This window comes from Neodiprion fabricii, chromosome 3, assembly GCF_021155785.1.
Source record: "Neodiprion fabricii isolate iyNeoFabr1 chromosome 3, iyNeoFabr1.1, whole genome shotgun sequence".
NCBI classification, from domain to species: domain Eukaryota; kingdom Metazoa; phylum Arthropoda; class Insecta; order Hymenoptera; family Diprionidae; genus Neodiprion; species Neodiprion fabricii.
The window spans coordinates 40,728,313-40,872,061 of record NC_060241.1 but is presented as its reverse complement, the minus strand read 5'-3'; the positions used below and the strand labels follow the sequence as shown (position 1 = coordinate 40,872,061).

General features: G+C 39.9%; 10 protein-coding genes and 3 long non-coding RNA genes across 28 annotated transcripts in view; 5 read left to right on the top strand and 8 right to left on the bottom strand.

The window, feature by feature from the left end:
• LOC124178817 (mitochondrial pyruvate carrier 1-like) overlaps nt 1-9,239 on the bottom strand; it is a 10,583-nt gene extending 1,344 nt beyond the window's left edge. Inside the window, exons 1-3 of one of the 2 annotated variants that reach the window (XM_046562499.1) lie at nt 8,892-9,212; nt 8,479-8,579; nt 7,792-8,030 (exon numbers count right to left, since the gene is read on the bottom strand). In XM_046562499.1, the coding sequence (XP_046418455.1) occupies nt 7,810-8,030; nt 8,479-8,579; nt 8,892-8,953 (384 nt within the window). In that variant the 5' untranslated portion in view covers nt 8,954-9,212 and the 3' untranslated portion in view covers nt 7,792-7,809. Of the gene's footprint in view, nt 1-7,791; nt 8,031-8,478; nt 8,580-8,891 lie in introns of those variants that run through there. The other variant, XM_046562500.1, reaches the window with a different exon arrangement.
• Nucleotides 8,499-11,578, top strand: LOC124178819. The gene is made up of 3 exons (XR_006869895.1): nt 8,499-8,612; nt 9,018-9,132; nt 9,970-11,578. It is a non-coding gene; the product is annotated as an uncharacterized LOC124178819 (long non-coding RNA).
• A 21,044-nt stretch (nt 11,579-32,622) lies between these two features.
• Nucleotides 32,623-35,192, top strand: LOC124178816 (transmembrane protein 147). Its single transcript, XM_046562498.1, has 4 exons — nt 32,623-33,053; nt 33,274-33,412; nt 33,664-33,885; nt 34,066-35,192. Exons 1-4 carry the CDS (start codon nt 32,977-32,979, stop codon nt 34,315-34,317), a joined length of 690 nt encoding a protein of 229 aa, XP_046418454.1. The 5' UTR covers nt 32,623-32,976; the 3' UTR covers nt 34,318-35,192.
• On the bottom strand, nt 34,202-42,114 carry LOC124178812 (DDB1- and CUL4-associated factor 8-like). Of its 5 annotated transcripts, none has more exons than XM_046562490.1 (15): nt 41,972-42,114; nt 41,115-41,333; nt 40,576-40,833; nt 40,222-40,482; nt 39,845-39,991; nt 39,499-39,722; nt 39,209-39,352; nt 38,893-39,125; nt 38,560-38,725; nt 38,287-38,455; nt 38,037-38,167; nt 37,611-37,730; nt 37,371-37,487; nt 36,920-37,076; nt 34,202-35,599 (listed from the first exon to the last, which is right to left on the bottom strand). In XM_046562490.1, exons 2-14 carry the CDS (start codon nt 41,236-41,238, stop codon nt 36,933-36,935), a joined length of 2,238 nt encoding a protein of 745 aa, XP_046418446.1. In that variant the 5' UTR covers nt 41,239-41,333; nt 41,972-42,114; the 3' UTR covers nt 34,202-35,599; nt 36,920-36,932. The 5 variants fall into 5 exon arrangements, with proteins under 5 accessions (XP_046418446.1, XP_046418448.1, XP_046418445.1 ...); XM_046562492.1 differs by lacking the exon at nt 41,972-42,114 and adding an exon at nt 41,763-41,965 and having other exon boundaries at nt 34,202-35,622; XM_046562489.1 differs by lacking the exon at nt 41,972-42,114 and adding an exon at nt 41,763-41,965.
• An 861-nt stretch (nt 42,115-42,975) lies between these two features.
• On the bottom strand, nt 42,976-52,647 carry LOC124178811 (vacuolar protein sorting-associated protein 35). 8 transcript variants are annotated; one of them, XM_046562487.1, is made up of 12 exons: nt 52,527-52,647; nt 50,312-50,510; nt 50,014-50,137; nt 49,676-49,913; nt 49,297-49,491; nt 49,110-49,193; nt 48,634-48,870; nt 44,798-44,946; nt 44,178-44,664; nt 43,655-44,074; nt 43,441-43,584; nt 42,976-43,363 (listed from the first exon to the last, which is right to left on the bottom strand). In XM_046562487.1, the coding sequence occupies exons 1-12, from the start codon at nt 52,533-52,535 to the stop codon at nt 43,184-43,186; spliced, it is 2,466 nt and encodes an 821-aa protein (XP_046418443.1). In that variant the 5' UTR covers nt 52,536-52,647; the 3' UTR covers nt 42,976-43,183. The 8 variants fall into 8 exon arrangements, with proteins under 8 accessions (XP_046418443.1, XP_046418439.1, XP_046418440.1 ...); XM_046562483.1 differs by having other exon boundaries at nt 50,312-50,531; nt 52,527-52,550; XM_046562484.1 differs by lacking the exon at nt 52,527-52,647 and adding an exon at nt 52,035-52,455 and having other exon boundaries at nt 50,312-50,531.
• A 283-nt stretch (nt 52,648-52,930) lies between these two features.
• On the bottom strand, nt 52,931-59,403 carry LOC124178814 (extracellular signal-regulated kinase 2-like). Of its 2 annotated transcripts, XM_046562495.1 has the most exons (12): nt 59,274-59,403; nt 58,920-59,139; nt 58,693-58,823; nt 58,438-58,613; nt 58,209-58,348; nt 57,897-58,089; nt 57,682-57,822; nt 57,421-57,590; nt 57,219-57,341; nt 56,939-57,090; nt 56,586-56,612; nt 55,809-55,986 (listed from the first exon to the last, which is right to left on the bottom strand). In XM_046562495.1, the coding sequence occupies exons 1-11, from the start codon at nt 59,361-59,363 to the stop codon at nt 56,586-56,588; spliced, it is 1,563 nt and encodes a 520-aa protein (XP_046418451.1). In that variant the 5' UTR covers nt 59,364-59,403; the 3' UTR covers nt 55,809-55,986. The 2 variants fall into 2 exon arrangements, with proteins under 2 accessions (XP_046418450.1, XP_046418451.1); XM_046562494.1 differs by lacking the exon at nt 56,586-56,612 and having other exon boundaries at nt 52,931-55,986.
• A 272-nt stretch (nt 59,404-59,675) lies between these two features.
• On the bottom strand, nt 59,676-62,064 carry LOC124178818 (death-associated protein 1). The gene is made up of 3 exons (XM_046562501.1): nt 61,835-62,064; nt 61,445-61,544; nt 59,676-60,943 (listed from the first exon to the last, which is right to left on the bottom strand). Exons 1-3 carry the CDS (start codon nt 61,884-61,886, stop codon nt 60,787-60,789), a joined length of 309 nt encoding a protein of 102 aa, XP_046418457.1. The 5' UTR covers nt 61,887-62,064; the 3' UTR covers nt 59,676-60,786.
• A 1,028-nt stretch (nt 62,065-63,092) lies between these two features.
• Nucleotides 63,093-65,385, bottom strand: LOC124178815 (proteasome subunit beta type-5). The gene is made up of 5 exons (XM_046562497.1): nt 65,182-65,385; nt 64,750-64,900; nt 64,280-64,492; nt 63,421-63,654; nt 63,093-63,296 (listed from the first exon to the last, which is right to left on the bottom strand). Exons 1-5 carry the CDS (start codon nt 65,323-65,325, stop codon nt 63,187-63,189), a joined length of 852 nt encoding a protein of 283 aa, XP_046418453.1. The 5' UTR covers nt 65,326-65,385; the 3' UTR covers nt 63,093-63,186.
• Nucleotides 65,386-68,722: 3,337 nt separating this feature from the next.
• On the bottom strand, nt 68,723-106,099 carry LOC124179243. Its single transcript, XM_046563468.1, has 9 exons — nt 105,985-106,099; nt 100,856-103,416; nt 99,731-99,874; nt 95,176-95,353; nt 78,963-79,174; nt 75,847-75,938; nt 72,281-72,473; nt 71,666-71,964; nt 68,723-71,507 (listed from the first exon to the last, which is right to left on the bottom strand). The coding sequence occupies exons 2-8, from the start codon at nt 101,895-101,897 to the stop codon at nt 71,684-71,686; spliced, it is 2,142 nt and encodes a 713-aa protein (XP_046419424.1). The 5' UTR covers nt 101,898-103,416; nt 105,985-106,099; the 3' UTR covers nt 68,723-71,507; nt 71,666-71,683.
• LOC124179246 lies at nt 86,217-89,131 on the top strand. Of its 3 annotated transcripts, none has more exons than XR_006869993.1 (3): nt 86,602-86,616; nt 86,719-87,345; nt 88,440-89,131. It is a non-coding gene; the product is annotated as an uncharacterized LOC124179246 (long non-coding RNA). The 3 variants fall into 3 exon arrangements; XR_006869994.1 differs by having other exon boundaries at nt 86,705-87,345; XR_006869992.1 differs by having other exon boundaries at nt 86,217-87,345.
• Nucleotides 87,218-88,440, bottom strand: LOC124179247. The gene is made up of 2 exons (XR_006869995.1): nt 88,161-88,440; nt 87,218-88,076 (listed from the first exon to the last, which is right to left on the bottom strand). It is a non-coding gene; the product is annotated as an uncharacterized LOC124179247 (long non-coding RNA).
• Nucleotides 106,100-106,233: 134 nt separating the features above from the next.
• On the top strand, nt 106,234-110,233 carry LOC124179244 (arrestin domain-containing protein 17-like). Its single transcript, XM_046563469.1, has 7 exons — nt 106,234-106,365; nt 107,931-108,059; nt 108,131-108,342; nt 108,664-108,846; nt 108,982-109,196; nt 109,639-109,859; nt 109,967-110,233. The coding sequence occupies exons 1-7, from the start codon at nt 106,251-106,253 to the stop codon at nt 110,125-110,127; spliced, it is 1,236 nt and encodes a 411-aa protein (XP_046419425.1). The 5' UTR covers nt 106,234-106,250; the 3' UTR covers nt 110,128-110,233.
• Nucleotides 110,234-118,153: 7,920 nt separating this feature from the next.
• Nucleotides 118,154-121,297, top strand: LOC124179245 (CCAAT/enhancer-binding protein-like). Its single transcript, XM_046563470.1, has one exon. The coding sequence runs from the start codon at nt 119,077-119,079 to the stop codon at nt 120,208-120,210; it is 1,134 nt and encodes a 377-aa protein (XP_046419426.1). The 5' UTR covers nt 118,154-119,076; the 3' UTR covers nt 120,211-121,297.
• The last annotated feature ends 22,452 nt before the right edge of the window (nt 121,298-143,749 follow it).

Sequence of the window (143,749 nt, the reverse complement as noted above, 5' to 3'; positions counted from 1 at the left end):
ATGCCCAAGCTTTTAGGCCTATCTCGCGAACACAGATGTACGTACCTCTCTATTTCGCGCAGTGTGTGGATGGAGGACGAGGGGCGGGTGGGCAAGGAAAGGAACGGGCCGTGTGTGCGGGCTCTGTCATAAAAGCGGCCCATCCCCCACCCGTTGCCACTACCGTAAACGAGGTTTCTTTTAATTAAACTGTCCCCCACCCCCGTGGCTCGGCTCGCTATAGGTACAACGCAACCCTCGCGAGTGCTCGCTGTAGCCTTCTCGCTTTTTTCCTCTATTCTGGAACTCTACTACGCCCTTGGCCGCATGCATCTTTCTCTGTCTCCACCCCCTCGGGCGGGCGAGGGGGGTGGTGACCCGTCGAGACGTAACAACGCCGGCGGCCACGCGTTATCAGTGCCCGCCAGGGCTGGTCCTTCCTTCTCTTTCCCTCGCCGCTTTCACCCACAAGACGTCGAGCTGCTCGATTCCTCGGCTAAACTTGATATTGACATCGTAATGCCAATTCGAACAGATACGATATTAAAGGAAATTGGAAATTACGTTGAGACGTCGGAGATAACGCGAAAGGCTAGCGTCGTATACCTTTCCTTATACACGTTATACCTTAAGCCTAACCGTTGCTCTGCTTGCGCGATATCACGCGTCCCCTTCTTCCCCCTCGTCCCGCCGTTCGCCGCATGTCGTTTTTCCGAATTTGCCGTACTATCGCGAGGTTCTGGCTGTCGTCTAGTCTACGATATTATACTTGTACTATAAAACCTTCAGCGCGTAACACTGTTTCCGTATTTCTGTAGGGTTTACACGCATTCCGCGTCACGGGCGTCTAGAATAGAAGCGGGTAAAGTAGGCGAGAAGGAACAAACGCGATGGTTTTCAGTTTTCCACTCCGCACCACTCGCTCGCGTAACTAACAACGAGAACCGTCTTATACGATAGTTAAGAAATAGCAAACTATGCACGAAAACAAGTATAACCGTATGCGTATATGCAAACCGTTGTATTACACAACGAAAAATTACCCATAGTAGGCGCACGGGAATTTCAATTCATAATATCATAGAAGTTGAATTATTTATAGAAATTTCTTACGCTCTTCCACGTTCCTCATTTCTAGACAAATAATGATTTTCCAATTTTCAGTGGTAAATAAACTACATCAATATAAAAATCAATGCGAAATACACATTTTCCTAATGGCCAGTGCCTGAGTCGACTGGCTTGGATTGAAATGGATGGATGGATTGATTTAATCGACAGCGAGACACATCGATATTCTCTGGGGGTAGGACCTTAATCGGGGTACAACTGATCTTTGAAAAGTAAGCAACAAGCAAATGTCAATTTGTCGAACTTCCACAAATTGCCATCAAAGTGCTGCCGCTATAATCGCTCCCTTGATTATAGCTGTAGCTGCGCTAATCCTAAAACGAACGGAAGGTCCGAAACTGCAGTTGTTATGCTCTGACGCGACGATTGTTGCAAGAGAGTGAAGATTGGAGACTCGAACGGCTGTTGCCGCTTGAGCGAATCTCGGTTCTTCCTTTTATAATCAAACGACCCATTGTCTTAATTTTTGCGTGCCGGTCGTCGTGGATGCATGGTGGCCGGCTAACCAGACACCGATACGGTGGCCCTTAGCCGTTGGTCAGACGGAAGGTTCAGATCCCTCGTTGTGGGCGCATTCAATTGGCTAACGAGCTTCCGTGATTAGCCGAGCGTTGGGTGGCTGATCTCTCCCCATCGCCCTAGCCTCATTATCGGAGACCCGTAATTTAGCCGGATCGCGCACGTTCCTCCATATACCAACCTACGTATTTATACTCGGACGAGTTGACCATGCGCAGGACGCCGGCACACTTTTCACAAGACGCGGTCATCTGCGAATCCTGCAACGCCCGGATCCGCGGTTGTTCCTCGTTCTGAATTTAAAACTAGGTTGCTAGGCGAATCAGCGATGCGATATTTCGATCGCGAGGTGCTGATCTGTTGACGGCACTTTTAACCGAGCTTCTACAATTTCAAACGGAAGCTCATTCGGTATCTCGGTAATCCAAGACATCGCGGTATTGCCAATCATTGGAAGTTGATGCTAATTTCGACACGAATGATTCACCCGAATTTCAGCCAGATGTGTCTCGCTTGTTTACTCTGAAGATATTTACTTGAGAAACATTAAAACCGTGGTGACACGCGACACCTGAGTCGAATAGACAAACTGTAATTAGACAAGAATGAAATCTTTTGAAGTAATTCCGTGATCCACAATTAGCTTTTCCTCAAGCCTGCCATAGAACGGTGCCTGCGAGGAAGGGGAATGAATCTGAAGCTGAACGTGACGGTGGAAAGCGGAAAGGACGAAAAACGACAGAAATTACGTTTCTATTCGACTCTGTGTGCAAAACACGTATACGTATAGGTGGAAGTCGATGCCGAACGGACGGACGGACGGAAGGACGCGGGGGCAGGGTGGTAGTCGGGTGAATTGTAAGGAATTGAAGATTGAATGGAATGAGGGGAGGACTCTTTTAAAAGCAAAAGCCCCGGCTGGCTGGCTCAGAAACTGGGATTATCTAAAAGCGGTTGAAAATGTTGTTACGGATAAACTGCGTAAAGGGAAAATCAGTTAACCCCGGAATCGGGTACAGGACAAATCCACAGGACCGGCCCGCCTCTTCGGATACATATTTCAGGGGAAGATGATTCAATCACTCGCAAAATAGAAAGATAAGCAACGGTTGGTATGCCCATACACTACATGTTATGCGTAACGTTGTTACGAGAATTATAAACGGTAGGTTGTAGAACCCGGTTTACAATTGCAGATCAAGATCAATACATATATATGTGCCCGGAACTAACCTGCGAAATTAGATTTCTCTTCGTTTGTTTTTTTTTTTTCAAGCTGCAGAACTTCCACGCGAGACTGGCGATCGTCGTATTCGTGGATGCTTGCTTTTGAATGGCCCAAAATCTCGAATATATTATACACTCATGTGTCCAATTCCGTTCTGCAATCAATGTAAAGATATTCGATTAAAATTACATTCTGGTCACAGGTGAACGGGTCGAAATAAATGTGATAGCATCTCTTCGGATGGCGTCTGAATAGAATTAAAAAAAGTAGAACCGGAATAGGAAATGGAGTCGGGGGTTTGACCCTGGCTAAAACGGAGCGGTATGTGTTCAACGTCACACATGCTTGATAATGATTTTTAATGGACTAATAGTCCGGTGAAAAGATGAATAATTAATTCCTTGTGAGTGATGTCCAACGAATAAAGTGCTCAAGGTAAGGTCGAGGTGATTGCGATCGTTGTTAGTTTTAATTACCTCCTTCCTCGTCACTGCGGTTTGTCGACCGGGCAGATGAATAACAGTTTCGAGGCCTCCCACAATCCCGGACGCCGGCGGCTGCTATGCCGCGTTACTTGTCAGTTTATACTTGTACGAAATCTAATTCCAACTCATTGTCAGAAGCGAAATTGATTCGTAACAGGCAGAAACGACTTGATTCAACGTTCGCGGATGTTATTCCCAGACACGTGTATTGCCATTACAGACCCGTCCGAAAAATGATCTTCGGATGACGGTTTTCGAAAGAGACCTCCCATCCGGACCTGTCTAAATCTCGCTTCATTGATTAAAATGCTGTGTCAAGATTACCGCATGCTTATTGTATCCGAGTGTAGAGTAGGAAATGAAGAATACAAGGAGAATAATTATTGGCTGTACGCGGCAGTGACCACCGCGCATGAAGGGATTAATTAATATTCGACTCGCGTTATCGGTGTTCGTCCGCGGGCTTCCTTCTGCCCCCCCTCCATGGAACTCTCGCGGTTCTTTGCAGCGAACGCCAATAGAACCGTAGGACTGCGATTGCATTGCAAATCTGACCACGTATTTGTCCGAGTGCAATTAGCGATTTAACTCTTGGAGAGAATTTAAATTTTAATTGATTTATTTATCAGCGCGCTGGCTGGCTCCTCCGATCGAAACGAAACGCGTCTTCTTGACGTGATCAAATCACTGAAGTATTCGCCGCCGCAGATACGCCGCTTACGCGAAGATATGCCGACGTGCCTCGACGCTTCTACCACCTTATTGTACTCGCTTCGCGTATGCTCACGTACCTTGCGGCCTATGCAGGCATTTATTTGTATGCAAAAAATTAGCACCCGCTTCTTCGCAGCAACGAAGTGGTTAAAAATCTGTCGTATTTTTATTTCTCTGCGTAGGCATCCGTACAGGCAAATAAAGAAATTGGCGACTCTGCCGTCACTACCGGCTTCGCAAATCTATATCTTTTATCCGATGGTAAAATTTGAATGTTGACCAAAAGTCCCGGCGCGGATAAATCTCTACGAGATTTGTAAACTATGTCGGATTGTCAGTCATCCCAAGGCTTCTCACTTTACACTGATTTTAAATGGGTGAAACGTACGATATGCAGAAATTGGTGAAATCGAAGACACACGAATTGAATTACAAGGCAGACGTACAGAAGCGGTGAAGCAGAGGATCGTCATCCCTTCTCGTTCGAAACTTGTTGCGAATCACGGCGGACTTTGCCATTTTCTTTGTGATTCTTCAGCTTCTTCTTACCGTTGATTGATTCCTTGTTAATTAAAGGGATGGAGGGCCGAGCCGGACCTTCGCCAAGTTGCACGGACGGGCGAATGGACAGGCGAGCGGGTGGGACGGACGGACCGATGGGAGAACACTCGCCCACGAGAATACCGAGAATGCGTGGAATAAGAATGTCGTTTGTCCGCCGTGGGATGATGAAAAAAAAAGAAAAGAACGAGACACAAGAAGAAGCAGAGGAGCAACATATGATGTACAAAAAAACGTTATTCGGCCAAGGACAAAGGAAATAGAAAGGTTCGCCTGGGTGAGGGGCGATGGGGTGACATAACACTTTGCATATAGAAGTCATGCTAATGCAGAATCCCTGCGACGCGACGAGAGGATCTCCTGGAATCTATCGAGGTAAGAATGCATCTCCAAAAATGCTGGCAGCCAAACGGAAAGAAGAGATTTTTTTCCAAGCTGTGACATCCCTTGAAGGGTCAAACCTAGCTAAGAGACTCTTTGCGTTGCGGTTGTCCCAATAACACGCCAATGGTCGTAAATGAAATAAGCCAAATTGGCGATGCTGCCACCACCGTCCATTCGCCAATCAACCTTAGCGGGTATAGCGCGAGGTCCCCTTATCAACCCAGGGTGATATCCCAGAAATTCTAAGGACCGAAGATTGGAGTCGGGGTGAGTAGAGTTTAAACTTCCGGGTGGTCCTAGTCCGGTTGGCTGGAGTCCAAATCTCTTCGCGGGCCGATGAGAAGAGCGAAGGGATATAAGGATCGGTGCAGTGGTATGAGGAGGGTGGAAGTCTTGGCGAAGACCTCGGCAAATATTTAGTTAGTCTTTGATGGGCAAGCGGTGGACGAGGACGAAGACGCGGCGGATACGTCAGCGGGGATCGGAGCTGCAGGCGGACAGGAAGACGGAGACGGAGACGCAGACCGAGGGAGCGCCCGTTCGCCCTGGGGAATGCCGGGTATTTTTATTGGTTCTACGGAACGGGGCGATTCGTTTGTTTCGGGAAGCCGATCAGCCGGAGCAGCGACTGATCTCGCATGTATTCCCTGTGATCTGCGAAGCGTGCGGTTGCCTCCGCCGTACCGAGCTCCTCCTCGGGACCCACGCGAGGGTTCGCGGGGAGCCTGCGCTACGGAGATAGCGCCTTATACCTACTTCGGCTCAAAGACGGGCGCTAGCTCGTCCTCCGTCTCCCCCTCGTCATCCCTCGCCTGCCCCAGCGATCCTCTATCCTCCATCCCCGGGTCCCCGGAATGCCTGATCAGTTGCCGACATCTAGGAATTGGAGAGCTGATCTTGAAACGCGCGGATCTTGTTGCTGTAATATAAATCGACGATCGACACTACCGGTAACGGCCGTCCAGCCTGCATTTACAGCCAACTTGTCGAAGCCCCTTGTAAACGGATTGTTTTGATTAATATCTCCCAAGATAATGGCGGTGAAATTAGAAAGCTGACAGACAACGTAACTCTCTGATTGATTACGTCTTTTTTCGAAACCAGCTACACGATCGTTTTGTCATGACCAGTTTTATAGTCGGGAAATTCAGTTTTCGTTTTAAGGAATGCAGAACAATAAGAATATTAAACTTGTGTAATCTGTTGGGATCGTTTGACGATTCACACACCTGAAGCGACCTTTTACATTCGTCTCTAAGATTCCACGTCTCGAATTACCTCTAGTCAGCCCTTGGAAGTTTCTTCGAAGAAATTTGAGTCACAGGAACTTCCATCAGAATTAGATCGGCTCTACCTGAATCACCCTCTACGTACGTCGTAACTAGTGACGGGGGTGGGGGTGGGAGTTCGAGGCTGCTATGCCAGCGCCGATAGCTAAATTATTCGCCACCCCCGATCCTCGACTACGTGAATATATGAACGAAGTAATAACTTATTTTTCCCCGATGCTAGTCCGTTTGGGGTCACATTTTATGGGGACTCTGGCTATATAACAAATGCTAAGCCACTCTGGTGTCGCAGCCATCATTGCCCGGCCGCCGCATATATATAAATTGCGTGCCTGCCTTTATCATACACGTATACGCGGTAAGCGCAAGTATGCGTAGGGGTGTATAACGAAAACTTCACCAGCCTCTCTCCGAGAATAAATATATATGACCGTATTAGCGTTTTTGCCCCGTTTTTTTCGATACTTTTTTTTTCCTTTTCTACTGCTGCCATTTCTCGTAAATCGACTTTTTTTCGCTCTAGCATACTTGCATCTGATCGAGGTGACCGTCATGCGTGACGTCATTCCCACTGCAATTTCCTCGATTCCTGACAGTCGTTATACCTATAGGTGTATTACTAGGCAACGTTCGGCTAGTTAAACGGTATCTCATGTCTGGTTTGAAAAATGTCTCACCACTATAAATGCAGCTTGTAAGACTTGAAATGGTCTAGGACAAATTAAAAAAAAAAAAAACAAAATAACATTTAGTTTCTTTCGATACTTTATGAGCAAAACTCAGAAGTGGAATAAATTTTTTGAGCATACATTTTTATCGGTATAATATTAGATTATATCAATAGAAAAGTAAGACTGGTTCTGGACGCAGAACCCGATATCGATATTTTACTAACATTTTTGACCGCTTCACATCTCAGACACAAATCCTTTTTTTACGGTTGGGGGTTATCCCCACTCTAGTTAAATTTCTTGTTCATCGAAAAAAATCCGCAGCATTTTTTTTCCAGGGTGGGATGGTTAACCAGAGTAGGGATAACCCCCAACCAAGAAAAAAGGATTTTTATCCGAGCTGTGAAGCGGTTCAAAATGTCGGTAAAATGTAGGTACTGGAATCTGTATCTAGAACCGGCCGTACTTCACTACTTATACCTCAAGTGGAGGAAAAGCTAAAGCTTTGCTTTTTTCACACCTGGAGTATTATTTACAGCCATTCGTCGCCAACAGTAGTGTTAAATGGTAACCGCGATCAGCTACCGAAAAATAATAAGTTTCTGTCGTAGACATGGATTATGGATATTATATGTATATTGCAAGATATGCCCAATGACTGATATTCCTTTCGTAGGTAATTTAGTAAATGTGTGCTATGAATTAATTACGTGTACATTACAAAGTATAACAATTATAATAATAATTCATATCAGGACATAATTTGTACAAAATAAATGTTGAATACACCCTTAACTTTCGAATTTCACTATTATTTTATTCTTTCTTTCTTCTCTTCTACGCTCCCTTTACTTTCTTTGACAGTTGGCGTTGTCCTCGCTGTTGGATGGGATATTCTGGTCAATCACTGGGCCCGGAAGAAAGCTGAGTTTATTGTGATACCGCAGGTACCGAAAGCCCTGCACCAGCTGAGCGTTCATATTTACAATGTGACAGGCGAACAACAACATGTTACGCGGATTCACTCTCAGTGCAAACCTCATCGACATCAACGAATAGAAACTCAATGCTGAAATTGTTAGTTTACAAATTATCGACAAAATTCGAATACACAAACAGGAAATTTCAGATTTAAGTACTGTGACATTCGGAGGGATTTTGAACGTAAATTGGTTCACCTATAAGTAGTAGTAAGTGCAGTCAACGTTATCTAATAACTAGCGACGATAGTGTTCTGATACGCAGTAAGAGCCAAGAGGACAGGAAACGAAGCTTGCGAACCATTTGATCGAGGTTAGTTACAGCATCAATTCTAATTAACTTGACATTAGTGATAACCAGAGCTGATGATAAGCAACGGAATAACGTATGTCATCCCGCACATCGCAGTCAAATGGTAAGTGTATTCACTATTCAGGCAATGAGAAGTGTATTCATTCTATCATTCAATGAGCAACGACGGTATAAGTGTGATGGAAATTACGTGAAAACCAGTTGCATTCAGAACCGTTACTTACCTACTGTCATGTTACCGCTAATGTATTTTGGATCCTTTGTCATGTCAAGAATTGAAGAAATCGGTATGGCCCAATTTAACGCTGGAGCCAAAAAGTGTGTGCTGCAACGTAAACGAGTGAATTTAATCCCATTGGTAATATTTCATCGATCACCGATTTCCCTATATAACCAATAAGACTTGACGTTCCTATTTAAATAATTGAAATTTAAGTTACAAATGTCGTAATCAGGTTGATATGAGTCAGAATCGTTCAACGGATGACGTTACACAAATCCATCACTTGTCATTGTTCCGTTATTATTTGACAGTTATTTGCAACTATCAGAAACGGTGTGAAATAACTAAAGTAAAGGTCTCGTAAGAACTGTTCTCAAAAGCATTGATCGTGATTATAGAATTAGGACTACGAACCTGAGAAAATAATTGCGCCATTCCTCGTTGAAAATTGGAATCTTGATACGGTATCTTGACATGGTGGCAGAAGTAACCTACTATCGACCTAAAATTTTATTTTTATATCTTTGATTCTATTCACAGCTCCGTCATTCATGCGTCAATAACAGAATCGTGAACCAAGAGCAGTTATATCTCGTGATGTGATATCAACACTGACAGTAAATCAACCACACTGTCGCTATACTTATTCACTACGGTGAGTAATTCAAGTGTAGGTATCTTTCTGCAATTGTCTTAAGCCTTGCCCGAGTCGTTTATTGGCGAATTTCAACTGTGTATTGCAATACTGCGCAATGTGTATTTCACATTATCAGCTGTTTAGATACATTCGCGATAATATAGACTAGTGGATTTAACGCGCTACGAGATAATCGCGAGATTGTGTCGGTCAGCTCGTATCGCGAAGAGGTCATTGCCAACTAGGAGTTTGTTGTGGCAAACCAGTAAACCGTTTCGGTGTTCTTCACTCACTCGATATCAGTCGATGCTATCACAAGCTGTAAACCGTATTGCAACAGACGGCAGTAAACTACCGCGTCTATCCTCGGCATCGTCGTGGCATCACAAACTAATTTTTCAATCCTAAAAATCAATCTTTGTTTCAAGAAAATAGTTTCGGTAGTTATTAAAATCTATGAGGCAATCAAAAACTAATGCAGTTTTTTTTTTTTTTATGCCATCTGATCTCAATGATTAGTCAGTCTAAGATAAAGCAAAATCCAGACAAGACTGTAAACTCAGAATAGAAACTCCATATACCGGAATTTTTATATTATTTCAATGGTATTCGAAACTATTTACGTTAACAGTTAACAAAGTTTTTTAACGAATGCCAGAATGGATAACTTTTCAGAGGAGGCGACTAGAATAGTCATCGCGATTTGCAATAAATTATAGTCCGAAAAGGATCACCAAGGATACGTTTCGTTCCTAGTAAAACAATATTCATGGTCATTGTGAATCAATTATTGTCCGTAGAACATATAACAGTAAAAATGAATGAAATTTAAAGGATAACTTTCCCTTATTATAGATTGTCTGGGAAGCGGCGATCTTCTCCTTATTTTTCCTCCTCTGACGACTGTCCCCGTACGTAATAAATGCATGGGTTATTATTTCGCGCGTGTAATATTGATGGCGTCATGAATGTTGCATGGGGGTACGAGGCGTCCCAAGGAGATGGAAAGGAGAGCAGCGGGGGAGGTGGTGAGGGTAGCAAGACGAACACGGGGCTTCGAGGATGCCTGCGGGTGCCTGGGGGTGCATGCGCGAAAGCTGCTCTCTGTTATTGATCCAGCGAGCCTTTCCACTGTCGTGGACCCCGCTCAGAATTCAGGGCCGTGCCAATGGACTCGAGGAAATACAGAACTTTTCTCTGATCTGCCTGCGCTCACTTCAAAATTGAGACAGCCAACACGGTCGGTGATCCGATAATCACCAGTCTCAACTTTGTCCTGGAACTCTAGGAGCAGCGACTCTTCCGTCGACTCTTTGAGAACTATGACATACTTCGTGCAAACGTCAGCAAAGACGCATATTATTCTCACTTATACTGATTTAAGGTACCTCAGCATGAGAAAGTCACATTTCACACTCCGCCCGTGTTTATTTGGTGAACATTTCGGTAATTCGAGATGGACGAAGATATGATCGTTGTTCCATTTCAAAATCGTCTGCATGGCGATGGTATATTTGTTACCGACGAATAATTGAAATAATCGTGATACATATCGTTTACATGACGCGTTAATTAACAAACACAGTTGTAATGCGCGAAAGTAAAAACGTCATGAACAAATATGCCAAAAGTCCTGCAATGAGTAAGATTGATAATGGAGAAGTCAAGCACAACGAGTGTGAAAATTAATATAATTGGTGAAAGTAAAGATGATCGCAAACATCGTTCGGCAATCTTTACCTCCTACGCTCCTGGCAAAGATGCAGCAGCGGTGGCAGCGGCAGGAGAAAAAGGAACGGTACCATTGGTTGGGTGGATGGCCGACCGGCCCCTGAATATGCATTCGCGACTAGAGCGAGGCGTTGTCCCCTTCAGAAACCAAATACCCTTCGCACCCCCGACGGACCACTCAAGGGTATTGCCACTGTTTTCTATTTCGACTCTCGTCGCCAGGGACTTGGCGTCGAGCATTTCACTCTCGCCGACCACGGTCCTTTGCGACTCTGTTCTTTCCACCTGCGTGCAGGAACACGACAATTTTTTCTGCCATCTTTTTTTATATTGGGAGGATTCCTTAAAGGTTAACGATATGAACGACGCTCTCCCGGCGGGTCGGCAACTGAAATTATATCTGGCGTACTTACTGCATGTTATGTGTAACTTCAGTTGCCTATCTGCCAGCGAGCCATCATTCCCATCGTTAACCCTCAAGGAATCATCCCGGTGTAAGAGCGGGTAATTGCAAAAGCAATTTACACGTGTTTACTTAAATACGGCAATAAAAATTACTGGGAAATGTCTTTGAGGGTTTTCAATGTAGTCACTTGTAAGCCATATATGTTTAAGATACGGTTACCACTGGTTATGAAAAACCGGGAATTTAGAGACGGACTGTAAGGACTTGGAAAAATCATCTTTTAATTAGTCATGGAATTTTTTGGCGGGGGAGACCGAGAGAGATTAAAGCCTTACCCATGAAGAAGCAAACCTCTATGTCTAATTTTTTCGTCGCATGTTCGATCCAGTGACCATTGAATGAATAGTCAACACGTTTTTGAATACCCTTCGATTCGCAGCTTCATTTATTAGATGATCGAATTGGCACTAACAGTTCACGCTCGAATAGTCAGAGAAACGTCAGAAAATTTTTTCCACTTTTAATAGTGACCACCATGCAAGCGGATGGCTGTAACTTAAGGGGCCAAATCTAAAATAAGAAGAAGAAGAGGAAGATGAAGATGATGATAAAAATGACGGTAACGATGAAGGTGACGGTGAGGATGAGGATGAGGATGAGGACGAGGACGAGGGTAAGGATGATGATGAAAACCAACACGAGGATAAAAATAAAACAGAAAAGGAAAAAAATGTTAGTGATAAAGAAGAAGAGAAGGGAATAGAAGCAGAAAAAAGAAAGGTCGCAAGATCCTGGGTTTACAATTTCATTCATCTTGTTCTCAAAGGCACGTATATCGTCGGGTGGTTATAGGGCGGGTGGACCCGGGTCCCCGCTGGTCCCTCAAGCGAATCGAGTTTTTGCAAACGCGTGACTTTTTATTTCGGGGCTTGTTGCGTTGCTGCCTTATTGACGGGTCGCTCTTCGGCTGAGGGGAGTGAAATACGCGCGTTGCATTCAGATCAGCTTGGTTCTTTGGGGTTCGGCTCGTCGAAAGAAGACTCCCCTGCATCGAGCTCGATCCGACTTCTCGTCTTCCCGGCTTCCACTCTATCAGTCGTTCAGTTCCTTCTGCAACATCAAAGACGTACCTCTACCCTGCAGGCAGATACATGTAGAACCATCGGCGGATGCTTCGCTTCGTTCAGACGCGTTGATAACGCCGCTATTCTCCTCACCAGCTCCCCCCTTATGCCCCTCCCTCACCTCCACCACCTCCACCACGCCTGAGATGCCCCACGCGTTCCTTGACCTCACGCAAATGCAAATCCAGTTTCTCCGTGGCAGGAGGGGAAAGGGGGGCCTTATTTATGCACTCACGCTCGAGTAATTGTTCGCTGCTGGGACGAGAGACAAGACGGACCCCCTTGATGCCTGCCGCCAAGAAGGATCTGTCGCTGTAGCGCAGCTTCTCTTTATACCTACCAAGCCTCCTCGGAGCTCCTCGATCTGTTTTCTTTTCTCCTCTCACTGGTCCCCCGCATTCGTCGGCCGCGAACGGTGGAATTCGTATCGGTATACATAGAACGACGCACGTTGGTGGAGAGGACGTGGGTGCGTCGTGTGGAGGGAATTAGGAAAAAAGGTGGATTTACAGAGGCGATCGAGCGTTAGATCTTGAACTCTCTGTTTCTCTCTCAAATTTCTTTCAAGCAGCGGTGGAAAGAGGGGGTAATTTTATCCCCTGCTGTTTCACCCCCTTTACTCTTCCCACCGTTTTCATCGGCCTGCAGCCAGCTTCCGGGTCATTCTTCTTCTCTCGAAGAACCAGCAACGTACATAGGTCCCGACGCCGCCATTCTGGAGGCACACTCAATTTCCGAGCACTTTCCGCTCGCCCTTTCAAAATATATGAAATAAAATAACACTTTGAGAGTGCTACTCTCCCGGACCCAGGCATAAAGAAGCGTCGGGACAAGGGGTTGCTCTCGGTTGTGGCATGCGGACCGGGGGTGGATGAGATACAGTCGAGACGGATACATCCATGGATTCTCGCCCCTCGGCCTGTATACGAGCTGCAGAATTTCACTCCGCGAAAATCCTTACCCGGATAACGTCGCTTTCTCGGAGCTTTGCATCACAACATCAAAGCAATTCGCAAAATTACATGCGCACAGACAAATATCCAAATGTACAATGAGCAGCTGCAGTTTCAGGGAGTGGGAGTCGGACCAGGATCGTCTGAAAATCTAATAGGACGGAAGGAATAAAGCGAGCCAGGCTCCACTCTGACATTATTCCACTCGATAAAGCGATTCATTCTTATATTCTACTTAGCATGTATCGGACACGCTTGCGGCACTCCAAGGCGCCCCGTGACAAACGCCCTACGGCAGCCGCGTCGGGACCAGATCCGCACATGGTATGTGCATAATTAATATTATCCGGATAAACCTCCCGCCGTACCGATCACGGGACAGTTCGTCACACGATTGAAGCAGAAGCTGAAAATTCCGAGTTGGGTTTTGCGGTATTGCTCGAAAGTCAGGGAAAATATTATTACCGTAATCAAAGGAATATTCCACATACATTTTGTTCGTCAGTCGCGTATCCGATCTTTACTTCAATAAAAAAATATATTTCCATCAAGTATGACCGACCGAAAACGAAAAGTTAACTGTTTGAACGGTAATTCGTCTATTCTCCATCGCATCGCGTATTCGTTCGTGTAAGTAAAATATGATATGGACCCCGAGGTACATATATCCGTGCATATGTATGTAGGTGTGTACCCAAGTACCGACTAAATATAAATATCGCGTGTGTAAGTCCACGAAGCATAGCTACGATGTGCACGAATATACAGGTACAGAGCTCTCACCGGAAAGTAATGGCAATCACAATATGTATGAAGCACGGATCAGGCGGGACTCATCGGAATTGCAACGAGTTCTGTCTCCGTTCTCAACCAGGGAGCTCCGCCATGGCTCTGCTACGCGAGATTTAGGCTCAGGGTGGACTTACCCGCATGAATAAATTTAACCACCCGTTGTATAAGCTCGCGCTGTATTATGAAATGAAAAAAGGATATCCAATACGTGAGTATAATGGTCAGCTTTTAAATTTTTATTATTTATGGAATGTATTTACTACGTGAAAATAAGCCAAATTACGAATGCTTTCGCACTGAATTTAACGTCAGGATAACGCTGATTATGATTTTCTCAGGTTCTTTAGCTGTAATCATTATGCAGAACGATATACGCGAATATGTAACGTCTAACGGTGTGAGACCTTGATGGTAGAAAAGAGGGAAGAAGGCCGTTAACGCGCTTTCCCGAATGCGCGACGTCTGTGTCGTATTTTCCTCGGGTTTACCGAATTATTATACGATTCATGTTTCAAATTGACTCACAAAGTACAAAACGGAAAAGAGAAATATTATTGTATGGGGGATTACGGTCGCTCTACCCCCCTGATACTCACTATATCCGAGTCTCGACTATCCTCGTATTTTTATAACGTGTCAGCGTGTCAACGCGCGCGTGCAGTACATGTAGTATACATCGTCGCTAAAAATGTGTCACCGCCTTCTTTTCTTTATTTTTATTCTTTTCTTCTTTGACTATTCAATAATAGGCACGACGTTAACTATCGCAGCATGAAGGAAAATCTTCTCAAACTAATTGCAATTGCATTTAGAGTCGAAAAGCACGATAACGCGCGAGATGAATAGTAACCCGAGTCTGGCTTCTGACTCAAGGTCTGACCATGTAGGTACACCTCACTTCAATAAGGGATTCAAATTACAAGCGACCAAATATTCACTTACAAGAAATTTATCGCTACATTTAGTATAATCGATATTCTCCTTCCTTTTAATCTCGTCGCATGTTGCAAAAATTGCATTAAGCTGCAACACGAAGCCGGGCAAACACAAAGAACTCATGCATAATATGAGTGTTTACCGGCACTGCAGCTTGTCCGGGATACTACTCCTGTGGGACTGATTTCCCAAACAAATGGCAGTGATTGAATTCTGGGGTGCTAAGATGGATCGATGCGTTTGAATTCCAAATTGAACGAACACGAACCTATGACGCTCATATATCGGTCTACGACTGAGCTCCCAACTTTCTTGTGTATGTTCGCTACTGCAGGTTATATATATGCGCGTTTGTGGCTCACTTTCCGAATCACATCAGTCGCAAAACACACCATTCATTATGTATACATAAATTTATGTATGGAAAAGTGAATTTAATCTAATTTATGAATAATATGTTACTGAATTTCGGTACTTCCGAAATTTACGAAAAATCTAACACAATCTACAGTTTGTTCACGACTAAAGGATGATATATTTTTAAGCTAGATGATGGCGTAGTGGCGTGAAAATTCCAGGTTTTCACACCCTTCAATTCGCGTGAACGAATATCGATTCGTAGCGGGATTTGCTACGGATTTTTGCAACACTTGAGGCCGTGGGTGTATCGGTTCACTCAAGAGAGACTGATGCTAGTTTTGTATCGTATGCATTACATTCATCGCTATTCGGGCCTAGGGTAGAATTCACACGAGCACTTTACACGGGCATCACGAGTCCTGGACGTAATTTAAACTTGCGTAGTCCATTTTTTAGGGGAGCGGAGAAGGACCCACTGCACACATACCCCAAGAAGGTTCGCAAAGGTCAGCGAAGGGTGTCACCCTTCTGAAACGCACCCATTTCAAACCCGCCCAATGAACTTGCTTGATAAACTTCACGAGATATTTTAAACGAAATCACACCCCGGTATTACAAGTTATGTTCAATCTGCGAGCATCAATATGGTTTTCAAAAGGAAAGCCAAAATAGACTGTGGCGTAGCAATTGAAAAATGGAAATTCCCATTCTTCAATTCCCATTCGTAGTGAAATGATATGTGACGATAAGCAAAAACATTTGAAACATATAGCGTCGAGTACTTGCTCTTATATAGGTCCTCAAAATGGTACCTGTAACTAGGTTGGATCAAATTTCTTATAGTAAAGAGCTGACAAGAGGCGCAGTGCTTACAAAATTGAGTAAATGTTGTTTCAGTTCAACGATTTGTTCCGGTTTTCACTTTTTGTGTAAACAAATCTCGCACAGATGTATACCTACGTCGTAAGGGAAAAAGAAAATATGAGAAACCGGAGGCAGATTGGAGGGGAGCGCTGGCCCCACTGGCTTCGTCACCCCAGGCGCACATACATTTTGATTATTCGGAAAAAAAGATGATTCCTACTACTTTAGAAACGCTCGCAGCCTCCCAAGGGAATTTCTCGGTGCCATTTATCGTTCCAATGGAAAGTCTAACTCCGCTACCAAACGTACCGGCAGTCCAGTCGCCAATCCTCACATCACGCGTACATGTAACTCTAACGTGAATCATTTCTAGCCTTCAGTCCTGAATGCCATATATGTGCCTCTGCATAGTTTCTTATCAAAGTTTTGTTTACAGATCGCGTTGACAGAGTTCGTTGACTGTGAAAAATAAAAAAATGACTTCGTCGAAAATGAGCAAATCAGTATTTTTTCGTCAATAGGTGAGACGACGAGAATGAGTATAAATCGTGTCTGTAGCAGGGGATGACTATAGGATAGTATGACAGCCCTCCACCACCGCAGAAGAATACATCGGCCTGTTGATCAGACCAATAGATCCGAAACCTCCCGCTGTGGCACCACGTGCAAACCTTAAGCGAATAAAAAAGTCGGTAGGGTGCAGGAATGACGCGACAGTTATCTCCCTTATGATTTTTTAATGTCGAGCTTTTTCACGGTGAGTGCCGTTATCCTACCCCCGTCTCTCTGCTGGAAGAGACGAACAGCTAAATTTTTTACCAGCTTCAGTTTTTCTCATTCCCAAAATTCGGTGATACTCGATATTTGCCGACCGATAAGCGGAACTCGATAATAGAGCTTTGGAAAACGCGGGTAATAGTCTGATGAGTAACTTCTTTATCTTGAAATGAACTGTTTCTCGTGCGAATCATATCGAATTATCGAGCTTAACCGATAGCTGCACATGGAGCATGCTAGAAAATCTAGACTATCCATGTTCTGAGATCAGCCCTGAAAGAGGCCAGGGTTGCACCCTTACGGATAGAGGATTTTTGGATGTGACATTCCTCGTGACAGGATGACGGTTCCGTAATCCTCGACGAGGGATACGGAACCAGAGCGAGAAAAACAGTCGCTTCCCATCGTTTTTCATGGTAAGTGTAGGAATGTAGCTACGCGCAGAATACATCAGTTTTCCCTTAACTAACGCATATGAGTATACTTATGATTCGTGTACATTATGATGCATGCGCATTATTGGCGATACCTTATATGGATAGGCGAAAAGCATTCGTAACGCGGAATTGAACAGCAAACTAGCAATCGTTCGCCGATTAAATTGGACGAGGTAGCACAAAATAGAAGTCAGTAAGAAAGATACAAAGAAGAACGAGGAAAGATGATTGCGGAAAACTCGGCCAGACGCTGACAGGGGTGAGCTGGCGAACGTATACAGCATCGAGAGTGAACCAACGAACCTTGTTGGCGAGGTCTTGGAAATTATTAAACTCGCTCGTTCTAATGATCCCCGTTGTCTTGCTGGAAGGAGAAATGGAGATAAAACGACCGACGTACTGACGTCCATGGGTTATATACCTACGTATCCTTAGCTCACCTTGAAAAACTCAAGTCTTCGTTCTACTATCTGTACCAGAGATGAGGAACAAATTCTAAAAAACATCGAACAAGTCCAGTTGCGCTGATGCCAGTTATTCTGTCACTACATTGTCGGCGTATTTCATCAAGTCTTTCGCAGAAATCAGTTCCAAATGATTAAAGATGGAGCTACTAGAAGCAATTTCTCAAATGTTGAGTGTAGAGCCTCGCGAGAGATATGCAGTGAGGTCCCACAAGAGGTTGTCGGGGATATCGGTATGCTACAACTGTCACTGCGGGTGATTGATGGAAGTTTGGCGCGGCACGATGATGCAGGGCCAGCGACACTGGACCAGGGAAACCCTTCACTTTCGGGCGGTTTCTCTGATTAGACATTTGTCGGCGAGAAGTGCAACCACACCCTAACTTGGTTTCGGCATCGGATGCTATAGCCTCAACGTGAAGTACGGTACTTTTAAATATTTTTATTTCATCCACATCCTAGTTTCAGAATTTCTCGTTCAACTCGCCTAATGCTTGCACTATTTTTCTCGACGAATTTCTCTCATCTCTTCGTATATTCTTTCCCTGCATGTATGATATAAATACATACTCATCCTTTTCCTAGTTGGAGTTCTCGAATCGCGTTCAAAATGGCCGTTACTTCCGAGCTGAAGCTAACCCTAATATATTGGATCCAGTTTATAGAGGTGGTCAGGGCGGAGGCGCGGGTTGCGACGTTACGGGTCATAAAGCATCCTCTCAGTCACTGGTATACACGTCCGTCCGACCGCCCTTCCGACGCCTGCTCTGCTTCCCGTGCGCAAGTGTGACCCTACGTCATTTCCCAATGTGCATGTGCTGCGAGCATGTGTATACGAAAGTATAGGGGTGAGGAATACCGAACCACCTCTGGGTATCAGAATGCGCAACGACATGGAGAGTAGCCAGCTTATTCTCTCTATATGCAATCTTGACCCAATACTCTTCTCGATCAGTGTACCTACCTGCACAAATCCACAAGTCGGAACGACTGACGTCATAGGCTACTGTGATTATTACCGTATCCAACTCGAAATAGAATATCTTATCGATGATTGTTTCAACGCCAGCACTGTGCACGACAATTATGTACTCTATTAAAAAATTTCCTGTATTCTGTAACAATCAATCAGTAAGTAGATAGAATTCAATAAAAATCTGAGAGTTGTAACTGAAGAACAGATCTAGAGTAGATGTATATTCAAATGTCGTTTCACGAGTGTAGACACTAGTTTAGTAGACGAGATGAACACGATATACTGTTACCAGTTTATTTATAAGCTACATTGGTAATGTTACATTACAATTGTTGCAATCGTTATGACAGAAAATAAATAGAACCGAGTGTCCGTGCTTATTTTCGCCGATCTACAATGTCACCCGGTGTGCTTATAGTAACGACGTACATAGTTACGCAATCGCATGCGAATAAATTTCATACCTACATGAGTGACGCAGAGTAGCTACGATAGCTAGGGGAGCAGAGTTAGTGAAGCTACGAAGCCTTAAGATAGGGGAAGGGTTTCTCTCTAGCAAACAACACTCTGAAGGCAGCACAGCCACCCCCGTCCCCGACTCATATCATACATCAGACACCTAATTCTTTGCCAGGCAGTAGCGCAAGGCTGTTAACTCTTATCCATTTAGAACTTCCATTTAGCACCCTCTCTTTATCCGGTGCTGTCAGGAGCAAATTGACGAGCAGCTCGGAGCACCCGAGCGGTCAAACTTCACCTGATACCACGAGGGGTGGGTGACGTCAAACACCCCGAAATCGGCGACGTGGCGGCTGTAGCTGGTATCGCTATCGCCAGCTTCCGCTTTTCATGAGCTAAACGCCTGATGCCCAACTCAAATCAACCCTGCGCGAAAATCTTCGGTAAGGGCGGGCACAATCAACCGGAGAGGAGAGCAGGCGAGCCGTAAGGAGAAAAAGGATGAAAAGGCCCCGCATCTCTGTACAGGGAGTTAGATGCGTTTACGATCGACCTCGATGTTTTCCAATATCTTTATATGTATGCGTATTGTGATAGCTTCTACAATCACATGATCCACATGAATACTCCACCGTGCGTTGATTATCTCAATGGAATTTATTTTCCCGCTTTTCAGAAAGAATTGCGGTAATGGTCACTCACCTATACTACCCTCATCTTGCGTACGGCCTGAAACCCGGAAGGAAATTCACTGACACGGCAATATGTAGAACATGCATTTGGCAGATCTAGACATTTTGGGCAGTTTCGCTTTTTACTTTGTGTAACTTATTCGTGAGGACGTATAACGAGAAGGAAGTACGAGGCAGGCGAAGAACGAGGGGCGGATTAAAGTGAGGGTTGGAGACGGGGAGGCAGACGCTGGGACTGGCAACTTTGAAGGATATTTTTTATTCATGTGACGTGTTTGAGGGCGCGGAAAAAACACATTCGACCGATATTCCGAAGAGTAAGAGCAGCCCACCCGGGGAGCTGGACCGAGTGGATCCTTGGCTGCCACCGTCCGACCCCCCAACCCTCTATCCTCGACGTCGAGCGGAGTTCTACGCTCGCTGATTTTAAAATACCGAGTTCCATTCCCATTCTCGTACCCATTCCCGCTTCCTTCCACTTCCCACCGCCCCAGATCCCTTTGCTGCAGAATTTCACTCTGTGCTCGTGGAAGTGTCCGAGGAAACAACGGTGACGGTATGAAAAAAAATACTCAGGTACGCGGAAACAGTTCTTCTTTCTCATTGTTAACATTTAGTAACTAACGTTGTTTGCATCTCTATAACTCCACCTAACGGGAGTTTTTCACTATTACGAGAAGAAAGCTGTTTGGTTTATTGGGCCAAACAAGATTTACAAATTATGCCGAGACAAGAGTATTTTATATTATTTGTATACCAAAAAATTATTTAATTTCGTATTGTAAAAAAATTTTTTGTTCTTTGATAACCAAGAATTTTCGAAAGTCAATTTAACATAAGGGTCTTATACATTGCACAGTACTCTCTACGCTCTGTTCACATGGTGTTTTTTGATAAGGATGAAGAGTGAACCTGAGTCTCAATACAGTCAAACCTTCTTTCAATATCGTGATCTAACAATAAGACAAAAGTAGAAGAAATCTAGCAAATAAATAATATAAGCCATAAGGCAACCCAATTTTCTGTCAGCCCTGGTACTATGTTTCTTGTAAAGTCCTGCTTAAATTTTCAATAAAAATTTTTTTTTTTTTTCTCATTTAAAACTTGGATTTCATTGTAAATAATCAGTACCATGTACAACGCACATATACCAACATTATACCCAGAACCATGCGTGCTGAGGAATACAAAATAAAAGCGAACGAAAAATTATATTGGTACCAAAATAAAGATAGATACATCATGTACAATCCACGAAAGTGGCAGAGGTAAAAGATACAAGATAAAATTGGATATTGTGCGGTTAAATATTTGAAAGAGGGTGATTGCTTCGATCGGCCAAATATCCCCAGGGAGACCCATCGCTGCACCGCATTCACCCTTAACTTCTTCGTCGAATACTGTCCGCTACCGCCGGGCTCCTTCAATTGCAAGTATCGAATTAAAAAAAACGCTCTCGAAAAGCGATGAAAGATGCTTCGCCCGTGGTTAGACAATAGCCCGATATTTTTTTTCGACAATAAAATCAAGATACCTACTGCTAACATTCGCAATGAGAGTTAATGTACAGATCATGTTCTATAAATGGCACGTTAAGTTAATTTTTTCCAGTCTTGGTCACTTCTTTATTCCTCAACAAGCCCATATTTAACTTCCGTAACACCCAAAAGTGTTACAATACCATAATTTTCCCCCCTTTTCCTTCTGATCCGTGCAAGCATGGATTCTTAAGCTCAAGGATTATGACGATCTGTGGAACAAAAAACTCTACAAATTAGGATGGTCAGAATCAGTCACAACTAGCCTTGTTATAAATACTGTTAAAAATTATCACCGGACATGGGAATCGTACATAGGACACTTCGACGCCGCCTACGAACACTGAATAAGGGTGCAGTGGGGAGAGAGAATTGCAGATCAATAATACATCAGTGAACAAATCTATGTATACACATCTAACTGTAGTGCTATGTATAGCACTATTTACATTTACGTATGTTTAACAGGGGATAATAAGAAATTAAACACTCATTCACCAATAAGAAATGCTGATTTTCATAGAGCCTCTCGATATACGGCATTTTTATGCCAAATAAGTCTTTAAAATTTGACAGATATGCATTTGAAATTCACATTCAATGCTAGTAGGAAATCTTACGTCTACTATTTGGATGGTGAGCTTGGAGTTTGAGAATATCAAGTTGATCCAATGTTAACTGCCGACACTAACTTTTCGTCCTGCACGCGCGTCGGTATTGCACTTTCTACCGGATTGTGGTAAAAAAAAAAGTATAAATGATCCCCGTCACGATGTTCTTCTAATCGCCTCGCAGCAGATGTAACGACTACCGTGTGCGAAGGTGTACCGAAGTTAGCGAAATTTACACGAAGACAAACGGATGTAAAAGAAGAGAGTCGAAGGGGTTGATGTTTCCACCAACAAAGTAACGCCATGACCTCATCAACATCTTTTATGGGACGTCCAAGTTTATATATATATTTTACTTGGCCTATATATGAACATAGTAATAACACTAAGTAGACAGTATTTTCGTAGCTCGGGAAGGATGAAAAATATTTTAATTTTTTACAGTAATTAGAATGGTTTTCGAAAACGCGAAAATTAATTTATGCTGAGGCTATGACGACGTAATTTTCCGAAGGCAAATGATCGCGCATAGTAGAGCTCAAGGCGTTGTCAACGCCAAATCGTAAGATACGACCAGAAGGTGAAACAATTTTGTTTAAAATTCTTAAATGAACATCTTACGATTTTCTAGATGTCTTTCGCATTTCCGAGGCTCTAACTATTTAAGAACTGATTGTGAGACGAATAGATTTCAGACTCCAAGATTTGCGAACAGTTAGGATTTTTTCGGCCAAACATCCAGCGATTTTGAAAATCGCTAAAATAAATTCATTCTCAAGCTCTATACATATATCAACGTAACTTTGAGATACAAAGCAATTGTATGCAGCCCCAAGTTGCTGCGATGTGCGCTTCAAAACTTACAGCTGGTGATCCTACAAAGTTCTAACTGTCTTTCGGCGTTCTGGAAGGTCCAATTAGTGGAAAAAGGACCTACAAATCAATCATGCGACGAAAAAATTTTGGCCCCTAAAATCGCAAACAATAAGAAAAGCCAACTTAAGAACCAACAAACTTTTTGGATCTTTTCTGCGAAATTTTGGTTCATGCACTAGATATTGCATCTCTCTCAACAGGAAAACAATGGCAGACAAGTTAAGTACCTAGCAGAATTGGGGTCCACCTTCCCGTCTTGAATAAGATCGAGACGGAATTAGAAAATCTGTTGCGTATTTTGGAACTCATCTTATCTCCATAGATAAGTAGTCCTATGATAAAAGTAACAATTGTTATCATTCTAAACCAAGAATTTCTCAATATTCTACAGTAAATTATATCGATATCAATTTTTGATATAAGAAAATCGTTCGCATAAATGCGAGTCATTCTGCAATTATCTATAAGATACATTGATAATCTACGAAAAAGTACGATAACCTATGAAAAATTCTATGCCAGAACTACAAAAGTGTCCGAATTTCTTTATTTAATCGTTGAATCAAATGCGTAGTTAGGTGTTGAAATTATTTCCACCAGGGAACTGGTAGTAAATCGCTAATTCGAAAAAAATGTAGCAACTTCTACTAATTTTCTTAATAGCTCTCCTTACGATCTTTTAGCAATCGTCGTCAAGTTTTGGAGGTTCTCACTTGTCCGTTCTGGCCGTCCGACGAAATACGTCCGCTCTAAATTTCTCGGCGAAATATGTCCGTTCTAGATATCCAACCGAAATACGTCTGTTTCTATAGAAACCGTCGATTTATGGTCACGGTACTCATCGCCCTCAGGCGACAGATCATCAAGATTGGGTTTCAAAGACGTTCTTAAATGCTATGATAAATTCGAACTCTGAAATTAGTTTAAATTTCATAACCGAAACTTATGCATGTGAACAATGATTCAGAGATGGCTAGTTTTTCGGCAAAGTCGATTACGTTGGTAATGCAGATTCAGACCGTAGCGGCCGGCCGACAGTGACACTTGCAGTCCATGAATCTGTGTTACCAACTTAATCGATTCGGTCCAAAAACTAGCCGTCTGAATTAATGTCGACATATGTACACTTGGGGACAATGAATCTGAGACGGCTAATTTTTTACACTAGACAGTTTATGTTGGTAACGCAGAGAAACCTAGAGGGCGATACTCGGCCGAGCGTGAAACTAACTCAATCGCAATAAACGTATCGTAACCCATGACCGTCGAATCTAACCTTAAAACACGTGTCAATCCAACAAGTAATTATCTCCGCGGTATTCTAATGTTAGATTCGACGGTCATGGGTTATGTTATGTTTATTGAGATTGAGTTTGCTTCGCGCTCGGCCGACTATGGCGCTGTAAGTTTCTCTGTGTTGCCAACATAACCTTCTAGATTCTAGTGTAAAAAATGAGCCGTCTCAGATTCATTGACCCCAAGTGTACATGCATACAAAAAAACACGAAATTATGTAACAGTTTATTAACAGGGCCAACTCAATCTTGTATACAATTTGGCACAGAGCAACTACACGGCATCTTTGACGGCTGTGATTTGCAGTACGATAATTTATAATGATCAAACCAATCACTGATGCTACTTGCTAGGGCTACTTGGAGCGTGCTCTGAGGTTAGAATAGTTTGCTTACGTTTGACTACTACTAGATTGCAGTGCTCTAACTTTGGCAGCCAATTTCTGAAACTTTTGAGATTCAATGCGAGACTTACCCCCACCACGGGAGTTTCCGGACCTGTGTATACGACTGTGCACTCGAATTAACGGATCCTACCATAGTTCCCTACATTACCTAAGCTGCTGCCAACATAAAAATAAATGTGAAACTTCGTTTGCCTATCCTGGGGACAACAGATACCGTGATCGTGGCTATACATTAGGGTACGTAAAAAAAAAACTTGATTCTTTTTCGAGCGGTACTTAATGAACCCTCATACTTAATAACATAATATTGAACCTCCTGAAAGGAAAACGCCTATTTTTAGAGGTTGGGCATCGACATTTCGTTCCAGACTAATTTGTATTCGCCATTTCATTAGTGGTATGTAGTACTCCTACCTTGACCGCGATCGAGCAAACCCACCCTTCTTATATTAAATAAACGAATGAACGGAAAGGGCTCAAATTTCGACAGCGCATCGTTCTTTTGTAGCGGCATTGAGGAAAGTTACTTATATCCCGAAAATGATTTTAAAAACAATGTGTCGTTTTTTGACACGCGTTACTATTCCTACATTTCCCGCATTTCAGGAGACAAAAATTGCATAATTGAGATTCTTTTCACAAATCTGGACAGAATAAGGAGTAATATGAGTCATAGTGAGACTATTTTCATGCAATATCAAGGTCGCTTGACGACAATTATAAATTACACTAATTTCGTAGATAAAAGATGCTCTCGCGTTCAGCTAAGTGTACACGGCCGAACGTGCTTGGTTGGCGTGGTCACTACGGTACGAAGTGGCGCTTACAGTCAGTAGTGTGGCCTCAGGCAGCTCGTCCAGGAGCGTAGTTATTTATTCGGCTCAAGGTCAGTGTCGTTACGATTATCACGAAACATAATTATGGGCATTTTTGAGCCGTGGTAGAGCCGAATAAATAACTACGCTCCTGAGAGAGCATTCTCAGGCCCACGCTCAGGTTCCACTAACCGCAAGCGCCATTTCATGTTGCGGAAACCATGCCACCAAGGAACGCTCAGGCATGCACCCAGCTGATCGTGAGAGCATCTTTCATTTACGAAATTATTGTAATTCCTAGTTCTCGTCTAGCCATCTTAATATTGCATGATAATAGTCTCACTATGACTCATTCTATTTCTCAATCTTTCCGGAATTACGCAAAGTATTTCAAGTATGCACTTTTTCGACCCTGAAATTCGAAAAATGTGGGAATTTGAACCTGTCAAAAATCATGATATTTTTTTAAACACTTTTAGGGATATGAGTAACAATTTTCTGAATTCCGCTATGAAAGAACGATGCACCGTCGAAATTTGAAACCTTTCCATTAACTTTTTTATTTAATACAGGAAGAAAAAGGGTGAGTTTGCTCGGTTGGTAAGGATAGGAGTACTACAAACCCTTAACGTATAAGAAATTCAATTCTGACACTTGGATAGAGATTCCCTAGTGAAAATAATTCCTACGCCAACCTACAAAAAAGTGCAGTTCGTTGAAAACTGTAGGAAATATTTGAAAATCGTAGGTAATTGTCCAAAAGCCTGGAACATTATGGAAAACCGTCGAAAATCATAGTATTTTACATAGAAAAACGCAAACTACGAAAAATTATGAAGATCTACAGTTTTCTATAAAATAATGACAATTTCCGATCCGAACAAAATAGATTTTTTTCCGCAGAAACACGTGGGATTTCGTAAAAAGAAAAAAAAATTCTACATTTCCACAAAAAATTACAAAAATTCACAATTTTCTACGAAAGATAGTTATAATTTCAGACCCAGACAATATACATTATTTTTCTCATAGTATTCTTAGAATTCTGTTGAAAAGTACACCTTTTTATGAACTCTAAGAATTTTTTAATCACCGCCAGATGTCGCATCTCTCTCACAAGGAAAACTTACAGCAAACAACAAGTACCTAGCAGAATTTGAATCTGCAATCTACATTCGAAGACTGTTCTTGTCATCTGTTGCGTATGATGTAAGCGGATTTAGAGAATCTGTCGTTCATTTTGAACCTCAACTTGTGTCAATAGGTGAGTCTTATGACCAAATTACCAAAGACAAATTATAACCGTTTCAAAGTTTGACACAAGAGCATCGTTGGCGTTGATGCGGGCCATTCTAGAATTATATGTCGAATATAACGACAATGTACGAAAAAGTACTGTTTCACGTAAAAGTATGATAACTTACGAAAAATTCTATGACAAACCTAAACAAATGTCCAAGTTTGACTACTTAATCGTATAATCAAATTCGTAGCTAGACGTCGAAATTATTTCCACCAGGTTTATCGTTTCTCCATTGCAATGGACGGCATTTTACATGCAAGCATCCTACTAACTCTCATTCGGTTTCCTTCATATTGAGGCGTCGTAGAACATTCGAAGTCCTACGATCTTCGAAATACTCAACATTCTGTAAATCGTAGTTCTTTACCTGAAATGATAGTCTCTATCCGACCGTCAGAATTGGATTTCTTGCGTGTTATTCAAACAGCGAATACAAAACACAAAACTACGCGCAACCTGCCAAAAAATCACACAGCGTTTTCCTTTCCGGAGGTTCAATATGATATTATCAACTATGGTTTCGTGAAGTGGCCGATGGAGAAAAAAGAAAGAAATTTTTTATTCAGGCATCCTACTGTACATTATACACACGAGTCCAGGTTTTCCCATGTGCAAAACGAAGATACCCCTTTGTTCCGGGCAGCCCCCTGCAACTAGATCGAGCGAAAAAGTAAAAAGAGTAACCTAGTATGTCACATAATTTTAGTTCTTATTGAAGGCGCTAGTAGTGCAGTTGCACGGGTTGCACTCTGTAAAGGCCGTAAAAGCACTCTGTAAAGGCCGTAAAGGTAATCGCGCAAACCGTGCAACTGTACTACTAGCGCTCTCTGTCGAGTGTGACAAGATAGACTCGTTTTCTGAAACACGGAGTGACAGGGAGCTGGTTCCGGGTGATCCGGAGCTACGGAGGGTGTGAGACTCTAGGTGTACCCACAGATGCTACTTGACGTATTCTGTCGATACGATGCTAACATCCCTACATACAGCAGAAACCGAATACGTGGTGCTGTATCCGTTATTCGTTATCGGAAAAGTCATGCAGTTAGAACTAGAATCAGAGGCAGGCACTCTAACCGTGTGTGAGATCAAAGACCAGGAACAGAAAATGAAACGAGACACTCGAATCCGCGAATGTTTCCCGGTACTTAGTTTTCGGAAATATTCGATGCTCAGATAACTGGTCCTTTTAAATCCGAACCATTGACATTCTAGAAAGATCGATCTTAGACTTCTCGTTAATTCCCCAAGGCTCTTATAATTCCTCAAAAATTCCTTGTAAATTCTTGAGGTGCACTGTTGTTAAGAATTTACTTAAATTAAGAATATTCAAACGATACTTGAAAACGCCCTTGAAGAGTAACAGCAACATGAGAAAACGTGAATACTCGTTATACATTATTTCTCATCCTACGATGTATATCTCATATTTTATCAATACAACTTTCGTTCAACCTTGAATCAAATAAATATATATAAAAAAATAAATAGTACGCAATTCCGCAAACGTATGCCGCAGGCTTTCAAAATGTTATTGCATTATTTCCTTTTGACAATATACTTTTTAATTTAGCAGCTGTAAGTATTTCTTCCGATAATTCTATGTCGGGTGTTTTCTACCTTTTGACCACATGATACATGTGTAAGTGACAAGTATTTATTCACGATTTCGTTAATGCCTACCGCCAGGAAGTCCAATGACGTTTATTCAGAAATAAGATATAATTGTGCACAACAAACAGTTGATTGGAACCAGTGGGCAGAAGCATGGAGTTTTCGATGGAGATAGTGGTGCAAAAATCATCCAGCCTGGAACCAGAAACTAATGGCAAATTCAACTTACAGAAAAAGTGTGCACTGACAATCAGGGGAATTTTCTTAGTTAATTGTATAGTCTTTTCATTCCCTGAAAACTGGAAAATCTGCACTCAGTGCACACCTTTTCTGTAAGTCGAATTCGAAATAAGCTCAACGTTGTAAGAGATTCGGATTTGATGTAACACGGTTGTAAAGCATTCGAATTTTCAAATCTTGTAACCTGGGGCTCAGAAAAGGAAATTCCTTACTTTATTCATAACACTAGGTATACACCACATCTATGTGGGTGGACGGGTTGACATATTGCACGAGTACTTGCCTGCGAAAAACTTCATCATATATATTGAAAAGGACAAGTCAACTTTAGGTGCGTGTAAGACCAATGAAAGCCACGGTTTGAAGGCGAATCGAAATCCGTCAAGTTGTAGGGTTTTAAGTCCTGTTCCAAGTCATAAAAAAAATCTTTGTAAAGTTTCAAGCCGTTACATCAACTGGAGCACGTGCTTCAACGAGCTTGAATTTTCCCGTTCGGTAAAAAAAAAACTACCCTCAATGTTGATTTTCGGGTGGATGTAAGAATTTCTGTTTGAAGTTAATTTTTTTCCAAAATTCCAAGTGTTAATTGAAAAATATAAATTATTTACAACCAGACATTATTTTCATTTCAGCATTGTATTAGCAATTTAGGAAAAACCGATTATGAGTGGTAAGAAAAAAAAAATTTAAGGACTGACTTGTTGATATTTTTACATAAGCAATTCGAATTTGACGAACAAATGTTCGTTGTCACTTGAATTTTTTTGCATTCACTCGTCGTGGCACATGTCCCCAATGTTTTTTTTTTTTAATGTTTGTAACAGGTCAGGAGCAGTCGCAATGAAAATTTTTCAGACCCACAGATAAAGGCCACCCTATTTTAATATGTTAAACAACGATTATAAAAACAAATTTCGATCACTATATTATAGTGCAGTAGTTTCATTTAGCAGGAAGATCATTGATAATACGACATTCATTCTGTCGACCTAGAAATATCAAGAATTGTAAAAAACTCTCACGATTAGAATTAGAAAGTCGAAGCTCACCTCGATTAACGATTGTATTACAAGGTACTCCAGGTCGAGGGCACGCACTTCTTACACTATAGGTCTTTGACGTCTTTTGATTAGATTAAACGAAAAATAAAGAAAACAATAATCCACTTATGCCGTTTTTTTATTTTTTAATTTTTTAATGTGATTTTCATTGTATTGTAAAGCGTATAACTCTCATAGTTAAATATTGAAACTGAAATATTACTGACATATCAAGTTTACAATTGTTATTATACAAAACAGATGACGAAAAAAAATTAAATATTAAACATAAATCCTTAGCATTCGTGCTAGAATACTTGAAAAATAGAAACAAAGTGTTAGTATGGGTTGTATTACTTATAGATAAAACGATGCCTATTTCATCAGAAAAAACTTCCACGAAAGTATTTCCACTTTGTAAACAGTACAAGGTTTCGCTTTATATTATACGTAAATATAAGACTAAACAAATGTCTTTTAGCTTTGCAGATATTCGAAACAGCTTAGTATTCAACCAAACATTGTTAATAATGTAAGTCATACGCATAAAAAATATGTAGAATACTTAATTTTTTCTCTGGGAATAAATAAAAGTCACTTGTTCACCATAAAGGTAACTTGTTCACCTAGTACACTACCAGTAACAATTTGTAACTGCTTCGACGCACCTTACATCGACAGCTACCACTCTGGAACTGAATACCCTTCCGCCTCGAATCAGTAGATGCAAAGTTGAAGGGGGCTGAAAGCTCCACCCATCGACGAATCCTTGACTGTCTCAAACTTCAAATAGGATCTATACCGGAGTAACTGAATTGGTTTTTTCTTCGAAACAGCAAGCATCACTGGATATACTGATCGTGAGTCAAAGAGTTATTATAAAGCACAACTACAAAAGAATTTCATTTGAATTATCACACTGGTGTAAGGATGTGTAACAAATAACAGTAATAATAAACTGAAGCAAATTTTCTTTACCGCAAACAAAATGGCAATAATTTTGCAAATTTCAGAACCTTTTCTGTACCATCAACTCTTTTTCAGAGGGTTGTGGATGCCCCCCTTTTGATATATACTATTTAATCAACACAAATTTGCAACATTTTTTTCTCTTTGTTAAGCCTACAAAATGATAAAAGTTAACGCACCACGCCATGTTGCCATAGTTTTTGTACACACCTAATATAACAAAATGACGAATTACTTGTTTATCTAATTCAAAGATAATTAACAAGTGTCGATTTACTTTTTCGAATCATAAAATGACCTTGGAATTGGAAGAAAGAATTAAAGAAAAAATAATGAACAAACAAAACAGACAATAAATTAGTGTAGAATTTTATAAATTAAAGACGTTTTAGCAATCCTCATTAAACATTAGCAAGCGGTATTGATTCACAGGTACAGTAAAAAATAAAAATACAGTTTGATTTTTAATCACTATTAGTTTTTAGCAATGGTATAAAAATTTCACTTTATTTATATAATCTGAATTCCATCTGCTCTAAGTACAACTCACTGGGACTCACTGGCACAAATACTATTAAAGTTAGTCATAGCATAGCCCGAAGCTGACAGAGCGGAGTCTCCGATGTGACTGAATCACCCTTTCAGCAAGGGTCTACGAATGGAGAATGGCTCCCGTAGCCGATCAGGCGGTCTCACCCAATCGTGTACTCCCACCGACCAATCCCTAGCAAGGTTCTCCGTTCGGAGTGCTAAAAAGAGACGACAGGCTCGTACTCCATCCCTGTTGGTTGGAAGAGCAGCGTCTCCCCATACAATTTACATCAGATCCGACACCTAAAGGGGTGGATTTTTATCGCTAGGCTGGAGCGTAGGGAAAAAGTATTGGCTACGAGGGCTAAGTCTTCAGGAAACTACTTCGATTGTTAAATAACCAGAGAGTAAAGGATCGGTAATGATTTTTTTTTCACGTTTCTTCTCATTACACCTGCAACGGCAAGGATTTTCATGATCAATTATACCACACTCGTGTGACGCAAATGTAGAGAGGATATTGAGATAAAGTATAGCATATTTTTTAGATCTTTCAGGACAATACTTATCCTGACATGGAGAACCCTTTTTTATTAACAGCTATTCATTTCAATAGGAAAGGGGTGCCCAGCCTGCTCCCCCTTATAAGGGGTACATGCTTAAAAGGCAAAAGGGTAAAGAGAGGGTTGAGGGCTAGGGTTAACCCTATAGAAGCATAAAAAAGCAGACAAAGTAAAGGCGAAATGTAACATACACCAGTGTACCCTGAAAATTTGGACTCAAGTGATTTCACAGTAGTGAACAAGGTCATAGAAATTGGCTAATCAGGTCCTTTATATGCTCGGTGGATGAAAACAAATTGCAATTCTAATCAATTTATTAATGATTCTTGATAAATAACGATAACAAACAGAGTTCGTGCAGCATAAAAAATAGTTTCTCTCACTTTGCGTTAAAATAAACAAAGAAATCAGATTCACCGAGAGTAAATTAATTTTCGTTTACTGGGTGGCTGGCCCATAGTTGGCCGTACTTACAATTCATCATCGCAATTGAGAATGAAAATCACCGTACACTAACCTCTTCGAGCCGCATTTCTTAGGCAAATAAAATTGCAACTTCATTCCTACTTTTTGGCCTTTTAAATCGAATGAATGTTTTTTTTTTCTTCGACGAATCTTTGGTACCGCAGCATTCCCGCCGAAGAGCGTTACTTGCGCAATGAAACATGGACCTCTGATTCTGCGCGCTACCTCTGCGCAGCAGCAACGCCACATGAGCAGCGCTATTTGACTGTGAGATACACTATTTTCATGCCAGTGTATTGGCGAATCCGTTTAGAAACACCGTAATCTTGTTGAATAGGGGGGCAAATCCCGTGCCACTGTACATAATAGTTTATAATCTAGAATATGTATGCAAACAGCATCTGTTAGTCTAGAGGATCTTATATTCATACTATAGAGAGTATCTCTATTACTCTCTCACATATTTTGCGGGCAAAAGTTGTGCTTCTGTATTCTAACCTAACCTAACTTCAACCTAAATCTACCTTTCGTGAACTACCTGTATCTTGATCATAAGCTTCTGATTTATAACAAATTCCGAAAACTTTCTTAATTGTATTTGCGTACTGCAACCCCATATCTCTCGATATGACCTTGTATCACTTTGGCAATTGTTTGGCCCTAGTTTACGTCCCATATTATCTGACCTACAAGTACTCCGGCCTGTAAGTATTCACAGAATATTGTTCAATTTCAACCCTGAGACGAATAGCAGTAACAACGAAAAATTCTACAGACTTGAAACTAGGACGTGTGTAAAAACAGGTCTCCAAAATTAACATTGCAACAATTCTATATGCTAAGCTATCATTTCACTTGCAACTTTGATACGTAATAATCAAAAACTCATCCCGATTAGTATCAAGACTTGTCATTTCCCTGCAGGTCAGAATATGGAGCATTTTGGAAATGCATTCAAGCAGGTGGCATTTACATCTTCACACAGCTAGTCAAAATGTTAGCCCTAGCCACATTCTTTCCCACTGCAGATTCGGTTGGGCAAGAAGGTTTTGACATTGTCGGAGTAGGTATAGCAATACTACCAGATTGGAAAACCAAGACACCCAAAATTCATAAAGAAATTTCTATAAAGTTCAGTCACATGCCTATGATATCCTACAATCACTATCCACGTTGGTATTCAAATGAAATTCAGGAAATATTCCAAGTCATGATTACCAAACATATTAAAATGAAATTCTGAAACTTGTTTGCACAAGTTGGAACTTGACTTTCTGTTATGCAATGTACGATCCGATTTCCAATATTCCACAGGAGTTTTTGAAGTCTACAATAGACCTGGCGGATCTAGTCGGAATACTCCTAGTACTTAACGGAATACCCGGCAAAGGTCATGCTAAGGTTTTAACTGCTGGTATAGGATGGGCCGGTGCCGAGGTATTGCTGACTAGATTTTTACTGCTATGGGTTGGAGCTCGAGGAGCAGAGTTTGACTGGAAATACATTCAGAAGAGTCTCGAATCAAATATAAGCTTGGTAATAATATTGTTTCCGAAAGCATTCGGTATTTAGGACAAGTACCCAAGTCTAAAGATATTTACTCTCGATTGAACATTTAACCTAAACGCACCGTAGCGAGTATTTGAGATTTTTCTGTGTTTAAGAATTCCTTCTACTCTGGTTATCTATTCATACTCATTTATTTTTTTACAACAGGTTCAACACATTACAACCGCAACCTTAGTCTGGTTGTGGTCACGGCACGATTTGAGGCGAGGTCTTGTGCCAGTCGTAGTGAGCATGCTTTTATTGACAGTTTATAGATCGCTAATATTAGATTTTTTGAGCTCACTTCTGCTGGCTGGACCCTGGTCATCTCTTTTCATCAAAGCTGTTACAACTTTGTTCATGGGGGCGACTACTCTGCACATGTATGCAGGACTTGCTCAATCAATTGGAATATTCTAAAAATTCGTTGAACGGGTACAACACAAGACTAGCCGGTGTGTGAGCAAAAACACGATCAACGTGGAAAGAGTTCACAAAAAAATCTCGGATAGAATGTGACACTAAAATTTAAAGCATCATTATTCTGTAAGCTTACAGATTCCAATGTTTTGATATAAAATCGCACTAGTTGAATACAACAACTATATGAAAAAAAAACTTAGTACATTGATACATAGTATAATATTAACAAGTCCTAGTTTGTTACTTATGGTAGAATATTGTTTATTATACATGTATCACTATTAATAATAATGTATACCGATTTATTATATTATGTCATCCTTTTTCGGCTTGGCGATCCAAGTCTGTGACTGAGGAAAGTGAGATTTAATGAGTGTTCATATAAAAGTTTTCAAGTCAAGAATGGCGAGACTTAAATTCGTTGAAAGTTTCAGATACATATTCATCTTAAATTTTTTTTAGCTCATGGGTAAGTACGCTCCCATAAGATGGTAGAAAAAGTCGCGAATGTATAAACTTGGTTACTAATACAATTACAACGTATTCGGTTATTGAAAACAACCCTTTATTCAACTTTTCTGTATATCAAAACCCTAAAAACATATGTTTATCACAATTTTTAGGGAGAAAAAATACATATAGTGGTAAATCAACCTTGTATAACAATGAGAGTATGTACTAACCCCCCCCCCCCCCACAAAGTTCTTTTCCGAATGTAGAGAAACAAATAAATATACATTTGAAAACTACTATTACATAGATATGCGTTTAGTGTGTACTCAAAATCTACTCTACCGCATTACGTACCGCATTATGTACATTCCTATAACATGCACTTTCAAATGAAAACTCTTGACGAATGACAGTAAAAACCAGCTTTCGAAAAATGTATTTTCCTTAAATTCATACACGACAGTTTTCAATGCATTATGATTGTACCTATATGAGACTCCAGATTGTTTCAAATAATTTTGGCACGAACAGAAATATTTAGTAATTGTTGACTTTTATCATTGTTAACAAATGCCTGAATTTATGTAAGTGTTGAAGAAATAGATTCATGGTAAGACTAACTTTCTATTAAACTTATTATTTGAATACACTTATGAATAAAGAACAACTTAAAATACCAACCAACCGTAAACTGTGATCCAGTCCATATTTGTTACACATCATGGTACCCATTGTATACAACAACGGTTCAGTCTTTGGATGCACAAAAAATAAAATCCATTGATGATTTTTTACCAATGAAATGTAAATACACATCGCAATGCAGCTAGAATATAAGATTGAAGAAAACTATAAAAGTATTAAATTTCGTCCGTTCGGAGAATAGAGTACCCAGATAACCATATTACAGAAATAGCCATTTGTTAAAGCTGCTAATGAATTGAAAATATTTACATAAATTTTATTGTCGTAAGTGTCTTCATTCGAATATTTGTTTTCCATCAATCTATGACAGCCATTGATTGTAGGAAGAACTGGAAATTATGCCAACAATCAAACGATGAATTTTTAAATCAAGACAGCGTGCTAGCAGTGAATGGTGCATTGAATGATTTGAGCCGCAGCATGTCCATAATATTCCAATGATAATATGCTAGCATGTTTTTTATATTAATGATGGGGTAATATTTATAAATAATTATAATTGTAGTATTAACGGAATAAATTTATGATCTTTCCTTTCACTTTGCACCCATGTTGATATTTTTTATTCGTCCATCTTGCATTACTGTTGCCCGGATGATTTCAATACACCAAACTACCTGACGTACGAACCCAAATGTTTGAAAATTCACTAAATTGTGGCTCGGTAGGAGACTTGAATTCATAGAATCTAAAAGACCTATGTATCTGTTTTCCAATGATCCCACCTTGAACGTTGAACCTTACGATCAGATTCAAGTCTTGCTTCAAGAGCTAAGCTACACAACAGTTGAAAGGAAATGCTCTGTAAGTCTTACATTTCATCCTCTAAATAGCTTGACATAATTGTGAAAATCGCGAACAAGCGTCTAATAAATTCAATGTTTAATGTACGCATGATGTACTTCGAGTCAATTTCGGTTTCAAGGAGGAAATGCGTTGTTTCGCTTGCGTCATATTTTCAAATGTAGGTTGGAAATTTATAAAATCCTTTCATAAACTCATTGTAATCTAATTCATCTCAAATACCTGACTATAATATTTATCTACAAATATAGTTATAATAAATTGCATTTTCTGTAAATCCCTCCCAGTAGTAAGCGAAAATTAATTGCTACAAAAATTACAGCTAAATGGCGAGATTATTCGAGTTAACAATGTGACCGTTTGAAATGAATTTTAGTCGTTTGTCGCAAATCTCAAGATGGTAGCTTCATGCTGGCATAATTACACTTTTTTCCAGTGAACGAAATTACTGGCATATAGAAAATTCCGAGTCGTTTGGACGCGAGGTTTGCATACTGGAGATATCTATGAATATCTGGGTATCTGGGTTTGGGAATAATGAATCCACATCTACTGTACTAAATCATTTCTACACCGTAGGTACTTATTCCATCAGAAAATTGTATTACAGTTATAACATTATGCTGCACAAACTCACCATGGCATTGAATTTAAGACGGAGAACACTGCGGCCTCTCATCACTCTCGTCTTCTGATGCGCTATTACTGTGACTTGACGTATTGTCACTGGATGTAACAGCATCTTCACCGTCTTGCGCATCACCAGACCCTCGACCTGACCCCCGAGCACGGACCTATTCAATACAGAAAGAGGTCATACATACTTAATTCTGCGGGGCCCAAACTCTGGTACAGGCTACCACTGTTTTTCTATTACAAAAGTCCCTGAGTTTTTCCGTTTTCCCCGGTTTTCAGATTTCGCGGTCACACTGTCATATCCTCAATAATCAATACTGTTGTAATGTATGATTGACGTATTATTTTAGTGTATTCCACTACTCCTCACATTACGGGTAGTTTATTTTCAAGGAGCAGAAATAATTGTTGATTCCGAATCAGTTCAAGATTCAAAACAACTTCCTACTCACTCTTGGTTCTTCACTTTCTCTAACGTGTCTCCATAAAAACCAGAGCAACTGTCCATCAAATGCATCTGGATCCCTGGACATGTCTCGCTCTCTGCTCCTCATGTTATACTTGATGCACTGGAAATTTTTATTATAAATTCATTTTTATTATAAATACATGTCAACAAAAAGTTTGTTATACAAGAATAACTAATACAAAAGCTAATGCTTGTTTCTATGTAAAATCATTCAACACTTCACCGTTTCCAAATCCTTCATAACTGGTGGTTTCTCGCATGATGGGACCCACACTTTAACATCATAGTCTAATCCACTAGTAGCTAGAACTGGAATGTGCGGATGTGGTTCCAACCGATTCACCTGCAATGAATTCATGTTTTGGTAAGTTTGGGAGGAAAATCAAACTCATAAAAATCCAAGTCCGGTTGAACTTCCACAACTTCTTGCATTCTGACTTTTTATGTAACCCTTCTTCTCATTACACACATCACTTTACGCATGTGTAGTTCATTACTACCCGACTGTAGTTTAGTAGTAGAGATATATACCTAATACGGAATGCCGAAAATTTATGAAAAGTATGGAAACTACTGGGCGTATTATTTCCTACTACTTGTTTACACATCTTCATATACTGAAACGGTTGTTAGATTAGATACTACATACCACGCCATTCTCATCTCCAGTCATCCACTGCACAATCGCCTCAGTATTCTTCTCCCAAATAAAAATGTTACCACAATCAGAACCTGAGATAACAAATTCACTTTTCGGCCCAAAGAAATTCACTCCTTTTACTGAAAATTATAATTGCCATTTACAAATATGACATCTTGTAAGAAACATGTTGTTCTGAAATAGGAGTTTCAAAAAAGCAACATTTCTTCAGCTAGATATTCTTAGTTACAATACCCACCCGTTGCATTATTTCGATGGCCCTGATATCTGTGAGCAAAATCTCCAATTGAAAATGGGAAAAGAGTATCAAACAAGTATATATCTTCATCATTATAGGATGCTACGATTTCTGATCCGTTATAGTTATATTTCACTGAAGTGACATGGGCATGACTTTTGTTATTTTTCTGCAATAACATGATTATTTATAATTATTTTATTTAATTAATAATACCAGGTTATTAGCTTGTTGAATCTTGTACAGAACAAATGATACATCCAAAATACACACCAAATGTTTCGGGCAAAGCTTGTACAAGGGTGTAGAAACTTTCCGTTTATCATATAAACGCACATACTGATCTCGTCCACCTAGGCAAAATTCGTTACTATTGAATGGATTCGAATTGATGCTGTATAACGCGACTTGCGATTGGCCTTCCTTCACTGTCAAGAGTCTAGAACGATATTATTTGCTATTCCTTTTTGCTTTTCCTGTTGCTTTCGTGTATAAATTTTGTTAAGATTTCTTCTCAAAGATACAGAATGAACGCTGCGTTAGTTCAATACATTTGAATGTCGAATTAATTTTTAATAGGCATTAAGAAATGTATACTGGACTTACGTTGTAGGTTTGTTCTGACGTATATCAATTGCGAATACTTTGGCATCTTCACCAACAGAAAGTATTACGTGTGGTATTTCGGGATGAATCGAGAGCTTTGTAGCTGGGCCTTGGTGAGCTGCAAGTCGCCGCGAATAGTCTACCGATGATTTATGGAGATCCGTTAATCTGACATGTCCATCACGTGCACACGTTACCATCAAATGTTCAGATGGCAAAGGCAACCACGATGCCTGCAGATGTAACATTGTGTTGTACTATAATCATGTTAAATTTCAATGGAATACATTTGAGATGAGAGATTGGCAATAATTACCTGAAATACATTACTTGTATGACCAGTTTTAAACGATTCATGTTTCTTTCCTAATGGCCAATCCCATATAACTACCATCAAATCGTCAGAACCACTAGCCAAATAATTCCCTCTTTGGTTAAAACTTAACGTATTGACACAGCCCTGATGAGAATATTTTCAAAATTATACTGTGATCATAGTTTTTGTTTAAAAAATAAAATTATGCGGTTACGAGCTACATAAGAAAAAACTTATTGCTGATAATTTAGTATTCGTGCAGACGAAACAGTAAACATAATAAAGCAAACCTTGTGTTCCTTCAGTTTGTACATAAGTTCTAGTCGTTCTACAGTATGAAGCGAGCCATAGAATCTGCTCTGGAACAGTCTGTTGCAACCAAGTTGCCGGTTGATCAGTTCGGGAACAATAAACCACTGGGGTTTTGGTTTTTCTTTAGACAGAACTGGGTGGACTGGCTCATTAGAGCTCATCGACTCACTGGCTGACGTCCATTCATTGGAGTTGTCATCGCCTACATAAAAGATATAGGTTGCAGCAAGTTTGTTTTTCATAATTTAAAGCCTTAGAGTTGATGATTATTATCAAGGTAACAACAATGCCAGCTTATTATTTTTTAGTATTGGCACCACCAACCGGTATGGTCATCCTCCTGCCCTTCACTATTTTCTTCCGATTCATCATTGGTGTCTTCGGCAATATCCAGATGTGAACTCAAATTTGACTCTTCATTCACAGTTGACGGTAGATCATATTCACTTTGGGCAACATCCCCATCAATGGCTAGAAAGAATAAGTTAATCAGGAAATTTTCAGCACTGTTTTGTAAGGTCAAGGAATTATTTTCTATTACCAATTAGGTCAGAAAAAACTACAAATGCAATTCTTATAAAATTGTGCAATGTTTCTTAGTAATGTGACCATAGCTGAATGAGATTTTTTCACCAAGTTTATCTTCACATGCTGTGTTAAATGTGACTTAATCTTCAAAACGGGTTTTATGGGAGACTCACCTTCCGTCTCTTCACCAGTTGATTCACCAGTGAGTACATCATCCGAACTATCGTGAGCCTCATCCTGTACATTCTGTTTGACACGATAGTTTCGTTTCCTGACTTTTGACTTCAGCTTGTGAAATTGTGTCGGAACCTCATTCCTAGAATTAGCTTCTCGGGACCCATTTACATTTTCATCTGTTTTTTGACGTTTACTAGAGTCTGTATCCAAACTGTACTTCGATTCATTATTTGAAAGTCTATCACCATCCTCTTGGCCTGTACCAATTGAATTCATTTTGTAATCAAACCATTCAATTTTCGTCATATCAGTTTTTAATGTATATCGAAGACTGCAAGGCCGATATTTACCTTCTGAAATTCCTCTTTTTGACTGAGTAAACTCGCTAATAGAAGTTGTTGTTCCTTGATCCTTTGAATCCAGCCGACTTTTCATCAAATTCGACTCCTCAGATAGTTCTACCTGTTGCGGACTGTCATTTGTAACCATTTCTGAAGGCTGCGGCCACATTTCGCCCTCCTTACTATCATCTGTCTTCAGAGAATAATGTGACTTCTCTGTAATGTGAACCCTGTCGTCCTTATTTTCAGTAGATATTGCCTGTGCTGCTGTAACATTATCAATGTTTAGCTCACTAGTTTCTGTTCATCATTAGATTCAGAATCTAACTCTGTTAGAAACTGATTAATTTTTAAATATGAGTGGCCAAAAGAGTTTTTAGTTTCATTGATCAAAACTAATTTCATATGATAAAATCTATAACAACAATCATTCTTATAAGTATTCTTATAAGTATTTCGTACTATTGTGACAAAAGATTTTTATCCTTAGCCAGCATTTTGAAATCTGTAATTCAGAAATAGTCGAGAGTGCTATGAAGTTATGTTACCGTTATTTTCGTTTTTATTGGCAACAGTCTCTGCAATCACTGTATTGATTCCATTCAACTCAGTTTCATGACTTTTTGATTTTCCTGTTCCGCACATAAGTTCGTCATCGTCTTCACACTCCATTATTTCAACTGGCTGTTTAAAATATAAGTTTGGGGCTTCGATTTGGATATTAAATCACAGAAATAGTAGCAACATATGGATAATGTTGACTGAATCTAGAATGACACATCAAATTGTTCTTATATTTTTTAGTTATGATTTTGAACAATGTTCACTATATGGCATAAGAGACTTGCAGTCTTGTTTGCAAAAATAATAAACTGCGGAAAACCTGTGGTGGCACACTGAAGTACCTTTCACGGTACATTACACATACAACTCACATCATCTAACGTAATTTCGCTTTCAATAATTATATCAATAATTGATTTGCAGCAATATCTACGATATATTACCGTATTATGGTGTGATATGGATATTTCACTAAAATTTGGTGTTTGACGTGATAACGGACGAATGATCTTAATCGAAAAATACATCATTTACAATTGCGTATGGATCGCAAAATAGCAGGCTGCATTCAAGACAGTTCTAATTCTTACAAAGGATAATAAGATGTAAGCCACCTATTTAATTATACTTGCCTAGTTACAAGAAAAATTCAGAGCGTAATCACGAAGTATAAAAATTGCATCTTCTTACTGTGTAAGTCTATTTATTTATCTATTCACACACGCAAGTTGCCGCTAGCCAGAATTACTGAATACAAGATAGAAGATACACATAAATAAAACACCGTTTACACAGATCGTTTTGGTTTTCATTTACGTAAACGTCTTCGCTAACAGCTTACCTATAAATAATATTCGTTCAGACATTCGGAGCCACTGCATGGCACCGTTGTCGTACGGTTAAATCTAGATTTACGGATAGAATTAACCAATCGCAACAGCGATAAACAAGAATGCACGAATACAATTGTCGTTGTGATATGTAAAGACCACCAGTCTGGTTAAATTTTTCGCCACTGGTGGGTCCGAAAACGAAACAGCTATCTGCAGTTATTATTCTTGTGAAACTGCATATCGCGGTCGATAAAGGATGAAACTGATATGCCTATGGACGCGCCATATTCTGTGATAAACTGGTGTACGGAACCCACAAGCTTCGTATATCTTTCGTCAGCGGAGCCGTAGTACATTCCGTACAATTCCGCACAGAAAGCCACAGTGTGATGAAATGGAAAATGAAATAGTGAGCTACCTATGTTTAAGGGAAAAAAAATGCACGTCAGCTTGCAGGCATTATCTACCAAGGGCGGGCAACCTCCGGTCAATGCTTCAGCCAACGTCCAGGGAAAGGATCCGGTAGCTAACGGCCGATTAAATTTTTCATGCCAGATAAATGCGTGCGCATTGATCCACAGATGACATCATTTTGGAAGTTGGAAAATCGACAGTTACGCGCTTACCCGCCGAGTATATTACCCGACACTTTACCTGGAAGTCGGAATATCTCGACCTAAAAAGAACCAGCCTAATGGGAGTTGGCGTATAAAAGCAGAATTGAATGGTAAGCTATCGACAATTCAAGTAGCCAGAAAGTATGCATAGCACAATACCGACATGATTAAGTGATGTACCGATGTTATTGTCTTATTCGCTTCCACATCGGTCTTTAGACGGAGATAGAAAAGCCACCGCTATAGGCGTGTTACTTTATCCGCCTATGCAATACTCTCGAATTGCAAATATTACCAACTTCGCCTACTCCGGCCCCCGAATCTAATAGAACATTATCTAGGGCTAACTCGCGCTTTGTTAACGTATGGTTAATCAATGGATACATTTTCCATTGCCGGCATGATCACAATATAAGATGATATATTATTGCAGTATTTTATACATAATTCGGAATGCTATAGCTGAGATAGGTTTAATTAACGGTTAGTTTATCATTTGATTATTTCAATTCATTTTATACAGACTCATTTCAGGATCATTATCACAATGAAAAACTATTTACAATGATTTCATCATAAACGGGAAAAAATCTTAAATTTCGATTACAGTACGAGACCTTGATACGATGGACCTTCCGATTCGGGAGACTCCATCCGGTTCCGAAGGTGTTCTAGAGTATTTGCTAAATGTTTTTGAATCTGTTCCGTTTCTTCGCTAACCTCGAGGTTTGGCAATTCCTCCCTTATCTTGGCAATCACTTGGTTCAAAATTTGTACGCTCAACTGAAACAATGTTGGTTTTCAAAATGATTCATTCGGCAAGTACCTAACTATTGTAAGTAATATTCGCATTATCTTACCGCTGCATTTCCTTTTTCGTAAAAGTAAATATAATGATTAAGCAATTCAACAAAAAGTTGAACTTGGACAGACGTATCCATGCACTGGCTCGCTATTCTAATTCCCTTTTTCAAGCAATCCAGTACTTTGTTCCCGTCTTGCATCTGGAAGAATGCGAAAGACCTATGATATATTTGTATCTAATTAAAAAACAGCGTAAATGGGAGAAAATACCTCTTTACCACCAGTGGCAATTGACTTTCCAGACCAGAATATGTGGGAACAAGTAGAAACCCCTCTGCATTGATCTGGCTTCTTCAGTAACTTGCTAGCGTAAAGTGCACACTGGTTTCTAACTGGTTCAGCATTCTCTTCGGAAAAGCAACTCATTTGTTCAAAAGTTGCGATTATAAGTGTAATGGCAGCTAACTGGGCTTTCGAATCGCTAATCTCATCTTCGTAAATGGAGAAAGCTTGACTCATAAATTCATAGGCGACTGTTTCGAAGTTATCAAAGCGAATTTCACCAATAGCAATGGCTCCTTGGAGAAAAAGCCGAAGTGGAAGTTCGGCAAGCTCGGCTTTCATCAATGCGGTGATTGTCACGTGACAGAATTGAAAGATTTTCTGACACTTTTTCTGCCACATGTCATCCTGAAATGAGTAATAAAAAAACTAGAACTATTCTTTCAGTTAGTTGGACTAAAATATCAAGCCTTCAAGAATAATTAGATGGAACAAATGAATAACGGCTCACTTGATCTTTCAGGCTCTTGTAGGTAAAGGCCAGCTGATAAGCTTGAAACACGATGGGTGGGAGAGTGTACTTGATTCTCTTATTTCCACCAGTACTGAAATGTTTTCTTGCTGCACTCAAAATCATGTATTGCTGGTCAGCAGTTTCCGATTTAAAGTGATGAATCAGTCTACCAAGAAGGCCCTGTTCTTCGGCAAAATCTTCGGGATCTTCTTCAATAGTTGGTTGGTCTGGTTGGTCTTGAACCAGAGGAGAAACCATTGACAGGACAGCGTCGACTTGTTCTTGCGCAGGTATCAGGGTTTCATTATCCAAGATATTCGTGATTATGTAAACAGCCAATGATTTCCTTCCTTCATAATCGAAGTATTCCAAAAGTGGTGCGAAATGTTCGAGTTTCAAAACGGTCAGTATGTTCTTATAGTTATCGACAGGTATTTTCACCAGCCTGGATAATTCCCTTGAAACTGCACTGTTGTATTCTAATCTGTGGGAAACAAAACGTGAATCATTAAATCCGTCAACTTTGTAATCAGACATTCGAATCCATGTACGCGCACTGTTACAGTAAACTCGAAATAACGCTCGAAAAAACAAACGTGATAAGACTTCTTACTGACCTTTCAATATTGAGCTTCTGGAATATTTGCACCGTGGTTGACAAAACCTTGTCGATGTAATCAACTCTGTCTGGATAACACTTGTGCGCTAAATTGATGAGCGCTACTTGGAGCGACACAATGTCTTCGGGTGGCATGTCTTGCCTGGTCTGTGAGAATATGATAAATGAAGAGATGTGCATTGAAGTACACATGACCCGTGTCTGGTACAAGTATATATGTGTATGAAATTGACAATACTATCTGCTGTTTACTTAATTGTGAGATAATGGGACCTATTATTTTTCTTTCTCATATTAAGACGGAGAGACAAACGAAAAAAACATCCAATAATTTGTAGAATTTTTTTTTTGAAGGGTAAGAATTCTCGACCTCGTGTATAATCTATTATTGAATCTTGGTGAGCGGTCAATTATATATAAACGTATTTTTTGTTAACGTTTCGGCCCGGATATGGGCCCTCCTCAATACGATTTATTTATTTAACTGTCAAGAACAATATAAATTTTTTATAAGAAAAGTACAATCAGACATTAAATACTGTAGATGTAATACTCTTAAGGCTATTTTATATTATGGGTTAGAGAGTACAATTTTGATTAATTGAAAATAAAGATAGGTTTAGAGAGTAATTTACCTTTTTATAGTTAGGGAACTAAGATACAGTCGAATTCATAAAATACATTTTGTCGAGACAACGTTCTTCGAGTAACGGTAGTCATTGTCGGCTCCTCCGGTTGTTTAAAGTGTAGGAGTTACAAATTGGAGGTAATTAATTAAAAAGATTAAAAAACTATGTATCATCACTGTCTATAGGTCAATGTAATAAAAAGGTTTTAAAGAAGGTTTTTATAGCAGTTAAATTAGTTTACGCAATGTCCAAGAAAGTGGTACTGGGATCTTTATAACTCTGTTCTCCATGTCTAACAATAATTTTGTTGAACCGGTTGGTTCAACTGGTGAATAACGACTGATGGGAGAAACAAACATGACCCAGAGTGAACGTGAACCAGATATAAACATATATACAAAAAAACAGAAAAAAATTATGTAAATAAAACTGTGCCATGGGGACAATAATTTTATGTGTATAGTTAAGGTTAAACAATATGTGAAATGTGGGCAGAGATTAGCGGTTTGTAAATATTACTAAGATGTTCAACATCTTGTCTAAGGTTAACGGAATTAGTGTGTCCTACAATATTGCACATTTCTAGTAATAACCTTTTATAATAATTAGGTTCTTCACAAAGGATGTTTGTATTGTCGTAGCTAAAAGTATGTTGTTTATTGGTCACATGTTTTGTTAGAGCAGTGTGACATTCTTCATCCTCATGTACATTGCGTTGATGTTCTTTGATTCTGGTGTTTAGGTGGCGGCCAGTTTGTCCGATATAAACTTGATTGCAATCATTGCAAGGTATTTTGTACACAACATTGGTTCGTTTGCCCATGGGGATCCTATATTTTGTACACAACATTGGATCGTTTGCCCATAGGGATCCTATCTTTTCCCGAATCAAAGACTATTTGTAAGTCTTTTGAATTTTTTCCCACGAACTTGACATTGTGTTTGGTAAATAGACGGTTCAGTGACTCAAAGAAACCAGATACATATGGGATGGGAATAAATGTAGTGGCAGGTCTATTGTTGTCGCCTGCGGGAGCAGAGTCAATATTATTGTCAAGTAAGTTGTTGATATGGGAGCGTTTCTTACTTATATGTTTGTGTATGTTTGTGTAATAGGCCGTGAGGATAATCGTTCCATCTTAATATATTATATATGAGTGACAGATTTTTTTCATGGAATTCTGTACTTGAAAGTTTGATGGCTCGGTCAACAAGATTAAAGATGGTGCCTATTTTGTAGGACATCGGGTGGTGGGAATTAAAATTCAAATATCTTTAAGACCAGGTTTTTTTGTGGAACCAATCTGTTTTGATTTTAGTGTTGTTGTGTATCAGCAATAAATCTAGGAAATTGATGGCGTTATTATCTTCTATTTCAAATGTGAATTGTAGCCGTGGATGATATTGGTTGAAAATATTCAGTGTGTAATCTATTTTTTCTTGTTAGAATATCATCGACATATCGGAAGTAGAAAGGTAAATCAAAATCTAGATTGCTGATGCATGACCTTTCTAGGTCTTCCATTACAAGATCTGACAGAATTGGAGAGAGAGGGGATCCCATGGGCAACCCGAATTGTTGTGCATATGTGTCATTGTTAAATTTAAAGATTGCCGAATCGAAACAAATGTTTAACGCTTTAACTAGTTCACTAAGTGGAATCGGGATCTTTTTATCTAGAGAGGCCCAACGGTTTTTTACTGCGTGCATAGCAAGGTTTGTCGGAACATTGGTGAAAAGAGATATTACATCTAGCGATATTAGAATGTAGTTGTCTGGAATAATCAATTTTTTTATTGTTTCAACTAAAGTAAAGCTATCTTTGACTCTGGAGGTGTGGGGGGGGGGGGGGGGGTGATATTTGTGGTGAGCCATGAATTGATTAACTTGGATAAGGCGTAAGTCGGGCTATTGACAAAAGAGACTATAATTCGTAATGGGACTTCTTCTTTATGGATTTTAGGTAGCCCATATGCGCGTGCGGGGACACTATTGTAGGTAGAGATGCTTCTGTGTATGTTTTTGTTTATTAATTTGGAATTGAACCAATTGAAAGTGAGTTTGTTCACCCTAGTTTGTAGGGAGTTGCAAAGGTCGTATCTAGCAATTCTGTAGGTGTTAGTGTCCGAAAGCTGTTGTCGCATTTTGTTATTGTAAGAGTCTCTATGCATGGCTACTGACGTATTGCCTTTATCCGCTTTTAAAAACATGATGTTCAGGTTGTTTTTTTTAAATAACATGGTATCACGAATTTTTTTGTCTGTGACTAAATTATTGTTGTTATTTCTGGGGTACTTTGGAAAATTAAGAACTCTGTTAGTGAAATCTAATCTTACTTGGTTTCTTGAGTCGGTTGGAAAACTCGTTATTTTTGCTTCAAAGTTGGAGATGAGATTGAAACCCATAATATACAATAGCCTTAAGAGTATTACATCTACAGTATTTAATGTCTGATTGTACTTTTCTTATAAAAAATTTATTTTGTTCTTGACAGTTAAATAAATAAATAGTTCTGAGGAGCGCCCATATCCGGGCCGAAACGTTAACAAAAAATACGTTTATATATAATTGACCGCTCACCAAGATTCAATAATAGAATTTTTTTTTTTGCTTTCCACTGTTTACCCACTCAATCAAATTATAATTGAACCAATACACATTTAGACTATGTGCGCAAGCCTCGGTTAACTGGCAATGATCGCTAGTGAGAACCTCACACATGCGGTGGTCTCACTATGATTTCTTTGAGCTTTCAGTGCTGTATCTCCACAATTTCTGAAGGTATGAGTAAACAGAGTTCAATGCACAAATTTTTCATCGTTCTCAGACTTAAACTAGATGAGTAAGTATTGTTTAGGATATAAAATCATGGTACTTTTCAGTAACGAGTACATGTAGTATCTGGTCATCACAGAACGACTTGAGAATTTTATAGGTTCAAAAAATCGGGGAATCATTTCAATCTTACCAATTCCATAAATTGCATTTACCAATTAGAATTATATCACAAATTAAAATATAACAGTTCTCTTCTTCATCAAGTATATACGTTACAAAGTTCCACTCTCTTTCACATCTCAAATAAAACCTACATTTATTTCATATATGCCATTGATGATGTTTATGTTGGCAAATAGTAAAAAATTTCAAGAATTTTGGTTCAGTTTGACATTGTAAGAAGTTACGATTTATTTTGGTTATTACCTGAATGATCGTCGCCACTTGGTCACTAAATACATCGAACAATTTCACATCCGTTGGAATTCCTTGAAGTTGACTTGGGCTTCCTGGTCCACCGACTCCATCTGATCGCTGACTGAAAGCGGCCAGTCTGTCAATCAATGAAATAATGATGTTCTTTACATTTACACCATTTTGCAGCTCGGCACATGATTTCAGAAACGCATTCAGCGTTTGTAAGTGAAATTCATCAGGAAACACCTGGAATAAAAGGAGAATCAATTCCATTATTTTGTAGAAAAAGAGATTCTCGATGGGAAATACAAAAAAACTGGACTCATTTGCGCACACTTTTTTTTTTTTATTTCACAAACAATTCGATTCTGATCATTTCCAAGTAATTCAAAGATTGGACGAATTAATTTTTATGTTTACAAGGATCACAGCATATTCAAACGGCCACATTTGAGAATTCGGAATTAATTTTCTATCTCATTCACCTGAATTATGCATTCCATGAGGTATTCCTGCGCGATTGCATCCCTGCAGCTAACAACCTGTTCTAATATCCCTGGTAAAACCAGCTGTAAGAAAATTAATGATGAGTTTAAGAAAAGAGTGTAAGAAAAATTCTGTTATGAAATACAAAACAGATTGAGAATGGATAGATGCAATATATATGAAAACCTTCTTGTATTTGTCAAGGGTAACCGTCTCTAACTGGCTGAGTCTGACTAAATTTGTTCCGACCAGGATCCGTAGCTCTTCGCGTTCCCTTTCTCTTCTTTCCCTGTCTCTGCTGTGACCCTGATGCTGCATTCTGACCCACAGCTTATTCATTTCAGCAAAGTTCATCAACACAAAGTCAATACTGTCTCGTACCTGATACAACATGAATAATGATATGAACATGTGAGAAATTCATGGTACAAGGAGCGAAAAACGGGTTAGATATGACAAAGCAGCTGAAGCAGGTTTTGGCGATTATAGCTCAGTTTGAAAGCTTCAAAAGTATGAATAGAATGGTAGCTTTGAAGATAATGACTCTTAACAAACAACACACTACCTGCAACAGCAACATTCCCGGGAAACGCTCTCGCGTACTCACCGTGCCCTCTTGTTCAACTCCCTCAGCTACGTCAGGCAACACGTTTCGTGTGCATTGTAGTAAATAATTTCTTAAAAACAACCCTCTCAATGGATGCTGAACTCCACGGCACATTTCTACTAAATCACGCAGTAGATCTCTCTTCAAGCAGGGATTTGTCTTAATATAAACTAGACCGACCGTTATGAGTAGATACCTGTAAGAGCAAACTATCAGTTACCAAACTAAGCCAAATATTCTATTGCATGCTTAACTTTCAAATTTTCAATTTGACCTCAAAATTTCTCTCCACTCACAATCTAGGTACAATATTTCCAGCATATTGAACAAGCTCATAGAGATCTGCAACTTTTCTCCCTTTCTGAAACTCATCTAGTAAGTAAAGTTCCAGATGTCGAAGCTCGTCAGTTATCGCCATGTCTGTTGACATGCGGCATCAGGAAAAACACAAGGAACTTTGGACAGTTAATATTTGTTCCAAATGAACAAAGGTAGATGTAACGCATAGTTGAAATTTATTTAGAATATTTCAAGACATCTTTAGGAAATAGAAGTTAATGTGAAAATGTATGCGGCATGGTATAAAAAGGATACACAGTTCATAGTAACTCTTGGGACTCAGCAGCGAGGTGCGGAGCTCTCCCAGCATGGTCGAAGCATGTTTCAGTGCATCCATGAGCCTGGATTTATCTAGGCAGTGCTTCATCTGAAAGGCCTGAACCTTAACAACACCGACGGCATCCTCCAATAGTTTTTCTTGCTCCTCAACGCCAGTCATGGTTGGTGTCATTGGCTGCGAAAAAAACAGAGATACCTACCGATGCCAAGTAGCACCATGCAAGGTCAGCCAGTCAAATCAAACGTGCTGTTATTCTACATGGAATCTACTCTATTTATGTCTCTATTTAAGCATTACTCATGGACTCTACTGCAACCAAAACAAAAATTCTATATAACTGTTCACAGAATCATCTACCTGGATAATACACATGCTTATCAAGTTTACGATGAATACATCCCAGCACTCTAAAATGGATGAAAAGTTAGTGACAATTGGAGATTCATAGAAAGGTGGTTGATGACTGTTATTTTGTGTCTACAATATGATGACTTCATAATCAAAAATAGTAATATATCCAATTCCTTGTGGACATTGGATGAGATTTAAAAAAAAGTTATTAGAAATTCTTAGTTTTCCAGTACTCCAACTCCGACAGGGTTCTTCATAGTTTTTCTAAACTAATTCTAAGATCACATATTATCGGTTATATGAACAGAAAAAATTTGATGTTCCAAGACAAGATATTTTTAAATGATGAGGAAAACTTGCACCAAACTCTTACATGAGCATTTCACCACTCAACTACTTGGGCACTGTAGCATGAATGCATCGAAAGGAAATGCCAGATTGCAAGGGGTTCTTACCAATTTCTAAAAAAGTTATTAACAGCAAGTGACTATTAAATTTTGGATTGCACACTTAAAATCAAAATCGAATCATAAGAAAATAATACTTGTCTTTGTATACTTCCAAATTTGGTAAAACATACAGCTATCTCGAAAACAAACTGTATAGTTTTGCATACAACATTTCGGCTGTCATAACAATACGCCGTTGTTTACAAGCCACTGAGGTTTGAACATGAATTAGCACCCTTGAAAACAATCCCCTAGCTTAATAACTCTTGTAGTTATTATCCTACTACAATAATGTTCTGTGAAATAGTACGAAGAAACAGACTACTGGTTGCAGACTCGCAAGCTCAGTTTGCTCGAATGACAATTCGTGAAAGCAATTGATCATTGTTGCGTGACAGGGAAAAGGTAAAAAAAAAAGCATATTTACCGACTTAAACTTAGTGTAAGCTGAATGAGAGTGCAGAGAACCAAGTTTCTATGTCATAATAGGTGTCCATAGATTAGTAACGGATTGTAGGTTAGGGCGAGGTGAACATAAAATATAAAAATATTACGTTAGAATCAGATCTGAACTGCCATCCCCAGTCCATCATTTATTTATCAACAGCCAGATTTAGTTCTGAGCCAATCAATAAAAATTCGTAAAATGGAATTAAAAAATAATATGTTGTTCGTATAAGAAGATGGATGATTGGTACTGACGGATAATGAAGGTTATTGGAATTTAACCTATGACGATGATATAAGTCAATAGCGTAAAGCACCATTCGAAGAACATAAAAAATGAATCATCGATACATTATGGGTATCATATTACTTTGCCGCGTACTTCTACCAGAGTTGGGAAATACGAGCTGCATTCCAAGGAGCATTACACCAGTAAAACACTTGAGCTCACCATTTTCTATATCTTTTCTTTTTCGTTTGTGCCGTCGATATCTTTGTTCCTCAGTTAATTCAAGTATTGTTTTCTTCTATAAACATTGAGAAGCATCGATCGTGTTTTATTTTAAGACAACAAAATGGCACCCTCACATTATTTTACCCAGCCAAAAGTTTATCCCTATAGATTAGGTATATGGGAGTAAAACGGATTTACAATCTTCAAATGAATCAAATGTTGGATTCTGTTTTTTTTTTTTTTCAAACCCGATATTTACACGAGACTCCGTTATTTTAGACCTGTGGGTCAATACGAAACGACGGCCGACGAGTGACAGATCGACACGTGAAACGCCGCCAAACGTCTGTCACTTCCTATATCAGCTATAGGATATGTAGGTTGCCTGGCGGTTGGTTGGTATGTGTGATATGTGCGATATGTGCGATGTGATTATCAAATTAGGATGGTGAACTTGTTACGAGTACATACAATGCATCCATAGCTTACATTATGCATGTTTAGTACGCGTTCCACGATACTCGATGCTCGTTGCTAGTTGGCTCCACTTTTAAAATCATCTTCTACCATACATATTTGTATGTATGTTACGTACCTAGCTGATATGCAATATACTGACCAAGGCTAGGTGAGAGTCGCCTCATCGTTGGGGGTCGCGTTTACTGGAACTGTCGCATAGATTAGAGTATTATGAAAAGTCCCGTATTTTTGTAAATTTATGGTAAATGCGCGCAAAAAAAAAAAACATTTATTGCTGTAGTTTTAACGGTGATTGAAGGTGTATTTCATTTATTCAATACATTCGTAAATGTTCAAAAAATTGTACATTTGCTAAATTTGGGGTACCGCAAGGCATCATCCTTGGCTCCCTGATGTTCGATATCCTTCACCTGCAAGATCTGACACTTGTTAACTCCAATGGGAGAACCACCTCCTACGCGGCTACACGACCATTGTATACACTAGCTAATCATGGGAGGGCGTAAAGCAACACGTAGAAAATGGCAAACCCTTGTATAGTTATCAAGTAACTCCGTGACGGCGAACGCAGGGAAAACAAGCTTCACTCCCTTTGGCCCCTACAAGGACAGCCTTCCTGTGTTCCGCAGGCTAACTATGGTAGGTGGTATCGAGATAGGAAGAAAAGACTGCGTTGAATTCAAAAATATTTTAACATTTTATAGATAAAATGTTTTCACATAAGTATAAATGCATGTATGTACCTTTGCTGCATTCTGTTTTACAATCTAAAAATTAACATCAGTCCTACACCCAGAGTAGAAAATTTCTGCAATTTAAAATAAGAGATATTTGCCTATGTATATGATGTAAGTATCATATTTGTGAAATGTATAACACGTGTAAATAACGTAAGTGAACAACTACCCAAATAAATATAGAGATGTAATGTGATGCTTACTTTGATTCATTATATTAAAATCCTCCTGCATTATCATACAATACCTACATGAATTACACCTTATATCACACAGATGCAGAGGCATTATTCAAATATTATGGCATATACATAATATTAAATATGCATTTGTAATTTGTACAATAGTTTTATAATTCTGCTATACAAGGGATACAGAAACAACACTGTGCAGTCCAAAGTATATAGTCGTATTCCTCGTGAAATAAACTGACGTAAAGGTCTGATTTACAAAAAGTGCTACAATAATGTTGCAGGCTTGAACTATGATTCTGAGATCTCATATTAAAACTGTAGCGCTTTTTGCAAAAAACATTTACAATTCAATTTCCTCTCTCCAGTGTTGGATATGATTTAAGCCTTTTCTACAAAATGCTGCTTACAAAAACCAGATCGTTTCTGTCACGATTCGGTCGTGATTTACCATGGAATCTGAACTCAACATTTTTTTAACGAGCCATCGTTTTAAAGAGCAGGATTATACAAAAATTGAGGCTGAATTTATAACAAACTTTAGAAACAGTGGTCATACTAGACTCATCTGGAAAGTGGGACTCAATTCTAGCAAGACGGTGTAAGAATTTTGAAAATGATTACGAATTTTTATTTCCTGTTCTTGTTAGTCACACTTTGCGCGTATTCCATTAACCGTATTTTACATTTGTTAGTTTGTGCACAATGGCACGATCAGCTTGTGCGTTACTTGTATCTTCTTGCTGAAGAGGTGAATCATGACACACATATGAAATGTAAATGGCACATGAGAAGGATTGGTGAACTTGGAGTGAAAGAATTGAGGACTCTGAGCTTGATTTTAAATAATGCTCTGCATACAAGGTACCCTATTTTTAATAATGTATTAGCTAATTGTGTCAAGTATCAAATAATAAGAGGGTTGCGAGACAAATGACATAATGTAATCAGTTATATTGTTATGAAGAGTGATTCGTTATTTAAAAACGTCGGTACTGAGAAAAATCTGTACAAAATCAAATCTCTGACGTGAACCAGAACCGAAATTGTTTATGAAATTATGATATCGGTAGAAATTCTAATTAAAACTCCGCATAAGAAGTGGAGAAAAATTCTATTTGTGTAAACTTTTTGCATACCATGTTAACACTCTTAAGAGTTTAGTCCAGGTTACTCAAGTATTTCTGTGAGCCGAAATTTAATTGAAATGGGACTCGGAAAGATATAATTTGATTAGAAAATCTTTTCGGTATCACGAACTGTATATGAGCATCTATTCTTCTATCAAAATTTTAAGTTTCTATAAAAAATTTAGTAACAATGGCACCTCGAGCTATCTCGAGGCACAGTTAATTTCTGTAATTGAATGCTGCCAAGATTGATTCAAAAATGTACCAAATGTATGTATGCATAAGCGACAGCTTTGTTAGAATAACACGTAGTACAAATTATATAATACCTAAACTGTATTACATAATTTTAGAAAACTATACATGGTTCATTTTATAGGTAAACTAATTCTGTACATGGGTCTTGCCTTACAATAGGGTTACTGGTATAACAGTTATGTATTTCATTACGTACTTTTTTTTCCAGCCGAGAACTGAAGAGAAAATTCAACTCACGCGACTCGTTCGGGATTATTCCAGGAACAAAATGAGATACAATTCATTAGAATTATGTCACTCCAGTAGTTCGACAATACTTTGACTTTTCAAGATTTAGTTGTACTTGAGTTTTTTTCAATCGAAAACCGCTACTTTTCAAGTTTTTTGCGGTTATACTGATTACTGTTGTATTTTCAAAACCCATGTTCCACGTTTTTTACCAGTTTCAATGTTTGGTACATTTTTGAAGAGAAAAAAAAGGTATCACGAAAACGTGATATGAAAGATAATTTAGTATAAATGTTAAAAACCTTCTTTCCAAAATCCTCCTGATTGTGAATTACCACCGGATATTACCATTCCTCAAATCTTTATATGCAGAGGCTGTGATAGTCCCATGACTTTGATTGTAGGTATTTAGAGATCTGAAATTTCTAATTGTTGCTATTGGTTTCTGAGTAGCACTATGCCTCAAATTATTCTTGGCCGTTTGAGCACGCAACACTGCGCTTCTTACTCTATTATGATTATCTAACGACCCAGAGACTGAATTTGTATTATGGATGTAGTTGCTAATATTACTTATGCATTCTGCAGTTGGACGATTGGTATAAGTAGTGTTTTTAATTTGGCCAGTGGGAATTCGCTCCCTCTGCAAATGCACAGGCATGGTTTGATTAAAATAATTTTGAATTGTTTGATTCTGGGATGTAGAATGGTGCGAAGTTGCAAAGTGTTTTGTGAGATTATTTGGCATTTTTGTGAGGTATTTGGCATTCATTGGACTATCTTGATTCATGCGCTTCGGTAGATTCACTTTTGTTTGCAGATTATTATTGTTTGCTGGTGGTATTCTGTGTACTAGCTGTGGTTTTGTACTACGTCGTAGCTTTTGTTGATTCGATTGCAGACCAAGCCGACCGCTCGGGCCATACTGAAAAATACCACACAATCTCTTTCAGAAACAATAAGTGATTCAGCGTTATCAATAAATGTAATGCATTGCCAACATTTAAGAAGCATTCTTATTTTCGCTAAAAACTATAATATTTTTGATCAGATGTGCCTAATTTTACTCCAAATAAATGAATTATAATGTATTAAAATAAGAAAATTCAAAATGCATTGAATGAATTCATGGAGAGTTATTTACAGAGGTTCACAGTTGTGACTTGCAATGATTTTTTTTTCTATTAAATAAGATAGTAATTAAAACTATGAAAATATAAGAAAAATTTCATCAACTATTGGCATAGCTTCAGGATATGAAAATGCGATTGTTATTATGACATTTTTATTGTACCTAGTTATAACAATTATCACGCCATCTATCCGAACAATATAATTCTCGTATAAAAATATCGTAACCATGTTTGACTTTAGGTTTCATTACTTGATGACTTGCTTATCTAGTAATAAGCTATTTGTAATGCATAATGATATGATATTGTTGCAAAAATGTATTTGGTGCAAGCTTTATTGTACAGCGTGCATGCAGGCACGGTGATCTGTATAAAAAAAAAATTACAATACCTAAATGAATCCCATACGACAAGTCACCTGTAATAATAGTATTATAACTTCACTATTCAAACAAGAGTTGAAAAAATTAAAAGAAGCGTCTATCTCCGATGTACAATGTTTTTTAAAGCTTAAGTTGCCTTTTTCAGTATCGTAATTAATTGAGTAAGCAGATAGAATACTGAAGGGTTAAATTAATAATTAATTGTTTTCATCACAATAGGTACATCTTTATAAGACGACATTTTCGTACTATACCTTAGATTCAGTACTCTATCTGCAAGTGGTGAAATTAGGATATAATCTTCCTATAAGAATGAACATAAAAAACAGTAAGAAATGGAAAGATTAAGATGGTGACTTACGAGAGTTACTTGGTCTGATTGTATTGAACGTTGAGATTTAGACAAATTATGTTGTTGACTCAGGTATAAGCAGCTCTTTGCTTGGCCTGGAGGAAGGTTTTTGAATGGACCATTCATTAGATTGTACGCATATTGTGCCGTTGTATTTCTTCCTGAAATTATGTGCAATACAGCTTGTGCTACGTGGGATTTTTGTCATTTACATTTGTGTATAAACGATAGAACTTGAATTTTTCTATTGCAACTGAACGATCTCCTATCACTCTCAAGTATTACATACCATTTTGCTGCGAAGCTCTGTCACCCGCCATTACATCCACATTAACTAATTGTGGTTTTCCATTCCGACCATTTCCATTTATATACGTTGGACCATTTAGCTTTTTAGTTGCAGCAGGTTGGACTTGTGAATGGTAAAAGTATTTTTCAGTTACTCGCAGTAATTTAAATGATAAATCAAATGTCACCAGTTTCATTCATACCACGGTTTTCACTTTGTAGCTGTTTGTAGGCCTCGGCTCGAGTTTTGTCCTTGCGTAGATCCTCATACGATAAATGAAGACCTTTTTTCGCGGTTCCATCTCCTTGACCGACACCGCTGCTAGTCTCCTTCCGAATGTGTTCTGACAGCCTCCTGATCCTAGATTTCGACCTGAAAGAAAGTTGAATGGTACATATGTACATTTCAACTGATCAGGCATTGCCAGTTGCCATTAAGACAGAATAACAAACGTCAGACTTACATGTTGTTGTGTTTTTTGTGCTTTTCGTCCATCATAGCATAAAGTTTGTTTCTATAATCATCTACCGATAACTGTACATCATCTCTGAGCAAAGGTACAACGTTCGATCCCCTTTCTGGCTCATTGCCTTTAGTATGGAAACTGCAAATATTTGAAATAAGATCTTGAAAACTAATCTTGACACTTTGTTCTTAACAAATTACGCACAAACTTACTCAGCAACATACGGATGTTCTAATGCCTCAATTGCTGTTAATCTGCGATTGGGATTGAAGACAATCAATTTATTTATTAAATTTATTGCACTCTCAGGAACATTTGGCAGAAGGTCTCTAATGGAGCGACGTGGACCCGCGGGCGTCTTCTCTAATAAATTTGTACCATATCCTGCGCTAACGGAGTTTAAATCTGAATAAAAAACAAAATAAATATTCATCAGGAGTTACTTTTTTTTTCTCTAAATATAATTTCATCCACCGTTTAACCACGGAAACATTGAATAACGACGACATCCGAATGTCTATTACCTTCTTCTGTAGGATGTGGCAAAGTCCCCATTATCCTTTCTACCTGATTTATCGTAGAGGAACCAGGAAAAAGAGGTTTTTCTAGTAGCATTTCACCTAAAATGCATCCCAAAGACCACATGTCTATGCCTTTTGTGTACCTGAAGCGTACTAGCGATATAGAATCAGTTTAAATACATACACATCTGCCAAAGACAATCTCATAGCTATAACTGATTCAAATTCTTACCGCTTCGATGCAATAAGGATCTCTGGCGCTCTGTACCAGCGAGTGGCGACATAATCCGTGAGTGTCGGATCGCTTCCCGATTCCCTATCACCTTCGCATATCTGAGTAACAGATCGAGCCAGCCCAAAGTCAGCAATTTTGCAATGACATTGCGCATTAAGGAGAATGTTAGATGGCTGGAAAGTAAGAGTGATAGATTGTTGACAAGACAATTAAGGATTGCCTGGAGTACTATAAACTGCAGGCACAAATTACCTTCAGATCTCTGTGTATCACGTTTCCCGAGTGGATGTATTTAATTGCCTTGAAAAGTTGGTACATTATGAACACCTTGTGAATGTCTTGCAAAATATTGCCCCGTTTTATCACATTGTGTAAATCAGTTTCTGCGAATAATAAAGCGATACACGTGACACAACAATTTCTTTGATTAACTTGATAATTGAATCTAATACGAGTTGACGATGATAAACAAATCTCACCCATGTATTCGAAGACAAGGTAAATGTCCTTGTTGTTGTTTGCCTTGTGCAGTCCTATGAGTTGGATAATATTTTCATGGTTAGCAAATGACAACAAGAACATAATTTCACGAAAGGTACGTTGAGCATCTGTTTGATTCCGGAATGCATCAAAAATCTTTTTCACTGCTACAGTCTCTTTGGACCGTTTATCTACTGCTTTCCAGACGATTCCGTAAGCCTGAAATTTCAAGCGTTACATTACCATGGAACGAACCAGCCGAATCACAGAAAATTGAATTGCTATAATCGAATGGAATTTGTGGAAATGGGCAATTATAAAGATGATGAAACAATATAAAGTTTGGAACTCACCCCTTTGCCGAGCCTTCGAATAATGTCATACTGCTTAGTGACATGTGTGTCGATTTCAGATACCTTTTCCATACTGCTTTTACCAGACATGTTTGACAATAGTTGAGTCGTATGGTGGGCAGATTGAATAAGAAAGATCACCAAATATCTTGACAAAAAATTTTCAAATATAAACGATAAAAGCTAAAGTTTCAATTACATTTTTATACATGAGCAAGGGGATTTGAGTGGAAGGTATTTTTTATTCAACCGTTGACACATCAATGTGGACTGTATTTATGAGATACATAACGGTTGCTATGACGACGATGCTCAGTGCCACTCAGTAATACCAACTGAGACCGTAACAGAAGAATTTTATATTATCTAAAATGATGATTAACTTGTCCATTTGAAAAATAGTTAATTGTATGGAAAATTATTTTATTCATCTTTTAAGACAGAATCATTACAAATAAATTACAAGATATTTTGTATGATTTGTCATTTTTCACACAATCAATACACATTCGTATTGCTCATCTGTTTATCATCACCATAGTATTTAACATCACCTCTAATTATTTTTATATAATTAGATACCGGTGTATTTAAAATGAAAATAAAAACAGGTGTTTCGATAAAACCGAACGTGCAAATAATTAGCCCAAGTAAATCCATAACCAGAAATGAGAACCATGTAAGGAAATACATATACCTATTAAAAAACAATAGTAATAATAAACGCATCAAATGCATAGTAGATAAAACAACGAAAGGCTGGAATAAATTCGTAATAATGACTTTCTGTTCGGTATTGGTCCCAAAATAAGAAAAGAAATAATCCACACTTGTAAAACCAAACTTGCATTATTGAAGCACATGAGTGAATCATAAGTATCGTTATATATTGAGAGGTAAATCAAGTATATGTTACACCTGATAGAAACACAATAGCGTGCAATTGAAGAACATGAATGCTCCAAGGTTCTGATACAACATACATACATACATATAATCTAAGCACGTAGGCCAGACATACATGTCCTTTTCGTAAAAAATAAATGTCTTGTCCAATTTTTAGCCAACACCATTATAAACTCTCAAAGCCTTCAGTAGTAAACTGAACACAAACACCACTAAAAATTATCACCTGTCTGGAAGAAGGTCTCACATCATTTTACGCATTTTCGAAAGCCTTATATATATATATATTTCTTTTAATAGTACGGATTTGAAATATGACAGCAGAATATTGAGTTGTTTCAACGAAGAATATCTTATGTATTCAGGAGTTTTGTCACTCAAAAAAATATATCTCTCAAAAATTATAACTTGTTTTATATCTTTCGTTTCGTCTTCACGTCATTAAAAATTATTAAGATATTTCAATTGTTTCTGCCGTTTTCTCATTCAATTTTAAAATAGCGATATTACAATAATTTCACACATTTTTCTCCCTCTCGTTCTTTCGCTTTTCATTAGTCCAGCTACGTCAGTTATCAGTATGAAGATGCTATACTCAGTAATATTTTTACTTTCTTGGCTGCTGAATTATGTTAGGACGAGCGTGAGCTGCACGAGCATCATGAGTTGGAGCTGGCTTCCCGTGGAAATTTTGCACTGCTTCAGGTGGAAAATCAGCATTTCCTCTTGCAGGAGCTCCACTAATCATCATTGTTTTTGGTGGACTGAAAAACGAAAAGGAAAGGTTGCCAACAGTGTAATAAAATCTTAGAATAAAAAATTTTAGATTTACAATAAATGGATATGGAGTAAAGGAAGAAGAAAATATCATATACCACTTCACTGACGGATCAAATTTCGAGTCAGGTGCTACGAACGGTAGGTCTAAAGTAGGAAACAAAAATGGACCAATCTTTCGGAAGGTTGTTTATACCTCATAATGTTCAAAACACAAGAAAAAATATTTAAAAAAATATGAAGTGTAAAACCCGAACGTGCGACCTTCTTGTAGCAATACTCCACGGTTCTGAGAAAAAAACTCACTATAATTAGTGCTAAAGATGCCTAGTAAATCGGCCACTTATTTTCTTCATATACTTGAAACACTCCTATAAGTACACAGATAATTGACAATTTGTGCAGAGGACACAAACATTTGCATCATTGCCAGTGAAAGGGTTTGAATGAATTTCCACAGATTTGGAGTAGTTCCGTATGATAATTACCTAGTAGAGAGTTTGGCCTCCTCAGATTCTTTGCTCGGCTTAGCTTCTCGGTCCTCCCTGGGAGTTTTATGTTGGGTTATTCTCATACCACCAGCTTTGACTGTAAATAAATGAAAGACGTCTATTAGAAGATATTTTCGATGGAATAGAAACGAATTGGAAAATAGAGCTACGTTAGTTCACACTGACATGCACGGAGTAACAAAAGGCACGCGGGCATACATACATACAAGTATAGATTTCTGAAAGTACGCTACGAAAGTGTTAACGTCAACATAGAGCGCCCTGTCACATATGTATGACAAGGATGAATAAGCGATTCGATTATCCGTAAACAGGGCTTGGCGGATTTTCGTGAAGTTATTGTGTGAAAATGCGTTTGATAATTACCTGCCGGGGGATGTCCACCTTTCAGTTCGCAGCATTCTTCGGCGGCAGACATAATTGACGGCACGGTGGTACAAAGCAGTACAAAGTAGAGTAACGCAAGTATGTAGGCGATCGTTAATGTCGCATATGTTGATACAGATTTTTATGTAGTATTCAAACGCTGCAATATGTTCGCGATGGCGCTTGGTATGCAGTATACTTATGTATGTCCAGCCGTCGCAGTTGATTGCAGTCTATGCAGCACTACGCAGCAATTGAAATTGGTGTGCAGCAGAAGGCGCTGCTGGGTTTATGACAAAGAAGCGTGTAGCGCTGGCATCCAATCGCGTCAGCCGTCGGTTATCCCGTAAATGTGGTTGTGGGTATCACGCATTTACGCCACGTGGACCTTTCGAAACACGTCTGTGTCCCTTCATGCATCAAGACTTCAACCCTGTGTAGTTATCAGATTGTAGGAGGAATGAGAGCTCCGCGGGAAATTTTTTACTTTATTACAAAATAAAAAAAAATAAAAATTTCACTTCATTGATATATACGATGTCGTCCCACTGCGACAAAACCAATGAATTGTAATAATTATATTTCAGTGGACCCGAACGACCGCACGAGAGACGCGAACGCGACTCTTGGCTAGACGGCGAAAAAGCTACGGAGATACATATTTCTGGAAAAAGCGCGGTTAGACGATCTCTGTTCTTATGCAAAGTCGCGTATTCGATGGAAAAGGACGAGTCGTGATCGGCCGGACGCAAGGGCACTCACAATATCAACGCAATTCGCGGTACTGTGTGCGAATCAGCCAATCTGCGTCTTTTAATTTTTTTTTTTTTTTTTCAGTGGAAAGAAAGACGAGTAAATTTTTTTTTCCAAACTTAACAGTCAACACAGCAATAACACAGATACATTGTATCGTGTCGATAATATGTTAAATTTATAATCACATGTACTTTGACTGTTGCTGATCATTCAAATTGCGATAACGACTCAACTCATCTATTTCGTTTGTCCGTATCATTTGTTCATGAAATATGCACTTTGATTATCGGAATGAGGAGTACTGCAATATGAATCACAGTGCAAGCATAACATAAATGTTCATACAGCGTCATTCATTTGTTGCCGAACGAGAAAGCGACTCCCGTAGCTGTTTTATCAGCGATTCTCTCTGATCGGGGTCTCACGTTCAGCAACAAATCAATGAACCTGTATATTTACAATGGAATATACTTTATGTTAGAGATCTGAGATATAGGTATAATTTATGCAATACGAAAAAACTTTTAATTAATTACAAAATGACGATTGTTTGCAATACAATATATTCTTGAGGATACACTTGAATGAAAATTTTATTACTGTCGTACATTTCTCAGCTTCTCTTTGTCTTCCTGATACTTGTAATGAAGATCCTTGCAGTCCTCGTCGGAAATGTGAACCCATCCAGTAGATTTCATGTGATAAACTGAAATTAACATATATTTACAATCGAGTGATAAATAAAATTATGGTTAATCCAAAAGTTGTATTGTAATTATTATCGGAATTCACAACAAATTGGGGAATTCGATTACAACTGCCACTCTTACCTCGTATTATACCCCCAGAGTACGCATCCCTGTGAGTGGCATGGTAAATGGACCTTCTCCCTAATTCATAGGCTTCTTCATCTGTCAAGTCCCAGTGGTAACCGGAATCCAAAACGCCAAAGGCGTATACAGAGCCAGAACCAACACTAAACACTTGACCGGCTGTTCGAGTTCCTTCTGAATCAACATAGTATAAGCCAGGCCCTCTTTTATCCCAGCCGGCGATCATCATTCCTGTTAGTGACAATAATATTGGCAATTTTATTAATGAAAACTTATTTTCTCTATCATAACACACTAGAACCTCGCTTAGCTGATTTTCGATTAACCGAGATTCCGATTATCTGAGACACCCATTTCACCCCAGCACACCACATTAACCGAGGTGTATCCTCGGATAATACGAAGAACCTCGGATGAAACGGAATAATGTCGTGTGCCTATGTATGAAATAATCATGCATCGCTCTGTTTTGAATATGCTGTAACATGGCATTTCTTGAGCTGGTCGGGTAATCGTCCAGGATCCCGATCCAGTCCAAGCCGTGAGACTTTTATTTGGGACCCGTTGGAAATGCCCGTCACAATACATAAACTTAAAAACATAAAAGTTTGTTGCAATTTTATGCATTCCGAGTTATAAATTCGACAATTACTTTTCTGGATTTAAGCAGAGGGAATATAACGATGGCTTGAATTGTGAATGTTTTTCGTATTATCCGAGATTGAAATTACATTATCTATATTCGAATTGTACATTGTGCAATGTTCTAACTAATTCAAGTACCTAAATCTCATCTTAAACTATGATGTCCGTAGGACAATTCATCTTCATGAATTCATGAACCAACGCAACATACCCATAGAAAGGCCCATTCCTTTATAATTGTAAACCATGTTGGACATCAGTTTGCTTGCAGCAGCAACAGAGATTCGTTCTCTGTTTCTAAGCTCATACATTCGGCATTGCTTTGCCAAGACACGATCCCAGTAGACGCAGTCAGCAGCACCACCAGCTAGTGTTCCCAAAAGATAGTCATTGATCTCAACGATCTTCTTCATGCTCTGAGACCCTGCAATGAATATAAAATGATTGAAATTTCCTCCTGTGCTGTAATAAGGATGTCAAGGTATAAAATTATTTCAATTTAGGATCGCAATGACAAAATGGTGTATCGTCATAGTCTTTATTATCTCGTACTCATGCGCTAGTGGTTGCGCCCCTTATTTAAGTTTACATCAGAATGTAATTGTCCAATTCATAAAAATGTTGTTTGAGTATCTGGTACAAGACGTGGCTACAAAATAAAATTACGGCTGCTGAACTTACCAATAAATTGGCCACCAGTAGCACGCGAATCCACAGCAAGAACGACGCCACCTTTGTAACGAAATCCAAGGGTCGTTGTGCCATGATCGAAATTTATTTTCAATTTTCTTCCATTTTCATCGGTCGAGAATCGAGACAAATTTTCAGCCGGCTATTGGGTGATTAGTTTAATGTTTAAATGGGTTAAATAGAGGTTAGGGTTAGCCAATCATCGATGGATGGTACGAATTATGTGCCGAATAAGTAGTTATGAAGTGTGTAAGTTTTGGGAATTAAAGGAACGCAACAGCAGATGTCACAAATTTTTGGCAGCTCAATATGCTGTACTCAGTATTTGGAACTGAACAGTCGATTCATGAACAGGGTAACGGTGATGATGATGCACTTTACTATGAACTGTCAAACTCGACAAATATTAAAGATAATACGTACGTTTGCGAACGGAGGCATAGCCAAATTCAAGTTGTTGCTGAAATTCTTGCTGTAGGCTTCAATTTCCCCTTGAAAATTGTCATTATTTCTGGGTAAATTAAAATCCAAGTAAGAATTTACTCCGCAAACTTCAGCGAGCGCCATGTCTGATACTGTAACAATCACGAACTACCTTGTCAACTCTGCGAAGAACCACGAGTTGCCACCACTTGCCACCACAGACGCCACAGAGCTCTACAGAGCTCTAGTGCTCTCACTATGCCGCGTCATTGAGTAACAATCATTGTATAACTGCTATATCGTGCAATTTTTCGTGCCAGTTCGGTTGGTAAGGTAGGCAAAATGCTCATCCGTAATTGTAGCAATTTGGCAGTGTTTGATGGTAAGTGATTACGTCAATAGGTTCAGTCGGTCACGTTTGGGTATTTTATTCTTGTTTGAATACGATTATTCAATGCCTGCACTTTTCGACTCGTCTTGTGCGATTTTAATGTGAAATCCAGTTGGTGCAGTGAAATGCAGCAACTTCTCAACGATCCTTCAGCTTCCCTTACCCAAAAACAAACCCAAAAACAAACCTAAGTTTCAGCCTAATGTATGTTAGGTATGTAACTTGGTGAGGCCAGATTTTCACGGACAGCAAAATACTGCCGCAGTATTTTGCTGCCGTGAAATGCCAAGAAAATAGGTAATTCGCAACCACTGCGCGCCAGGTAGCGCTAGAGTCCGTTTTGCAGGGACTCTTAGTAGCGCTTCTCTAATTTATTGTCATTCCTTTTGGTGAAAAGCTCGGCACCAAAATACTGCGGCAGCATTTTTAGCCTAGGCTTTGATTCTTATTCGATTTCAAAGAGATTGCAAAAAGTTACATGGAAATCCATGCAGCATCCGCGTAGTCTGAGGTGAATATCTAGCGCGCCTCGACTATTTGCTGCCCGTGAAAATTCAGCCTGAGTGGCGCCTTCAAGTTGAAGAGTCTGGGGGTGCAACAGTTTTCTGTAATTCTCTACCAGCGCCATGAGGTATGAAAGAAATTTCCGAAAATCTTTGCAACTTTATCTAGCTGTTTAAAAGTTTAAATGTATACTTTAGGGAGATGAATGCAAAGGGCGAATATAGGGCACATGACCCGATAGTAATCGCTATTGAAGTAGGGAATCGCACAGTGTGTATATTACATGACACAGAATATCGCTTTTATTTTGACGTTAACAACTAGAGTTTGTTACAGACTTCTTTTATACGTATTCTTTGCATAGTGTGTATAGACTTCAATTAAGAAATTATTTTGATTGTCAATTGTAGATATGCAGGTGCTGTTCAATATAAGATGATATACCTATACATTATTGTATGAGATTCTAAATAATTCTCTAGCCGCCGTATTGAAGGATTGAGGAAAGTTTGATCGAACGACAGATGTGTGAATTTTCTGAATTAGGTGTAATATACAGTGTTACATCGCAGTCAATATTTATCCCTGTATAATGGATGTGAGGCGTCTCATAATCAGATGGTGCCGAATTACAATCAGTCGACTCACAATCAGAACCACATCAGTTAGGTACATTTTTGAACATAGAACTCTAAAATACGCATGCTTGACAGGTAGTACGCAAGATTTTGAACGGAATATTGTTGGAATGTAAGTTGAGATTGGAATTTTTATAATAAACATACATGCATCTTGAAGGAAATCACCTTATATATATAAAAAAAACCTCACATTGTCTGCCCGAAAACTTCCTACGATTATGGCTTAATTAAGAATCTCGGGAAACCTGAAGTTTCAATTGCGAATGTTCAATAGTTTACGTATATACATATAGGTGTAATATGATATGCATATATATATATATATATATATATATATATATATATATATACATATACATCAATTTCTTGTAGTGGGTACTCAACTTAATTAACAATAACAGACCCGTCGCACTTTTTACCTTAGTTTGGGAGAAAATTTGTGCTTACAACAATTACCATGCTTGCAGGTGTAGTAAATAAGTAAAACTTGTCACGCGTGTATAAAAATAGATTAAACTTTTAGCGTAATAGATATGATGAATGACGTTGGATACTTGATATAATGTAAATTTACTAGAGGCGAGATCATTACACGCGCAGTGTAATATAGATGGGCATCTGGATAACCATATTATCCTGCATTACACATTTAATATCGAACTGTATTATTTGAGGGAGAGGAGAATGAATATTTGAGATATATCTATATACAGGCAGTGAAGACGTAGAGCACCTTGCACAGACTATGATAATAATAATAATAATATTTGGATTTATACGTACACTTAGGTACCATTTAAATACCCTTCTCCAACATATACATATATTGTACATGTATAACTATTTCTTACGTCTTACGTTCTGCATACATGTATGTATTCGACTATGCTAGGAATTATATAACTTTCGGTTCTTTGAAAAGTCGATATTTCGGCCATTCTACTTTGTATCCCAGATTCCATTTTTTTTTTTTTTCATAGTTATGTATCACATTACGCCGTCAAATTTCATAATACTTCCTTGTATTCATAATTAGAAAATTTTCGAGAGTTACGAATCTGCAAGTGGCGGAGGAGGGGGGGGGGATATAGAATTATAATATTGCGCATGAGTAGAGAAAACCTGAATTTTATGTGAACATTCCGCAGGAATGTGTAATATACCTGCAGATTCTGATATAGATGAGCTTACGCTGAAGATTACAAATTATAGAACTGTCGATTGGCCATGCGGTCTAGCTCGAAATATGTTGCATACGTTTCGTTCGGGCTGATTCAAATCGACTTCAAATCGTGTTTAATCTATAGTCTATAGCTAGATTGACTATGCAGACAATATTACACTCATGTGGTTCAGGACCTGAATGCAACATAAAACTACGTTGAAAGTATTTTCAGAGGCCTGCTTAACCTTTATTCAAGTACTTATTAACGTATTGCAAACGTTAATACTGTGTATAATAATTCGCATTAGTATAATTGCTGCTTGGATCATGATTTATAAATCATTCTATGCGTATATGTATATGGCACGTATTATAATTTAGGCCGTGTCTACTTGTAGGCATTGTTTTAACAACAATGATCAAGTTTTGTATTTGATTTATGTCCATTATACAAAATCAATATTAAACTAACATTACGCTTGGAAATTCGGGTATAACGTACGAAAAATCTGATCGATAGACCTTACTTTCTAAAAAAGAAACAGAAGCTGTAAACACAATGTAATTAATATATACATGACAATGTATAATAATGCATGATAAATAATATACATGATGTACGTATTGGTATGTAAAATTTGGGGTGTAGAGGGTCTGAATTAGGTGTATAAGCTGCTAATAATTACATGTATAATAATTACGAAAAAAAATCCTGGATTGGCAAAGCGATGACGTATAGTTGTAATATGTAAATTATAGGTACATGAATATGGGTAAGTATGTTTTGCGCCAACTTTATCTGTTATTAGATACACGCGTGAACGCGCTTACTACAATATGAATGCAATTAAACGAAATCACAGGTAACAGTATTAAACCGTTTAACAGAGTGATGAAAATAAACCTGCATACGCCCGTGTTATTACCTACGCAGCGAAAGGTAGATAGAATGCCTTACGATTTGTCCCTGCCCACATGGAATCGTCAACGTTTTGTCGTCTCGTTTTCATAAGGTGAAATAATTAAATGACAAACCGCGTAACGGACGTTGCTCTTCGGCTTTGCGCTTTGGAAAATAACAAAGAGCTGACAGACGAGATCATTGTACGAGCATTGTAGATCGATTCAATTTTCGGAATTTTCTACACAGTTTCAATCGTTACTACGTACATTCCTACCTAATCAAATCCCTACATTGGCTTAACGCCGCAGCCTGTAAGGGAGGTAAGCAGCTTTCTTTCCTTGCATAGATAAAAACCCCCAGTGAAATGTTGTTCTGTAGTTTCGCCAGTATTACCATTTAAAACATTGACGTATAGTATTATTGGTGGATTAGAAACTTATTGGCGAATTGTAATCAAGTTATGATAAACGAGGATTTTGCAGGTAATGGAAAAATTCAACGGTTTGAAGAGAAAAAAGCAATTTGACGTTTGGAAAGAAAATCGCACGAAACGTTGCGGAAATGTTTTGAAACGAGATTCTTTTCGTTCAGAAATACACACAGAATAAAATACCGGATTTATAAGATATTTTCAGGCAGAAAATTTACCGAAGTTGTGTAATAAAAAGTTCTGAAAAGTAATTGGTTTCAAGAAAAACAATTTTCACCAGGGAATGAAGCGAACCACTTACTAAAACTTAATCTCACCCGTTACATTTACGATTGCATTTAATATTCAATCTTAAAGGCGTACCTTACACATTATTTGAGTAATAGGTTACAAGTGTATAAGGTGTGCGGTGCGTTATTAGACGTCTACTTTACACGAATTATTGTATCTATACACGCAGCGAGACTTATTTTTCAATACCGTTGATGATTCAAGAAACTCATTATAAACTCGACGGAGTATTACACCAGCCACGTAGGTATGCATGGATATAGGTATTATATATGTATGAGGTATGTTTCGTCGGTACATGGCATGGGCATCGATATATCAGAAACGAGTAACCGATGACAGTGGTCGATAAACGAAACGTCGGACATTGAGACAGACTTACGATTAGGTGGCAAATAGCCGTTCGTTTCAATACGCATACAATCTACGATTTCGTCATGCGATTTCATCGTTGGTTCCTTAAATGAAATATCATTAATTATTGGTATATAAAATAGTTGTGATTAATAAACCGTAATGATTGTAATGAACTCTTGACGCAAGGTATGATACCCGGACTCGTTTGTCTTAGGATGATGCACTACAAATACCTGCGTAATGTTGATGAATATTATGAATAAATATTTATACACTTAGAGGATTGACCGTAAACGATTAAATATATCTTGTCATCCAACGTCCAACGCAAGAGGTCACGAGACTTAATTTTTATATTTCGAGAGAAGGCAGTATTGTGATGTTTAAATCGAGGAAAGTTTGTTAGTTCCTAATTAAAAATAGACAGATTATTAAGCAAATAGAAAAACTAAATGACGATACGCAAAGCTGCGTTGTAAGACAGTACAAGAGCTTAGACAAAAGATTTGCATGTCGTAAATTTGATACCGGTATAATGACAATTATTCCCGTTACTGATCGTTATATCACACAAGTCGTATCACGGACTAATTTTTGCTTACAGTCAGTGAAATTACACGTAATCTCGAACAGGGCCTTTAGTCCCTGAACCTCGGTTCAGCCGCGTTGAATTGACGAGAATTTGAAGATTGTCTGCAGGTACAAGTGTAAGTGTCGAAAAGATGCCTGGCAAGAGTGGGGGTGGAACGGCGTCGAGTAACGAGCAAGAATTAATTAAATAGCAATCAGCGAATGTGCGATGGAGTGGATATCACTTTAATGTACAAGGGTATAAGACGGATACAATATACTTACTTCAAATTAAAGAAGACTTGGTAGGGGTAGGGGGAGAGGGAAGGCGGCGGGGGGGGGGGGGGTGGGGCTTATACGTATATACAGCGTGCGTACACACACTTGCGTCACTCGCCGCTACAGTTGTGTGGAAGTTACGATTTATTACATTTTATTGCATCAAGCATTGTCGCGGGGAAAAGTTCCCCTCACTGCTCAGAGTACGTAATACCTACTTACCGTCTCGTGAGGGTGTATTTGTAGGCATGAGAGCTGCGTGGTACAGCTTCGGTGATATTGAAACCACCGCAAAAAGTTCGGATATAAAACATTGGGAAAATCATGGATGGGGCGAGAGAGTGAGAGGGAAGAACCTGGGATGAGGATATACGAAATGTATGGCTCATGTATGTACATGCCAAAATTTCACGTGTAATGAAAAAGAACTACAGTCTTTGGACCTGAATGTTTTCGATAGTCGACGTTTCTTCGGAAGGAAGCGTACAATGGCATCCGGGTAAAATATATGTTTGGGTAGTCGAAAAGTGCTTTTTAATTTGATTTACCAAAATATCAATATGAATCCTGTGTTTGTTTTTTGGAGATATTCGCTGCGCACGATTCGACTGAAATTGTTTGGAAATACGGTTAACAACGTGGTGACTTGGTAGGTGCGACCAAATTACAAATCGCAAAAAGCTTTGAAGAAGAATATTTAGCTGCCCGTTTTCCGATCCATCCAAAGCTTTTGCACAAACTATTTACTTGTTTAGGAATTCTTAAATCTCCGTCGTACGCATGGTGGACACTTTCTGCAACGACAACAATTCTCCAAGGTAAATAAAAGAGTTTTCAATCATCGCGATAACCGAAGTCGAAAATTAGGAAACAATGTTAAATCCTACCTTTTAACGGCTGTTCAAACTTGAACGATTTCAACGAATCGGTAGGTGTACTTAATTGGGCTTACGTTGAGCTAGGCGATACTTCACAAGACGTGGAGGTTCTCGCAGCTCTTGCTCTTCGTGTCATTAATACACATCTTGCTTAATATTTCACGGGCAAGATTCAGGCTGAGGGCTGTTTTGCTCGCGTGCAGCTTAACCAGCATTTTTCCCTTGCTGCCCTGACGACGCAGTTTCTTGTCCCGGGACTCCCGCAGTCGGATCTGCTTAAGGACCCCGACGAGGAGCTCGTCGACGTTGTGCTGAATGCCACTCGACGTTTCTATGAATTTACACTCCCTCGAAGTAGCAAGCTGCTTACCCTCTGTGAAAAACGCATCGGAATTCGATCCGGATTATACAGGCAACCGCTGCAGCGTACAAGAACGCGAGCAACGCACGGACAACGTTCGTCGTTATTAAAAACGCAAAAAAAAAGAAACAAAAAAAAAAAAAATTGTCAATACTACAGAGTCGAGTGAAGGCGGTTGTTAAGTTGGCTACGAATAAATCAACTGCTTTCCAGTGTATAAAAGTTACGCCGATTTATCACGCTATTGACAAAAATCTCAGATTACTCACCTATAAATCAGTCGGCAAGGACGGGTGGAGGCACGACTAGTACTGAATAAGCAACTCACCGTTGGCTGTGATTGTCCGGCTTCGGGCCAGGTCAGCCTTGTTTCCAACAACGATGACAGCGCGTTCCTGGGTGAAATGCTCTCGCCATAGATAGTTAAGGATCTCTTCGGCCACTTCGAAACTAGCACGTGATACTATCGAGTAAATAACTATGCAGGCGTGTGGCTCGTACGTCGATAAAGAGTTTTCCACCTGAAAATTGAAAATATTGATATTTCAATACCGTTCACGTGCGCCTTTAATATTCCATCGCTCTAAATTCAGCCCGTCTCTTCGCAAAATCCATCTTACATTACAACGCACGTGCAAACGAAACTCAATATTTGAAACTGACGTTTGAATTTCGTTACATACATTATTCTATCAACTTGCCTATTCTCGTATCTTTCGGGCTCTCGGACGAAAAATTGAATGGTCTGATCGGAGAACCAGACGCAGAAACCAGATATAAATATTAGGGAAACTGAGATATTTTCAGTAAAGATTAGACGAGAAATTTCTGCAAACTTTGTCATGAAAACATTTTTTCACGAAAGGGACACTGATTATCTGCACATTGAGTCGAATTGTGTAATTCTGAAATTTCTGGATATTCGGTAAGTCGACTTTATAAATAATTTAATAAGTAAGTATAATTGCATCAAGTCACGAGCGTGAATAACGTATCAATGTAAGTTTTCCTATCTCTCTTCCATGGAATATCGAAGGTGTGAATTGAGTTGAACGAAATTCCGGCGAGTGTGGTAACATTACAAGTCAACGCTCTCATCGAGTGATCGATTAATGCTACGCGATGAATCGAGGTACAAAAGAATCGCTCTACTCTCTAACACCCACGATTCCTGGTGAATAGCTAGCCTACTACGTCCCCTTGTCCGTAAATTCCTGTAGAGGATTTAAGGAGAACAGGTGGCGAAAATAGGCCTAACATTGGATAAAATTCAAATGGCACTTGCGAAGAACAGAAACAACATACGTATATTTAGTTTTTTGCGACATTTTTATTGGAGTTTTGGCTATAAAATTCAGTGGTCAAAGTTTGAAGAATTTGAATATTTAAGGGAGATACGGGCGGATAAATAAGACCACGCGTCTCGTGCTCTGCTCCCTTATTGCCGCGATTCCGAGTGAACGGTTACAGTTTACGGCAATTTTTAAGCGCCATTCTCTTCGTGGGATGTTTCTCAACAGACTGTACCAAATTTTTTTGAAAAAATAGAAATTAAAAAAAAGGCGATCAAAATTTGAGAAGCATCGAAAAGTGAATGACATTTGCTGTAATAACAACAATACTGAATTGTTTTTCTTTACGCAGACGTTGATTCAGTTTGTAGAGAAAGTTATTAGCTGTATTTCAAAAAAAAAGAACACGGCGACATCTCACTGCGTTCTGGAGTTGTCGTGGAAAATTAATGAGAAACGTTGTTTTGAGAAAAACGCGTGAGTTTTTTTTACAAATACCATTGATATTCACTATAAAAAATGTGACAAATGACTTCAAAATAAGAAAAATTAGACAAGTTTTTTCAATTGTTCATAAACGTCAATTGAATGTTTACCCCATTTTGAACCGTCAAAGCCTTCCTAGTCCCCGGGAAATCAATTTTGCGAATTCTTCAGTTTTCCTTACGCCAACATGTTCAGAAGAGATTGTAATATCAGACTAGGAAAAAAAAAAGAAATGAAAAATTTCGAATTTTTTTGATGCCTACTCTCCTGAAACGGTGCAGGTGATGACGAGATATTTTTTTCTTTGTCTTTTACCGTTTCTTCTTTTTCTCGTACATTTCTTTCTATTTTTCCAGATTTCGACTCAATTACATATCCCAGGCTGGCGTTCAATTTAATATTCAAATATATGTAATATCTCACTATATTACACGCGGAGAAAGAAAAGCGACATCAAGTGTAATGTGCTGGCGTCTGGATTTTGTGTGTGAATTAGGTTTGAAGCTTAGGTGGGACGAAAAGGATTTTTTGCTCACTTTGAGGAACCTTTTTCCGCACATAAGCATCCCTGCATATTTCATAGCTGTAATGTACGTAAGATTGTCCTATTCCACATTCTCGCTGGTTTATTGCGGGCTCTGCGCACCTTTGCGTACGGATATATATTGTTGTACTCCGCGGCCTGCCAGCCTAATTTATAAGACATACTTTCAACCTCAAAACTCTATTTGTATCCAAAAGCGTGGGCGTTGCGTGCTCGGACTGTAAGAAATTACTAGGACGCACGTTCGCTTCAATTTTCATTATACCTATGCGTACTTTGGTCAATGCCCGAATCCCGTTCAACTCTCAAGAGAACAAGAAATGAGATATCCTGCAAATGTGGGCTTAATTGTGGCCCCACTAACGAAGGTAATTAATCCCTCATGAAAAGCAGATAATGATCAACGATTTACCGCATGTAAGAGAATTTTTCTGAAGTAAGGTAAAACTTTCGGTACAAAGTGTAATAAGTTATGATTGTAACGGCCTTTGCTGCGGAGCTACAGAATTATAAATCTACGCACCTCTTTTACCAAGAAATGCGCATTATCCGGTAGTACAGAGCCAAATAACACAGGTCAGCCGATTTTTTTTTTTCTTTGCATTTCTATTGTCGTGGATAAATTTCGATTTTATACGTCAAATAATACCCAAAACCTTTATTTATTACTTGTAATTTATTATTTATTTATTTTATTTTTTTTAATGTAGTTTATTTTTGTCTTATTTACGTTGATAAATAAGTCTTGAAGTTTTTGATTGATAGCTAATATTGGTGCCTATGTGGAAAAGAAAGGAAAATGTTTTCACCAAGGTGTGATGGACTTTACCGTTATTAACGTTATCAGGCAGGGAGATTAGGTTCAGGTTTGATACGAGAACGTTCATGCGAAAATAGAAGTTTAAAAGTTCATTTTTAAACTTTGTTTGTCAATTCTTCTACATTCTTAGAATGTTATTAATTATTATTTTTTAATGAAAGTGATTTAAATGCAAAAGTGAAGTTTATTCAATTGTTATTTACAACAAATGGTTGAGAAAGTAGGTAATTTTTCTTTAAATCCGAAATATCCTTCTGGTTTCTACGAAAAACAAACTTTATCTAGTTGAACTATTTCTTCGTTTATAAATTACGTAAAAGAAAGCAAAATTTGACATCTAGAACCTAGACGCAAAATTCGCGTTGACCGATCTAATCCCTACCGTGGAACAACTAACATAAAGCGAGGCTAAGACTGCATTTCATCAATACTTGAATGTTATCCCACGTTGGTTCCGTTAACGAACACCTTATCCTCTGCTCCTAAATCAGAAACGCTATTTTGTGCATGGATCAGGTCTGGAATGAATTTTCGGTCGAATTGTAATCCGAAGGTTAATAAATCCGACGCTGTGCTAGGTAGGCACGTACTCTAACGTATTCCATAATAGGCCTTATATACATAGGCATATGGGTGTGTATTGTAGGTGTACACCTCCATATCGGCGTAAGGCCTTGTACATCCATACATGTAACGACATAGCCCATTCGAATGGGATTCGCGACTATTCATGCCGTATCTAGATAACTCACGCTCATCTCCACGTTCGGATGATCGATGAATATCATTTCGGATTCCTCTTCGTCGAGTAGAATGGAGACCGTCTTCTCCCCAAATTCGTCATCTGAAAGCAATTCATGAATCGTATCACCACGATGGGCGTCACACCGTAAATTTACCCAGAACGGAAGATATATTGTCACCGTTGACGGGTTCTTCTCCTCCGCGATTATGTATCGCGCTTTATTAACCTTCTGATTTATAGTTAGTATCCCTGAGCTATCCGTCTGTCGTCTGGGACTCGTTTTACGGAAACAAGAAATTTCAGAGAATCGTCGTGGATGATATTTTTTTCTTCAAAAAAGTCTGAAATATTCTGGTGACAATTTTTGAATGGTAAGTTTTATTGGAATGGACAGATAAAGTAATTATAGTTATCGATTCTATAAAATGAACTTATACGTATAAGTACTAAATGAAACGAACGAATGAAACACCAACGACCACCGCAGATCAACTCTTCCCAGCATTGACAGAGATCCGGGAAATAATTCCTTAAGGGGAGGTTCCAGTCAAAATCGACCAAAAAAACTTATTTTTTTGTGTTGCTTTATTTTCATCCTTAAGGTCTTAAAAATGTGTAGGCAAAAGGATATTTCCCTATCTAATTGATTTTACGAGTTATAGCGTATAGACGAGAGAGCGCGTCGACCGAAAAACAGGTAGAAACGCGAATTTATTTATTTATTACGCGGAGGCGAATTTATCAGTGTTGGCGAAAAAGGCCAGAATTGACAAAACCAGCACCAAAGTTCAGCAAAACATGCTTTTTGAAGATGAGAAAGGAGTCCTGTATGGTGCGGGAATAGCTGATTAGATTTAAGTGTAAAAAAAAAAAACATTATATACGATTCTTTCTTCGTCAAACTTTAAACGCGTTTTTCTCGAAACACCTTTTTTTTGCGCGCGGGGCGCGATTCCGCTTCAACGACTACACCGATTTCGACGTTTGGCGGCTCAAATTAAAGCTTATTCAATTTAGGGGGCCTTCAGGAAGCGTTTTTTGTCAAAAAAAAATGTTTAGTATTGTTTTTTTCAACGTTAAAACAAATAAAAAGAGGCAAAAAAGGTGTTTTTTTTTTCAAAGGGTCCCCATTTTTTCTAAAAAGGGTTTTTTGAAAATCGGAAATTCATAAGGCCCCCCAAATTTCATCTACTTTAAGACTTTTTTTGGTTTTTTCGTTTCGGATCACTTGGCAGGGCTGTAGAGTGCCCCGCGCACACTGTCCACCGCCGCGCACGACCGTCGTCAGTGAGGGCTGGAGCTGCCATTTTGTATTATTTTTACTCGAAAAAATTTTGTAAACTTTTTAAAATATAGACAAATAAATGCCACAAAAGTTTTTTAAAAAAAATACGTACGTACTCTCAAAAAAAAAATCATGAAATTACGCACATTTTCGGCCCTCTGGACTAGAACGTCCCCTTAATGGTGATATAGTTAGAATTTCGCAGCATGCGATAATGGGGGTTTGGTGTTAAACTTTGAAAAGGTCAGCGGGAGTTCAGCTTGGTGGTTCTTAAGAAATATAAGCGGGCGTATCGACGCTTTTGTCTTTAATTCGTGCCCACCGATGCGTAATGCGTTGTAATCACTTTGCAAGATTTAGCCCTGCATCTTTAATGCTTCATTCGCAAATGTTTGTTTCACGGCCTGCGACTCGAGTCTCGCTCCTTCGACATAACAGAAGCGAGTAATGCACAAAGGCTGTAGCAAATTGGTCTTCTTCGTGTATAATCAGGGACACCGACAGCACTATACTGCGGCCTCTTAAATCCTGGCACCATTGCTACCTCAAAGCCCCCGCTGTTTAATTAATAGAGCAACTAGATAAATCGCAGCAATCAGAAACGTCGGGCTTATGTTAGGTCGAATACTTGCCTACAATAACTGATGTCTATCGTATATATCAAGGTACTAAGTAGACAGGTACGTACAGGCTACAAGTGTATTCCAAGTAGGCATTTTAACACGCGGCCGGAATGCGCGAAGCAATGAAAATTGAATGTATAATGCTTGTACGAGTATACACGTGCTTGTATAGGTATACGTGGAGAGTTGGTCCCACGTCAGAGAACTTGCAGTAATTCACGAGTGTGATTCACCTCAGACTGTTGATGCAATTTATCAACCGCTTATAGTGGTATGATACCTACGTTGCCGAGATTATTGAGCGGTCGGGCACAATACGCGTGTCCAAAGAACGGTCAAAATAATACACAGGTTTGCAAAAAAAATATTTTTTTCAGTTGCATGGGATGTTTTTGGTAAATATTATGTTTTCGAGTGTACTGAATCATAAAATGACTTTCATTTTCCTCCATCACGTAGAGTATTCTTGAAAAAATACAAAGGGTTTGGATAAAAAAAGTATAACAGTAATGAAAAAACCACTATTTTATTACAACGAACTAAACAATATTTCTTATAAAATTAAACGAACAATCTCTTCATCAAATGTATTCAATATTTTGTGTTCATTCTTTTCGCCTATGAAACCTTTTCTTCTACTCCGTGATACACCTCCGAACGAGCTTGCGCTTTCCATTTTCTGCTTCCCTGTTCGTATTTATACTCGAGTCTCGCTCTAATCGATATTAAATAGAAGTAAGAAATCAATTTTGTATAGGTTTTTTAGAATCAAGAATAGAATACCAGATTTCGAATTAAACGAGAGTTTCGCTCTAAATGAAACTACAAAAAACAAATTTAACATAAAACCTGACGCGATGGAACTTTTCGAGTATTTTTCCTCGTCTCAGTGAGTTAAAATCTATAAAAAAAAACAGCATAAAAAACCTGTGCAGTATTTTGGTTGCAGACCAGTGTTATTACTCACGAGTCTTATCATTCCTAGTTTTTTTTACATTGTATTTAAATTTAGAATTTTGTAAACGGCATTCAGAGGTCCACACTGCTCACAACCGAATAATATATTCACGATCAGTTATCATGCAGAAAACGACGCTGTCGATTATTCGTGTAATTTTGAACTCTCACACGAGAAAATTATTTCTCCAGTATCTGACCGACATTTTATTTCATTTTTTTATTTTTTTATGTTACTTGAATTCAGAGTCAACGTACCCAGACTGGCATCATAGGTGTTCATGTACTCGCTGGTCATAAACTGAGAGACGAGGGCAGTTTTCCCGACCCCCGAATCACCGAGAAGTACGACGCGGTATTTGGGCACTTCCTCCACGTCGCTGTTATCCGTGCTCTCCGCTCCGCCTTGGGCGCTACAGCAGGATCCGTCGAAGGGCGATCTTTCCCCCGAAACGGACACGTTGCTGTTTCTGAAGGGATGGCAGAATCAGAGAAATTATTTGCCTTATCGTTCAATGCTTGCGCTAGCCTATGACCATGCAATTAAGTGGATAGTAAATCAAAGATTACAAGACTTTTCTGACGCATGGTGTACAGTTCTTACCGCACCTCAAAATAAATTACCACCGGCGTATACTTATATAACGTATCATGTATGTTTTGCTGGTTATTGTTGGAATATCGCATAGTCGATGGGGTATTCAGATCTGATAAACAGCAGCCAAGAGCAGCCGCGTCAGCAACGCAATTCACTTTTGCGCACTTGAACATGTACGAGAAGAGAAAGTATACTTTCCCGCAGTGATTCTGACAAGGATGGTAACCCAGGACACGTATTTTTTTTTACGTGCCATTAAACACTTTAACAGGGTGGCACCAGCCTCCAAAGTAACGCCTGCTAAGGGGTGATTTTGCAGTTTCACCCAAGAGAACATAACATTTTTCAACCAATCCAACTGTAAAAGTTTTCTCACAACGAGAAATGAAAAATGTAATTTTCTCAGTGGGAAAAAAAGAAACTTTCAAATCATCCTTTGAGATGCCTTACTTTGGAGGATGGTTTCACCCCCTTAAGGTGTTTGGCAGATAAAAAAATACGCGTCGCGTAGTTCTTAGTCTACTGTAACATATTACAAAAGAAATGAAATCGGAGAGACCGAGCTGGGTTACCGTCCTCGCAGCCGATCAGCGGTGGCGCTGCGGTCTGATTCTCCATTGCCAACGTAACCGACTCGTCGAATAAATTACTCGTCGAGGATCACTGCAGCCAAGTGTACAGAGGTATGTCAGTGCGTACGAGGTATTCGTTTTCATCCGCCGCTTCGCCCTTCGATTCACCCGCTCGCAGGTTCAATTCCTCGATATATAAATATCGTTTTTCCTCCCTTCGCGTCGACCCACCCGCCCTTCGTCGGCTTCCGCCCCCATCGGGGGTTAAATTTTACGCATGACTAAATGCGCCACTCGTTGCTTCTCGATTTCCAACCAATTAGGTTCCAATTTCACTTTCAGAATGAAAATATGCAGCGACTTATCCATGCCGCGTGAGCTCTGTACATGCCTAAGTAACCTAACTCTGATACGCATAGATGTGCGCATTTTTCGATCGCAGCTTCTTTTGCAATATCGGTGCTTTATAATGTTAGAAATTGTGTCTTGAGTCAAAAGTGTCTTCAATTTTCTCGTCCCCCTTGTTTCTAATCATAACGCAGCGTCGGATGTAAGATGTTTTCAAGGGGGAAAGATCCAAGGCTGCAACCCTCTAGCACTAACTTAATCAATTTGTCAACTCAATTTTCTTTTTTAAGAACTGGAAATTGATTCAGGTATTTCAGAAAAGTAATGACAGTGCGGAGTTGAAGAACGAATCAAATTATTTATTGCGCAACTAAGTCACGTAATAATACGTTTGGGAAAACAAAAAGGTCGATGACTTGTAGTAGAACTAAGATAAAATATTAGAACTTGATTGATTGTTTTACGAACGGCAAACACTTAAAACCTCATGTGGTATTTAATTTTTACCACATGGTATATGGAACGAGATATCGTTGATTCAATATTCTGCGATATTCCATGCACGGTAGATGCCGCGGTAAATACTCAGGTGGTAAGCGTTCAAATGGAAAAAAAAAGTGAAAAATGGCAAGAATATCTGTCGAAAAATGATTTGTAATATTGTGAATGAATAGAATCAGAGTGCTCGCTGAAAATCAATTTCTGTAATTCTTTATTTGTAAATTATATCTTTAACGGATATAAGTGATTCATTCGGAAATGAACATTTACCGCATGACGATTCAGAAATGAACTGGTAGATATTAATTGTATGTTCAGAATTTTCCATCTTTTTCTTAAATATGTTGGTAAAAGCAGCATGAATCCTAACAAAAAATTTCTCTTCGATGTGATTTGTTTGAATAATAAATCAACCTACACGAAAATTCTGGTGATATATGTTGTGGGTTGATATGTAAACAACACATTCATCCTAAGAGAACCCGTTTTCTCATCTCTATTCGTTCATGAATGATGGAAGCCGAACAATTTCATGAAAGAACCTCCAGGTATACATGTGAAGTAAGTATGTGCAAATTTTTTCCTATATTCTATTACCAGGTAAATCATTCTCTTGGGCAAATGTGTTCGCGATCCGCTAACTCGCTTTCTTCTTTTTTGCCGCCCCATGAAATTGCCGCCTGGGGCCAGTGCCCCCCCCGCCCTCCCCTAGATCCGGTGCTATCATAACGCATTCATAATATCTGAGTCACTGAACACTTTATGAATCAGTCTTTGTGTGCTATTATCTCCACTTTTCTTAATAACGTCATGAATCCTTTATCAAGCGGTGGACGAGCACCGTTTTACATAGTTTTTGGCTAGCTGACCGCCTTGAATACATAAAGGAGAATGACAAAAAACGACGCTTTTGTCCTAGACTTGACAATTTATCGTTGCATTCATTGTCTTTTAGTTTCAACAGTCGCACGGATCTTTCCACTGTAATGGTTATGCGTACTATTGTCATACGCACCGGATTTGCAATACCCTCGGAATGAATATACATATATTTACTTTGACATTATTCTTTATGTGCTCGGAACTAAAATAAAAATTTCACGATGATTCAGTATACGTCCCAAATGTTGTACAGGCGTTCGGAAATAATGTGAATAAGAAAAAGCTCGACGCGCAATCTCGAGCTATTTATATACAGCCACGCCGGATCCTGGATTCCTGGCTCTCCTGCAGTCCCTTGTCAATTCGATTCCATTCGAAGATCACCTTTTCACCACTCAATCATTATGGTATCCGGTTAGGAGCCGGGGCATCGACGGTAGGCAATCGAACGGCAGATTTCACAATTCGTCGTACTTTTTTTTTCTCCAATACCTCCTCATTTGTACGCGTCACAAGGATGCAGACTTTGCACAAAGGTTACATAAGTGAGGAGGTATCGGTGAACGACGTAAAATCTCAAATCAAGGCAAACTATAAATAATACGATTCAATTTAAGGGTAGAATTTGCTTGGAGTTTGTTATCCAGTTGAACTAATAAGGTACAGCGAAAACCTTTCAATACATGTATGGGCTTGAATGGAGAGTTTACAAAGGGCCATATATTCGAAGCTCCTTAATGGCCTGTAGTAGAGGTAATGGTCTCTAACTTCCAAGTTCAAAGCGGACAAAATCAAGTCTATGTGCGCGAAACTATACGGTTTCTGTCGATAACGGTAAACTTTGATGTTCGAAGCAAACGGGGAAGCAAACTATCGAGATCACTTTACCCATCTCGTCATGAGAATTGCATGGATGTGCGGTTACTTGTTCGTATATTGCTGAAATTGACGATAACTTGCCGATACTATAAGAGATAAGATTAGCTTATGGTATGGTATCTTTTAAAATCACTCACCACGAAATTGTTCTTGAATCTAGGAAAATTTCAGTGATCAAACACCGCGTAATTCAAACCTCAGCTATTTTAATTCCTCTCTTTCTCTTTTTTTATCTACCTAATCCTATGAATTTATAGATATAATAATTGGATAATCGATCAACTTTGCTGTAAAGATGATCGAGTCATTTTATCGTCCGATCGTTATTTCATTGTTCCGTGAAAATATTTTTCCTCTATCGCGCAGAAGGGATGGAAGGTGATGTGAACAATATGGGGAGAAAGTGTTTGAATATTTGACGCGGAGCTGCTGGCCCCCGGTAAAATAGATTCTAGCAGGTAAACTGCAGGATTCGCAGGTGCGATAGCTTAGGGGTTTAAAAGCTCAAAGATTTAAAGGTTTAAAGTTTTAAAGCTTCAAAGGGATCAGCGGCATGACGTTAGGCGAGCTAGTGGAATTCCCCTCTCTCAAATCATCTGTGAGGATCACGATATCATTTTTTTTTTTTGATGATGAACTTTTTCAAGTTTCACCAACTACAACAGCTACCTCTTACGGACAACAAATACGGCGTCCACATGCTGCACCGAAATAACGGATCGCTAGTTGAGCTTGATTCGGAAAGATAGGCGTACAATATATTCTTATGAGAAGCAGTTTCGATTCTCTCGTCTCTCGATAGAATGAACTCCTTCGAAGTGATACTTGGGAGAGTCGAAACGTACTACTTACAGTCGAGAATTCGGTCGATAGATAGAGACGCATTGTTCATAGAATTTTTTTACCATAATTTTTTTCAACCGCACCAAGCCCACCTTAAGTCCTACCCCGGCTGGATACCGTAAACGTTGTTGGTCGACGAGTGACGACTCGAGAGCGACTTGATACACACAACTGATGGATTCGAAGCGATATGAAAGTGCATGTAGGGGGCAAATTAGGGTGCAAGTCTGATTCAAGGCGCGATTAGGAACACGGAGAGAACACATTCACGATTGTTTGACGAGACTCGGTATCTGGATACCATCCAAGTTTAAATATATCTCGAATAACACAAAGCGAATACCTCGGGGACCGTGAAAGCAAGAGTTTCTCTTAGGTATAGACCTGACAAGAGGTTCTTAAGCAAGCATCTGCGCAGTTTTCGCAAACATGCTTACGTACGTATCTACAGTTGTATCTATGAGATGACGGTGTGTCTGACAGGGTATGCATGTTAGAAGTGAGTATACCCTTACCGAAAATTACCCTCGTCTGAGGGATATCGTTTTACAATTAGAATCCATTCTCACATTGCAGCAGGTGGCCTGCTTTTTCCGAGGTACACTTGAGCGTAGGTCGTACAATAATCCTGAAATCTTTATCGAGGGAGCAATATTCGAGCTCTGTCATTACTTCAATGTTGACGTGCAGAATTACCAGAGCTGTCGAATAATTTATTGAAAGCTCTGTGGAGGCCAAGTGGCACAGCAGAGCTGCTTCGAATTGAGAAAAATATGAGATGTTTTGCAAAGCCACCGAATAAATTCTAAATTTTCGCCACGTGTTTCTACGACACCTCCCAATATTGAGAATTTTGTGTATTTTTACTTCTTCCAACTTCACAACATACGGTGTATGCGTATCCGTTACAGAGAATATTAGCGATACCAATATTTTACGCACCAGGCAAAGGAAGCTTTGCAGCCGCAGATTTCTCTGCTAAATATAGATTTTTCACGTTACATACCAAAGGCACTCACCGGGTCGCTCCCGGATCACTTTAATTATAAACTTAGGAAAGAGAAGAGATCCTAACGCCGCTATTTCAACAAATTGGTAAACTCATGGATCGTTTACTAGATTCAGATGCAACGATACAAAGCATGTAGATTATTTATCAGCTTACGAATTGTTTGCCTACGTGACAAAGGAGAATGTAAAAAAAGTATGCATTTTGGCGCCGAAGTGTAAAGTGGTTGCAGCTTGAAATATCATTTTTTTTTTGGTCCTCAGATGACAGGAAATGACAATTACTTTTTGAAGAAATAATGGGATCACTTCTAGAATATTTCAACGATAGGACATCATACCTGCACCAGCCGAAAACTTTCAAGTACTGAATATTATTCGCTGTTTCTACGAAGGCGTACATACAAGCCGCGAATACCGACGTTACATGATAAAAATAAAGTTATCGTACCATTAGGTAGTAATGGTTATTCGCTTTTTTTGGTGTTACCAGTTTTTAGTACTTATCCAGTAATTTAAAATTTTTTCAATAATCTTTAACACAACATTCGAAGCGGAATTGTAACGAAAAAAAGTTGTAGCTCTCTGAAAAAAAAAATAATAGTGCTAATTAAACTGCAAATTTATATGCCTGGGCCATTAAGACGGAGAATCATATGTGGGTAATTTTTTTTCCAATTTCATTAATTCCGACAAGTGCTGCTATTTCTGCGGAGTCCTAACGCGTAGTAATAAATTAATTAAAATTGAGGTATGCCTTGAATATCCTGACACCGTTGTAAATCTACCTCTGACTGATCGCAAGCATTAGGACAACTGATCTGCACCAAGCCCGTGACCCAAGGCTTAAGCCAGTCTGCTGTAACCGTAGAATTCTCTACTAATTAAATATAATACTGTATACATATCTATGCCTGACTGTCGAGGGAGATTTTGGACGGTTAATTGATTGTTTGACATGAATTCCAAAGAACTGTAATGATCTCGTGATACTGACAAGGTTGAAATTTGGTTGAGCATCCAGAGCCGGTTCACTTTTCGCCGTCGCAGGCTTACACATTACATACTTCATTTTTAATCTGATTGATCTTTGACCCCGGCAGTTGGATATATTAGAAAATGTCTCAATTACGCTTGAGCGCCAGGACAATGCTACCCGGGATTATATTACCTTGCATTTTCGCAAAACGATCGCCGGTAATTTACTATTCTCTCAATCCATTTAAAAGTATTCCAAAGTGCAAAAGGTGACTCACGTGGCAGCTTAATTCCGTAGCAAGGTTTTGGTTCACGGCCATCCGCATGGCATAGGCACTGAGCTGCAAGTTCTCTCCCACGTTTCTAATTACATGCTCAGAATTTCACAGTCAAGTTAACTAATTTACGAGTTCACCTCAACTAGAATTTACTAAGCTTGTCCTTGCGACGCTTTTAAGCACGGGAAGTGTAATTTTAGCAGACAATGAAGAGATTGAAATTGGAGCATACGAAGTGGGCAAATCATGCCGAGTCTCTCCTTTGAAGAAACAGTCATATGATAGCTTCTATGTGACTATAGCGAGTTAGTGATAACTAATAAACTGAATAGAATGATTTTAAAGGCGCCTGAAAATTCCTTCACATTGCTAATTATATGTTCATTTACTTTGAATGCTTCATTTTCCATATGATATAATTCACCCAGGTCAAGTTACGTCGGTCCTTGCTATGCTTAATTGAAATCTGAATAAACATTGGTGATATTTTGAACTGTCTTTTACTCCACGCTTCAAGATGACTAACAGAAAACACACATTCTTCTCCCATGAATTTTCAGCTATTTCTGCTCGCTTCGTCATGCGATTCTACTTACGAGTAACAAATATGCAATATAACTTATTGAGACTCCGCAATTGCACGTATAGATGCCATTCGCGGAGCATCATCAGCCAGAGAAAATGAAGCTTTCTTGGGAGAGGTGAGCGTCATATTCCTCGAGTACTAGTATTTATGAGCGTAAGTTATAGGTATAGCAGGACGTTGGTGTTGTCGTCTGTTGCCAGTCGTTTGGCTCGTCATTCGCCGGAATCGCGTCTTTCTCACCTCATGATTTTCTGCACTGTCTGGACGGTTTATGGACACTCGCCAAGTCCGGCGATCGTAAAATATAAAAAGCTGAGGTGAACCGTTTAGAAAATGGTTCAACCAGTTAACACCATCAGCTACGCCATCTCATAACTTTTCCTAAGCTGTTTCATATACCTGACTCTGAAACCTTCACTCACTCTGCAGACTTGGGGTTGTAGGTGACTTGGCCATAGCGTAGAAAATTTTCGAGGAACGGGGTTTCATTGGACTTGGGGAAAACGTGAAATAATTTATTTTTCTAGATTTTATGTTCTAGGTTAACGAATTCTGACCTAATTGTAAGAGAGTTAAGCAATGTTGATTAAACATCGTATACAGGCGATTTCTGATAAACCTAATGCAATCACAGTTGACGTTGATATGTAATCGCAAAGCCGAGGCTAACAATTTGACCGGCTGAATTGAACGTAGATGTTAAAAGCTTTTGATCTGCTGGTCACCTGACGCAATATCCAATGCAATTGGACCAGTAATCGGACTGGTAACAGCGATACAAGGAAAACACTCTGACTCACCAATCAGTTACGATTGAGTACAGTCAGAGGCTTCCAGCAACGATAGCCGCGTCATTTCGAAATCTATTATAGGTAGGTAGGTAGATTCCATCTGCTCTTGGCGCACGGTCAAGCTAAACGGAGTTCCCCCTCTCCTTCGTATCCCCCCCCACCCCACATGGAGCTCCGTTTTAGAATAACTCGGAGTCTGATTGTTCTCTGCATTCTCATTTACAGCATCCCTGTAGACCAGTCAGTCCGAGTTATACTTTCATCCGCACGTATTAGCTTGCCGAGAGAAGAACCGTGCGCGCTAAATCATTCGCGTCGACTTATTAGAGCCAGTCAGCTTGATACGCAAAGAAAAATCATCATGGAAGTCGCCAAAGGTAAGTACCATGGTACAGAAAAATCATGACACTGTATTTAAGTATCATTCGAGATTTACTGAAAACGATTTATAACTCTCGTGATGTCGTTTTGGAGAGTAATACTTCGTTTCAAAATGTTTTAGTGCTAATCAGTGATCTATAAACTCTTTATAGAGTCTTTACTATCTACTTGTGCTGTGATTTATTCAGCTTCTTCACTTTTTGAACATTTTTAATTCCGATGGCGTGCCTAGGAGCCGTTTAATGAGATCACGCGAAGTTTTCGGTTGTCTGTGGAGATGGACAAAAGCTTGTGGATTCTTAGCGGTTTCTTTTTTGCGATGAGCACGTCGCTAGGTATCATTTATTAAAGCCTCGCGGGGTTTCTTCGCTTGTATTGTATTTTTAACAAGTTTCTATCATCTAGCCGCTCACAGCTAAACACTATAAATTTATTACTGTATAAAAGTGATTCTTACGGAGTATGTCCTGTTATGTGTATCCGGTTTTTGTTCACCTACCGGATATCAGGAACCCGTTATCGAAATCCCGACTACCGCGGAAGCGATTTTGTGCCAACAGTAGCAGTGAATTGATAAAAGCATCGCATAAGGGTCGAGAAAGATGTTATCACCGTCATTTGCTGGTCATAATTGTTGCTGTCCGTGTTGCTATAGCGCGCCTCAAAGTGTCATGTTATATTATGACATGAGGGATTGGTGATCGATAGAGGACTCGCGTGTAGACGCCTGTAAATACATACGTAATTGTCGGTTAAAGTCAATCCAAGGCTCACTTTGCTTCTCCTGAGTAAATGAAGACTTAGGGGCTACCTGCAATACTAGTTGATGAAGTATATTTACACCCCTTGCGGATCCCCGTAATTCGTATACACTCCTTTTCTCTCCCTGTCTCTCTACGTGCGAATCTGGCTTAACCATGGCGCTATAATTTGACCAGTGCTAGTATAATCTTAATCCCGTTGTTTCGGTTCACGGTCCTCTTTCTTTATTTTACATATGTCCGCGATCGAATAAATATCCTTCTATCTACTTGTCTATGTCTGTCTATAACTATTATCGTACTCTATTCTATTCTATTCTATATACCAGTCGACGACAACGCATCCAGCCTTGTCCAGCAATCATCGAAAGTGTCAACCGCAACGGTACAGTCCCAGTCGGTGAAGACCTCGAAGTCAGTGCAGAGCATTCAATCATCATCGGTGGTCCAGTCCTCGTCAACGGTGAAATCGGTGACCTCGTCGAACGTGAGGTCTCAGAGATCCGTGGAAGTCGAGGAGTCAATCGAGATTGAAGAGTCTTAAGTCGTGATCGCCGCGTCGAGGATGTAGCCGCGCCGTCGCCATCTACTCGCTATTACACTACGATGCTGGTCAACGCTTGAGTCCCGAAATAACAGCCCGCAGAGCTACGTGCCAGGCTCTGACCTTCCAAAAGTATTGGGATTCCGAGTCATTTCACTTTTGGCTGAGCTGACAATATGTGCTCGGCTATAGAAGCCTGGCCGATCATTGTAAGCCGAGCCGAAGCCAGCTTCCTTCCTTCCTTCCTTCCTTTCTTCCTTCCTCCCTCCAATTTTTTTTTTTTTTTTACACTTCCGTTTCCAATCCTCCTCCCTGTGACAGTACTCTTCTCTTGATGCGCAACGAAAGAAAAAAAACTTTCTATTACCGGGAAAATCTGTGGTCTCTGACTACTATGTCAAGGTATTATTCACCCTGAGGTTCAATTGTATTACATAATTTGTTATTGTGATTGATTTAATAAATCTCCTTCAAGTATCCTGCGTGGGTTCCCTGCAGAATTAATGTACTATCAAAAATTCACTCTACGCTCTGACACATTTGCTGAGTACAATAGAACAGGACGACATGTGATTACAGCTGAGTCTATAGTCTTTGACGACAGACTTCTGAGGGTATAGGATTTCGAGACTGACACAATAACTCACAGGTAACTAGGGCGAGAAACGTGCACTACGTTTGTGACTGTTTATTTCGGGACAATACATAACGGTCACTGTAGGAAGACTGGGACAGCTGAACTGTCGGAGGCTTCAGTTGATTACTGTGGGACTCTGGGCTACCCAAAACATACCGAATATATTCTTACTGCTACGACAAAATGCAGATAATTTCATACGTGAAAACTACACATGTAATCTTTAAGTCAGTGTCTTGGCAAGTGATGAACACCAATTTTCAAACTGTCAAGGAACAATATGATTAAAACTGTTAATGCTATGCTGACGTGATGCGAGAGAATATGTCACGTTACTATGAATAATCGATACGACATATCGTTACGGCTTAAATTTGTTTTTCATTCTGCATCTGTTGGTTTTCGTACGAGGGGACTCATCCGACTTACGATTAGTCAAGCCTTCGTGACTTGAAAAAGTTCGAATACGCTCGATGAATACAAGCGTTCATAATTCTAAACAGTTCTCTTCGATATTTACGACTAATTCTTCTTAGCGTGAAAAAAAGTAACTGAGGAAAATAGTTTCTGATGAAGATAACTCCATTCTCTCCCTAACGTTGGCGATCTTGTTGAAATCTAACACGCGAAAAGCCTGTCGTATATTAGAAGTGCGGGGTGGGGAGAGTTGTTGGCAACAGGATTCTATTGGAAAAGCACTTGATAAGGTCGAGGCTCAGGGCTTTAGGCGAAGGTCTGAGATAGTGACTTCTTCAATTGGATGGAAATCGATTAGACAATCAAGCAAAGAATTACCGAACCGAGCAATTCCCTATACACTCACTCTGTTTGATACATTTTTCTTGAGAAAAATAGTTTCTTGACAAAGTTTGCGTGTTACAAATTGCCCAAAAATGTCTACTACAGAGTACTCAACGTTAATAGAATTATGATTCTGCAAGAAGAAAAACATGGCCATAAAATATTTTGGAACTAATTTCGGTAACAGATTGTGAGATGAGAATATACGGTGAGCAATGATACACATGACAGACTATCCAAGCTATGAAGGCACGTTTCGTTGCGATACTGCAGCTGTTCCTTAAATAATGTCAAGAGCTTGGGGGTTCTTAAAAATGAGCGAATTTTTCACCCATTCTGCGATTGGTTTTCGAAAAAACGTATACCACAGGAAAATTTCGTTATTCCATTTTCACGGGTGCACGAGACGCTTGATGAAACGTTATACAATAAAGCATCCGGATTTGCCCATAAGCCCTGAGTGAAACCTGTTGTTTGTTAAAATTTAGTACGTTGCTAGTGGATATGGATGAAAAATTTAGCATTCCAACCAGCGGAGATCGAGAAGGCACGTATGACCGGAGCACAATGCTGCATTTCATCTGGTAATTAACTAATTTACATACAGAATACCAGCCAGCGAAGAGGGCCGAAGCTTTGCGATGCCCGGTGGACCACCCACTCACCACCTGTTTGAACTTTATGTCTTTTTCAGAGACACTCGCGACGCCGAGTAAGTAGGTAGGAGCTTTTTGCGTAGAATCCCAGGTTTCGGCGCTCGGGCCAGACAGGCTTGAAGGGTGATACGGAGAGAGAGGAGGGGTGCGACAGGACCTCGATTTTCTCGAGGGATTCGTCCTCTAGATGCGTGCCGAAAGTAGAGCCGATATATGAATGGATGTGCCTTCGAGGTAGTTTTCTACATTACTCAATATCGGAACATTCTGCTGCAAAACGAGTTTAATATATTCATCGAACTTCCGACGATGTAACCACCGAGTAACTGGCACAGTATATAGATAGTTGGAGACCAAAATCTGTAGTTTTACCGCTTAGTTGTCAGTTTACACCAGATGTTCAGAGTCTGTCAAATTTCATGATACCGTGCAACGATTGTATTTAAATTGCTGTCAGATTTGTTTTAACTTTTCTGAATTAAACATGAGAAAAAGGTTTATTTCCAGAATATTTCAAGAAACCAACGGTGTAAATCAGCTGTTCACTTGATCCCGACTCCTGATTAGATGCATTCAATGTCGATGAATCAAATTACAACGTTGTAATTTCCAGTAATTTCCATAGTGGATGAGGGCTAATTATCGCAGTATTTTAGAAAGTTTCACTCTATTAATTGTTTGTTATTTTTTTCTATCCGCGCGTGGCATGGCTGCTTTGCCAAACCCACGCTTTCTTGTGAGTGAATATCGACTGGCGTATTATTATATTCCGACAACGAGTATCAGTCGACAAACGTCTGCGCCTCGAGGCTGAGACAAATATAGACGGTTGCTAACAGGCTTACAAAGTGTAACACAATTAGGAGATGGTTTGTTTGAACGCAAGAGTAAGCAAACTTGGATGAATCTTAGTGGCTGAGTCTTTCGAATCTCCAGGGAGCAGTGAGCTGGGCATGTTTCATGAACGTATTATTTCTCCTACTTTCGATTATTTCATTCTTTCATTATTCTCGCAGCTTTTACAAATTCACCTGTTCTGCTTTTAACAACGAAATGCACATCTTCACCTACGTATGGATATCGAAAATTCTCCCTTTCCCGGGGAAATCGCTTTCTCCTAAATTATTTCTACGTCAGCATTAGAGCGCGCTGTAGAAGTCTTCCAAAAGTGACTTATGGGTGTCGTTAGGTGAAGGGAGGGAGAAAATCGTTTTTGGTTTTAAAAGCTGAACATCTTTTTAATGCAAATGCAATTTGCAATCTAAAGACTCCGGTGTGGACTGGTAACACCTGTTCAACCTGCGTAGCAGACGACGCGGCTGTCCTTGAATCGATCAGAATCCACCACTTACAGGTGTACATACATGTAACGAAACGAGGAGAATTGCTTACTGGATTGAGTTATCAATGAGGTGAAAATACAGTTGAAAGTCATGGTTCAACAGGAAATAGCATATCATCGTAATTAATTTATTTTAACGAACTGCAGGATTTGAGCGAGGAATGAAGTGCAGGTCGGTTTGGATGAAAATCAAAATTCAAACCAAATTTGGTTGACAACACGAAATTGATTTGTGAAATATTTTATCCAGGATTTAAAACGTGATCACTCGATTGATACGAATATGACGTAACGCTTCAATTCAAACGAGCGAGAGAAAAATTAATCAAAAATCAAATCAAAAAGTTCGTAGCTTAGGAATGGGGGTACTTGCTTAACGAGCCTTCAACCAAAGATTATACAATCCACATCCCAGCTTATAAACTCCTCAAATCCCAGCGCTTAAGAACTCAGTAATTGCGGGCTTATAGAAATTACAATTCACCGTCATTGTGAATGACACCCTCGTTAAGCGACCCAAATGTCTAGCATGCTTAATAAAAATTGTACAAAAACAGCTTGAATCCATCATATACTCATTATCAGATGGAAAAACTATATCAGTTGAAATTTTATTTTTGGCGTTCTGAAGGGTTAACTAAGGCATTTGACACTCACGCGTATTGGTGTTGATCTCCATGATCTCCAATAAACCTCAAAAAATTGGAGTAAATTTGAAATTTTAATTTTTTATCCACGACGTACACTTCGCAATCTTTCGAAATTATATCGTCACATTGGAATGAATAGGTCTGGAGCTTCAAATAAAAATTTCACATTGATATGTATACAACACGTGACTTACGTTACCAAGTTATTTCCTTGAATAGTGTATTTTAGTATTACGTTGATCGCAATTTTGAATTACCGGATGATGATGTAGATCCGAACGTAGAAGCTGAGGAGCTTTACACCAGGATCTATACTAGTTGGAATGTTTCACCCTAATGTTATTGTTAACGCGCCTCTAAACGACCGGCCGATCCGCGGGGGCCAAATAGACAGAATAGCCGACTGCTTGCACGCAACTAAACAGCCCCAACCACCCCACGCCAACCCGGCCGGATGGGCTAGAGACGACCAGCATTGTTAGGTAACTGTCAGATACACGTTTCTTCACTCACAGCTAGGTCAAAATTGAACCGAATATTTTGACTCACGGACCTCCTTCATTCCCAGGAAAACCAACCCTTAACTCACTTTATTTTGTATCGCGTACATGTGAGAAGGTAGTGCAGGTGTGGTAATCGCCTGCTTTGCATTAAAATTAAGGAAAGCGTTGACAATCCATGTTTTTTGAGCCCCATTTTAAGTTCTACAATTGTACTATCAAGTACGAGCATGTTGAAGGGCAAAAAGGTTATTTTTGTACAAGTCGACTTTCTTTCATTTTTTGACGTTCTGCATGTGTTGCGATTTACAAAAAGACACGTGTTTACCAACCCACAAATTGCGCTGCCGTTGTCTCTTTCGAATAGACGAGTCCAGGAGCAATTGTACACGGGCATACGTATAATATAAACATGTTAACCATCCGCCGACCACGTGGTTTTTTACTGACGTTGCCAGCCAGCGTGGACTATTTCGTCCTGGGCTCCTTTTCCCCCATTTAAGGCTTTTCAAAAACTTCCAAAAAATTCAGGCGATCAGTTTCAGGTGCCTACTTAATATTCCAACATGTTTGTATTCCGAAATTTCCGGTTAGATGATTTGTAAAAGCGGTTAAACAATGAAAAATTCCCGAGACACGGGATAAGTGAGAAAACGAGGGTGGACGATATCGGACATGTTGGCCGGCGGGGGGTTCACGACATTAGACACAACCCTCCTACGAATGTACCCGACCACGAAGAAACTTTTTACGCTACGGCACTTGTTTACAAAAGTCTGCCATATATTAAGTGCTCGGGTCAAACTCGACCCAAAATCTTCGTAGTTTGCAAACCCCGCAGGTTTCAACATCCATTTGGAGGTCGCTGAGCCAACTCTTCCAACACAAATCGCGAAGCTTTACTTTCTGAATATACAATACGTACACATGAATATCTGGATTATTCTCTTCGAACGGATATGCGCAAGATATAGGTATACATGGTTTCACTGTTACGGATGGCAAAAGAAATTTGGAAGATGTTTTTTAATGAGAGTATTAACTGAGAAAACTCATTTCTCTCAACTAATACTAAAACTAATCAAGACGAATACAGTTCGAATCTACGAATGATCGAAATTATTGAATAAGGATTTTGACGTTTTGAAATGGAAATAATTGGCCTACCACGCATGTTCCTCAGAGTGTTCAAGCTGCTTAAGAGCTGACTAATAAGAACGCACAGTAACTGTTACCATCCCAACAGACGCAAATAAATTCGATGTAACTTCAGCTGCTTATCTGCAGGTGCAGCACACATGCCTGTACTGGTAATAGCGCGGTAGCAACACAGAACATACATTCGACGTAATAAAATCACCAAGTGCCAACAAGACAAGAATGAAATTTGAAGAGCGGGGTCGAAATCTATTTCCCAATGCGGTCCGTGTAATTCGGCATGATTTTACTGGAAAACTTCTATACCTTCACCTCTTCCACACGTTGAACTCAAGTAAAAGAGTGTTACTAAACTAAATTTCCAGCGCGTATTTGCCCCAGGAACGAGAAACTGAATAGAGTGAGGTACACGAGCACTATGTTCTATTACCGGTGCCAACTATTTGCCGACATTTCCGCGATCTCTCAAATACACAGCGCTCCAATCAGCGCTATAAGAATTTTTGAGTATGTTCAGTACGATTGTAAATTGCTGCAGGTATAACGAAGAAGCATATACTTAACTCTATTATACACTTTGCTCTTCCTGAATGACGATCGTTTTAAATTTTTAATATTGCGGTGTACAAAGTGTTCGATTGTACGGCTACCGGGGCCTGATGGTGGTCCACATAGCATGCAAGCATCAATTGGCTTGTGTGGGCCAAGGGTATGAAAGAAAAGCATTTTTTGGGCAGAAACGGATATTAGATAAGACGTATAGTGATAGTGACTAACCGGCCGCTGTTTACCGAGGTGTTGCTCCGGCTACGCCTCGAGATAATGGAGTCCCCGCGATTTACCACGCCCTTGTGGGTGATGCTGAAGGCTCGCAGTCTGTAGAGATCGTCGCATGCACGAGGGTTGTACGCCTTCTCAGGGAGGCTGTGAACTCTCGGCCGAACGTGGTCAGGTACTGGAAAATACACGGAGAATACAAGTTACTCCAATCAGATATCGGCACAGATCGACCGTTGACCGTCATGGCAATTAATGGGGGGAATAGCTTGGACGTTCTAAGGTCGTACCTATTTTTAGAAGTTTTTTTTAAGTAAATGAAAACAGTTGGAGCAGTTTTAATTTAAGGACTTTATTATTTATAATTTCAAGAAAATCTTAGAATTTTTTCATTGAAATCCACAGCAAAATTGTGACATGGCGATTGTTGCGAACGATCACTTTTTCAATCCGGTGGCGCAGATTCCTCAGTTAATTTTTTTACGAACAACTAGAAATTTTCACGCAATCTTCAAAACTTGATTATCGATTCGAGCTCGTGGCTAGACTTTTGAATTTCATTCCAAAAATTTTTTTAACACTTTTTTGGTCGAAAAATAAAATTTATTGTTAATAATCGTATGTATTTGAAAAATAATTTCTTTGAACATTTGGGTCATGAGTTTAAAACCGAAAATGTGTTTTTAACTCGACAAAACTTTCCTATCTGTTACAAGATGGACAGTGATGTCGAGAGGTGCACCACATCAAAAGCATTCGAGTTCGAAGACGTTTGCTACTTACATATATGCATCATGTAGCCGTTTTGTTATTAGTCTTAATGAAAAAATTCCAATATATTCTTGAAACCATAAATAATGAAGCCCTCAAACTCATATTGCCCTAAGTGTTTTAGTTTTCTTAAAAAAAAAAAAAAACTCTTAAAACTAGGTATGATTAGACCATCTAAGCTGTACCCCCCTTAATGGACACTTAATGGTACCAGTTGCGTCTCACATTTCCTGAAAATTCAAGAAAGCGATACACTTACCTCGTAGTCTATAATAGACATTACGTTTAACCGATGAAAATTATTGATTACCACCGAATTGGGTTAGTCCTCTGAAAGAATAACAATATAACGGAACCTGAATGGTTGTGCGTTTTTCATCACAGAATTTGCTGCCTATTTCCAGTTACGATGCAATATGGCTGTCAATAGACTTATGAACTGTCAGAAAATAGTCTCCTGGTTGATCACGAGCTAAGTTTTCACACGGATGTCTTTACTCGCCCTTTGTGCCATAACCAAGTTTGCATAATTATCGTGTGGCAATTGAAGAGGTACCGAAATAAAACTTTTATTTTCTTCACGTGGTTAATTATCTTCCCCTTAGTGGGAGGGACAGGGACAAAGGGTATTTTCGTTAGGTTTATATCGAGACTGTTTTTTTTTTTTTTTTTTTTTCAAGATTCTTTATTTTGATGTACTTCGTCATGTCTTATATTAATTTCTCGTCTTACTCAGCTGTGACACAGCCGGTATATTGCCTATTAAAAATATAAGTGAGATTGCAGGAGACGAATCTTCCGAAGGATCAATCCAATTTTCTTCACTCAGAAAATTCTTCTTATATAAGTATAATGCCGACGGAAGCCTGTGATACATTTTCGTTCACCTCTCTTTCGTCGGCGGGGCAGGGGTTGAGGAGGGGGGAGGGACGGCAGATGCCGTCCGCCCGCCGCGCCGAGACTACTTTGAAAAAGCTCAGATCCTTCAACTTTCCCCCGTTCTCAGTTCTTCGCAGTTATATTCAATACTCTTCTCTTTTCCTCCTCCACAGGCAAAATGGAAATGTATATAGGTATAATATATATATATATATATATATATATATATATATAGACGTGGAAATAATTTTTTCCTAACGAGAAATTTCTCGCCGCAGCTCGGCCGCCTCATCGCCGCCCGTGGCCGCAAAAATTGGACCGCGACGTGATTACGCGAACTCTCGAGTACATTAATAAAATAACGGGGAACAGATCGTGGGTTATGAGTATATATATGCGCATGTACGTACAACTGTACACATATATTCGTACATACTGTAATGTGCTTTGTCCTCGACACAGCTGAATCCGTTGCTACGTTTTTCTTTGTTGTTTTTATTTTTTCGTTTTCCTATTTGCGCTACTCGTTTGCAAACTTTATCCAAATTTGTTTATCCGTGAAAGTATTTTTCAGGTGTACTCACTGTCATCGTTTTCACTCTTGACAAGAGATGTGGTCACCGTTCGAAATTATTTCGAGGGTTCAACCGAAAGGAATAAGCTGCGCTGTAGCGATTTTGAGAATGTTACAATCTCCTGAAGTGAACCTTTTCGGATTTCACAATCAGGTATGGTTAGTTTCGGGCTAACGGTAGCAATTCTTTTCTACCGTAATGATGTTAAAAGGGTTAATTTAATTGTGGTTTTCGATCATTGCGTCAAGGATTGGCAGGATGTTCGAGATCAAAAACACGTAGAAGAAAAAAAGACAGCGTTGTATGGGTACAGCAAGCACTTTCAGCCAATCTTTTCGTCTTGCCTTACTAATACCGAATGCTTACTTTCTGTGTACTAATACCATACTTTCAACCAGAACGCTGGAGCGGAAAGAATTGAAATGGAAATTGAAACGGAATATCAACGATGGTATCGATATTCCTTTTGAACTTCCGAACGAGTTATTCGGTTTTGTCCTGTTCGTCTCCCCTGAAACAAGCACGCAATTAATGCCGCTTGCTGTTTTTCAGCATTCTTTTTTCTCTCCTTGTACGTGAAACGATTATACGAAACGATTATAATCAAAAAATGTTATTCGGTCGAATATTTGAATTTTTTTATGTTTACTAAATGTATATCGATGTACGTGATAATCAGATGCGATTGGATAAAGGTTAGGCGAATCTTTTTTAACATCTGAATTCGCTAACAGCAGGTTCGCGGAGTAAAAGACCCGCAACGAATTTATAAAGTAGATTTAAGATTATGCAAATAACTTTCTACGAGAATCCGCACACAGCTGTTGGAGTTTAGTTTATATATAATACAATAATCCCCCCCCCCCCCCCTCTGTCCCCAGTGAACAAAACAGTCAAGCGTAATAAAAAGATACGAAATTAATCCCCTTTTTATCAAATCCCTACAGAATTTCTCGGAAATTGTATCCAGGCAAATAAATACGAGGTAGAAATGTGAAAACGAGAATATCGACACAACTCAGGGTAAGAAACTCAAGAATACCATGTAGTTCGAAAATCCGTTATCACTGTCAAAGGTCATCCTTATTCCAAATATGTAAGGTCAGCGGCAGAGTAGGAAAGATCCAAATCTAAAGAATTTGAGTTTTCATTTTTCTCTTCGTGTCGCAACATGGGTATAAATAATTATGTAAAGGAAATACCGGTAAGATAGAAAGAGTATAAAGCTCGCAACGTTGAAGGCGATATAATCGTACGGTGTTCACAGCCGCATGGCAGATTTTCTGTTGATTCAGATTACATAAATAGCGTTTCGAGCGAACCCATTTTCCGCGAGGCTCTGGAAAATAATTAAGCTGTCATGCCGCCCGGGCTTACAGGTCTTGATGTGCATGAAGGGTAGGATTTTCTCTGATCGAGCCTTTTACCTGTGTATAATGTGTAAGGTTCGGCCCAATATTATACTGTATAGATATACTTTTAGCAGACCTCTTATATTTTTATATTTTCGCTGAATTTTTGTGCCGGAGCAGGTTCAAAGAGCCGGTATATTGTTGATTTGATAAGAGTCTACAGCGCGTCATTGCGGCGAGAGGAAATCTCCCTTACGGGTGAAGCGAAAAACGAAGGGAAAGGCAAATAATGGAAGGAAAAATAAGGTGGAAAACGGATCGACGTATGCTCGGAATTTTTATCCAAGAATAATACGCGTTCTGGATCACTATGCATATCATAGCACGCACTCTGTGCAATCGTATTATATATTTTACCGACCTGTTAAAATTTCGGTGAAAGCTTGTGACAATCTAGGGGTTGAAAAGCTCCGGATTGGTGTTATAATTTATGTTTCAAATCAGAAGCTACTAGGCAGGTATATAATACTCACATATCGAGTCGCCTATAGTGAGTCTTGACTCTAGGAAACTTTATGTTATACCCTCAACCGAGAATTGATCTGTTTTAATTTGACCCGAAATTACGGAGTAAAATAATATCTTGTTATTTCTTGGTATTCCGTCGAGTACTTAGAATATTTTCCGAAACTTTGGATTTCCTGTCACCGTCAAGCTCTCTAGAGGATTGGGGTGTGAATACATGTTATATCTCGTAAGGATCTTCTCCAGCCCGATGAAGCATTGTCAGAGTTGAACGTTGTATAGCAAAAAAAAAAAAAAAAAATTCTGAAAAATGTTACTTCCAGTGGTTGATTGATTCACCGAGTACAAACGCACCCTCAATTTATCGTTTTTATGTCAATCATGCGCGGCGCAGGTGTCATTAGGTATCGAAATTCAAAAAATACGACACAAACTGTTTGTCAAGCTGCTCACCGGGTAATTCGAGGAAATTTGATGTCCTCCGCTGTCGCCCTCGAGGGTGAGCGGTGAAATTGAGGGGGCCCACGTCCTCGTTGCTCACGTTCGACAAATTCGACGCCTGACTGTCCCTTGAACCGCGTCGTGAGGCCAGATAAGCTGCATGAAAAAATTGAAATTTCTGTTAAACGACTATTCGGATTCCACTTCGTGCTGCTGCTGATACGAATCAAACGAAACTATCTTCTGAAGGATTGAAATTCATTGATTGTTACTTTATTTTTGAAACTCGAATCTCGGTCACTCTTATTTGTACTCTGAATTGCCGAGTACATATATTTCCCGCTCCGTTTGATCAGGCAGACAGATGTGAAACTATTTTCTTTCTAGCAATGTTCAAAAAAGGGAACGTGTCATGGAACATTACAAAAGATGTACCGTTACGTGTGTTTAATACGTAGGCGCTTTGAATTTCGTGAAAAGATAATATCACTTTAGGACAAATTCACGTCATTCGGATTAATGCACGGTCTATACATAGGTATACATGGCTCTCCTTGATCCTATTTCATACGGGCACCTATACCGTGTTACTTGACTGACGTGCCAGTGAATGTGTTAAGTTGTGAAGAAGGTGTGGGTAAAGTGCGCGTAATGTGCAAAGGGTATACATATTTAAGCATAATTTAGGAAAGTGGGACCTTGAACCTCATTAAACTCCCATAACGATCAGGGCGACCGCAGGCTGACAGGTCTTATGGACATTCTGAGTTTTTTACACAGTTTGAGGAAACTGACCTTTCGGCATTCACAGACAAGATACAAAACTACTGTCAGGCGAGTTTCTACACGTGACAATTCACTTAATGCAGATCATTGTAGAGGAAGTGTTTTCATATTGCAGCTCGGTAAATTTTGGGATTTGACAACTCTCTTAGATTCGTGCCAATTTCCCAAAAAATCTTCCAATCACTGATCAAACATTGCGATCACTTCTCGGAAGGTTTTTCGATGCCTGACCAACTCCTGGTGATCTTTATCTCATATAATAGCGTCCAATTCCAACAAAGTTCATACGACTCGGACAGACAGCATGGATACAAGAAGTACAAGGATTTACTGAATCAAAGAGGCTATTACCCAAGCCTGCCTTCATCGAGCCCCTTCGTCGAACGGCGGGACTTGAAAGCATGGTCACCTGGGTCTCAGCTTCGGTCAGGTCAGTCAGGTCACTCGTGGACCTCCGGGCCATGGTCTTCCCGGGTTTGGCGTCGACGAGAGTTTCCTTTCCAACGAGGCATCCCTGGCTGCGATTGAACTCTCCGGAGGGAAGGTTTCCACGACGAGGACTGTCGTAGTCGAACCTGGTCGTTTGCCCATGACCCGGTGACCTGGGACTCTTCGCGCCAAATTCTACCTGCAGCTTCGGTTCCACTGGACTCTCGCCTCGACTCAGTCCAGTCGGGGCAATGATCGTTGGGGACATCGGGCTCCTCGGGCTTCTTGGACTCCTCGGACTCTTGGGGCCAAGATTGAAGCAGGAACTACGCCGGCGGTCGAAAAACTCGGACTGCTTTTTGGCATTCGTGGCGGTCTGACTTTTTGCGTGGCTGAAATTGAAATACTGATTGTGCCCGGGCTGTGGGGATCCCGATACCGTTGGAGTGATGGGGCTCTTTGGTGGGTAAGACATGGTCTTGTTTAAGTTCCTCCTGACGTTACAGAACTGGAAGACGTTCGAGGGGGAGGGAAACCCTGGAGAGCTAAACACGCTTCCATCGCAGCTGGGACTCTTGGGGGTCCTGGGGGTCCTTGGAGTCCTGGGACCGGCGTTCGGGCTTTCCGGGCTGTTGGGACTTTTCGGGGCGGAGAAAGTGAAGTAGTTTCCGGTGTTATCGCCGTTGCGATTTTTTCCAGGGTTTGCCGGCGAGCCGGCAGCTCCGAACTCCTCGCAGTCGAACTTGGCGCTTCCGACCTGTGGGTAATATTCCGTGGATAGATCAAAAGTGCGGGGTATTCGGGTCGTCTTTGTCTTTGCCGAGTTCGAGTCCCCCGATTCTGAGTTGGTCGACTCCGAGTACCTTTGTGTCGGACTCTTTTGACCCGAGGCTTGCGGTGGCTGTGGTAAATGGCGGATGCTCTTTGGCGATTTGCCGTAAGAGTCAGGGCTATTGACCGCCATCCTGTTTCGGATCTTTCTCTAAAATACCAACCCCGCACCCTTTTACTACCTAGCGCCCTTAAGCTCAGGGACTAAGCCTTTCTTTTCCTTTCCTCGTGGATCCCCGACCTTTTGGATCCCGCCTCGATGCCTCGTTATTCGCTTTTGTGCTTCAATTAAAACCGAATCGCGGCCCTTCATAGCCTACACGATACAGGCCAGGTTGCCGATGTGGATGCTTAGCACAGACCATGATTGCGATGGTAGTTAACTTCGTCTAGAGTGCTCGGCAAAGGTCTTTATTGATCGGCATTGTTTCATTATTACTTATCAAATTACATAGGATTAATATCATCATGAAACGCTATTTTCACAACAGTATGCGTATTCATACCCATGTGCGTACATCGTCGCCTACGTATACTCACTATAATGATATGCCACGATTAATCACGTCCGGGGGCATATTATATACAGCTCTTCAATCTATGCCCCAATACAGACCACAATGAATATAGTACCTTATCATCATAGATGGATGGAAACACACTCGCCCCCTTTTAACCCTTCACTCTCGCACACCCGCGGGGCTCGGACGTTGATTTATCGACTACAGTCTTCATTATCGCAACACAGATTATACATAGTATACACCACATTGTTCCTTATCCCTCATTGTTAATGATATTATTACACTCTGAATACCGATATCAATTATACTAGCAATACTCGTCGTTTTCACACTCGGTATATAACATCAAATTAACGCAAATGAGAAAATAACATGAAAAAATTTAACTGTCCGACGTTTTCGGAAAAGGGGCCGAACGACCCCCGCGCGTTCAAAAACCAGTGGTAACTGTAGGTTCTACAGAATCTATCTCGTATCGCGAGGTAAAATTAAGTTCTGTTTATTTGCGACACATTCAAAGTTATGTATCGTTATGACTTATGACCATTGAGTCGCGATGCACAAAAATCTACCTATATATCTACGTAACACCAGCAGTATGATAGTTGAAATAGAAATTGAATCGACAAGTGTGTGGATTTAGACGCGCAGATTCGGCAATCTCGCAGCACTCTTCCATAACCTGTTGACGGTGTGCGGTGACCTCACCCCTCCCCGCCGGCACACGGCGATTCTTCAAATTGGCGCTTTTGTACGGTAACGTTTCCGACCGACGAGCCGGCAATACTGTTTAATATTTGGCTCCGTGCTCCCTTAGTCCTTGATCTTTTCGTTTTTGTTTGAGCAAAAGTGTATGGCGATGGTTAAAACACGTGCGTTGCGAAAAGCGTCAAACCACTTTTATACGCAGCGATAAGCGAATCGGGTTACCCTGGTCACCCTAACGGCGGATCGTGCGCTACTGGATGCTTACGTTGATGGTGATGGTGGTCGTGTCACGGCTGCTGCTCCTCGGTCAGGCCCGGGACTACCACCCCCTATCCACCCCTACGCAGTCGCTCTGCCCGTTGAGGAAAGTTGCGCGGCATCCCCGGTGCAGAGGGTGTAAGGTAGGTACGCGGTATATACCTGCGTATAAATGTAATATAACTTGATACATAACGCCTTCGACCAGTTTACGCCGCGTTTTGCAAATGAACGAGTAAACAGAAATTTGTTTTTGAAGGGGAAGGAGACAAATAAAAATTACCACCGTTGAGCCTGCGGGTAATTAGGGTGCGGATTTTATCACAGGTTTGCGGCGAAGAACTGTGCTAAAGCGGGAAGGAGGGAGGGAGGGAGGTTTATTTTTCTTACCAAATCTCGTGGCGTCTTCTACTAGTGGGTATCATGTTGGAATTATATGAAATATCACTTTGCTGCTGAGTTTTGTGCTGAGTTCTGTTGATGCGACACGTGATCTTTCGTTTCGATGTCACCGAATAACGCGATGGTTAACAATTTGAAAGCAACCCCGTTTACGCTCAAGTAATTCACTTGCATGAATTTGTCAGTCTCATCTTAATCACCTAACCTGAGTATTTATCGGGAATATGTTATAATTTGGAAATTCAGTATTTATGTTCAATATTCAATTGAACAATCTGCACTACTCAAATATTTCTGATTCCCTTTGAGAGTTTTTTCTTTCTCTCGAAACTGTACTTGTTAATATGGACGGCTAGACGTACCGATGCTGGAAATGGTTACAATGAAGGATCATGATACAATTCCATGGATAAAATATATGAGGTTTCGAAGAAAATTGGTAGTGGAATAAATGAAAGAATTTACCGTAATAAATATCAAGAAAATGTACAATAGATTTTTAAAAATATTTCCAACTGTTCAAATTAAGAAAAAGCACTTAATCTAACAAAAACTTTTTTGGATTTGTTTGCCACCCATCGATTGCCATATCATGTGCCCAGTTCCGAACCATTTGTAAGCGCTATTATTTAGTACATCAAAAAACATTGGAGACGTAATTTTTTAAAAACTACCCTTATAGTTTACCCCCAAAATTCGATTTCTCAGCATGCATTTCTCACCTCGGTAATGATATCATGATATCAAATTTTTTGACAAGTCCAGGAAATTATTTACCATCAACTGATGATAAATTGGGCAGTGTTTTTAGCTTCAACGGATGCCTGCCTTATTTGGGGGGGGGGGAGGTTTGGGGGTGGTCTTTACTACTTAAGCGGCCGATCAGCAGGTAAAATACGTGACTGATGTATTTCGGTAGATTACAACATGTCACTGAATGAAGAAAATTAATGATTTAGACCTAGGGCATTTTCCTTGTGAGAGAATTTGGGTATCATATGAAATTCAAGAATAGACTAGGTAAGCCAGGCATCTACCATATCATCTGATGATATTTGGTTTTTCTTATCCTCGCGTCTTATTCAACCTTGTTCGAGCTTGTGGCTCACGAGTTGATCATCCGTTTGGCCGTCCGTGGATGTTTCCAGCCGTGTTCGGTAAGTAACAAGTTACCATGCGCTTGAACTACAGTCCATTGAATTTTCGAAAAAGACTATCAGTTTTGACAATACGGATAGCAATCGCACAAATTTGGATGTCTCCTATCGATTCAGATATTGACGACATCGCACCGACAGGTTGATACTAGGCTTTTTAAAATTTAGAGTGACAAAAGTAAGCAAAATTTGTTTCAATGCGATTTCATGTTTAGAGGACTTTTTATCTTAAGCTCACGATTAAGCAATGCAGATCGTTTCCTTTAGTTGCGTGAAAGCTTCGTTACTCAGAAGGCTAAACGATTTCATTTCTATATGTATACCGTATAATAGGCTTGTTAATGGAATCTATCATATTTCTCCACGTCTCGAATGCCACTTTGAAAAAATGATTTGAAAATGATTATTTCACGCCCAAGTAGATAATTTAACCAACAACAAACTGTTTTATACTTGTCAAAAATATTAATGTGTCGTATAATTTTATGTTGTAATGTTCTTTCATGTTCAAATGTATGTTTCAAATTACGCGCCTCAAGGCGCTAAGTATACTGTCTCAAAACATGGCGGCCACTTGTTCAAGGTCTCACAAACTGGCAGCAGAATGATCAAAGAAACCTATGCGGTGGTCGCTTCTGGTCCTTCTGGTTTACGTAGTATCTACGTCATAGAGATATAAGAAATCTCTATGATCTACGTACCGTGAATAGTTTTCGAAAGAACCCTTACAAAGCTACACGGTCACCGTCTGCGCCGTGGTATGCGTAACTTTCGGATGGCAGCATTTGCCAGGTATGTAAGGCGAAGGTAAAATCTGCGCAAACCTGCCTTGGCGGAGGTAGTGACCGTGTGGCTTATTGTTAGAGAAAGAAGAACGCGAAGGGTACAGGATCTCTGGTACAGACCGTACTTATACATCGTGGAGTTGATGCATTTCGTAGCGAACAGACTTTCTCTAATGTGAAATAAAGCGCGCAGGTAGTTTGATGCATCTTCAAATTTTCAACACATATTTTAAACAATGTCCATGTGACTCAATTGAACATGCATATCTAGATGATTCTTTTATAAGCAGTAAAAAAATTATATCGCGTGAGTAGCGGGGTCAAACAGTGTACCATCACCCATATAATTTTTGTAACGAATGAATTTTTAGTTCCTAAATACCTACGCTTTCCAGAAACTGGCCAAGCCACGTTCCCCACGTTTGTTCGTCCCTGGATTATTGCTAGCCCAAAACCCCGCCGAATTGGACGGCCCTGAGGAAAGAGGCGCGTCGCTTGATGACGATAGCCGAGTGCCGGCTGGTGTTTGTCAGCGCCTGTGGCATAGATCACTTCGTGCTTCTCGACGATCAAAGAACTTCAGAGTATGGAACGTATTTGAAGCAATTTTGCATAAGTATACGCACGAAACAATAACGGTTCGCAAGTCCCGATGGGAGGCACGCAATTAGCGATTGAATATGACCGTGAAAATGGTATATATCTACCGGGTGAACTTGTGTCAGGGAGAATTGTGGCAGATTTTTCGTCACCGAAAGAGATCAGAGGTGAGCATGGAATTATTCATTTATTTTTCTATTGCGTAGCGGTGGCAAAACAATGTGTACTGTTTAAATTGACAGTAGTGCATTAAACGTGGATGTTTCCATTCCTTTTTCTAGGTTTCTCTTTTTTAGCGGAATTTGACATTCAATTCTATTTTTATCCACTGTGAAAGTGTACTTTCATTATTTGATTCTACTAAATTGGAAAGCACCCGGCGTTTCGTGTATGCGAACAGGCCTTATCCAAGCTGATAAAGGTCATGATCTCACACACACGCATTGGGACGTGCAGACGCGTTTGTTTTCTAGCTGTGTGTATCAATGATGCAATCTCATCCATAATTCATTCTCAATATTTACTTAATATCACAGACGTGCAATTATGTGTGCAGTCCATATAACCAGTTATAAAGGCATACACGTTTACACATACATTAAAAATCTGTCCATCAATTGGAACAAAAAATTATGCATACAAAAACTCTTACGCGGCAATCTGTCGGGAATTTTTTACAGAAGAATCGTGCAGAGAGTTTGCGCAGATCAGTTTATCAAAGGTTATCGAGTTTGCCTGCAATGTTGGGCAGACCGCAAATCGCAAAGATTTCACATAATTAATCTGGGTACACATTAATAACTCGCATGTTTTCGAACAAACTGGTTCTGTTCGTTTTACGAGTAGATTTCGGCACCAAGCGCACGGCTGCTTGACACTAGCACCAAACGTTTACGCTCAAAGTAGGTACACAAAACGTACAGTGCGGACGGAAGAGTTAAAAACTTCATTTCTCAACGTCTTACCGTTAATAAGTTCGCATTTTTTTTCTTCACTAATCTTTGTTCAATAATATCAAATGTCTAGCAGTATTAGTAAATCAGATTTGTATCCACTCAAAAAATGTTTGATACTGTATCAAGCCGAACACGCAGTTCGATTATCTATTCACTCCTGTTAGGCTCATGTTTGATGAATAAGAATTCTCGACCTCGTATGTAATATATTATAGAGTCTTGGTGATCGGTCAATTAAGAAAACGTATTTTTAGTTAACGTTTCGACCCGGATATGGGTCCTTATTTCAATTAATCGTAAGGTTCTTACTATCAACAATACATAATAGCTCTAAGAGTATTACATCTACAATATTTAAGTCTGATTACTTCTAGTACTATTATTTATTTTACAAAAATCTTTTTGTTATTTTTGACAGTTTAAAAAAATAAATCGTTCTGAGGAGGGCCCATATCCGGGTCGAAACGTTAACTAAAAATACGTTTTCTTAATTGACCGATCACCAAGACTCTATATATAGGCTCATGTTTGATGTTTTCAGACGTTCAAAATGAACGATTCGTATTAATTAAATCATGCGAAATCAATAAATTTTTTGAACTACCATCACTTTTATTATCGTTATAAAAACGCAGGTAAAACAATTCGTCACAAGTCAAATTTCTCCTGCAATAGACGAGTTTCGTGGGTTTATGAGGCCTGTCCGAAATTTTTACGGAAACACTAAGGTCGTACGAATAACAACCTTTCCTTTATCCTAGTTTTTTTGCCCCTAGGACTCCGAGTGAAGGTCGTTGGGGAGGCGAAAGTGAGATGGACTGTAAAGCGAGGGAAGTCGCGGACAGTGTACCGCGGTGAGGAGAATTACTTCTCCTCGCTGTTCCACTTGATAGGAAGTGATTCCGGTATGTCTGTAGAGTTATTTCTTTAGGAATTTCTTACTGCAGGGTGCGTAATACTGCCCACCAAACCGCAGGTCCAACCATCGAGCTTCCAGCCGGTCACCTGGTTTATCCGTTTAGTATTCAACTACCGATGGGGCTACCTAACAGCTTTGAGCATAAGATTGGTCACATACGGTATACGATCAAGGCCACTTTTGACAGGCCATGGAAGTTCGATCATGAGGTCAAGGCTGCATTTACAATTGTTTCTGCCTATAACTTAAACGAGAGACCGCAAGCTGCTGTAAGTCAACATTGTGGCTCTGAATGTATTAGACTAAATCCACAGTTCCTCACGAATGCCTCTTTATCAATCGACACCTGTTAAAATTAAAAACGTTTCCAAAATCTGCGTGAATCGAAGATGGCTCGGTTTCATAATTGGAAAACTAGTTATACCGTTTGCATCTTCAACTGTATTCTATGTAAATGTGAACGACCCTCTTTACGTCGATATCGCAACCTTTTTGTCCCGAGATTTCAGAGTAAAACTCATCAAAACTTGAGCGATTTCGAAGTACATACTTATGATTAGAACCATCACGATAATAATTTAAATGTGTAGCTGTCGATCCACGGAAACATGCAGAAGAGCTTTTGCTGCTTTTGTATGGGCAAGGGAAATTTATCGGCAATAATATCTATTCCCTCGAGTGGATTTGTGCCTGGTCAAATCATACCTGTTACTGTAGAATGTGAAAATAATTCCACAGTCGAAGTGGAGCAGATACAGGTTTCTTTGAGACAGGTACGTCAAAGTGAGCAACATAAATGTCATTTAAATACTGCAGAACATGCTGGCATGTTGCGGTTTGGATCAAGCATTGGCAATTCCTTAACATTCCTATTCACTTTATCATTAACCGGAACGATACGACTGTAGAAGTTGAGATTTGAAGCGAGCTCTCCGTATCATCGCTCCAAGAAAGTAGGATCGAGTGTGATAAAATCGCAGTTCAATGAACCGTTTGCTAACAAATCCGAGGAGCCTGTTATACTACCATTGAAAGTTCCGGCGCTTCCTCCGTCCAATCTTGAGTTCTGCGGGATAATCGACCTTGATTACGTCTTGAGAGTAACGATGTCTTTCTCCGGGGTGTAAGTAATTAACTTTTGCTGTTGATTATTTTGCCAAGTGCTGAAAATTTAAATGCTAAAACATAGGTGCCAAACACGCCCAATATTGTATCATGAATTTCGGAATCTGAAATTGAAACAATTAGGTTTTATTCGATCAAGAAAGTACCAGGCAGTACTATTTAGTATTTGCCCAGATGTATGATGGTTTTACTTTAATACTGAATGACAGATTCGCTTGACGTTGTTTTACAATCACTCACGTTTCAAATAGTTTTTACCAAGAGAACCAACTCTGTCTTGTTTGGCCCATGTTTCACGCCGCATCACTACAGACGTTGGCCGAAATTTTATACAACCTCCACGACACCATTCCCAAGTTCATGGTATCTAAGAAAATTCTTTGATTCGAACTATATTACGGTGTAATAATTAATAAACTGGACAAGAAATTCTTTTACAGGCACTGCGACATCCACGAAGACTTCCCCATCCTTATTGGAACAGTTCCACTGTACGGGTCCTTCGACATGTACAGCCCAAACGTCCGGGTGACCCCATCACCTAGTGCACCACCCCTACAAAACCCTGCAGATTTTACAAGTACGTCTTTCCCTGGTCACTCACAACCTAGTGACACACCGTCGCCTCCGTATCCAAGTCAGGGTGATCCACGCGATTTACGTGAGTCAGAATAACATTGAAAATAATATTTATTCAAGTTTTGATAATATGTATATTGTACAAAATGAACGGCCGAATCTAATGTTCTGTCAACATGTCAATTTCAGCTCCACCTTCTTATGAACAGTGCATGTATGGTGCCCAATCTATCAAGGACACGGAGGAGTCCGATTATGTTCAGGCCGTTCCATATGCTCCGCGATATCCTGTGTACAACTACGACGCCGCTAACACAGCTTCTAGTGCTCCCATGCTCGAAAAGCAGTGAATGCAGATGAATGCCCTTAAAGACAAAGTACCAATCACTACACTAAGATACTCTTGGGAACTACTCCGAACCATTGCATTTCGATTAAATCGTCATCAGTTTCCAAGAAAATTTTCGTGCTTTCATTAGTTTTTTTCTTTAAGGGTGACGTTATTCGCCGTTGACAATTTCTTAAGTGCCTTGTGACGCACTTACAGAAAGTCTACATATTATGTATTTTTAAGACTAGTGTACGTAGCTTCAAAACTCTATGTGAGTTACTTGTTGCAATGTGTCGACGTATAACTAATTCACACTGCCTGTAACGAGTGCGAAGTTACTGAGCGCACATTTGTTTCGAATGTTACAATCAAGAGACTTGACTGAAAATATAGATATCAACTGTACAGTCGCTTCAGTTTGGCAGGTTGCGTCAAAACGACCAACACTCGGTGTCGTTGCAACGACATATTGTTATTTACACGGTGAGAATTTTATAATAACGGCAACTAAAGTTACAGTTACGGTTACCAAAGAAACATAGTAAATAAGTGACAATTATGCCATTTTGGTGCTCTAGAATATGTAAGCATAGTAACGATTACTATGATCACTCAGTAGCCACTTCAGTGGCACATTGTAGCTAATAACATATTCACGTAGTAGCGGCTACCATATTGACATAATTTCCAAAACTTTGAACATATTCTTGACAACAATAATACCGTTTACCATGCTGTGAATGAATAATCTCTGAGATAACGACGAAAGTATTAGAAAAGTGAGCCAGTGGTCGTTTTTGTCGACCTACTTCTTCGTACCACGTACGACCACGTACGAGTTCGGCAACTGTTAACAATCGTCTCGAAATTTTGTAAAGTATCGGTCGAATGCGATGATACTGAAGGATGCAGAAAAATTGAAGTGTTTCTTACTTAATTTTTTCTTTAAGAACGTGGTAAAGTTTCGTGGCGGATGCACTGTAGTACGTAGTTTGACAAGATTCCAGACGACGTCAAGCCCAGAGCCTTGCCCGGAGCACACGAAATCATGCAGTAAGTCGCGTGCCGTCGCGTCGCACACACGAGTCCGTCGCGTCCGTCGCGTCACGGACGACGCTGGAATCCGCGTGCACGAATCTCAAGTTCCGCAATAGATGAGGGGTGAAGTTTGAAATTCCGGTTCAGTGGCTTTGTGTTTATTCACGAAAATGACTGGAACAAAAATTTTATATAATAAAATACAAAGAATGTGTTTATTGTTAATTGATGTTCATCGATCAATGAAAATGTAATTTAGGAAAAATAAAAAAACTGGCAAGCCTCGAACCCGGGCCGCCAGCGTGCCAAGTCCCACTTCACCACGCTCGCTTTCTCAACCGGTAAAAAATTTTAGAGGTATAGCTAGTAAAAAAGGGAGTCACACGAAAATTTACTGAGAAACAGGCTTATTGAACAAAATGCCGTTAACCTAGTATTCAATATACCTGAGACCCATCGATCATCCTTGTTAGTCAGGTTCGTAAGTATTGGACTTACAATTTGGAAATCGCCAGTGGATAAAATCAGTGATATTTCGATGATGCAAAAGTGGATTTGCTGAGTGTAATTTTGGCAAAATTTCACAACCACACCGAAGAATTGAGTGGAATTTCAGTGAATCACAAAGTCAAAGGAAAATCGTATTTCAGCCATTGCAGCATCGAGCAACGCTTTCCTGACCCAATCACGATGCCACTACAAACGCAGTGTCATTAACGCCCCAATTGCAGCGATCGTTTCCCCAAAATTTGCCATGCCCCGGTGTATTTCAATCCGTCGTCACACCGCTGCCAATATTTCACGTCTATGTTACGGCGAATCCGCCCTACAACCCCAATCTGTGGCATTCAAACACTATACGTTAGTATCAGGTTTTCTTAATCTGGAGTAATTTTTCTCCCGGTGTCCGCTTATCAACTTCCACTTTCGATTTCAGCTCCGCCTACATACGAAAGAAACCTATGCGGCTGAAATATCAGATCCGAGGAAGAGTCCGTCCACAGTAACGATGCACAATTAACGGACATGTGAGCTAGACGTTGGAACTATTGCACTAATGCGATTCTTCATCAGCGTATGTGTAACAAAATACAATACATCACATATTATACATATATACAGCTTGCGAAGTATGTGAATGTCATTATTTTTCTAGTATTTTAATTATCTCAGTTATGGTCATCGCCATTCGAAGCGGTGTAGTGCGCGTTGATCCGATGCTACTCACGATCATTTTACACATAATTATCCATATATATATAGAAAATTACGAGAATGAAATAATAACCAAACCTCAAAGCTTCTTCGCAACACATGGAAAAGACCTTACCTTCCGGCTCGTATAGAACGAAGCGAGATGAGCACACTAGATAACGTGACGTATAAAACATAAGCTTTTCGATACCTTCTACATACAGCCACTCTATAATTGAGGTTCGATGATAGAAAAAAAATAAACAAAATGCCGGAAATGAGCTACCATGTATACAAATCAAACTTCAGCAATCTTCAGTCAAAGGTTGCCAGCTACTACGCAACGCTTGACCGGTTATCTTACGGAACAAAGCTTTTTTTTCGACTATCCTCACAAACAAAAATAGTTTTGTAAGCCCAAAGTGTGTATAGCGTTTCTCTCAATCTAATAATCCACTCGGTTAATGACGGATGGATAATTTTCGCCTGCAGGTATTCATCGCCACGGTTACTTCACTGTACTCTAATAATATTAGAACTTGCCCTCTCGTCCGACCGCCGAACCTAGAAAAATAGCTTACAGTGGTAAGTCGATCTCTGTTCTGTACACGGAGAGAAAAATCTAAGAAAAATTACCCTGCTGTTACTAATGGTGATGTAAAAGACACCTAATGCAGTTTTTATTGATGCATGTTACAAAAATTGTGGGTTTTTATGAAAAAAATTACTACCTTGCCTAGAAACTATGTATTTCGACAGCACAAAATTTAAAATGTGACGACGCATTTTTCTGATGCAGCACGGTAAAAACTGCATTAGGTGTCTTTTACATCACGATTGTAGTAACAGCAGGGTAATTTTTCTCAGATTTTTCTCTCCGTATACCATGTCTGGTATACGTGTTCGAACAACATTGATGTTTAATTGAATAATTTCAGCTGTCCAACGCCATCACTTTGTTCGGTGCCGAATTCGAATTTAGGGTAGAATTTGAAGTGTGGCCAATCAGCTTCGAATTCTATCCGCAACGGGGATGTTTCAATTTTTGCCACCATGCGGGCGCCACCATAGGGTTCAAATGTTTACGCATATTTCGTATGGGTTGAGCGACTTTTTATGTCATTTTTATACGTATACAAATTGGTCATTCCACGGGTCAAACAGAGCGAGATGGACAATCGCGTTTATCACAGAATCTACATCTATATACACTTCAAAACGTTTGTCATGTAATCTAGTCGTAAAGTCGTTGGAAAAGCCTTTAAAATCTACATATAAATATGCGAAACTTGTCAAAAGTCGAGTTTCATCACGAAAGACGAGAAATAAGTGATAACGTTTCCGCAAGGTAGGCCAAAGGCTTCTCTTCGCGGTAAATAAAAGATAGTGCGTCGGATCGCACGCGTTTATTTTTATTTTTTCAATGGACTTGGTGCGATCGGCGCACACTTATCTTGGCATCGCCCATACGGAACATTGTGCGCCTACGAGGTGGAATCTGACCGATCCAAGACCACCCGTGTCAGCTGCTACGCAAATTAAATATTTGACCGTAAACGACACCGGCCGCCTTAAATTAATCAAAATCTACCTCCGTACGCATACCTAGGTACAGTAGAAATTTTAGCCGGTAATATACCTACATATGATACACTTCAGTCGGTAAGAGAATCCATCGCCGTGTGCCTACCTAGGTACAGTGTAATGTTGGCCGATAATACACCTACATACGATCCACTTCATTCGGTACGATGAAGTTTTTATACCTGCGACTGTTGGTCGGCTCCAACGATATAGCAGTAAAACGACGTCAGTCACGAAGGCAAAATTTGCTTTTTTATCAACGAGTATGTTGGCACAGAAGTGATGAGACCCGTCTGACGTGCACCGAGTTCCGTGCATTCGTGTATCCACGAATGGTACGTGCAACGATGAATGCTTGATATGAGATAAAATTTTTGAGCAGCCTAATTGTTCTAGAGAAATGTTCAGATAACAGAATAAATTATAGACACACGAGCTAGATAAGCTGAAGCGGTGTATATTTTATGCGACACGCTAATCTAGTCGTTCGTCATTTCATTGACACAAATCATATGAAACAAAAAGACGACATTCTGCAAGCATGCGCGTTTGTTATTTGTTTACGTGTTTAATTGTTTTCCCTAAAAATGAAATGCGTATTAAGTCAATTTGTTTTTCGAATGTTTATCCTTGCGATCCCCTATCAATGCTATCCTATAATGTATGTAATTATTGTCATACTGTATACGATAATTGTGTACTTTACATATATTGGATTAACAGCCAGTGCAGATGTTTGTGCAGATATCTCGAACCCGATCAAAACCGCACGTTAGATTTGAATACTTAGTTTTATCAGTTGAGCCACGCTTCAATTATAACATTTAATTTACTTATACTCGTTATCTCCGTACGTTACTTGTACGATGCCTATAATATAGCTGCGTATGGCACGGACGACAGTGTTTTTGGCTTACTCTTTTTCTCAAACGAGCGTTTGCTTCGTCTCATTAATTTTTTCGGAATAAATCTTGATAATGATTGAACTTCACAAGTTTAATGAGTACCTATATTGTATGTACCTACTTCCTCTCTCGTCCCGTACAGCAATGTAATTTGCAAGAGCTCGTATGTTCGTCAGACGTAAATTCGCGGATCTTCCGCATGTGGTTCCTACGCGGACTATCCAAATTTGCTCACGAGCACTCAACCTTTTCATGCGTTCCAATAAATTTATTTCCTTTTTTTAATTATCTCAGAGCAATACACTCTACAGACAGGGCCAAATTACCCAGTACGCCAACCACGCCATGGCGTGGGGGCGCAAGGTGTCTGAGGGTTTTTTTTTTTTAAGTTTTTGTGAGTGAAAAATTTTCTCAGATTATAAATTTTTTGACGATATTCATCAACAACTCACGCATCGAGTTCAATACGAAAATTTGATTTGTGGTTTTCGAAAGTTAACTTGTTTTCTTTTAACTATTTTCTTTTTCTGTAACCAATAAAAAGCCTCGAATGTATAACAGTTGACTTTTTTGGCTTCGTGCTTAATTTTATATACCATTAATGCGCTATCGACGATATTGGGATGTAAATTTCAGGTTTTATAGTTCAAAATGTGCTTTTTCACATGGCATTATTGATTAGTAATTATTTTAAAATCTTCAATTTTTCCTCGTAAGATGAATTTGGATAGTACGTCTTTTCCTACGATAGCCAAAATATGAATCGCTAAGTGGTTTTACATACGGTAAACAAAAAAATAAAAAATAAAAAATAGCATAAAAATGCTTTGTGTTGTAAAACTGTTTTACACTGTTTTTGCTGTTTAGGTGATCTTACATATGGTATAAAAAATGGAAAAAGACTAAGAGGGAATCATGTAGCACTTTCACACCGCTTTTTAAGTCGAAAACGTGAACATTTCACTTGAGCCCGGAATGAATAAATTTTTCATAACTTTATGTTTAAACATATATTTTTATGACTATTTTTGAATACAAATAACCTAACGTATTCCATATTTACATTATATGATAGTCGCATAATTCTAAAAGTTGATAAGAAAACAAAATATTTGGTCTTGCGAAAATAAAAAACTTGACGGTTCCGGTATACTGTCCCGAATTGGGCTAACGAAGAATACCTACAGACGTGTTCACTGTACGGCGATTACACCGAACTAACGAAAGTGTCTACGCAGCTGACTTCACTAACTGTCTCACAGATTTTTCAAGGAACAATAGAAGCCCCAAGGTCGCGGTTGTTTTGTGCAATTCTTACGTGAAGCAATGAAGGATTTTGGTCGATCCGTTTTGGGTCAGTGTACCTCAGGGGTTGAGTCACTGGCGCCGCGTTCGGTTTGGCGAACATTATATCAACAATAATTATACGCGGTGAATGAGACGCATGTACTAAGGGGCTGTGCATTATGTAACCTGCTCTTAATCCAGAAACGTGTTGACGTGGAGCAATGTTATATTCCAGGTAGAAAAATGTTATGTTATGCGATTGTAAAGCATCCTACAACTCAGCAATATGTAGTCAATCATGAAGCCGATGATTCTTTTTTAGACAGGTGATCCTTGTTTCAATAAGTCGTACACATATTCAAGATTCTCAGCCCTTTCAGTCGTTGTTCGAAACTTGCCAACCGGTATCTTTTTATTCCTCATATTTGCGTCAGACGACTTTTTTTTTCTTTTTTCTCCTCCTACAAATTCATTCTCGCGAATAATCGATACGTCGTATTTATAAATCATTTCATGGAGGCCCGAGCACGTTCTTAGGTCCAGTAAGTGTACCGTGTAACTGCACTCTACCAACAAATAGGTATACAAGTATAACGTCTCTGTGCGCAATAGCTGAACTCCGTTTGCCTACAATCAGCATTATCTTCATCGTGCTGTAGCGACTGAAATATCCGTCATTTGAAGACAATGCAAGTAGCTACAGGGTGTCGACGTGCCACCCCGTGGGTGTGGCTTCCTCGGAATGGGCTGGATCGTGTCCCTCGACTCGCCGATGCGACGGCTGATCGCGTGTTATCGGAGGGTGCAGAGTCCCGCCCACGTGAGGGTGGAGTCCGACGAAAGAGGAAGATCTCTAGCCGGCGCTGTCAAAGGGCTGCGCTGCACGAGCCGGATGACGAGGAGGAATCTCCCTGCACGCTACTGATCTCTGCAAGTCGCAGGGATATATATATAGGGATTTATGTACACCTAGGTATATCTATGATATCTATGTAAAACGCGATCGAATCCGAGGGTCTTTCCTCACTCGTGCGCGGTATTGATACTGCAGTCTATAACCGAACTTATCACAGAATTGCGCAATGGAACGCAAGCGGGTACGTATACGAATTAACTGTATAATAAGGTTCGTACGACATATACGTCGTATTAGGGTGTAATATAGGTATATTACACCGAATTCGATTAGGTCTACCCGTATAGTAGGTACTAACATGCTGTGCCTCGTGGAGTAGCAAATGCTTTGAATAAACACTGCCTGTAACCTTAGTGTACCTATTACATATCTACTTATACATTTGACTATATGTGACTCTAGAGTATAGAGTAGGTACAACAGACTTGCGCAATGACGCTACATATTAGTATAATCTTAGTGCATAATCAGCGTCAACCCTTTTGCAATGAAAATTCGTCAACAACGATCTTCCCGTCTATCGTTCTACTTCGCGTCGTTACACCCGTAGTTGAAAACTTCCCTGAGCGGCACAAAAAGTTCGGCCGTGGCGTTTGCAGCTTCTATAATCGTAAGAACAGGCCGAACTTAAAACCTCGAGTACTCTCAGCGTAATCGATGCAAAATTTTTACGCGACGGTATACCGGGCACGCGATCTCTAATGCAACCCATCTAATACCAGGCATACCACGTTCACGACAGGGTCGAGTTCGACAGTCGTGATAATTATTGCTGATCGCAGCAGCGGCTAGTCCGATCGATTGTCGTCAAATTGTGGAACGCAGCAGTATCGGTGCAGTGTCGCAGGCTGATTTCGTTGACATCTGGCTGACTCGGCTGATTTGGCAGGCAGGCAGTCAGGCAGGCAAGCAGGCATCAAGTGGATTTTGTCGAGTATTATAAATAGCGTACAATAAAGGCGACTGCAAACTTTTCCCGCTCGACGAGGATCGCGGGAGAGAGGGCTGCCCGCATGGGCGAAGAGGTGAAGGGGGCGGGCAGGGGAACGGGGTGGGGGGCTGGGACTCGGCGCGGAGAGAGGCGAGAACTCGGGGAGCCAAAGGCTGCGCCGAGAAGTTGCGCGCTGTTTGAGCGCATTGAAACCTTGCGCCATGTTACCACGGTATTCAGTCGCGCGCCAACTCTCGAATCGTGCGTGAGTTTTATCTCGTGGTTCTACACGTTGCGGACTCCGTTGGCGCTGTTGATAAAAAAAAAAAAAATAAGAATAAAGAAGTCAGGTTTCGTGCGACGCTTCTCCCTGTTGTGTATATCATATACGCGAACAAGGAGAGGAGTTAAAAATAAAGGAACATTAAAAGAGCGCGAGAGTAGAGTTATAAAAATACATACGCGCGGACACTTATCCGATGAAATTGAAAGCAACCGAAGAGCGAAATGTACCCGTACCGTTGGCTCTAGATAACAGACTCATCGCCGGGGGCAATAACTCACACGTGTTCCTCAACTCCGGGCAATTTAATAACAAACACGTAATACGCGGGCTAATTCTTGTGAGACGCGCGTGAATGAGCCTGGCCTACGCCTCCCTCCTACGACTGACATTATCGCGGAGGCGGGTCGTCGTCGAACACGACCGAGATACTCGCGTGTAAGATATTCGGTGGATGAACAGTGTGCAGCGAGGAGCGGATACGTCAGGTATACGTGGTGAACCTTTGCCGTGGGGTGCGGAGGGTTTTTTTCGTCAGTACAACAAGAAAGTATACGTGCGCACTATTGTATACCGATATTGCGCGCACATACGCAAGTGAACATCCCACCGCATACTCGAGGTTTTCAAGAATTTTGATAAAGTGACAGTTTGTTAATTTGAAAGTTACCGGGCTTTTATGTGTTATACATTTATACGTATATATAACAAGGAGGGAGAAAAGTAGCAGGCCGTGCGTTCCGCATCGGCGTACGAGAAGAGACTTGGAAGAGTTTGAGTCCGCGGTATTATGCGGGAGTGAAGATAGGTGAAGTTCGAATAGTCTGTCAATGATGGAATCACCGGTGATGTACGAATCAGCTGCGCATCAGGCGCAGTCCCAAGGTGTTCCGGCGGACCTTAAGAAATCCTCCCAAGTGTTGAACAACAACTCGGCCCTTCAAGTGAACCACAACCAGCAGTCCGGCGGCACGGGCGGAACGGGGGTTAACAAGGTGTCGGCGAGCAAGGCGACCCTCAACCAGCAGTACGCCGAGCACTGCGCGGCAGCGGGCGAACTGACGGACCTCAACACACCCGAGATATCGCTAGATCTTCAGCATCTGATCGACGATTCACACTTCAACGATGGACTCCTCGACATGTTGGGGGGCGGTAACGGGAACGGGAACAACGCCAGCGGCGGCGGCGGCGGCGGAGGCGGAGGCCCAGGTTCCAACGGAATGAAGCACTCGCGAAACGCCGGGTTCCCAGGGCGAACGACGCTCGCCTACATGCCGCAGCCCGTACACAGCGGCGCGAGCTATCACCAAGGGAGCAACAGCTGCAGCGACAGCAACAGCTCGAGTTCCGAGTCCCCCAGCATAAAGGAAGAGCCCCTCGACCCCGCCGACTATCGGCGTCACTGCCCTCAGTACCCCGCAGGTGCCGGCGCCTACAGCCCGGCGAACGGCGCCGGTCCCTTCGCGAACGGGGGGCCGACCTTCACGACCTTGACGCCCAGCACGGTCCCCGGGGGTCACCAGCAGCCGCGGGTCCCCATGAAACCCGTGATGTCGCACCAGCACCAGCACCAGCACCCCCACCCCCATCAGCACCAGCACCAACACCAGCACCAGCACCCTCAGCATGCTGCGGCCGCCGCGGCCGCGGCAGCGGCGAGGAAACAGTCAAAGAGCATCGACAAAGCGAGCGACGAGTACCGGCGTCGCAGGGAGCGGAACAACATTGCGGTGAGGAAGAGCCGCGAGAAGGCTAAGGTCCGTTCGAGGGAGACCGAGGAGAAGGTGAAACTACTCGTCAAAGACAACGACCTCCTCAAAAAGAGGATCGAACTCCTTACCGAAGAGCTGAGCGTCCTCAGGTCGCTCTTCAGCAGCGTCGGCGTGGTACCTGAGCAGCTACAGCGCGAGATCTCGAGGCATCTCGATCAGTTCCAACAGCACGCTGTCGGGCCCATGTAGCAGCGGCTCCCGCGATCCTCCCGTCAAATCCCATGCAAAGCTCGTTGCTTCGGCCCTCGAGCTCCGGCTTCTTCGCTCCGCCGTCCCCAGGGAGCGAGTAGCTATTCGAGGAGACTCCGAGGAATAGAGCTGCAGGAAATTGGGCCCGATTCGTCGCGCGACACCCACGTTTACCGTTACGCACGGTCGTCGGTCAATAACTGCGGCATATTCATGTAATAATAAGCGAAAATTGCTAAACGAACAATCGTATAGTCGTATATGTATATGTACAGTGATTTAACGAAGAACAGTTACATTATTTATACACCTATTACGACGGCCATGACTGTATGTACTACAGGTATACGAGCTTCCTCGTCCATGTATTGCGTGTGCATTACGACCCGGCGAACAGTTCGCGTGAACCGAAAGGATTCGCAGGTGAGGCAGGCAAAGTTGAATCTGTTTAGGTGATACCATGTTTCGCGTTAACCACTCTCGATTGACCGAACGCTTCACAGAATCCTCGTGGTACGCGCGTATACGTTGAATGTACAATATGAATGCTGTGGGGTATAATTGTGCAGTATAATTGTGGTATTGCAATTGTACATACATTTCATTATTATGCATATCTACCTACATAATTACGTGTATATGCGTGAATGGGGCATCGTCACCTACACAGTTCCCGTGAGCCTGTACCTATCTACCTACCTACCTACCTACCTACCTACCTACCTGGTATATCAATCTAGTTGCGTGGGCATTGAGAACTGGCGACGACGGCCTTCTCCGCTTTCATTTGATTATTACAGAACCGCCATTCTATCATAGGTACATACCGCAGTCTTCTATACTCAAGATGAAATTGCCTGTGTGTGTACCCATTACTTATACGCGTATCAACGGTGGGGTTGTTCAAACGGTCGTGCGGAATATCGATGCAACGTGACCGCTGCCAGCAGCCCGTAATATTCATTTCTTACCTAGGTTTTATAACCTATGTCCACCTTAATCTTACGTTAGAAAAAAAAAAGAAAGTAAACGTCCCGTAAGATCGGGTCGTCTCTGCGCGAAGATACTTGGTTCAACGGTTCAATTTTTACATGTATTGTAACAAATTTACATCGTTGTATATTCCGTTCATGGCGTTGTGATTACGTACAATTATTACGTTATTATGATTATTGATAGATATGATATTGTTATATCAATTATTATTGTTATTATTATTATTATTATTATTATTATTATCATCATCATTACACACTTTTTCGTAAATGCCCCGTCGACATGATCATTTGTTTGACATTTATGTATGCAGTCACATCATCCTATACTGTATATCATAAATTCACACCGATACGCCGGAAAACACCAAGCAATTCATGTACACATAGGTCCGTCGTTACGTATGAGATTCTGCTAAATTGCGATTATCGTCATTATTATAAGTTGTATAAGAATCGTAATCATTATGTTTGATGTGTAACTGTTAATTATGATCGTAGATATTATCGTACGCTAATAACAATAACGACATATATATTTGTTGTTGTTGTTGTTGTTATTGTTACTACTACTGATACATATTATCATTATCATCATCATCGTTATTATTATTATTATTATTATTATTATTATTATTATTGTTATTATTATTGTTAATATTAATATTATTACCATCACTGTCGTAAATAATAGTTACCGAATATGCTGTACTAGCTCTATCCATAGAAATTTAATGTATTTATAATTAAGCAGTTTTATCTCAAGCCCCCGATCCGACACTGTACTATATGTCTGTTATCCGCATCCCACAATAACCTGTTGTATTATAATCATAAACATATGCATATGAAATACAAAAATATATATTAAATATGTATATGTATATTTAATATATACGTATGTTAAGCGTAAAATAATTTTAACTATGTAATGTATAGAAAGTTTAATACGTATTTTCATTAGAGAATTTAATATTATTATTGAAAATATATACTTATCGTAACAACGTATTTTATTTAGACATGTGTTTGAGCCATCGTCTGCAGTATCGTGTATATAGTATACTTACATGTACAACAATAAACGTTGGCTCAAACGCGGTCTAGTTATTGAGTTACCGTAACGTGTGAAGCAGGCTTCATTTGTTCATTTGTTCATTCGGTTGATTGTGCGAGAGATAGGAAGAGAGCGATTGAGCTATTTTATTTTATGTAACAATAATGTAAAGAGACAGATTCGTTGTGAATGCGTGCGTATAATAAATAGTATACATACATATATATATATACATATATTTATATTAAAATTATATATATACATACATGTATATGTATACAAATTCTACACCGTACGTTTTAAGCATGCATTGTGTATTTACGTATATTCACAACGTATATGATATTTATGCGCCGAGATTAACCGGATTACGGTGTACGGTTGTCTATTATACACATACATATATATGTAATACTTATATATAAATATGTATATTTACATATATATGTATATCATATATAGATATTTATCTGATAATTGTCTATATGCACAAATATATTTTGATATAAAATTTATAACGCCTTTTTTTACTCATACAATATTCCGCATATAATTCTTTGCCATACCCAATCAACGCATTCCGTATTATCCTTTGTCAAAATTAACCACGTCGAGTGATTTTTAATTTCAAACACAGCACGTACAACGTACGTTCGAAACACCACGGTATGCCTGCGCATCCCTGTGTTATGTATACCTATGTATGCAGTGACTTACTGCATAAGCGTAGGTGTATGTATGTACATGTGTATAATATCTGCCGATGTGCGCAAGGTTGAAATATAAGTATTTAAAAAATGATCTGAAAATACTCTCTCTTTCCATCTTTTATTTACTCAAGTCTGATCCCGTCTTATACTCACCATCGCGATATGCCGTCTAATTGTAATCGACATACACATGTAATATATGTATAATATATATTCTCTCGCTCATCGTCGGATGGTGTTAAGGGTTTCGTCATCTTACGATAAAAAATCTACGCATATTATACGAAAGAGTACGAGACATGTGTGATGGACGATGATTTTGATAACTTGAACGACGCCGATGGTATTCATATCGGAGGTCCAGTCAGTTATGTAACTCTTGCATGTGAGACACGCGTTTGTCATCGAGCTCTACCTATATGTGTGAAACCTCTTACATTGGTGTAGTTAAAGATTTACATTGCTGCAGACTTCCCCGCCAATCCGAGCAGATAATACTGACACTTATAATTACACACGATTAAATACCGATACGAATATCTTTTCTAAATACGTCTCTAAGCTATAGCATGGATCGAAGACCTCTTGATAGGTTCTGAAGATCATCTATTGGACAAAATCTGTTGGGCCACCGTTTTTCCAGGATTTATGGCGTAGCAGCGTTCCAGCGGCAAAAGTGACGATTGCCATGATATCTAAACACACGTATCGAGCTGAAGATTATCTGATAGTTTGGTATTCGATTTATCCACTTAAGGTTCCAGATCCGATTGGATCGGTCTGCCCGACGATTGCGTCCGGGCTAGAACCGTTATCGGAACCAGCCGAGTAACTATTTACTGTATCTACGTATTAATTGTCCATAGCGATACGTATTTACATTATATTCGCGAGGTAGCATTCACTTTCTAATTGAGGTTAGAAAAACTTTTAAACGCCTTGGGCATAACTTTTCCCAAACTTTCGTTCCTTGAAAATTGCTCTGAGGAAGAAATATTGGGTTAATACGACGCGACGTGTGCAGGCACTGCTTGATGACTGTGGTTTTCAAAGTTAATCATGTCAACACCTTGTATCCGGATTACCCGTCGAAGTCCATTGTTCAAAGAATTGCGATGTTTATTACGGAAATACAGAGAGTCTGATTTAGTGCAAACGCTTACCATTTTCGATCGGTATTTCAGAGGATTTATCCGAACACAGCAATCCGTGGTTCTTTGGAATTGAAAGAAATGTCGCCGTTATAAACAAAGTGATTCAAGCAAATGCTTGAAGTATCCAAACTTTCATACTTCGTCATACGCACGATCGGACACAACTGCAGTCAATCGGTAACGATTATTAAAAGTATAAGAATCAACCGTACTATGCAGCAATGTACAGTTGAAGTTACAAGCCGCAATGTCTTTTATAATTAGTTTATAACGTTTCGGAAAAACCAACTCTTCTTGTTATTATTAATGCATCGAAATGATAGGAAAGGCTGATTTCGGGGAGAAGGTTTATTACCGCGAATCTGCGGGTCGAGCCAAAATAAACAATTGAACGCGAGCGACAGAGACAGCTCGATTTTCAATTAAGAGTCGTATGTACCTAATGCTCGCTTGGCGAAGCCGTAGGCATTGAGCGAAGTCGAAGCTCGATCATCTACGCGATACGTAGTGTGAAGCGGGGCTTCACTGTTGTTTTTACGCTATCTTTACCCGCGCTTGTCGATCAGACACAATTAGTCGACTCTGGTGTGCTACCTGCACCGTGGTGGATAATGAAGAGAAGTAAGCTCCCTGTTTTTGCAAATTGTTCACGTAATAATGTGCATCAGAAAGCTTGAGCTTCGTTGACGCATTCGTTTGTAAATACGTGTGCCACGCTTTTCAGCATCGAGGCTGATCGCGAGTCCAACTCCTACGACGTCCGAGACTATCCGGAGCTCGTTTTAGCTCGAGCGTTTTTCCGGCTACTTTCCCGAGTCTTTTCGTCGACGTATCTCTGCGCTTCCTTCCACATCTGGCTACTGCAGGCGGGAGTGCGAGAGCACTACATTCTCGCCAACACGACGCACGTACGAATGTATAAATTTGGGATATCACGTAGGGTGGTTCATATTTTGACTCTTTTTTAACGTACGGCTCGAAAGATTTGTGACGAATGCTGGAAAAAAATTGTCGGCAAACCTGGAGGAGGTAGGGAAATATTGAGAAGTCGCTAGCAACTATAATTATACAAATATTGCAATAATATAATTGGTAGCGACCTCTGAATATTTTCCCACCCCCTCCAATTTTTGCGATAGTTTTTTTCTCAGTGTTTGTCACAAATCTTTCGAGCGGTACCTTAAAAAAGAATCAAAAAAATGAACCACCTTAATACATATGAGTACTCAAGGTGCGACCACCTTGCTCTTAGCAATGTGCAAGTGGGAAATTGTCGGTGATCAAATAAACACGTTTTCAGGCAGATTGAAAATGGTGCTTTTATGTCATTGCAATTCCCTGGAAAATTTTCGATAATGAACACGACAAATAGCAGTAAATCTTAATACAATCGAAGTATTAATAGTTTTTGGACATAGGTAAATGTCAAATTTCTGTTTTCGCCTCGAAAGAGCGAAAAACACTGTTTCTTATTATTGCCGAACAGATGGTCACCAAGTGTCGGGAAGTGGAATACAAAAAAGTCTAGAAGGCTGTAAATAACCTCCACCAGTGTTGTTCCTCAAAACTACGCCAAATTTCATCTGGCACCTGTTGGACGTTGAATAAGTTGTTACGTTCAACTATAATGATTATCAGTATCGTGTACATGATTTTTGTCTTAAGAAAAAGAGAATTCATTCAATTGTCGGATCAAACGATATTTACATCGAGTACAAATCCACAAATTGGAACCAACGCGTACCAAGATATGGAATTTTAAAACAAAACTCAAAGTTGCAACCCTACGACGATAGGAATAATACTGATTAGAACTATATATTGTAGTTGACTGTACAACATGCACAGGCAGCACGAAAATACAAACTTGACTTTGGCCTGCGGTCAAACGTCCCTGTAATTTATGTATCTATGTCTTGAGCTCGGTAGTATTACGGACACTATGAAACAATTTTTTTAGGCGAATAACTGATGCTAAAAACTAGGTGTCACCATCAGAATGATCGCTGGTTAGTAATTTGATTTTAATTTCTTCATACGTGACTGTTGACCTTTTCGCGACATTTACTTGAACAGCTGTCCGTGTTGTTTACGTTACAGGTTTCCAGATTACACGATATGCAAACATGCGAATGAATTGTGACAAAATTTTTCACGAAACGTTCAAACGACGCCGCTTTACTCGCGAATCCCCATTTCCATCCATCCATTTGATGAACTTTAGAAGAAGCAGGAAAGGTTATAATCAAAGCTGTGCAGGGGTTTCGGTCGACGGGGCTGAAAAAATAGAACCAGCGGTTTGCTACGGCTGGCAGAACAATACGTGACGTAATTCCGGGGTCGAATCCTCGTTGCCTCCTTTACGCGGTACAACTTACTCACAACCGCGGCCACAGGAAAGTGAAACTCTAGGAAACCGGGTCACACCTACATCGCGGCATCGGCGGGAGTTCGCGCTCTGGTGGGATCTCCGCGTCGCCACCGCGTCGCCGCTGCAGGCGTGTAAAACTCCGGCCTGTGGAAGTCATCGCACCATGCTATAGATTCCAAGGTTCTTCCGTCAGCGAAGAAGCTCAAGCCAGTTAGCCAAATTCAGCAAGATCCAAGGGTGAGTCGGATGGTGAAGAACAACACTATGGCCATTTGATGCAGTATATATATACCTATGTATGTGCCGGAATCGAAAGGTGCCTAGATCGCACGGAATTGGTAATAAGATCTTATCTCTTTCCTCGCTAACACGGAGAAAATTCACCTCTATTTCTTGAATCACGTGTGGCGTTGCTTTGGCGATTTCTTGTTTTTACCTAGGCGTCCGTTTTGGTACCGTGCGTTGGGCAGGTGTATTATAGAGACGCGAAGTTGACGATTACCTACAGGAAACTAGGGTGAAGGGCGTTTGCAAATTGGTATCGGTGATAATTTATCACCATAGCAGTGCGTTAACGTGATATAGGTAAGTATAAAATCCATATAGCTCTCGGTGAATGATATTCGTCGCGTGCGTATGAAAGGAACGAACGTGGAACCAACCGCGCCGCGTATTCATAATATCTACCGACTCGGGCCGTCGTACGATACGCAGGCGAACGCACGCACTCACGCACTCACGCACTCACGCATTCACGAGCACATCAAGACCCGCAGATCTACACGCCTAGGGCTGGTCTAGTATGCGACCCATATTCCACGCCTGCATCTCTATATTAGACACATGTCCAGGGACGCGTCTAACTTCGTACAACCCCGGCTCTCCGATCCGCTGACGTAACGACACCGGTTCCTTTTGCTCTCCGCGATCACTCTCGTAGACCAAACTGAATTCCAGTCGTCAACTAGCTCTAGGTATGCACGTATATACTTACGGATACTTACGCACAAGTCGCGACGGGCACCGTTCTCACAATCGGTGTCGGTATGTAGGTACGCAGGGCTGCGAGTATTAGTTCGACTCTGGAGAACGAGATACGACTCGGCGATCCAAGTGCATTTTTTGAGTGACCGCAGGAAACTGGTAGGGATAGAATATCAGTATTCACTTCGAATCCGGAATTTGTGCGAGATACAAACGACTGTCCGCGTTTCAAAAATGGATGCGTTATCAAGTCTGTGTGCAGTGCAGTTATTTGGCAGTATTAGCCTCACGAGCAATGCAGGATATCGATTTCTGAATATCTCTGGAATCGTTGGCGTTGAGCTGATACGCTTTTAAGTTCTTTTCAACAATGTAAGAGGCTTTAGTTTATACACGTTGATGCGTTCTGAATAATTAATTATACGTTTAATCCGGGAAAGCAAGTTTATCAGTTGGGTAGGAAATGTCTACAGCGCTGTTTGAAGGCGAACGACAACGTTTTAAAAAGTTTTATCCATTATCACAATACCTGAAGCGTCGAGATCACTTTGCCACAAAATTAAACGCGCCTGTACTACACGCACCTATATCGGTCGAATATCTGTACTGCGCGCTGCGTACCGTATCTACCTACGCAGACGTATCTCATGCGTGCGTAAATGTATCTAGTTTCGCGTGGGTCAAGTTGTCTGTATACAATCTACGCACGTACAGATACGTCGGCATGTGTTAATGCAAAAAGCAAAGCTCGGCGGTATAAAGAGCGTGGATTGTACATACACGTAGACAAGCTGCCCGTGGTTATAAGCGTTTGACGCTATTTTTAAAATTAGACTAAACTCTCACCTTTGACTGTTATAGCCTTACAGACAACTTGCCACGACAGACGACGCGTACTTTATTACGGATCGTTTGATCAAGGAAAAGTTGGTTCGACGAGATGCTTCGTAAATCAGAAAACAATAATTAGCAATGATCTATAATAAACGTTTCACCGTAATTTCTTATTTGTTCCTTTTTTCCATATCCTGTAACGAATCTTTCACTTTTCCGACCTTGAATTAGGGAGGGTTCGACACGTTGGCCACCTGCTAGCTACGTTGTTAGATACACATATATTATATACCAGCAATCCGTCGCGGCTCCGCCCGCGAATATTTTCAAATACCTCTTGTGGCAAAACTCTTAGATACAGTCTAAGAATTTTTTGTGGATCTCATTGAGACCTTGGAAACTCAGCTTGAACATTAGAACCTTCCTCTATCTGTCAGAGTTTAGTCAGAGTTCGCTTGGGTGTGCGATCCAGTTCCAGCTTGGCTCACCAACATCGTTATATGTCCCAAACTATTCATCTCTTTGTAACGAAATGTAGACTAAAACCTATTAAAACGTTGTAGTTATCCAAAGATCGAAAATCCAAAATCGGTTCAGTAGTTCTAGAGTTATATGCGAACATATACGGACAGACAGATAGAGAACCGTCGAGTTTTATGTATGCATGTGGAAGAGAAGATTACAGCGCTACAAGCATTAGGGTGTTTCGGAAAAAGATAAATGGCGATGTTCCACCGTGGCACTCCCTAAAAAATTTGTCTAGGTCAAAAGAAATATTCTGTAAAAAGTGATTGTCTTACGTTACGTGGAAAATTGCGCTCATTTTATTGTTTACTTTTTTTTCACATTTTTTTGTATATGTGAAACAACACGTTGTAGCTCTTCAATTGTTATTTCTTTCCTGACATTTATATTCAATCCAAAGATTACGATCCATAACACAGTCGTATTTTAACCGGGAATCTTACTCTCGAAAATTAAAAGTTTCTATTGAATTATAACTAATTCATGAGATTAAGTTAATAATGAAAAGATCGTCGGATAAACTTCTCAAACATCAACTTGAGACTTTAAAGTTATAAGTGTGGGTCTTCTTAGTGAAGTAAATTGTTATCATGATCGATGTAAGCAGTAAGAAAAAAATTTTACTCACGATTCGTCATTAATTCAAAAAGATGTGTGTGGAGGTGAAAAATCAACTGACAATGAGCGTGATCTTCCACACAACATAGAACGCTCATCTATTGTCAGAACCTTTCTTTTAACCTAAACAAAATTTTTAGAGGGTGCCGTGGTGGAAAATCACAAATAATTTTTTTCTCAAACATCCTTAGAAGCATATTGGCAAATTGTCAGCACCCGGGTCATCAAAGAAAGCCACGATCAGTGATAGCAAGCGAGCTCTTGAAGCTCGACGAATGGTATCTCTGATAGGTACAAACTTACATAGGCAGCCATATAATCCACGTTGTATCGGGGCGCGAGGATACAAATGTGTGTAGAAATCACTATCGAAGATCTGCCTGGAAGTCAATATGATTTGGCTTACTAAAAGTTACAGTTCTCATCTCCAACTGGGTTACAGGCGGGTTGCCCACCCTCAACTAATATTTAGGTTGACCTGACTTCGTTATACGCGCTCTCTCGCCTTCCGCCTGCACATTCAGCTGCTGCTGGGATGCTGCAGCCGAATCACGAATGTATTTCTTGTCTTTCCTCAGGCCGCTTCAGAGTTGCTCGTCTGTGAGTCCATGCACGACAGATTAAACATGCACCCAGTAACCATGCCCAAGTGCAATTCGTACGTACGTGCGTGCGTGAAGATACCCTAACTTTAGACTGACCCCAGTTTATTTATATTCAATGTTACCCTCCGTTTTATATAATATGCAACTGACTTAAAGCTGGCTGGTTGCCTACAATGATGGATTACACCTTATTCAAGCGATGGAAGTCAGTGATGTTTGCGCGTTCTTCAATCTTTTATACACTCGCTTCGAGTTACCACCGTTTTTCGTTGAAATTTTCCGAGAATACAGAATGCGTCAAATTGTACTCCAAGTACCAATAGGGGATGAGGTTTTTATTCGATTTCCAGGCCAACTGAAAGTAGGTAGTGATTGGCGGATGTTGTGACACTTACCACGTTATTCCTGTGCGTAGATAATCGAGGACCACAGTTGTCAGTCTGATCGCAGGTGGCGCACAATCGTTGGTCTACTTTGCCGCGAAATTCCGGTGTTCCGAAATGAAAAAGTATTTCGTTTGGACGTTTGAAGAATTTAAACAGGTTAGTTTGCCATGGTGCTTTTCTCCAAATGAAAAGAAAAAGATCTTCTGTAAGGGAAATGAATTTTATCGTAATATTGTATGCTTGAATTGGAATTATAACCAACGATGGTGCTGCCACCAAGCTTCAAGAGTTGGCAGTGTGGTTCCCCATTAACCTCAATTATCATAGATTCACGTTTATGATGGTTGTTTTTGTTTCTATGACGATGACTTCGTGCAGTGCTTGTTTAGAATACCATTTAAACGATAAAGGTGATTAAGGTGGAAAGCGGAACTTGGTTTTCATGTATTTGGAAATTTGATTGATTGCAAGGTCCTTTGATGATGTTTGTCATACACGGAATATTTGTCGTTTGCCATATTTTGAATAATTTCTATCCTTTATTTATAAATTAATATTGACGATTTGAGATCAATGGTAACGTGAGAAACATAATAATTAAGCGATAAATCGTTAGTCCCTGACTACATAAATAGGTATACCGACCGTGCAACGTACGCTAAAAGGTGTACGAGGCGACTCACCGGATAGAGCCTAATTCAAAAAGAAAATGATGTAGGTATACCGGGTGAGGAGAAGGGAGAGGTTGATGCGCGCGGGTTGATACGAGCAATAACGGAATAACACCGGGACTTTGTTATTTTGTTATTCGTTTGAAAATTCTTCAATCGTCACCGCCTGTCGTGGATCGCGCGGCTGTTAATTTTTCTGGATAATAATACATGTATATACTCGTTATAAATATATTACAAACTGTACTTGTGTAACCTCGCATTTCACCGATCATTATTAATTCTGATTATACACGTGATGCTCTTATATACCTTGCGCTATATTATTCATTGTGTCGTCTCTACATCAAGGATTTACACCCATACGCTTTTTGCAATTTCTAGTTTTTTATTGTTTTTTACAATTTTTTACCGGATCTTTCAACATCAGGAATTATCGATTGCAACAATTTACATCCTATCATACACACAGTCAACCCAAAGGCACGTTTGGTTACCGCATTGGTGTGGATCTAAATTCTCACAAGAAAGGTATCCCAGGTCGATCTCTCCGATTTGATTTCTTTTGTAGTATGATATAGCAGACTAAAATCTAAGCGACGCGTATTGTTTTTTTCATCCGACATTAAACACTTCAAGGGAGTGAAACCACCCTCCAAAGTGAGGCATGCCAAGGTGTGATCTGGCAATTTTGTTTTTTCAATTATACGACAAATTGCCCCTTGACGTGGCTTACTTTGGAGGGTGGTTTCACCCCTTCAAAGCGTTTAATGGCAGATAAAAAAAAACACGTATCGCTTAGTTTTTAATCTACAATAACATATTACAAAAGTAATGAAATCGGAGCGATCGAACCGGGATACCTTCGTTGTCAAAGGATCGAGGCATTGGTTGGTATCCAGTACGGTAGCACGTACATAGAACCATCCGCATACTTACCATAAGATAAGGAATCTGTAGGCTAAACCTGAGTATGAGACAGTCAAGAGCCCCAGGGCTGTGGATTCGGTGGTGCGACCGCCTCTGTCACTCTCACAATCAGTGCAGCTACCTCGTCTGCATTCCCGCTGACGGGTGTAATTGCTTGCCTGCTTGCTTGCCTGAGGCGTCCGTTGTCCAGCTGCGATATACTTACTTACCGGCACCTCGGGACGCGAATGGCAATTACTTACGCACCTACCTATAACGTGGGCCGATGGATCTATCATATCTCTGTTTTTCTACAAGTCTCTCGTACTCACTACCTCAAGGCGACCCCGCGCGCTCGTTTGCTCTTGCCATTCGCCGCGCTAAACGCGTTTACAGAACCACTCTTACTCTCTTAGAAGTTGTAAAAAGTCTTACACTGCACCTATTACCTCTCGAGCAGTTCTTACGCTCGATCTTGCGGCACTCGGTGTGTCTATGCTGCCGATGCTGCGGTCTTATTGCGTGCTGTGGGCGGAGAAAAAGTTTATGAAAAAACTTTCGCAAAGAAACGAAAGTATAAACAAGATATTGCGACACGTGCATTTTTTGTCCTTCACATTTTCCTCGTTTTAGAGTTTTGCAATCAACTATATGTTGACGGATATTTGAAAAGAAAACGGTCGATCGGACCGGTGTGAGCAATTAAGTCACAATCAGAGGAATAAAATGAAACTAGGTGTTTCTGTTAAAGTCATCCACCATACGAAAGAACTTGATCACTAGTTCATTCGTATCATCGGTTTTTCATCTGGTTGAAGGACTTTTCCCAATTTATCGGAACGTTCTTACTAATCGATCTTCTTATTTATTTTTCTACATTCTTCATTGGGGAAACAAAAATGAGTGCACAAGAAGTCTAAACTAAAATGAATAATACGCTTTTAGAGTGTTTCAATAATAATCGAAAAACCGAATTGAAGCGGTGTGCAAAGAATGCTGTCGAGGTTCGAATTATAGGAACAGCACAGGACCCGCGGCCTTGCCGGAGGAATCTAGGAAGAAACCTTCGACAGTCTCGTTTATCGAATTCTCGGATCAGTAATCGGTGTACTTGTATCCGTATATATACCTCCGTAACGGACATTTATCGCAAGCGAAGATGGGAATTGTAACGACGCGGCGGAAGACTCGATCCGTGAAGTGAATGGAAAAAACAAGGTCTCGTCTCGTGTGTCCCGGAGTTATTTCCTGTACGCTTAGCTCGTGATTAGTTTTCCTTACTTCTTCTCCCAGCCGCCTATCATGTCTACAGTGTTAACCGACTCGCCTCCGTCATCCTTTGTCATTCTATACCCGCAGTGTTAGCACTCGCATTGTTATACTGTCGTACAAACGTGATAGGAACCAGTACAACTTACCGTTAATACGCTGCAATTAGGGGGTATGTTTCATTCCGTACCTAATCTACTCCGTTACGACGTATCTGCACATCAAAACTACTCAGCGATGCCGTAACCTTTCTAACCTACTGAAAAATGTTTACATTTTGTTGTTCGAGATGCGTTAGAGGCATGGACAAAAACTAAACATTCTGAACTATGCTTTGGCCGGAGTAAAAACGGATTCGTACGGGAATCGGTAGGCTCGAGTGTATAGGCCGCATTTACGGTTTACGTACCAGCGTCAACGTGACTGACGTAAAGAGTATGGAATGAAGACGTCTTTGTTGTTTTATTCGCTCTTAGCTTCCGCGGTCCCATAGAATCATTGAATTTTGTAACAAACCTTTCGCGCCAATGTCTCGGTTTGATTCTCACCTAAAAACGAACAAGTTCCCAGCTACGCGTATAACGTAGCTGCGTAATTCAATGTGCTTTTAAAAGTCCAAAGAATAAAATGTTAGGCTTATTCTTTCGGTCACTGTGTCTGCAGTTTTTCGCAAAAAAAAAAAAAAAAAAAAAAGTAGCGAAACACATGGAACGATTCTTGAGAAAGCCGTTCAAACGAACGAAGCTTGAGCTGATTATCCGATTATTATTTCTTCGTGCTGATACAACGAGCGGATAGAGAGCGTCAGCGATTCTTGTGCACAAGAAAAGAGCAGGAAATTTATCGAACATGCGCGAGGACGACGAGGAATGGTTTTTTCCTCAACTATGACTCCTGCGGTTATAATTACACCTTGGTGTGTGGAACTTCTTGAATCTTCATCGGTTTGCAGATTTATAAGTTTTACCCCGCGGGGATATCTTATGGTATGATATTTAAGATAATATCGTATAAACGTAAAGTTCACAAAAACTATGAGATTACCGCGGTTCTTCAAGCAGCAGCACATGTTTATTAACGTGCATATATTTTGTACCCACACACGCGTACCGCATTCTTAAATGATGTAGCGAGTGCTGAATTGAGCGGAAAAAATGCAGATACGACAGATGACTCGACACATATGCATCGTTATTTATGGGGTAGAAGTCTCGGGGGGGCGTTGACTTTTCAATAATGATCGTTCGTTGTGCCGCGGTGAAGTCGCTGATAGAATGAATTGGTCAAGCAGAGAACCGTGGTGCTGTGATGCAAACGCTTTCTTGCGCCTTCGCGACGGATGAGAAAAAAGTGATACGCTCAAGTACACGAGATAAAACCGCTTACCGCGCCCTCCTCGCTTCGCCTACTTTCGTTGCTGTTCTACAGGCGATTATACAGGCTGCTCTATCCCTTTGAGTCACAGTGGTCAGTATTCTTACCACCTGTTTTATACCAATTTTTTTAATACTTGGAGAACTTTGAAAACATATTTCTTTGCGGTTTTTTACTATTTTTAAGAGTATCTTAATACGTTTTCAATACCCGAGAGAAATTGTTCCGATACAATGTAAATTATCATTGTTAGAAACAAATTTATTGGAAAAAATCTTGAAAATTGAAATCATAATTCATTTTCGAGAAAGTTACTCCTGTACACATATTAATGGCTTACATAAATTATTCGTTTTCGGGATCGCTGATTACAAATCGGAAGTCGTATTTTGAAAATTCAGTATGGCGAATGCAATCAGCGACCACTAAAGCCACTGCATAGAGTTTTTTAACGATAATATGCAAAATACTAGCAGATTTCGAGTATCGAACTTGGCATCTTGTAGCTGATTTGTGAATTTAAAGCAGTAAATCGATTCACATACGATTTCGAAAAGATCACGCAGCTCAAATATCATGTAACCTTACGATTCAAGTGGTGACAAATTTTTGCGAGCTCAAGAAATTGTGTAATCTGTGTAATTTTTCGGTATACTTTGCACTTCTTTGCTCTCTTTCGTGTTTCAAGTGTAAAGACCTGTAATATAATTCAGCGTTAAATTGCCGGAACTTGTTAAATCATCGTCTGCGCTTGACGGACGCGACATTTTCCAATTATTATACAATTAATTGCTTTCCATTTAATGAATGTGACCGTTAAATATGTAAGGTTCGCTCTTTTTGAACAACAGTTCGATACCACTATAGGTATGTAATTAGTGACGGAAGTCGAGGTGATGAAGACTGCAGAAAATCGAGCATTCTAAAATTGTAAATTTTGATGCGCTTACTGAAAACAGAGACGGGAGTGAAGTAGAAAAGGAGAGAGGGGTTTTCATTTTCTTCAATCTAACTAGTGAAAATTTACGTTTATTATTGTACCTACAGAATAAGCATTTCTCAGAGATGACAGTTTTGCAGTTTTTACGATTGTCAAATGCCCAAGATATATTTACGAGATGATTAAAGACGTATATCTTATCGTAAACTGGCATGATATTAAGAGGAAAACTAACTAACTAAATTCTGCGTACAAAGAGGTGGTGGTCAAAGACAAGATCACTCGTGCTTGCAACAAGCTAACTGGGAGAAGACGTGGTTTTCCTTTATCGGAATTAGATTTAAAATATCATTCCATATTCGTGTAAACACAGTTTTTCTTGTCCTCGAAAAGAACGTTTCGCAATTATTTATACGCTGTATATAAGAGGAAAAATGTTCGCATATAAATGTATACAACTTATTGCTGTGTCAGCGATCTCGGAATCAGTATACGTAAAAGAATGGAATAAAAAGGGAGACGGAAATACGATTGTAACGAATAAGGTAAACAAATAAATATACCAGCTGAAATTTGTTATACCACCGTCTCGCATTACTCATTTACACCTACGTGCGTACTTAATTTCCCAGAATTCGATGCGATGCGAAGATAACCAATGCAGCTGACGCGCCGTCGCCGCATAATGGAAATCCTCAAAAGTATTTCTAAACATGGGAATCCAAGTCGGGGAATTGAGGAAATACGATTAAATCAGAGCACGCTCTGTCACTTCTCTGCAATACCTACACCCTCGGGTTTTTCCGTTAACATTATACTTTTACATCTACTTTCCTTCAACGTCGGTATCGACGGGTATTATAAAGCTTATAATAGCGACAACGAAGTACCGGACGTACAAGGGAATCCGAAAAATCTGGTACTTGAAAAAATATTTTATAATACGGTGACAAGTCGAATGGTTTTCAGAATAATCCCAGGTTACCCAAACCTGGGTAAATGTTGACGGCTCTAATACTATTATGTCACAGGAATTTCAGCACCTTGTTTATTGCTTCGTTGATGCGTTCTAAAAGTGTAATTAGCAAAATTCGTCCAGCCTTATAAAGGTGTCCGATTACTGCGGTCATTCGAAGCAGGCGACCGATGATGTGACTCGTGACGTTTCGACTCGTTAGAGCATCGAATCAGTCGAGCAGGGCGACGTTTTTTCGATTCGCGTTTTGTTTCTTCACCCGGTTTTCCAAATTTGTTTTCACTAATTTAAATCGCATTGAATAATGGCGATAATCAATCGAACGCCAATTGACTCGCGACTGATTTGAATTTTTCACGGGTTTAGATATTACTTAATGATTATCTATTACTCAATCGTTGCATAATGATAACGAATCGCCAAAATGCGGAACGGTGAAACTCACGGTGAAACTCTCCGTGGCGAGGCGAGGCCTTCCTCGGGTCACTCGGACTCTACGTCTCGACGACTCCGACTTGATTTATCGTCGCTTTGGCTCTTGTCGCAACAGCCAGCGTGCAGGCCGTTCGCTCGATCTCTTGCCGATGTGCACTTTATACTTTACTAGCTTATTTCAATCAATTTGGACTCGTCTCCGTTTTCTACAAGTCACCAGACTTGTCTCGCATTTATTGAACGGAGACGAAATAAGAAAAGTTTTCAATTACGTACTAACTTCGCGAGCGATAAAAAAATTTTTTATGCCTAAAAAGAAGAAAGGAAATTGAAAGGTTGAAAAAATTTCACAAACTCGGATGAGAAAAAAATATCTCCAAGGCCGAAACGCGGAATAAAACTTTGATACATGGGTATATAAATTGTTTTAAACCGTTTCGTAATTTTTCGAAATAAATCGTTCAGGCGGATAAACTCGGACCCTTATACGGAACGACCTGTGTACAGTGCAAGGGAGTATCGAGTATGTAAAAATTCACCAATGCCCCCCGAGCGTGGAAATTTATTTTTGTCGAATGCGAGAAGGGGCAAGGCTTTTAATGCAGCTCTAGGGTAGCGTGCATGATCGGAAATATTTCACAACACAATTTCCCAATTTTACAATTTCACTCTTCGTCTTACCCATTATAATATGCACCGATATGCGTACATATCGTTCCTACGATTTGTCGGTACATGTATACGTTTCTGTAACTGCAAGTGAAAGCGAATCCGCTGCAGGCGCGGTAAATGCGTTTAAGCGCATTTATCGCAGCGAACTTTACTTCACACACGTGCTTCGATAGCTATTATACAAGAATTTCATTCAAACAAATGAAAGTTTGGCATATAATAGTTACCGCGATTGAGATCATCCTCACATGTATACCATGTCGTAACGAAACGATGTGGATTTTTGCAGGTTGTACCGTGATATTATCCGTTCCCTCCATGAACCAATTACAGGCTACAAGATGTTTCTAAGACCGAACTCGTCTACGTATAAACAAATCAGAACCCAAAAAATTTTTCGAACAAAGGTAGATCCTTGGAAGTGAGGAGGAATCTCAGTAGACGAAAGCTCGAGGCAGGACGAAAAAACGAGATTGACGTTGCGCGTTGAACTTCGAAGGAACGTCGGAAGGGTGAAATAAGGAAGAATAAGGCGCGGAGGCAAACGGCGCATATTGTAACCTTGGACGGAATGCCTCCGGGCGGCACCCACCCAATACACATACCCAAGCGAATCTCTGCAACGGGAGTCACGACGCTGTCGGACTGCGACGCAGTTCGTGTTATATAACCGACCTCTCGGTCCCCGCCGATCGAGGAACGGAGACGGAGACGGAGACGGCGTGGGGTTGCCCGTCGTCGGTGCCGACGCTGCGGTAAGTGTGCCAAGGTGCTCTCCTCTCGAGAAAGCTGGCCCCACCGCCACAACGACGCCGACGCCGACGCCGACGTCGGCGAAGAACGCGGGAGAAACGACGCTGCCGAACCGCGGCCAAGGAACTCGATTCGCTCTCAAGGGATGTCGGACTTTCGAATTTTTAAACTATTACTCACGAATTCAGGGAATCCAATTTTACATTCTCTTTTATATCCTCTTATTTTGAAAAGCAAACTTCTTCAAAATTATTCTACAATTTTGCAATAACGATTTTCACCCTAACTTTACCAACTTCAGCCTCATCTTGATTCATCGATTCTCCTCCGAGGTAAAATCGATTCAAACTTTTTCATTATTATTACGAATGAGTATGGGATTCGCGCTCAGCTGCGATAGCCGGGAAAAGTTTTGGACCGTTGAAGAAACAGTATGAAACTCATGGTACGGAATTTAGTTAAACGGCAGCGTGACTTTAAACCGAGTGAGAATGTGCTGCACGTATTGTAGTCACGATTCGGTCATTTTATCAACTTTTCTCAATCGCGACTCGAGCACACAATTGCAAGCCTACAATTACCCGAAGTTTGAAACAATTTTGTACAATTTGCCAATTGCGAAGGGTTAAACTCTTGAATGTCGAGCTATTTTACCTACCATGACAACTAAGTAGCGCTGAGCAAAACAAAACACGGTATTATCGCGGCGATAACATGGTGAAAGAGAACGCGGAAATTCAGTGTCAACGCGATCCGTTGTTGAATTCTGAAGAATTTTCGTAAGAGTCTTGATAAGGCATTTATTAGGCCTGCAAGATGGTGTAATCCTACGATTTGACAGAACTCAAGTTAGTAACGAATGAGGAAAAAGCTCCGTTTTAAATCTGAATTTGTGCCGCAGGCAGCCACAATTCCGCGTAATGCAAGCACGATAATATATATACATATATGAGAAAACATGAAGAGGGATCGTTTTTAAATTGACGATGTTGTTTTCACAGAAACTAGGACCCAAAACATAATTTTTCATCCTAGTCCGAATGTGGGCCGAGACTAGCATTGTTGATCTTTTTTTTTTTTCAAGAATATTTTATTTTATTTTGTGGACGAAAAACAAAAAAAATAGTTTTTTCTTGTGAAACTTGTTTTTTTTTTCTTACATTAAAAGTAGATATGAAATAGTAACTTAGTAAAAAGTGGAGCTTCTTCGACAATTTTCGGGCCTCTTTCCTTATTTTCTAAGCTATTTTTTTTTGTCTTTCGTCCGCAAAGTAAAATAAAATATTCTTGAAAAAAAAAAATCAACAATGCTAGTTCTCGGTCCACTTTCGGACTAGGACGAAAAATTATGTTTTGGGTCCTAGTTTCTGTGAAAAAAAAATCGTCAATTTACAAACGATCCCGCTTCATGTTTTCTCACAATTTTATGATTTTTGAGCTCGTGCAACCCCTTAAAAATGAAATAAAAATTTCCAAAAATTTGAGGTCGTATTTTGGACCAAACAAAACCCAAAGTAAATTGAACATCAAAATCGGAAGGTGTCAGGCCAATGGCCCGGCGAATTGACATGGAATGCCCCATATACATGGATAATATGTTTATAATTTTAAATCGTGACGTAAAAGTGGCGCATACTTCATAATTTAGAGAAATGAAAACTTAATATAGGTCAAAATTAAACCGTCGTTCCCGCTGCAGGCGATCAAAACGGCTTCGCCACGACTCTGTACAGTTAATTAACCACGATTGTGGAGGAATATCAATGGGAAAAACCAAAGATAGGACTTTCATTACGCACATGTGCGGGATTTGTGGCTTCCGCGTGAGTTAATTACGGTCGTGTTTAGATGTCCTGGTTAAAATCTCAACGATACGTTAACGGGTAAAATATTATTGCATGGCCAGTTGCATGGACACAATTAGTATCCGATTTTGTCTATTGATCCCATGTGACTAATCCAATTCAAACATATATATATATATATATGTAGAAAAATGCCACGTATCTTTAGATGTATAAATAAAAAAACAAAAAACAAAAGTCAAACACGGTAAGATTGGTACTGTGGTTACAGAATTCAGTAACGTTAGACCAAATTATTTGATGCCCCAACTTATGGGGGCGTCCTGGTCGATTTCGACGTGACGTATGTCCAAATATCAAAGTCTACGTATCTCAAAAGCGAAAATGGGCTCAACAGCCCCATTCTATACGCAATTCTGAACGAAAACATTCAAATCCATTTTCATTTCATACAGAAATAAAGAAATGCGCGAAAGTGTTTTTGTTCAGAATTGCGTATAGAATGGGGGTTTAAAAGGCCCATTTTCGATATTTGAAGATATACTCGGCAACTCTGAAATCGACCGGGGGACCCCCGAAATTATTTTTATAAAAATTTCTAACGATTCGAGAATACTTTCGTTAAAAAAACAATGTTGAAAAATTCATCACTGGAGACGCCGAGAGTCGCATGTTAGACCGCTTCAGCCCCGGGAAGTCGATGCTGTAACGAGGTTGCCCAATCACTCGAATAACACGTTCGCCCGATTCGAACGGCCAGAAAAGAAAGAGGTAATCGTGTATATCAGCCGACTCTTCTGTCCCCTGCAACGATGCTCACCGCGGTTGAAAAACAGCCGTACTTACCATTTTTTTCCCCCACTTTTTTGTGCGTGCAGTTTTTCACTTTCCTCCAGACAATTCCACGACGGAGTCGCTGCTCCGGGCCACTCGGACCTTCAAGGTCGCCGCTGGGCGAACGCTCGTTGCCGAGGCGGATGCGTTGGGAAGGGAAGGAAGCCGCGTAATTTCGCCGCTCGGGATCCCGTGCCGACTCACACGTACTTACGGACTATTCTTTCCTCCTTCGTTCTGTCCAATGTTCCGGTTTCTCCGTTACTCTGCGAGTCATTTCCGTTCTCGGTTGCTTCTGACCACGTGCCTGTAAAGTTTAGTCTAATCACGCACACATGAGGGCAGTGATTCTGAGACGAATCATTTTTTGGACAGGTGGATTACGTTGATAATAGAGATCAGCGTTGCCAACCTATTAGATAAATATTTCTTTGAATGGTGCCAAAACAATTCTTCATATTTCTCATTCTCACAAGTGATATCCGACGGTATTGAAACCTCGATTGAAACTCAATAAATACAGGAATACATGATATATTTTATTTTTTCGCTTTATAACGTGGGCAATTTTCCGAGAAATAGATAATGATAATTACCGAACGAGGTAACACAGATACATTTGTAACCTACAATCTGAATTGTAAGTATAAAGGTATTAAGAACTTTTACTTATAGTATACAATGTTCTTATTTTTAATATTTGGGACCAACAACTTGTTTGAAAATTCCAGACGCTATCTAATCGGTGCATATTTTTTCAGGAATCTTCTTCAGATTTCTGCCTAAACGGCAATGTTTCTTGATAAGAAAACAACTGTTCTTTTTTCTTTGAACGGACTCTAATGTCTTTAGACTTGAAGAAATTTCTTTAGGTTTGGCAACGCTGACAGAGATTCAGCGCGCGCAATACCACCGCCGGCCGGCCGCTAAGGGCGGCATCTGCATTGCCAATGTAACCGACTTGTCCAAAAAGTGACCGCATGTCTATGTGCCTGCATACTTTGGACCGAGGGCCTGACACTCGGCCGGCATGCGTGTCCGTATGTACATCGATATACGTACAGACAGTGATATAATCTGGCATTGAAGAAATAACTACCAGCTATAGAAATGCTATTAAGGAGCTTCCGAGCCCTCCGCTTCCGGCTGCTAGTGACGCACGACCGCAAGATTCCGGCTGAACTTCTTCACCTTTGTTCTTTCTCCTTCTGTTTCTCTTTGTCATCACTTGCACACTTCTTACAATCCTTGATCATTGCACTGCGGGCTTCTTAAAACGGCATATGTTTTACGGTAGTTACACGTATCTTGTGTATCGCATTGTGTGCACTCTTGCACGCATGTAAATTACGTACTTCAAGTTTCGCAAGAAAATTTCGTAAAAAAGAATAGATTCGTCTTGTGTTAACGCGTACGCGCCCGCATTAGCCAGACATTTTTGGGCAAATTTTATCCGAGTCTTGATTACTCAGCTGAGCTGCTCAATGAAATTTTTTATTTATCTCCCAGGTATCCATTTTCTACATTTATTTCAGATCGAGGTACGCACCGGTCGCACGATTCGCAAGGTAAATGCCGATGAATGTAAACATTTGCGTTTGCTGAAGTAGTGCTGCGAAAGTCAGCTCCACGGATTCAACTTCCGGTTTCAAAATAGCTCTCGCTTAATCTTTCGGAAAATCGATTTATGAGATACGATGCTGCCGGTAGAATTTGTCTGTGAATTCTTATTTATATGTTGTACGTTGTTTGCAACATTTTTATCTCCTTATTAGAGTTCTCGAAGACGTTGATTCAGTCAAATGTTGAACTTTTTCGAGATACGGAAGCTCATTGATTAATAAATTGAAAATTTTGTTGGTAATCGTGAAAATTACTATAAAAGTACCATAAAAAGAGGGTGGCTCTTTCCTCCTACCGTAAATTACCGTCAACAGTTTACTCGGCAATTAACAAACACGCAGTGAATTTTAACTAATCGTTTTCTCGCCCCTTTCACACTCGCCATATTTCAGAAACCCTTCAAGGAAATGTAAGACACCGATTCAAATTCAAAATTTTTACGAAGTTCGAAATTGATAATGCTCGAAGGCAAAACAATTGTTGTACACATGCCTATAAAATACACAAATGGTAAACAGAGTATAAGTAACGGGCAATGACACGACAAACAAACGGTACAGAACTATCAAGGCGAAGGCTGTTATGCTGTATATGTATAGGTACTCGGATCTCTGCGACTTACCGATTACCGCACACCGCGATCAGCTCATGTAATCAGTACAATTTTATTCTTCTACGTGGAATCTGTGTTTGCATACGTACGCATAGGTCTGTATCTGCGCACAAACTCATATCACGCAGTGTTAACGCTGTGTAAACGTTATCGATAAAAAATGAAAAATGCACAATTTTGAAGAATTTGCTGTACGTTACAGAATACATCTTTTCTCGTGGAATGAGAAGAAATCCCAACGACACTTCTCGGAATCTTCATTCATACAAATCACAATAAAACCGACAAGATTGTCTTTCTTCGGTATACTAATCCAGCAAAATATGACGTTGAAAAGTGACCGTGTCCCGTGAATCTGGGTTAAGAAATGTGAAAAATCTAGGATCGACGGAGTCCGCGGCATCGTTTTCGGTTGCTCGACCCCGT

Coding starts and splice junctions, on each gene's coding strand:
- LOC124179245 (XM_046563470.1), top strand. CDS start 119,077: ATGATGGAATCACCGGTGATGTACGAATCAGCTGCGCATCAGGCGCAG.
- LOC124179244 (XM_046563469.1), top strand. CDS start 106,251: ATGGGAGGCACGCAATTAGCGATTGAATATGACCGTGAAAATGGTATA. Junction 108,343..108,663: donor ACGAGAGACCGCAAGCTGCT/GTAAGTCAACAT, acceptor TTAAATGTGTAG/CTGTCGATCCACGGAAACAT. Junction 108,847..108,981: donor TACAGGTTTCTTTGAGACAG/GTACGTCAAAGT, acceptor ATACGACTGTAG/AAGTTGAGATTTGAAGCGAG.
- LOC124178815 (XM_046562497.1), bottom strand. CDS start 65,325: ATGGCGCTCGCTGAAGTTTGCGGAGTAAATTCTTACTTGGATTTTAAT. Junction 64,493..64,749: donor TACTGGTGGCCAATTTATTG/GTAAGTTCAGCA, acceptor TATTCATTGCAG/GGTCTCAGAGCATGAAGAAG. Junction 63,655..64,279: donor AGGAATGGGCCTTTCTATGG/GTATGTTGCGTT, acceptor TGTCACTAACAG/GAATGATGATCGCCGGCTGG.
- LOC124178818 (XM_046562501.1), bottom strand. CDS start 61,886: ATGTCTGCCGCCGAAGAATGCTGCGAACTGAAAGGTGGACATCCCCCG. Junction 61,545..61,834: donor AGGTGGACATCCCCCGGCAG/GTAATTATCAAA, acceptor ATTTATTTACAG/TCAAAGCTGGTGGTATGAGA. Junction 60,944..61,444: donor GAGGCCAAACTCTCTACTAG/GTAATTATCATA, acceptor TTCGTTTTTCAG/TCCACCAAAAACAATGATGA.
- LOC124178812 (XM_046562490.1), bottom strand. CDS start 41,238: ATGGAGTGTGAAGACGATGACGAACTTATGTGCGGAACAGGAAAATCA. Junction 40,834..41,114: donor CAATAAAAACGAAAATAACG/GTAACATAACTT, acceptor ATAATGTTACAG/CAGCACAGGCAATATCTACT. Junction 39,126..39,208: donor ATACAAGTAATGTATTTCAG/GTAATTATTGCC, acceptor TTACATCTGCAG/GCATCGTGGTTGCCTTTGCC.
- LOC124179243 (XM_046563468.1), bottom strand. CDS start 101,897: ATGGCGGTCAATAGCCCTGACTCTTACGGCAAATCGCCAAAGAGCATC. Junction 75,939..78,962: donor CACCTATGATGCCAGTCTGG/GTACGTTGACTC, acceptor AATTGCTTTCAG/ATGACGAATTTGGGGAGAAG. Junction 72,474..75,846: donor ATCCGAACGTGGAGATGAGC/GTGAGTTATCTA, acceptor TTCAATTTTCAG/GTGGAAAACTCTTTATCGAC.
- LOC124178811 (XM_046562480.1), bottom strand. CDS start 51,729: ATGATGGACTGGGGATGGCAGTTCAGATCTGATTCTAAC. Junction 50,138..50,311: donor CAAGAGTTACTATGAACTGT/GTATCCTTTTTA, acceptor GCATGTCAACAG/ACATGGCGATAACTGACGAG. Junction 44,665..44,797: donor CAGAAGCTCAATATTGAAAG/GTCAGTAAGAAG, acceptor TGTTTCCCACAG/ATTAGAATACAACAGTGCAG.
- LOC124178816 (XM_046562498.1), top strand. CDS start 32,977: ATGACCTTGTATCACTTTGGCAATTGTTTGGCCCTAGTTTACGTCCCA. Junction 33,054..33,273: donor ACCTACAAGTACTCCGGCCT/GTAAGTATTCAC, acceptor ATTTCCCTGCAG/GTCAGAATATGGAGCATTTT. Junction 33,886..34,065: donor TCGAATCAAATATAAGCTTG/GTAATAATATTG, acceptor TTTTTACAACAG/GTTCAACACATTACAACCGC.
- LOC124178814 (XM_046562494.1), bottom strand. CDS start 59,363: ATGTCTGGTAAAAGCAGTATGGAAAAGGTATCTGAAATCGACACACAT. Junction 58,614..58,692: donor TGATACACAGAGATCTGAAG/GTAATTTGTGCC, acceptor CTTACTTTCCAG/CCATCTAACATTCTCCTTAA. Junction 58,349..58,437: donor ATCCTTATTGCATCGAAGCG/GTAAGAATTTGA, acceptor AGTACGCTTCAG/GTACACAAAAGGCATAGACA.